This window comes from Labrus mixtus, chromosome 22, assembly GCF_963584025.1.
Source record: "Labrus mixtus chromosome 22, fLabMix1.1, whole genome shotgun sequence".
NCBI classification, from domain to species: domain Eukaryota; kingdom Metazoa; phylum Chordata; class Actinopteri; order Labriformes; family Labridae; genus Labrus; species Labrus mixtus.
Window position 1 is genome coordinate 9,259,846 of NC_083633.1, and position 139,632 is coordinate 9,399,477.

Here is a 139,632-nt window from a genome sequence, read left to right on the forward strand (position 1 = left end):
GAGCATCATGCAGCAGAGCATCATGCAGTAGAGCATCATGCAACAGAGCATCATGCAGCAGAGCATCATGCAGTAGAGCATCATGCAGTAGAGCATCATACAGCAGAGCATCATGCAGCAGAGCATCATGCAACAGAGCATCATGCAGCAGAGCATCATGCAACAGAGCATCATGCAACAGAGCATCATGCAACAGAGCATCATGCAACAGAGCATCATGCAGCAGAGCATCATGCAACAGAGCATCATGCAACAGAGCATCATGCAACAGAGCATCATGCAGCAGAGCATCATGCAGTAGAGCATCATACAGCAGAGCATCATGCAGCAGAGCATCATGCAACAGAGCATCATGCAACAGAGCATCATGCAACAGAGCATCATGCAACAGAGCATCATGCAGCAGAGCATGCTGCAGCTCTCTCCGTTGATTGATCTTAAGTGGGCTGTTTCCTCACTTTGTCGTCTCTCTGACTGTAAAATCTCTGCAGCGTCGGATGAAAGATGAAAGCTCAGGTTGCACAGCCTCATCTGCAGCGTCTAAACTCCTCCATCTTTTGTTCAGCTCCAGGAACACAAACACTTACATCTTCTAACACAGAAGTTTGTTTTCTGTTCTGGCTGTGTCATGTGAGTCAGACATGGAGACAAACGAAGCATCATTTAGAGTTCGTCGTCAGCAAAGAGAGAGAGGGAGCGAACCCGAGATAATTACCTGGATTTAATTTACAGAGAAGGAACGAGGAGGTAAAACATTTGGATTATTATTACTTATTACTCTAATTAGTGAGCTGCTTCTAAAGCACCCCGTGAAGTTTGTCCACAGACATGCTTACATCACATTACAGCCCTAATATCCAGGCCAATTAAGCTAATTGAATTTCTTACCCAGAGAGAGAGAGAGAGACAGATGGAGAGGAGAGGAGACAGAGAGTGAGAGAGATTTGGTCTGTACCTTTAAGCTTCCAGAAAACCTGCAGAAATACGAACACAATGAACGCAGCGTACAGACAGAAGGCTCCGTCTGTGTCCGTATACGTATCAGATGTAGAACATTAATGAGCCTGAAAGCCTCTGCTTTGCCAGTTCATGGACTTTTACGCCCCTGTTATAAATCACCGTCAACGCTGCTGAGCCATCATCAGAGTGCAAAAAAAACATTGGCAGCATTCTTTTCTCTACCAAAACGTTGCGATGTACATGCACATTGTAGAAGTGTGCAGGACTTTACCTGCAGTTTTTGATCATTAAAAACAATACATGATCCAATATTGTGTTTGGGGCTTCTGTTGCTGGTAATCAAACATACATCTTTGATTTCTCCTCAATCATATCAAAGTGAATAAATCTGATATCGTTATGTCTGCATGCTAACAGAAGCTAAAACAAACACTCTTATCAAAGTGGGTATAATGCATTAAAGAGTAAAGACCCTGCTACTCGGAGAGCTGATGAAGCACAAACAGAGATCTGAACTCTCTGCAGTCATTAGGAACATTCACAGGAAGCATTAGCTGCCAGGCTGCGTATCGTTAGCGTCTTCATCCCTGTGCTATAGCTGACCCTGGAGTTAGCGCTGTTAGCCCCGCTCTGCTCTGCCAAACGGCTCCAGGGCCAAAAATAATGATCTGTACAGACATGCCAATGCTATCTGCAGCAGATAACGCCGCTCTAATGACTCCTCATCCTTCGGCCTTTCAAGGAGACGGTAGCCCGGCGAATATCTCCCCTCTGTCGGCTCATTAGCTTGTTATAGCTCGGATAATGGACTTTAGTATTTTAGGCCTGATGTGAGTGAACAGTTCTCTGAAAGATCAGAGTCAGAAACACTGCACAGGTCAGCAGGATGCATCAACCAATCACAGGCTGGGTACTAAAATACATCGACTCTATTAAAGACAAGACGTTGTAGCCCTCTCAATGTTAAACTCTTTGTTTGAGTCATGAAGTCATTTATGAACAATGATCTCACTGCTCATTATGAACTCAACACACAGCTGAACACGTCCTCATCTGGTCGGAACCATTGACTATAAATATTCATGTTTGAAGCCTGTGTGGTGTCAACTGTCTGTTCAGTCAACCTAACGACAGGCTGAGAGCTGGAGCTGAGGCGGGTTTTAAACCTCCTGACAAACTGTACACCGCGCCCTCCTGTCAATCATGTCAGCTACACGCCTTATTGTGAATAACTCTTATCCTTCATCAAATCAAAACTGATGAGTCATCAAAACATTCACCCCCCTGTGCAGTGTGTGAGCTAATGAGCTAATCAGACCTGTTTGTTTTTTTGAACCAGGCTGTAAACATGTTAATCTCTGTTGTAAAAACAGGCTTTTTAGAATGGGTGTGTATGTGACTTCCTGTGCTTCTGCAGCTCAGCCTCTAGTGGACACTTGAGGAACTGCAGGATTTTACACTTCAACATTGTCTTCATTTTTCAAGAGCGAAGGTTGCTGCTTGGTCTGAAGTCTTTAAAACCTGCAGTCAGCAGACGGAGGAAACACTGAACAGCAGCAGTGATGTACTTCGTCACATCGTTCTGTAATTTACTAATATACGAAGCTGCTGGATTTCTCTTATGTGGACGATAATGCATGAATCTGAGTAGTATTATCAGATATGTTTTTTTTTTTTCTGTTGAGCATTTTGAACTCTTCAATAAAGAAAGAGTGTTTACAGAATCAAACTGACCGTGCTGGTGTTTCTGAGACGCACAGTTAGCATCCTGCTGACACATGTTCCAGCTTTAATCAGACCGGGTCAACTTCTGATCCAACAACACATCAGACGTGTTCACATCTCTGAACAACCTGTGTGCCGTTAGCTTCAGATTAGCTTCAGATTAGCCTTTGATTAGCTTCAGATTAGCTTCGGGGGTTGAGGAGCTGATGTTCTCAGAGATGTTCTGCTTTGATGTTGAAACAGTGAACTGAACCACATGTTCAAGTAGACCTTAGAGAGCAGGTCAACCATTACTACACACACACACACACACACACACACACACACACACACACTAATGGCCTGTAGTCGTGTTCAGAGGAACATTAATGCTGTTGTTTATTCATTAATAAATAAAGTTTCACTTCTAGATTTTAGACAATGTGAGTGGAGAAAGGATGTACAACCAGGTTACAGATTTCTCAGCTGAAACAGAAACTTTTTGAGGGGAACGCACACTTGCAGCCTGTCTCTCTCTTTCTCCTTCTCTCTTTTGGTCCCTGCAGTCTCTCTCTCTCTCTCTCTGTCTCCTCTTCAGTGTGAGGATGTGTTTTCATCATCTTTTGGCCGCCTCCTCTGCTGACCTTTGACCCCTCCTCTCAGGTTTGTCATGTCCCGCCCACGTACAGCAGCAGTTTGGAGTGAATCACTTCGGGATGAACATGTGGGCAGAAACAGAGAAGATGTTAGAAACTGTGTTTGTCTCTGCTGACGATCTTTTCTGCATGACAGTCTTCCAGGAGCTGAACGTCTCTGAGCCTCACAGGACCACGAGATCATGAATTCACGTCTGACATTATATTCAGAGCTTTTCATGAATCCTTCCCCTTACAGCTCGTCTAAACTGAGGTAGTTACCTTATCATTCCAGAGCCTGCTCTGTCTCTGTGTTTGTCTGCACAGGGAGGCGTGGTTTGGGCTCACATGAGAGCATCTGCACAGTCCTCCACAGGTGGGTTTGAGACCTGGATGTTAAAGCGTGCTCTCTCTCTCTCTCACACACACACACACACACACACACACACACACACACACACACACACACACACACACACACACACTCTCCATCATCCCTACACCAGTTTTTTTTGTTTGGATTCAGCTGTCTCTCTCACCATCACTGAACCAAATGTGTCATTGGATGAACATTCAAGGTTTTTATGTTAACTGTGGACGCCCCATCAAACCAGATCCCCCAGGTCTGAGCTGGTTTTTAAAGGTATGCCTCCTCCTCCATCTCTACTCCTCCTCTTCTTCCCCACCTCTCCTCCTCCCCCCCGCCCCTGCTCACCTCTCCTCCTCCTGAACTCTCAGGCAGCAGAGGAAACAAGGGGAGGAGGATAAAAGTGTAGGAATGGTAATGATGCAGAGTAATGATTTCCCTGGAGGTGATCTGATCTATCGCCGGGGGGAGAGAGGGAGAAGAAAGGCCTGAGGGGAGGAGGGGGGAGGAGGGGGATGCACATCAGCATTTCAGGCAGCAGCACCTCACATACAGGAGGGGAGGAGGGAGGGGGGGATCTGCTCAGGTTTAAAGGGTGAGGAGCTGGAGATGAAATTAAAGAGCTGAGAGCGATGATTTAACAATGTTCAGAACTCAATAAGAGCAGGTAAACAACAAATTACACCTGTGTGTGTGTGTGTGTGTGTGTGTGTGTGTGTGTGTGTGTGTGTGTGTGTGTGTGTGTGTGTGTGTGTATTGATCCTTCACAGTGAACCTCCTCACTGAGCTGCTGCTGCTGCTGCTGCAGGAGAGAAATCAGCCTCAGATTCACCTTTTTCATTTTCTCTGAAACATCACAAATCATCACTTTTTTTTTAGATTATTCTCTGCAGGGACGAGTAAATTCAGACACACGCCGCTTTGTATGTTTACAACCGTATGTGGGCCGTCAGGGGGAATCAAGACGCAACGGCCAAGAACCATTTGTACAAAAAGTCAGCACGCTGAGAAACGCTGCAAATTTAAAATTATATTTGCCAAAGTGTCAAACGAATGCAGCGAGGGAAACACGCTGCAAAAAAAAAGAAATGTGTTGCAAAGAAGAAAAAAAAACACATCATCTGAACTGAACATCAAACACTCAGCAAATACTTAAATGATGCCAAATCAAAACACACAAAACAAATCATCAGTGCTCCAGGCCTGCAGGGGGCGCCCTTTGTTTACTGACAGGGGTTTTATTGAAAGGAGAGAGAGGGATGGCAGGATTGGTGGTACAAATCAAAACTTTAAGAGTTATTTAAAAAGAGGCAAATGTCGTCGTCCTCCAGTGTTTAAAAAATGAAGTGAATCCAAATACGGCAGTTCCTCCAGTGTCCACTAGAGTCTGTCTCCTGCAGTGAGTCAGTCCCCATAGAGCCCCATGTTAAAATGTCCAACTTTACAGCAGAAATAAACATGTTTACAGCCTGGTTCAAAACTGGGTTTTTTTTTACATCGAGCACTGTAAACAATCCTACACTAAGAAAAGAGTAACAATGTTCAGACTGGACGAGAACTGTCTGGCTGTACAGACGGGTCATCCAAAAAGAGGTGGCTGCCACAGGAGGACAGACTCCGCCCCCACTGTGACACCCAACAGGTAGAGATGGAGCTCCTCTTCCTCACATCATACACCAAATATCAGACTGTGAGAGAGGAATACTTCCCCCTAATTACACACGTGCATCCTGAATTTTAACACATAATATACACACACACACACACAAATAATAATAATAATAATAATATTAGGACATAATCAGTGAGAAGACTTAAGTCTTTGTTTGTTTTATCAGCAGCAGAGTTTAATGAGACTTTCTTCATCGTCATCATCACATTTATTTATCTCTGGCTCACATAAAGAAAGTAGAAAGTACCAAATCTGCAGGGAGAAAAAAAGCTGAGATATGTGCAAAATTTATCTCAGCCTGTCAGAACCTGACATCAACCAGTTGAACTTGAACACACACACTTATCCATCTCCATCTCTCTCTCTCTGTCTCGCTCTCGCTCTATTTCACTCTCGCTCTCTGCAGTAAACAGATCTGAGATCAGCTCCGTCGTCTCCTCAGAGGACGAAGGCTGCTCTCAGTCAGAGTGTCTGATCTGTCAGAGTCTGATGGTACAGGTAACACTCCCCTCCTCCTCACCTGAGAGATGAACCAGTGATGAATTCAAACTCTGTTACATCATGTCGGACTGACACTGAACAACACACACTTCATACATCACTGTTTGAAGGAGGAGGAGTTACAGATTGTTGCTTTAGGACCTGTTCATGTGAATAAATCACCAGAACATCAGTTTGTTTTTCAGCTTCATAGCTCTGAAGTTTATATATATAATATATAGACGTCATATATATGAATATAAAAGTCTATATATATATACACGATGATAGACGAGAGTTTCTGAGACTCCTCTGAAGTTTGATGACTGATTAAGACGTCTGTGTGTGTAACAGATCTATTAATCTATTTCTATTAATAATGTCTGAATAAAGAGCTGAGAGGAACTGTGTGTGTATGTGTGTGTGAGTGTGTGTGTGTCCATGTGTGTGTGTGTGTGTGTCCATGTGTGTGTGTGTGTGTCTGTGTGTGTGTGTGTGTGTGTGTGTGTGTGTGTGTGTGTGTGTGTGTGTGTGTGTGTGTGTGTGAGTGTATGTGTGTGTGTCTGTGTGTGTCCATGTGTGTGAGTGTGTGTGTCTGTGTGTGTGAGTGTGTGTGTCTGTGTGTCTGTGTGTGTCCGTGTGTGTGTGTGTGTGTGTGTGTGTGTGTGTGTGTGTGTGTGAGTGTGTGTGTGTGTCTGTGTGTGTGAGTGTATGTGTGTGTGCCTGTGTGAGAGTGTATGTGTGTGTGTGTGTGTGTGTGTGTGTGTGTGTGTGTGTGTGTGTGAGTGTATGTGTGTGTGCCTGTGTGAGAGTGTATGTGTGTGTGTGCCTGTGTGTGAGTGTATGTGTGTGTGTGTGTGTGTGTGTGTGTGTGTGTGTGTGTGTGTGTGTGTGACAGGTCTAAATGATGTTAATAGAGTGTAATAAAAAGCACTTTCTCCTGAGTGTCTCAGTACTTGCAGGTGTCAGGATGATGTAGAGTCTCACCTGCAGCTTCGGTTGGATCTCTGAAATATTTAAAACAGCTTTTGATCGCCCGCACACTGATGAAGGGTGGAGGAGAGAGAGAGAGAATGAAGCAGTTTAATGAAGCAGATATTAGACGGAGTGAGGAACATTTTAATGAAGAATCTTTTATATTCTTTTATTATAACATCACAGAGTTATCGACAAACACTAGCACGCTGTTCAAACACAAATTAAACCTTTGTGTTTCACTGTGTGCTCGTAATGACGTCTGTAGAAGACCAGAGTTATCATCCAAGGACTCTAATTAATGTAACACACACACAGAGACACACACAGAGACACACACACACACACACACACACACACTCAAACATATAGACACACACACACACACACACACACAGAGACAGACACACAGACACACACACACACACAGACACACACACAGAGACACACACGCAGACACACACACACACACAGACACACACACACACAGAGACAGACACACAGACACACACACAGACACACACACAGAGACAGACACACAGACACACACACAGAGACACACACAGAGACACACACACACAGACACTCACACAGACACATGGACACACACAGACACACACACATACACTCACACACACACACACACACACACACACACACACAGACACACACACAGAGACACACACAGAGACACACACACACTCTCACACACACACACACACACACACAGAGACACACACACAGAGACAGACACACAGACACACACACTCACACAGACACACACAGAGACACACACACACACTCAAACACATAGACACACACACACACTCTCACACACACACACACACACAGAGACACACACAGAGACACACACAGAGACACACACACAGAGACACACACACACAGATACACACACAAAGGAAAAGTAATGACAGTGAGGCTGTTAATTATCCTCTGTGGTTGTTAATTGAACGTTTCCATTATAACTATGACACACTGATGATTGATTGGCTGATGGCTCCTCCCCCTTTCCCCCCTCCTCCCCCTGTGGTCTAACATGGCCTCTGCTCTAAACAGAGGAGGAAACAGTCTGAAACAGTGAAGGTATAAACGCTGTGAAGGAGGAGGAAACAGTCTGAAACAGTGAAGGTATAAACACTGTGAAGGAGGAGGAAACAGTCTGAAACAGTGAAGGTATAAACACTGTGAAGGAGGAGGAAACAGTCTGAAACAGTGAAGGTATAAACGCTGTGACGGAGGAGGAAACAGTCTGAAACAGTGAAGGTATAAACGCTGTAAGGGAGGAAGTAACCCTGTTAAATTCAGGAGTGGGGGTGGGGGTCTCGGCCTCTGTGTTCAATTACAGCTCACAGGAAGTGAATCAATAACATTTAAATTGGTTATGGAAATCACCTGCAGGCCTGAGATCAGCAACAATCTGCTGCCCTGAGCTGAGGGTGGACGGCAAGCTGTGAGGGTCAAACTGGATCAGCGATCTGATGCTGGTTTTGTTTAGATTCGGATATGGGGTTTACATGCACAAACACAAAAACAGGATTCTTAAAATAAAACTGATTTAAACTGTGCTATTCAAGTCAAGTCCAGGGAAACACACTCAGCTAGAAAACCAAATCCAGAACAAGAGGAAGAAGAGGAAGTGCTGAAACACAGCTTAAGATTGATTTTAACAAAAGGCCAAAAGGCAAAGAAAAACTAGACTGCAAGACAACGTGACAGAACACGTAGACGTTTGAACTAACACACAAAATAAAACAGGAAATCAAAATACCAAACTTAACCAGGAACTCATGACAGAACCCCCTATGAGTTGTTCATTAGTTCAGTCTGTCAACACACACACACACACACACACACACACAGACTGTGTGTGTCTGTGTCCTGATGAGGAGCCGGAGTGTTAACATGGCGCCCTCTAGTGGAGAAAACTGTCACAGCAGCCACAGAGAGGAGGAAACAGACGGACAATAAGGAGCCAATGAGATCACAGATCTTCAACAGCTGTGTGTAATAATAATAATAATATTAGGACATAATCAGTGAGAAGAATGAAGTCTTTGTTTGTTTTATCAGCAGCAGAGCTTAATGAGACTTCCTTCATCGCCATCATCACATTTATTTATCTCTGGCTCACATAAAGAAAGTCTTCATAATTAGATTTATGGATGAAATATGAAGACTCATATTTAGGTGTTATTCTGCTGTAATGAAAACAGCTGAAAAGAGTTTCGATAAAGAAAAGTCGTTTAATTACGTCTGAGATGAGATCACTCAATCTCGTCCAATCAGAGAGAAGGATTAATGAAAGAACCAGAGGCTTCTACAATCAAGCGTCATCCTTTCATGACACATCCAGCAGTTACCTTCGAATCAAGTAAAAAAAAAAAAAAAAAAATCTGATATAAAACTTTATTTAAACACGTTTACGGTGACAACAGATCTGCAGGTCGGAACATGACGAACAAACACAGAACTTAATAAAGCAGAAGTTACATCAAACTGAATTATGAAGGAATGAGAGGAAGGAGAGCAGGTCCAGGTCTCTGCAGGACCAGGGCTAAGTCAAGTAGGTCCAGGTCTCTGCAGGACCAGGGCTAAGTTGAGTAGGTCCAGGTCTCTGCAGGACCAGGGCTAAGTCGAGTAGTTCCAGGTCTCTGCAGGACCAGGGCTCAGTCGAGTAGTTCCAGGTCTCTACAGGACCAGGAACTAGCCGAGCAAGTCCAGATCTCTACAGCACCAGGAACTAGCCGAGCAGGTCCAGGTCTCTACAGGACCAGGACGGAGCCAAGCACTCCGTAGGCCATGGAGAGGGTGCAGAGCATGCCGGTCATCCAGGACAGAGCTCGGCATGGCTGAGGCAGAGCACACACGTAGGACAGGGTGTGGAAGATTCTGGAGCCGGCGAAGACTCTGAAGTGGAGCAGAGCGCTGGAGAGAGAGGGTCCTGTCAGGGTGTAGAGCAGAGCGATGACCACGAAGGGAACGATGTTCTCCAGGTCGTTCTGATGACACCTAAACAACGACAACAACAACATCAACAGGTACATAACAAACACAAGCCAAAGAGAATGTACAGAGAGCGCGTAACAGTGGAGGACTGATCCGTCTACTTCCTGTTTCATGTCAACCTGTGTCAACCTGACACCTGTATGTTTATCCACTGGTATTAAAGAACATCACCAGTAAATGTGGTTTGTCTAACCCTGCACACAAAGAGCCGCTTCAATGATTTAAAATACGTTTGTGTTTATTCTAACAGAGACTCTGTTTCACGCCCCGCATACGACGTGCTCACCTCCTCACTCTCTCCACGTCAGGATGCGTCCTCAGCTGCTTCTTCCTCTCCTCCGCAGACTTTGAGGCCACATCCTCCTCGTTGGCAAAAGCCTGAGAGAGAGAAAGAGAGAGAGAGACAGAGAGAGAGAGGTAGAGGGAGAGAGAGAGAGAGAGAGAGATAACACATTCTGTCACAATCTAATGAGTTTGAACTTTGACTCAGAATCAGGTGAAAGGTTCAGTAACATAAAAGAGACGAGCCAACAGGAAGTCTGACACAACAACAAGTTTAGTTTGATGATTCTTAATCAGCTCCAAAGTCCTTTACATGGTTTCATACAGCCTGTAGTGGAAAGACGTTCAGTAGACAAGATAGATTACAGGTGATTCATGTTGGATTGAAGGTTCAATTAAGAAGATTAAGATGTGTTGAACAGGACTGCTGAAAACCTTAAAGGTCACATATTATAAAATCCCATTCCCCGTGTTCCTCTAACTCTAATATGTGTCTCTAGTCCGTCTACAAACCCCGCAATCATGACAAAAGTCCATCCTCTCCGTCTTTTGCCTGCGCCGCTTTTCAGAAAACGTGTGCTCAAACGGGCCGTTTTTAGATTTTCCCTTCGTGACATCACAAAGGGCAGTAGCCCCTCCCCCAGGTGGGTGACACTCCCACAGCTAGGTGTTTTGTTCTGCCCTCTGAGTCTGCCGTCTCATCGTAAACAATAGGACATGGAGAGAGAAAGCCTGAGACACCCAAGACCTTCCAGAGAGGGGGCGTGGTTGAAGAGGAGGAGAATATGTGACCTTAGAATCCAAGTTCAGATAGAGACAGACCCCAACCCGTTGTAGTTTTAGAAAGAGAAGCTGTAAACACTTTATATAATGTCAGAATATAAACTGGAGTGTTAGTTACGTACTCCTCTGGAGAAGCGGTAGAAAGCCGTCATCGGAGCCATCAGCAGCATCTTGACGATGACCACAGCAGCGTATGTGGTGAAGGCCCTGAACACCTCATCATCCATCAGTTTAACCATGACAGCGGTTTACGGCTCAACACCAACGAAGACGAGACGGGAGGTCAATCTACAGCTCTGTCCGAACACACGTTTTAAATTTAAACAAACCTGGTTAAAAAATGAGAGAGAGAGAGAGAGAGAGAGCTCTGCAGAGACCTGTGTGTGTGAGGAATGTGTTTAAAGATTAACTGATAGTCTAAGTTTCAGTCCGGCTGCACCCTGAACTGACACATTCACTAAAGTTTCATTGTTCTCTCCTGCGGGTTTAAATAAAGTTTTTTTTTTTTTTCTAAATGAATCAAACATTAAACATGGTCAGTTTGAGGACAGAGAGACTCAGCGCTGATCTTACCTGTCGCGATGACTCTGCAAAAGTGTTGCAGTTCGGGTCTGTTGCATAAAAACCCTAACCTCTTACCCAGAGACTGAGGGGGCGGAGCTACAGCACAATAACACACTGGTTCCTGAGGGTGGGGGGGGCGGGGTTTCTGTTTGCACTCATGATCAGCAGCCGGAGGAGGAGTTTAAAGAAGAACTTTGTAACTGTGTAAATAAAAGACTGACCACCAGTTGGTGCTCACAGTGAGCACACAGAGGTCCTGATCACTAATGTTCACTAACTGTTCTAATGACGTTGATTACCTTCCTGAGATGGCTTCAGACTAACGGGACTAGATCCCAGCGATGTCCTGGATCTGGCTGCCCATTGGTCAACACAGCTGAGTTGTGGCAAGGCCTTTAGGAACCTGCACACCTTCATATGATTCCCATCTGTCTGTCTCCATTCACCTTCCAGCCCTACCTATCAAACATCACCATACCCTACCTGTCTGCACCAACCTGTCTTACCTTCTTGTCTACACCTATCTGTCTGCACCTACCTGTTTTACCTACCTGTCTTCACCTTCCTGTCTCACCTTCCTGTCTATACCTACCTGTCTCACCTTCCTGTCTTACCTACCTGTCTTACCTATCTGTCTTCACCTACCTGTCTGCACCTACCTGTCTATACCTACCTGTCTTACCTACCTGTCTTATCTACCTATCTTCACCTACCTGTCTTACCTACCTGTCTTCACCTACCTGTCTTACCTACCTGTCTTCTCCTTCCTGTCTGTACCTACCTGTCTTACCTACCTATCTTCACCTACCTGTCTTGCCTACCTGTCTTATCTAACTGTCTTACCTACCTGTCTTACCTACACTCAAAAAAAGCAACATGGGTGTCTGTTTAATCAACATAAGTATAAGATGTAGCTTCTAATATATTAATTCATGTTTAGTGGTTAAACATTTTTAAATCATGTAGTTTTAGCATGTCATGCAACATTTTTAAAACTACAAGAATACTTTTTGTCAACACAACCTAATGGATTTAGGTAGGAATCCTATCTGCAATACGTCTCCAGAGCAGAAGGTGGCAGTAATGTGTGACAGGCCCCATTCATCAGCCAATGTAGCACGCTTCTGGCAAAGAAGAGCCATTACCGGGAGTTATTTCCATTGGAAATAGATTGAGTAGTCAATCACAGGCGATCTCCCGCTCGTGATTCAAGCTTGTGATTCAATCACTCCGTGATTATAACCTCTAGAAACAGCGCCCTGAGTGGGCGGGGCCGTCTCCCTCCCCCCACAGCGAGTCAGTGTACCTTTAATGTTTACCTGTACCCCACTGATCCCACACCTGCAGCACAGAGAACCTCCATCTTTGTTCAGAGTCTGTGTTTGGGTCCTCTCCTTGTTGTTCTGTCTAACACGTGATGAGCAGTCCGACTTTCCTTGAGACTGTTTTGGATGATAAACCGGAGAAGTCATCAGCACTAAATATCAAACTTTAGAACAGTTTCATTCTAGCGTTTGTATCTCGACATTAAACTATGACAGAATAAAACACAGCTCAGAACCCTATAACCAAGAAAACTTATAAAGATATGAAGAAATCTTTTCCTCTTCCCAGAAACAGAAGCCCTCTGTGTGATTCCTCCTCGCCTTCGTATGTCTCCTCTCATCCTCGTCTTCATCGTTCCATCAAAGTGGAGTGAACACGGCGTGAACGTGGCGTCTGCAGACTGTGCCCAGACTTCAGCTGTGTGCATCACGATCACTTTGGTCTCAAACATTTCTGTCGTGTCTCTTTAATCAGACGAGTGTCAGGTGGAGGTGTTTGGAGAGCCAGGAGCTTTACACAGTCTGAGGCGAACAAAGAGCCGAGTCGTCTCAGCGTGAGGCGCTTTGAACACACGCACCAATCACCTGATAAAGACACCATGCTCATTATTTCTCCTCCCAGTCGGCCCTGTGCAGGTACACTCAGTCAGGGGGGGGGGGGGGGCTCAAACTCTAACCCTGTGTTCATCATTTTACTGTTTGTCCTCAGGCTGTTTTCAATCATCCAATATATGTGATAGCATGATGCTAACAACAGAAGACACGCTAACAGAGGAAGTTTTCCTCTCGTTCCCCGTCTGCCTCGTTTTAAGCTTCAGACGAGTTCATACCAGGGTATCAAATATCAATCAATACAGCCTGGATCTGAAGGTTTAAACCAAACAACAAACCTCTGAGTCTGAGGAAGGAAGCCAACAACGAAGTCCCATCAACAGCAGTTCCTCCAGTGTCCACTAGAGTCTGTCTCCTGCAGTGAGTCAGTCCCCATAGAGCCCCATGTTAAAATGTCCAACTTTACAGCTGCAGTTCCTCCAGTGTCCACTAGAGTCTGTCTCCTGCAGTGAGTCAGTCCCCATAGAGCCCCATGTTAAAATGTCCAACTTTACAGCTGCAGTTCCTCTAATGTTCATGCTTTGTTGCCGTGGTTACAAACAGGTATCAATATTGTTTAACTTTTAATCATATCTAAGTTTAAAATGATGCTGTTGTGATGACTCTTCTGAACAGGCTGAATTAGAAATCGCGTGTTGAAATAAGATATGATGTAGAATAAGGGGCGTGGCAACAAGACGTGCATTAAAAAATAAAGTTAAACAAACCGATCGTCCTGTAGAAGATCAGAGAAACATAGCTTTGTCCTCGAATCTGATGAGAGACATTTTAACGGGGAACATGTGAAACCTGCAGGCGTCCTGCTGTCTGTCTGAGCGGTCAGGGTGTGTTCGTTCCCCCGCACTTCACTGAACTAAAGCAAAGCACTCTGGGATATCGGGGAAAGGGGGGGGGGGGGTATCAGAGTCTCATTATGGCTGTTTTTAACAGAGTGCTTCTCTCTGTGCACGCTGCAGACGGCTCCACGCTCTCCTCTCAGCCTCACAGAGGACATAAATCTCCAGTGAGCGGGATAATTAGCCAGATAATTTTATCCATAACGATGCACGTCAGTCAGAGGAGCTGATGAAATTAAAGAACGTCTTCAGTGTGAAATCTCTGCCCACATTATTCATGTGTCAGGGGACTGAGGGGGGGGGGGGGGGGAGAGAAGTCTGAGAAACTTTTCCTTCTATAAAAGGCTGATTCATAAATCCTCCCAGTGTGAGCGCCGAGTGTGAGAGAGAGTTTCTCCTTCAGGATTCAAAACAGAGGTGAAATCTGCAGGAGCTGAACGTCTGGTTAAAGAGAGCTTACACATACAGAAACCTCTAGCAGAGGTTACAGGTGAGAGGAGAGTTCCTGCAGGTCAGAAATATACCGCCACTCGAATGTCTTCAGAAGTGAACTTCTTCTGTTCCGTATGTTTGACTCCTCTTTCAGCTGGTTACTATTGGCCCTTCTTCCCGTTGATGACATCACTAAACAAAGAAACAAGTGAACAAGTAGTCGGCTGTTGAACGATGAGAACTTTGCCTCTGACTCGCGTCGGCTTCTCTTTTCATACCTTCGTCTTGTTTTCTTCTGCTACACATTCACAATGTTTGACTTCCAGGTCAGAGGTCAGAGGTGTGTGTGTGTGTGTGTGTGTGTGTGTGTGTGTGTTTCTCTCATAAACAGCAGTAGTTCTTCGTCTTTAAAACATGAACGTGACGATACGAGACCCTCTAACATCACATCATCGCTCACACACCAACAACAGAGTGTGACAGAATTAGAGCTCGCCCACAGGGACACACACACACACTTTACTTCTGTTGTCTTTTGAAGTTATTCCCATTTTCAGGAGAACAGCGAGGAGGAGGAGGAGTGGTGTGTGTGTGTGTGTGTGTGTGTGTGTGTGTGTGTGTGTGTGTGTGTGTGTGTGGGGGGGGGCTAGGTTGGAGCTACTTGTCCCCTCGATGGATCCTCAAAGATCTCAAACCATAAAGAAGGTCTATTGCTGCGTTCCATTTACCGCAGAACTCGGAAGTCGGAACTGGGAATGGCGTCACACCCGAGTAAACTGCGTTCCAGCTGCAAGTCGGAAAAGCAACATGGCCGCCTCAAGGAGTACCTTTGTTTTGTTAGCTAATACCAGACGATAACAACACACAACGTGATAGCTTCATGCCAACACTTCCACAGAGAGAAGTTGCACAATACCATCGGTGTGTGATTGATTTAATTACACAAAAAGACGACTAAGCTGCTAATAAACTCAACAGTTACATTTTAAACATCCCTTGAGATGCACGTAGCAGCCATTTTGGATCGGAACTCGGGCTACTTTTTTTTTTTTTCCAGAGTTTCCGAGTCGTAATTACGACTTGGAAAGGGGGCGTTCCAGTTGACACTTCCAACTGGGAACTGGGAATTTCCCACTTACGAGACCATGTTACTCAGATAGTCAGACAGTTGCTCCGTACCGTGCTCAATTGTCCCCCTCCCCCCCGTCCCCATTCCCCCGCTGGCCTGCACCCTGCTCCAGGACTAACCGCCTGAGCGTCCGGACATCAGACAACAGCACAGAGAACATGACTACTTTACTGACTGTGTGTCTTACTGTGAGTCATGTTAGTCAGATACAGACAGAACACTCCGGGGTTTGTCCACGTTGTGTACCCGTGCTTGGGCTCGTGTATGAACTGTACCGTGATTCAGGACCGAGGAAGAGTACCGAGCACGGATCAGAGAGATCACACTGGTCAAACGAACTGGACTTTAGGGGTGAGGCGTGCTTAGGCATGGTACAGATTGCCTTGTAGTGTGAGTGCGCCCTTAATGATCAGCACGTACACACACACACACACACACACTCAGTTTGTTCTCACTAACTTTACAGCATCTTGAAGCCCCTCCCCCCTGCCTTGCCCTCCTCCAATGTCAGTGCTCACTTCAAAGGAGCCCCCAGAGACCCCCCCAAACAGACACACACACCTCTATACACTCATATCAGTGTGTATGTGTGTGTGTGTGTGTGTGTGTGTGTGTAGACAGGTGAGTGTGAACCTGTTTGATCTTTAAACATGTATTCTCTCTCTTCTCTCCACCGGGGAGCCTCAGTCCAAGGTCAGCCTCGTAGGCAGGGTGCATCATGGGAAAAGAGGCTGAGCGGCATCAGGGGAACGAAACCTGACTGCCCCGCCCACTTCCTGTTCCTGCTGCCGTGCGAAACGTAAGACGTTAAGCTCGTCATGATGTCACCATAATGATGTCATTACAAATGAATGAAATTCACTTTATTAACGCAGAGAATGTTGAAATATTCTTTTTGATGAATCCACAAACTTCTCTTTAAATATTTATATGACGTTTACTTACACATAAATATATATACACAAACATGACGTTTAAAATAATAAAGTATTTAAAATCATCAGTAAACTTTAATAATTTAACAGCTGATCTTTAAAACAGAACTTTACATTATATACAGTTTCCGTCTGTCTCCTGTCTGTCTGTCCTCCTGTCTATCAATCTGTCATCGAGTCTGCCTGTCCTCTCAGAGATGATTTATGATTCAGGTTTTTAAAATCGTGAATAAAATTATGAAATCAAAGAATCAAACACGTCGTGTGAGAAAACATTTGAAATGTAAAAATGTGGATTAATAAAAACTCTAAAGAAATAATCCTAATTATCTTGATTTAAATGAATGTAGGGTTATTTAATGAAACATGTAAGAGAGATCTGATCTCAGCTCTTCTTCATGTGCACACACCCCCCCTCCCAGGGTTTAACGTTTAATCCCACATTTACCCTTAAGCAACCCCTCCCCTGAGGTGTGTGCTGCGTTCAAGGTCAGGCTGGGACGTGTTAATCAGAGAACAAAGTTTTCCCATGAAGTGAGCTTAAACGTACCGTGATAAATCTGCAGAGAGTCTGATGAAAGAATCCTCCAGAGCGCCCGAGAGACACGAGGAGAACATCTGCAGGAATGCAGCACCCACCAGTATAACCAGTTTGATCAGCATCCACCAGTATAACCAGTTTAACCAGCATCATCCAGTATAACCAGTTTACCCAGAGTCCTGTGCGGTCCTTCTCTCGTCTTTTCTAGCTTGAAGTCGGTGTGAAAACATCAGACGCCATCTTTTATTATAATCTTTATTTTGTTTTCAAACTGAATCACATGAAAACTTTCAGTCAGATATCAGAGCCTGAAATCATTCTGTTGTGAGTGTGTTCAACAGAAACACTGGCTCAATGTGTGTGTGTGTGTGTGTGTGTGTGTGTGTTTAGTTTGAGGTCAATAAACAGGAAGTCACATGATCAGGCCATCGGCAGCTCGTGATAGGCTGCGTACTGTCCAGTCACGTGATGGTAGATCTAAAAAAGAGAAAGAACAAACAGAAGAGGTAAAGTGTGTGTGTGCGCGTGTGTGTGTGTAATATACGTTTGTATTGTATCTCTTCCTCACCTGTCTCTCGATGTCGGCCAATAGGCTGCTTGCTCCGAGGCGGAACAGGTGTGGGTGGAGCCAGTCGTCTCCCAGCTCTTCCTTTATGAGAGCGAGCCACAGCAGAGACTCCTGAGCCGTCCTGATCCCCCCCGCAGGCTTAAAGCCCACCTACACACACAGTATAGAATATCTATATGTTCTGTTTCTATAACGTCAGATGTGATGTTTAGTCAAATAAACGGTTACACTGATTCATTATTATAGATCACCTGGTACAGGTGTGGTCACTGTACCTTGTGTCCTGTAGCCAGGTAGTAGTCCCTGATGGCTCTCACCATCACTATGGCAACAGGGTAGGTAGCGTTGACAGTTTCTTTACCTGTTGACGTCTTAATGAAGTCTGAACCTGTCGAGTCACACACACACACACACACACACACACACACACACACACACACACACACACAGGATATTATAATCAGTGTATTCATAAATCATGAATAATATAAATGATAATAAAAGCTATCAGGATAGATCTTCCCTGGTAGGGTCTCCCAAGGCAAACTTGTCCCAAATTGGGGACGGGACCAGACTAAGAGCGGATTAAAAAAACCCTTTGAAGAAGCAGAAGCCTGGGTGAACTGGGAACGTCTCGCAGCGGCCCCCAGTCCGTGAGGTATAGTATATAGTATAGTATAGGGATAGTTTGCCAGAGTTTCCTTGATGCCAACCGAAAGTCCTTCTCCATAGTCTCCTAGAACTCCTCCCACACCCAGGTTCTTGGTTCCCTCCGAGTCAGCAGAAACATGTCCGCTGCTTCCAGAGACCCCTGGGCTAACCAGACCTCAAAGGACTCCTTCTTCAGCCTGACAGCTTCCGTCAAGGTTGCCGCCATGACAGGCATCGATTGTCTTCTGGTTGCAACTCCTAGCAGACACTTCCACAATGGAGGCTTTGAAAATGGACCATTTGGACTCCATGTCCCCAACCTCCCCAGGGATAAAAGGGAAAGCAGGGCTTGTCCCAGGCTGTTAACAGCAGGGGTGGAGAACCTGCTGACCCGGACTGGGGATATCAGTCCGGGTCAGCAGGGGGAAGGAATCATTTTAGGAACTCCTGAACCCAACCAACCAGTCCTCTGAAGGGTTAGGGTTAGGGTTAGGGTTAGGCAGAGTAATAATGTTATAACTATAATAACTGTCAGGATGTGTTTATAGTACTCCTATCTGTGTGTACTCTACATTATTAACCTTTCATAACCTGTACAGGTAAACAGAGGAGGAGCTGACCCCTGCTGTGACTGAACATCTGCTAACTGCTAATGATTAACTTGCTGCTGCGTCATCAATAATCTCCGTTCTTCGCTCTGTGTCCGTCGTGTGTTATCGGCTTTCTGATAAAAATAGAAGACGAAGTGAGGCTGGTTAATAGATTACCCACAATTCCCTGCTCTGTGGTGAAATGACGCTTCATTACTGCAGAGTGAGACGAACGTTTTCAGTCCATTAAAGACGAGTTCAGAGTGTTTCTGCTGCTCAGGCTTAATTACACTTAATGGATCAAATTATTAACGAGCTGCACCAATGAATTCACTGTCTGTTACAGGTCAGTGTGTGTGTATGTGTGTGTGTGTGTGTGTGTGCGTGTGCGTGCCTGTCTGTCTGTCTGTGTGTGTGTGTGTCTGTCTGTCTGTCTGTGTGTGTGTATGTGTGTGTGTTTGTCTGTCTGTCTGTCTGTGTGTGTGTGTGTATGTGTGTGTTTGTCTGTCTGTGTGTGTGTGTCTCTGTGTGTGTGTTTGTGTGTCTGTGTGTGTGTGTGTGTGTGCATCTGTCTGTCTGTGTGTATGTGTGTGTGTGTGTGTGTGTATGTTTGTGTGTGTCTGTTTGTGTGTTAATATAAGAAGTTATTTTTCATTTTCTCGATCTCTAAGATTGAGCAGCAGCGTGGACACCAAGACATTTTAATAATCATCTCTGGCCTTTATAAGCTGCTCTGTGAGTGTGTGTGTGTGTGTGTGTGTGTGTGTGTGTGTGTGTGTGTGTGTGTGTGTGTGTGTGTGAGAGAGAGAGAGACAGAGAGCAAGAAAAGTTGAACAGCAGCACCACCAACAGGTGACAGTAGGAATTACAGCGAGCATTTAACTGTGTCTACATACAAACTTTGACTCAGTTTAAAGTTTGCAAGAAGAAGAAGTTTGTTCAGCGAATGTGAATAATCAGATTGTTTGGTCGTGACTGATCAATGAACTCTAGGGACTGAAATGTGTTTTATAAAGATAACGTTGTTTTAAAGTCTGTGGTGATGATTAGTTGATGACCTTCTGTTCTCATAAAAACAAAGGGTCTGATGACTGGCAGGGAATATTTTTGTTCTATATATGGACACTCCCTTTATATATAAATCCAGATTTATTGTTTTCTTACTGGAGGACACCTCTAGAGGGCAGCAGAGCTCAGGCTGTATACAGCTACCTGATGTGTGGGACATAAACTACAAACATGGAGACACTGGAGGAGGCCACTGTGATGTAAACTCTAATATCATTACAGACTTGTTCTTGTCTTTAGAACTTTCTCTAATTGTTGTTCCTGCTGCTCTGTTCAATCTGTCACGTCCCCTCTAACTCTGCACTGCCCCCTACAGGTCGTGTTCACACCGTAGCTCGTGGCTGCTTAGCGTTAATGTTTGCAGATGTGAACAGCTGGTGCTCCAATCAGACTCAGATCGGCCATCGTGCTACAGAGAACAGGTAGTTCAAGTTTATCTCCTGACACGTACCCGCCATCATGGCCACCAGGCTGGCTTTGTAGACGTTGGTGAAGGTACCAAGCTCTCCGATGGCGAGGATGGTCTTCATGTGAGCGTCTCCACAGGCCGAACGAAACTGACAGATCTCATCGTACAGAGCTGCCGAGAGAGAGAGAGAGAGAGAGAGAGAGAGAGAGAGAGAGAGAGAGGGAGCGGTGCTTAACACACTGTAAATACCTCATCACCATGTGTGTTCATTCTTACATTCAGCAGGTGTGTGTGTTGAGTGTTTATTGACCTGTGTTGATAAGCATCATATTTTTATGTTTGTATATTTAAGTCTCATGTTGTTTTTTTTTTTTTATCTTTAGACCTCAGAGTGACAGAAAACACTTCCTGTTTCTCCTTGGTCATTTCACCCCAGCGTACCTTCCCATTGTCCCGTGATGGCGAGTGTTCGGTTGATGACGATGTCGATCTCTGCCGCTCCATCAGACACCGCCAGGCGCACTTCCTGAAGGCGGGTCTCTAACGGGGTCTGACCTGCTGGGAAACCTGTCGCCACTGGGAAAGAGAGAGAGAGAGAGAGAGAGAGAGAGTAAAACAGATAGACTAAACAGACTATAGAGGGTTCAGACAGGTGAGACTCAGACTCAGGTGAGACTCAGACTCAGGTGAGCTCCACACTGCGATTAAAGAGTTAATCCAGAGCTTTTTCCACACATGCACTCTGAAACTCACATCAGCTCACCTGAGTGCACACAGGAAGTTTACCAGCAGGCTGCCTGGAGAAACTCAGGTAAAGATAGAGTGAGTTTGTACATGTGTTCGGGTCATGTAATTTACCTGAGAGGTGTGTTAGGGTCATGGGTGCGTTCAAATTGTCCCTCCTATCTCCTTTCACTATCCACTTTACATTGTAAGTGGCGGCCATGATAAGAGCCGTTCGGTTTCTCTAAAAGTTAAGGAAAGGTGGGTCAATGCTTCCTTTATAACCTCCTTTAGCATAGGATACACCGGACCGTCCTTTTACGAAAGGAGATGAGAAATGCCGCCCCACAATTCCTTGCGGTCGCAACGTTTAAAGCGACTCGCGCATCCGACCGTTCACGAACATTAACGATGACAGAAAAGGGACGGAGATCATGTAAGTTACCGTTTGCAATAATATGCCTTGAACAACTTTCAACAATCTTTAACCCGCGGGCGAACTGTGAACGTCATGCTGATGTTGTAAAACGATCAAAGTGAGTTTTAACTTTTATTGCAGGCTATGCTCAGTTTGCATTTGTTATTTATCCACTTTGAGTGTTTTGGCAGCCGTAAGCAATGTCATAAATGACGTTAAACTTTCCTTCAGTCACAGATGCTGAAACCCGTGCCTTGATTAAGGTTCTTGAGATGTTATGCAAAGCCATATAATCAGATTATAATCACCATAAAAAACATCACCCTGTCTTTCAGGGATCAGAGACATTTTGAGCCAGATGATGTTTTATTCAACATATTTCATTCAATTCAGAATGTTTTGTGCATTTCTTCAGTTGTACATTCTTGTCTTGCATAAATGTAACAATTAATTTCATACTTATTTTGTTGATTTCTGAGTGGACAGGAAGCTGATGGTTTCACTTTTCTTACTTGTAGCCTGGTAGTCTATTATGTCTTTTATTTCAATCCCAACCTTGTGGTAATGAGGATTATTTCACCGGTAAGAAGGCACATGGGAAAGTTTTTTCGATGCGTTTTTTGTAGTCCATTTTCTGAACATTGTAGTTTCAACACGGCAGACTCACGTCATTAACCGCCGCCGGCCCGTCGCATTTAATGACGTGGCCTAGTGGAAAATGCGGTTGGATTGTCAGAGCAACGAGATCGCCTTTCCCTAAGTCCTTTATGAATTCTCCTAACATCTTTCCTTGACCTCATGACGTTTTCCCCGGGGGTTAAGGTAAAGTGGATAGTGAAAGGAGATTGGAGGGACAATTCGAACGCACCCCATGTGATTCACCTGAGAGGTGTGTTAGGGTCATGTGACTCACCTGAAGCCACAGGTAGGCTGGAGTTAGCAGCTTTAAGAGATTTAACAGCATCAGGAACACGAGCAGGATACACACACACTGCTGCTGTGGTTACACCTGGACATACACAACATACACAACTTTACACAACATAACACACACAGTGCTGCTGTGATCATCTCTAAAAAACAACATATACAGCAGAGTACAGAATGATACAGTGTCACCCCCTGCTGGATGAACTCAGGTATTACCATGTCGTCAGACCGACCTGATGACTGCAGGCCGGCTTCTGATTTGCATGCTGTGTGTGTGTCTGTTGTGTGTGTGTCTGTTGTGTGCGTGTCTGTTGTGTGTGTGGGTCTGCAGTGAACCTTTGTTGTGCATGTCCATGCTCTTCAGCAGGTCGTATCTGATTGGCTGGACAGCTTTCAGACACAGACGGTGGACGTTGGACGGAGTGTCGTCTCCCGCCAGAGTGGTCAGGTCGATACAGGTGACCGCCTTCAGGAGCCACGCCGCCTGCATGAAGGAAACACAAAAAGAGAGTATGACACAGAAGAGCAGAGTGTCAGTGTGTCTCCATGTTCATCCTTCAGGAGCCACACCACCTGCAGTGTAAAAAGGAGAGTACAGGAGAGTACAGGAGAGTACAGGTGAGTACAGGTGAGTACAGGAGAGTACAGGTGAGTACAGGTGAGTACAAGAGAGTACAGGTGAGTACAAGAGAGTACAGGAGAGTGCAGGTGAGTACAAGAGAGTACAGGTGAGTGCAGGTGAGTGCAGGAGAGTACAGGAGAGTGCAGGTGAGTGCAGGTGAGTGCAGGTGAGTGCAGGTGAGTACAGGAGAGTACAGGTGAGTGCAGGTGAGTACCTGCCACTGTTTCTTCGGCGTCTTCAATCCCTGTATCTGCTGAGCTCTCTTGAGGACGGCCTGAGTGTTCACCCTCACCTTAGACACCCACTGCAGGTCTGACACACAGGAGCAAAGCATTGTGGGAAAAACAACACAAAGAACAGAGTTTAATCTTTATGATTTTTAAAGTGACAGGACACTTATTAACTAATGATCGTCCTGTAAGCATGATTAAATAAAATAAACATGTCGATGAGATATAAATGTAGTTATTTAAAGTCACAGGGTTGGGTTTGGAACCAAGGGGTCGCCGGTATGAGACCCGGTGCAGACCGAGATGAAATTGGTCTGTTCACCTCCTGGGTATGTGAAGGTACTCAGATGATTTATCACGTGCAGCCCCTCCCTCTGATCCTGTTTGTGCATTCGTGTGTAATTCAGCCACTGTGTGTGTGTGTGTGTGTGTGTGTGTGTGTGTGTGTGTGTGTGTCATGACTGACTGTCATGAGATCTACATTAACTTCACTGTCTGACTGTCAGCAGAGCTACTGTTCGAGCTACGTGTGTGTGTGTGTGTGTGTGTGTGTTTTCTTCAGGTCAGTCCCCTCCATAACATGTTACTCATTAATCAGACTGAACAGACTCTGTTCTGTTAAACACATTTATGTTAAACACATGTATTTGTATGTTAGTACATGTATGTACTAACATTAGATCTGATGTTATGATTAATGTAAGATACTGATGTATAAATACCGGTGTGACGGTTAAAACAGTGACCGTGTTAACTGGTGACTTGAACGCGTCCTGTGTGTTTCTATGTTTTCTATGGTTTTTATTGTGACGTCACATTTACTCCTCAGATAAGCCTTTAATAAACAGTAATTCACCTGTCACCAGTTAACACGGTCACACTTTGACCCGAAACACTGAACACACGTGTTTAAATACAGAAAACTCGTGTTTAACGTGAAGAAGTGACGTCATTAACGGCTCCGATAAAGGTTAGTGTCTCTTACCGAGTTTAGTCCCGGGGTTTCTCGCAGACATGACGAAGATTAATTAAAGAACAGATGTTAAAAGAACAGATCCACCTCTGCACAGCAGAGTTATCGACACTCCTCCTCCTTCTCCTCCTCCTCCTTCTTCTTCTTCTTCTTCTGACTTTCACTTGCTAACCAGGTGCATTACCGCCACCTGTCGGACTGGAGTGTGGAGCAGTGGGGGAAAAAGGCAGCATAAAAAAAGTTTTGTTTCCTTCCAAGGTTTTGTCAGCTGTTCATCTGTTCCCTGAAACGTGTCTCAGTTCATATATTCTACCGGTTTACAACCTCCTATATATACTTATATATATAAGGTATAGACAGTACATAGGCTATATATAGCCTATATATTATCTAAATATAAGAGGTTTATACATGGAGCTTAAACTACAAAAATGATTTAAGAATCCTGTAAAAGATGAGACAAACACATGAACATTATAAAACATATATTTCTTATGTATTGCGTTCCATTGAAAAGCAGTGAGTATATAAAGGTTTGCTTCTTTAGTGGGGGGGGGGGGGGGGGGGGGGGCAGTAGCTCAGTCTGTAGGAACTTGTGTTGGGAACCGGAGAGAGACGCCGGCTCAAGTCCCGGCACGGACCAAGTCTGGAAATTGGCCTGGTAGCTGGAGAGGTGCCAGTCCACTTCCTGAGCACTGCCGAGGTGCCCCGGAGCAATGCACCGACCCCCACCACCAGCTCTGGAGCGCTCGCCGTGGGCAGCCCCCTCCCTCCGAGACCTCTCCATTGATGCGTGTCCACAGCTGTTTGTGCATGTGTGTGTAACATGTTCATTTTCCCCTCACGAGATCATTTATTCATCCTGAACTTTGACCTGAATTAATTGATCATTTCTCCTGTGACAACAAAAATAACCACCAACACCTGTCTTCAGGTAAACACAGTCATCATCAGATCAACCCAACAACAACAACCTGTGTGTGTGTGTGTGTGTGTGTGTGTGTGTGTGTGTGTGCTCCGTCTCCACCCTGAGGTTTCTCTTTATGATGATCTGAAGTTTTAAAGCTGCCACGATCAAACTGAGAATCAAACAGGAAGTTGTCACTTGTATGATCAACAGAGGAGGAGGAGGAGGAGCAGCAGGAGGATGAAAAGGGGCAGGATGAGGAGAAGGAGGAGGAGGAGGAGGAGGAGGTTTATCCTGCAGCCTCCTCCTCCTCTTCCTCCTCCTCCTCCCCTCTTTCCTGCAGAGAAAAACAAGATGATTCAGTTTAACTCTCAGTTCATAATGCAGAAAATCTCTTGTGTGTGTTTTCAGGTGAGTGCGCCTCACCTGAGCAGAGGTCTTCTGGATGTCTTGCTGAGGCTGCAGGAGAGAAGAGAAGGTCACAGCGGTCGAGGATTTTAACTTCAGCATCACTTCCTGTTTGATGTGAAAACACTTTAAATATATGTAAAGGGAGTTTACACCACCTCACCCACGTGCGTGTGCGTGTGTGTGTGTGTGTGTGTGTGTGTGTGTGTGTGTGTGTGTGTGTGTGTGTGTGTGCCTCAAGCAGACTCACCCACTTCCTGGGTCGTCCTCGTGGTCTCTTCTCCGCGCTCGCCTCAGACATCTGAACAGATCAGGAGAGATATAATTAATAAGATATTTAATCAATAATGTAACAACACACATAGGTGGAGCGGAGGCGGAGCTTAACCTGACAAACCAGCCTGTCCGTCAATTAGATAGGCCACGCCCCTCATTGTGAATAACTCTTTTTCTTTACAAAAATAAAGTTATTAAATAATTCTCGCACCGTTCAGCGTGTGCTAAAAAAGAGTGTGTGAGTGTGTGTGTGTGTGTGTGTGTGTGTGTGTGTGTGTGTGTGCATGAGTGCGTGTGTGTTTATTATTAATTTGGACTTTAGTGAAACAGGAACCCTGATGAATTAATGATCTTACAGTTTAATGTTTCTCAGTGTGAAACTTGAACCCTAACCCTGTGTGTCCTCTGTCCTTCAGGTGTGTCCTCGTCACCTTGGTTGCTGCCTTGGGTGGTCCCTTGTTCTTGCTTCCTTTGGGACGGCCCCTCTGTCTCTTTGGGAGGGGATCTCCACTGGGATCCTGGCGGAGGGGGGCGGGGGGGATTGTTAAAGCTGAGTCAGTTAAAGAGCGTCCACACACACACACAGACACACACACACACACACACACACACACACACACACACACCTCCAATAAATAATAACTATCAATAGACTATTCAACAATTCATCTTTAAACCCGAGCCTAGCCAAGCCACCCCGTGCTCACCCGAGCCAACCCCAGACCCGGGCTCACCTTGTGGGACCTGGGTCTCCCGGGTCTCCTCTTTTGCTCCGCGGGCCCTGAGGTCTCGGCTGCCTCCTCTCTGCGTGCAGCGCTCATGTCTCCCGGAGCTCAGTCCTCCCAGTGTCCGAAAGAACAACAGAGAAACTGGAGAATTACCTGCTCAGGTTATCCACTGACCACACCGATACCCAAAGAGACCTGGGTCAGACTGCAGCTCACAGAGACCGGACCTGCTCAGATCACACACAGCCGGCTGCAGTCCTGTGTGTGTGTGTGTGTGTGTGTGTGTGTGTGTGTGTGTGTGTGGTGTGTCACAGATTCAACATTTAAATCTACAGGTGGAATCAGACAGAATCTGAGTTATAAACTTATATTGTTAAAATGGACCAAAGATGAAAAACACACACACACACGCACGCACGCACGAGCACGCACGCACACACACACACACACACACACACACACACACACACACACACACACACACACACACACACACACAGGTTTCCCACGCTGCCTCAGCCTACAGACTACATTCAGTTCTTTCATAAAAACTCTCTCAGACCCCACAGAAAGGGGGGGGGGGGGGGGGGGTATTATGCTCCGCCCCCTCAGACTGAGCAGCATCAACATCAAACCAATAGATCAATGTCTGTTTTCCTCCTACTATCCTAGAAGTTCGTACTGACTGGTCCACAATACAATATGTGAACACCTAAAATACCCGGATGTCGTAATGATTCTTGCAAAATCTGCAGTCTGCATCAGTACTGTTTCCCACAATGCAAAGCGTCAAGGTCAGAGGTCAAATTGATGGACAGCAGCATCCATTGTAACAGAGGAAATAATCTCAATCAGACCAAACCTCACAAAGAGACCACCGGTTATCTTTGTTGATTCTCCAAATCATGAAAATCAAAATGAATCTCTCGTCAGTTTTTTTCAGACTCTAAGTGGACGCTACTCTGTAGTGGCGTCTGATGTCAGCTGGGCTGTTGTTAACTTCCTCATTCCAAGACCAGAAACCAACTTAGGCTGGCCTGGTGCAGAATAACCACCAACTGGAGGTCACACTACAGACTACATGCAGTACATACAGCATACTGTGTCCTATAATAGTTTGTAGTATGCGGTTTTGAAAACAGCCAATGTCTGCTTAGTGTGTGTTAGTGTGTGTGCGATTACTTCCTGTGAGGTGGGTAGAGGAAGTCGACACAGTGACCTTCAACCTCTGCAGATCAGACACCATGCCCAGGTCAAAGGTCACACAGCGACACAAGGGTAGATGCATATGTTGGGTTAGGGCGCCTCCTGCTGTCTGCTCTGTCTCTCATGGTTTATTCTTTTATTCTGATATAAATGCTCTAAATGAATGAAATCCTGTTGAGTTGTAAATGTTTTACCATGACGTCACAGTCTTGTACTTCTTCTTCTGTTCAACAGTCTGACAATGATGCTCCTCTGACCCTCAGCTCACCTGCTCTTCTGTTTGTTTTTCTACCTGTTCTGATGGAAACAGAAACAGTGAGTACTCTAGCACAGCAGGTGGCGCTGTTGCTCCTGAGTCCCTCTCACTGTTACAGCAGAAGAAGAATCAGTGCGTAAACATCCTGTTCCCTGTGAGCCACAGAAATTCTGAGTATCTTTCTCTGTCTAAATAAAACAGAACCACGATGAGCAGTGAGAAATATCCCCGCTCCTCTATAGAGGATGATTTTAACTACGGAACTAACGTGGCTACAGCCAGCGTGCAGGTCCGGATGGGTGAGTGCAGCTAATGTTAGCCGGAAGTTAGCCTGCAGCAGCTAACGGCAGCTACAGTCCAAAACTCAATCTACAGTCATGATATCAAAGTATAGCTGTGTAAATATACAGTAATGTACCTGTGTGTGATGTCATGTGACACCTGTCATTGATCTGTGTACATGTACCTGTGTGTGATGTCATGTGACACCTGTCATTGATTTGTGTACATGTACCTGTGTGTGATGTCACGTGTCACCTGTCATTGATTTGTGTACATGTACCTTTGTGTGATGTCATGTGTCACCTGTCATTGATCTGTGTACCTGTGTGTGATGTCATGTGTCACTTGTCATTGATCTGTGTACATGTACCTGTGTGTGATGTCATGTGTCACCTGTCATTGATCTGTGTACCTGTGTGTGATGTCATGTGTCACCTGTCATTGATCTGTGTACCTGTGTGTGATCTAACACCTGTGCAGACTTCCTGAGGAAGGTGTACACCCTCCTGAGCATGCAGATCATCCTGACTACAGCCACCTCCGCCCTCTTCATGTTCTCTGACACCATCAAGGAGTTTGTCCACCACAGGTGAGTCTGCTCTCATTATCAGGTGACGTATAGGTTATTAAACTTCACACAGACATCCCTGTTACATCCCTCAATTTGAGTCGTTCTTTCTCGCTCCATTCAGGGAGAAAGCTCCGTTTGAAACAGTGAAACTCATCTCACATGTTTATTGTGTGTCCTCTCGATAAAGACTTAAAAGTTTCTCATCGTCTTTAAGTGGACAGAACTGAGCTCCGTCAGGGTGAGGGTGCAGCTCCGTCAGGGTGAGAGTGCAGCTCCGTCAGGGTGAGAGTGCAGCTCCGTCAGGGTGAGAGTGCAGCTCTGTCAGGGTGAGAGTTCAGCTCCGTCAGGGTGAGAGTGCAGCTCTGTCAGGGTGAGTTCAGCTCCATCAGGGTGAGTGCAGCTCCGTCAGGGTGAGAGTTCAGCTCCGTCAGGGTGAGTTCAGCTCCATCAGGGTGAGTGCAGCTCCGTCAGGGTGAGAGTACAGCTCCGTCAGGGTGAGTTCAGCTCCATCAGGGTGAGAGTACAGCTCCGTCAGGGTGAGTTCAGCTCCATCAGGGTGAGAGTTCAGCTCCGTCAGGGTGAGAGTGCAGCTCCGTCAGAGCTATAAGCTTTGAGAGTTACATGAGGAACAGTTTATCGAGTATGTCTGTTCTCTGTCTCAGTCCTGCGGTGGTTCTGGTGTCCGCTCTGGGCTCTCTGGTGGTTCTGGTGGTTCTGGCCGTCTACAGACACCAACACCCGGTGAATCTGTACCTGCTGCTGCTGTTTGTGAGTCTGTTCTGTTATTAACTGACTTCCTGATTAGACTGTTATCTTCATGTTACCATCATTATGCTGTGATGCTACATTAGCTGCAAACTGACTGTAGCTAACCTTTGACCTTTATTTTCAGACTCTGCTGGAAGCGATCTCTGTGGCCACAGCCTGTAAGAAACATTTCTGTTAAAATCTCTGTTATTTTAATGATCAATAAGAATCAAAGGTACTGATTTATTTCATCAGACAGGTGGTCCCATACGGACAGATTTTGGTTGTAAAAAGATCTGTGTTTTTGTACAGTTAGGACAGTGTACAGGTATGTACAGGTACACAGCCTGCAGGTACACAGAGTGCAGGTACACAGTGTACAGGTACACAGCCTGCAGGTACACAGAGTGCAGGTACACAGTGTACAGGTACACAGCCTGCAGGTACACAGAGTGCAGATACACAGTGTACAGGTACACAGCGTGCAGGTACACAGTGTACAGGTACAAAGCCTGCAGGTACACAGCCTGCAGGTACACAGCCTGCAGGTACACAGTGTGCAGGTACACAGTGTACAGGTACACAGCCTGCAGGTACAAAGACTACAGGTACACAGAGTGCAGGTACACAGTGTACAGGTACACAGTGTGCAGGTACACAGTGTACAGGTATGCACAGGTACACAGCCTGCAGGTACATAGCCTGCAGATACACAGTGTGCAGGTACACAGTGTGCAGGTACACAGTGTGCAGGTACATAGTGTGCAGGTACACAGTGTGTAGGTACACAGAGTGCAGGTATGCACAGGTACACATAGTGCAAATACACAGCCTTGCAGGTACACAGAGTGCAAATACACAGCCTTGCAGGTACACAGAGTGCAGGTACACAGCCTGCAGATACACAGCCTTCAGGTACACAGTGTACAGGTATGCACAGGTACACAGTGTACAGGTATGCACAGGTACACAGTGTACAGGTATGCACAGGTACACAGTGTACAGGTATGCACAGGTACACAGTATACAGGTATGCACAGGTACACAGTGTACAGGTATGCACAGGTACACAGTGTACAGGTATGCACAGGTACACAGCCTGCAGGTACACAGTTGTTGCCGTGGTATCAAACAGGTTAAAGATTAAATGTTTACTGTAATCGTATAGAAGTGTGACGTTGTGGTGAACAGCCGACTCTAACTCTGATTACTTCCTGATATCTCACCGCTGATCTCTCGTCTCCCCACAGTGACCTTCTACGAGTACTCCACGGTGCTGCAGGCGCTGTTCCTCACCTGTGCAGTGTTTGCTGGACTCACAGCGTTCACCTTTCAGTCCAAGAGAGACTTCAGTAAGATGGGAGCAGGGTGAGTGTGTGCTGAGCTGCTCTCTTTCTGTGTGTGTGTGTGTGTGTGTGTGTGTGTGTGTGTGTGTGTGTGTGTGTGTGTGTGTGTGTGTGTGTGTGTGTGTGTGTTTGTGTGTGTGTGTTACTAACACTCTGTGTGTTTGTTTACAGACTGTTCGCCTGTCTGTGGATCCTCATCATCGCAGGATTCATGAGGGTGAGTGAAAACACCTGCACACCTGAGTCTGATTCATGCAGGAGAGAAAGAGAGAGAAACTGGTGATAGATGAGTTGTGTGTGTCTAACGGTTTGTCAGAAGGTTTAAAACTTGCCTCAGGTTGACATTTCCAGCATGGAGACCGCCATCGATGGGACTCCAGCGCCCCCTACAGGAACAGACGGGTGACGTCACTCAGGCTTCAACCCCTGAATCCTTAAACCCTGGTGATGATGATAATAATGAAGCTCTTTCTCTCCACCTCTCCCTCTCTCTCTCTCTCCCCCTCTCTCCCTCTCTCTCTCGTCCTCTCACTCTCCCCCTCCCTCTCCCTCTCACTCTCTGTCCCTCCCTCTCACCCTCTCTCTCTCGTCCTCTCTCCCTCTCCCTCTCCCTCTCTCTCTCTCTCTCCCTCTCTCCGTCTCCCCCTGTAGTTCTTCTTTGACAGTGACAGCACTGAGCTGGTCCTCAGTGGGGTGGGGGCTCTGGTGTTCTGTGGCTTCATCATCTATGACACCCACCTGCTGATGAAGCAGCTGTCACCTGAGGAGCACGTCCTGGCCTCCATCAACCTTTACCTGGACATCGTCAACCTGTTCCTGCACATCCTGCGTGTGCTGGACTCGATGAAGAAACACTGAGACGCCACTTTATCCCATACTGTCTTAACGTTTACCTGGAAACACACCTTACACTGCGCGCACAACAACACCTGTCCCACACCTGTCCCACACCTGTCCCACACCTGTCTGATACCTGCTCCTCACCTGTCTGATACCTGCTCCACACCTGTCTGATACCTGTCCCACACCTGTCTGATATCTGTCTGATACCTGTCCCACACCTGTCTGATCTCCCCCCTGTGGAGGAGGCGTCACTATACCTGAAATGTTCACTCTCATACGATTCCAGTGAAAATGAAACGATATCCATTCCTGTGTGTTGCCATGGTTACAGACGTCCTCTACGCCTGATATCTGGTAATTTATTGTTTTGAATTAATGATGATGTAATGAGTGTGAAGGGTTAAAACTGTAACGTGATGATTATTTATATTTATCTGTTTGTTGTTTTTAATAATCAGCTGGAAACTGTTTACATTAAAATAATTAAAGGATTAAAACCATCATTATTATTATTATTATTATTATTATATATAAACAGTCTCTATAATGATTTATTATTATATATATAAACAGTCCACACCTGCCTGAAAACAGCAACAATTGTCCCAGTGCCCAAAACATCGGCAATCTCAACTCCTGTAATCATGAAATGCATAGAGAGACTGGTACTGTCACACATCAAATCCTGCATTCCCGCTGGTTTTGATCAACACCAGTTCTCTTACAAGGACAACAGATCCACAGACGACGCCATCTCACTCACACTGCACACTGCCCTCACCCGCCTGGAACAGCCCAACACCTACGTCACAATGTTGTTTGTTGACTTCAGTGTTCAACTCCATCCAGCCCAGCAAACTGGTCAGCAAACTGCACACACTGCAGCTAGGAACCCCCCTCCGTCTGTGGATCCAGGACTTGCTAACCAACAGACCTCAGCATGTCAGGGAGACAGCATCTCCTCCACCATCATCCTCAACACCGGTGTACCCCAGGGCTGCGTCCTCAGTCCAATCCTCTACTCCCTGTACACCCACGACTGCACACCCAGCCACAGCTCCAACACCTCCATTGTAGGACTGATCTCCAACAACAATGAGGCGGCCTACAGAGAGGAGGTCCAAACATTCTCTGGGTGGAGTAAAAACAACAACCTGCGCCTCAACACAAAGTTAAATAATTATCGACTACACAAAAAAACAGTCTGCACATAAACCAGGAAGAGGTGGAACGTGTCACCAGCTTGAAGTTCCTGGGAGTGCACATCTCAGACGACCTGAGCTGGAGCCTGAACACCTCACACATGATAAAGAACGCCCAGCTAAACTGTGCAATAATTACTTTACTGATGCTAACTGTCCACTATTTTCTTGTGCAATAACTTTTAATACACTGCTTTAAAACTGTTACTTATTTGTTCAATCACTGCACTATATCTGTGCAGTGACAATAAAGCTTCTATCTATTTAAAAACCCAACAGCTGATGGAACAATCGACCTCAGGACAAAATGCTGACGTTCTTAGCAAATGTTTGCTAACAATTCAGCGTTAGCAAATGAAAAGTGGTTTCCACACTTCTTTCTCCTCAATTAAGTTGATATAAGTTGATACAGATAAAACACATTGGTTTATCCTCTTGATACACAATTAATCACATCTTTCTCGACACAACACACATCTGTAACATAGTCATTTGTTTTTCCTGTCATTCATGCTTCATGTTTCCATCAGCCCATATGTTCTTCCATTCATTCAGCTGTGGGCTTTCTTTCAAACAAGGTCAAGTCATTATAACATATGACTTGAGTGACTAAGCAGCCAGAACAATCCCATATAGTCATACAGAAGTCAACAGCCACAGACTTACCCAATGAGCTCACTGTAGCCTGGCTCTCTGAGTCACTGTGGCGGGCTCTATACGATCTGCGGGGTTTCCTTCTGGTGGGGTCACAGGGTCAGACGAGTGGGAAGCAAAGTGACAATGTGAAAGGCTGGGACCAGCTTCAGTGAGGGGTGAATACTGTGCAGTGATGATGATTAAAACAGCAAGAGAGCATTTTCAGGTGCAAAAGTTCTCACTGTTGATGTTCAGGAAGAGAGGTTGAAGGAAACATTTCTGTGGTCAAGAAATACTTTTTGTTGTATCTGATGTAATCTCTGGTTTACAGGGGCAGTTCATTTAATATATTTCTTGAGTGTTTTGGACTGTAAACCGGATGACATGCAATCAAACCCAACACATTGATCCACGCAAAGTTATAACTCCAGGAGGGATAGAAAGCAGTCCTCCTTGACAGAGATGATAACATTTGAAGACACCTTTATTTTGCGGTTATGTGTGTCAGAGGGAAACATGAGACTGTAAAAAAAAAAGGTGCTTGTCAGAGGTGGATTTAAACGCTTTCTTTTGTGTAACTGGATAAGTAGCAGCCTGTGTGCCAGATGGCTGAAATAAACATTAGCCGACAGAAATAATAATATATTCACTTATGAATACTTTGTATATGTCGGCTAAAGTAAAAAAATGTAGGAAAAAAGGTTGTCGTTTGAACACATAAAAGTAACTTTAAGCCTTAGAAAGTCTTTTTTTGACTTTATGCAGGCCTCCAGGTGCACAAAGCGCCCTCCATCCTAAAACAGGGTCTTCAAGCAACCTTGCCGACCCTCCTGCCTTCATTCTGTTGTTTCTTTCCTCTACAACTGACAGGCCATACAAGCTCAGCGACATCCCCGAGGCAATTTCTACTAGTAGTTTTCCAGTCTAGTATATGTTGCCAATCAACTCTAAGCTTCTCTTGTTGTTGTGATTCTGTCTTCTGTCTTGAAGCAGATGATGTGGATTGCCTTGTTGTTGATGATGAAGAAATTCACCGTTGACACTGACTTGCTTTCAAAAAGGATTATTTATTAACAAGATACAGCATCTCCATGCTCGCCATGGTTCGACCTAGGAGAGACACAAAGCCAAAAGTGATCTCTGTTGAACATACAGAAACTTTGGTATTTATGGACACACCCCACAGGAGAACAACATGGAGACATCTGTTTCTCTTCAGGACAACCCCTCTCCATACAGCTGCGGGGGTTTCTGTCTTAGGTGTATGTATGTCATAAACTCAAAGGACAACACAGCACACAGGTCACAGATACAATCTCTTGTCAAGATGTCCCAGATACAATCACATGTACAGATGTGGTATTCACGCTCTTAAGGAGTGTCTCAGGTATTGCAGATATTTCAAACACTTCACAGATGCTGGCAGTCAGCCATAGTGTCAACAGTCACAGATTTCAGCTTAAGGAGATGGCACACCCAGATAGAAGTCTTCCCCTCTGACTTAATATTCCTGTCAGAAGATAGATAGATAGAATCTTTATTATCATTGTATACAAGGACACAGCGAAACAGCTGTTTCTTAGACTGTTTGTTCGTGTTTGGATGGTCCTGAGTCTGCTTGAGGGAAGGCAAAGAAGTCTGTTGCGCTTCAGGGTCCTCAGGAAAAAGAGGCGTTACTGGGCTTTCTTTATTATGCGTGAGGTGTTCAGGCTCCAGCTCAGGTCGTCTGAGATGTACACTCCCAGGAACCTAAAGCTGGTGACACGTTCCACCTCTTCCTGGTTTATGTGCAGACTGTTGTGGAGTGTTTTTTTTTGTTTTTTTCTGTAGTCGATAATTATTTCCTTGGTTTTCTTTGAGTTGAGGTGCAGGTTGTTGTTTTTACTCCACCCAGAGAATGTTTGGATCTCCTCTGTAGGCCGCCTCGTTGTTGTTGGAGATCAGTCCTACAATGGTGGTGTCGTCTGCAAATTTGAAGAAGGTGTTGGAGCTGTGGGTAGGTGTGCAGTCGTGGGTGTACAGGATTAGATTGAGGACGCAGCCCTGGGGTACACCGGTGTTGAGGATGATGGTGGAGGAGATGCTGTCTCCCTGACATGCTGAGGTCTGTTGGTTAGCAAGTCCTGGATCCACAGACGGAGGGGGGTTCCTAGCTGCAGTGTGTGCAGTTTGCTGACCAGTTTGCTGGGCTGGATGGAGTTGAATGCAGAGCTGAAGTCAACAAACAACATTGTGACGTAGGTGTTGGGCTGTTCCAGGTGGGTGAGGGCAGTGTGCAGTGTGAGTGAGATGGCGTCATCTGTGGATCTGTTGTCCTTGTAAGCGAACTGGTGTGCATCAAAACCAGCGGGAATGCAGGATTTGATGTGTGACAGTACCAGTCTCTCTATGCATTTCATGATTTCAGGAGTCAGGGCAACCGGCCGGTAATCATTCAGGCTTGAGATTGCCGATGTTTTGGGCACTGGGACAATTGATGCTGTTTTCATTGCTGCAAATAAAGTTTTGTTATGTTTTTATACAATGACAATAAAGCTTCTCTCTATCTATCTAAATGCCTTTTTGGCAGAGTCCCCTTTTTTCTTCTATTACCTATCAGCACAGAGATTTTGGATCCTACTGACATGCAGGGCCCTGGCTTATCCTTGAGAGAGTCGCGACTGCTTGTTATCCTTGCAGCCTGGACCCAAAACATATCAGTTTGACCTTGGAACATTCTGCATATCAACCATATCAGGCTGAGGAGACAAAACATGATGACTTCTGGAATCTGAGATAACTCTGAAGCCCACCACACCAATTCTGTTTTACTCTTCCATCTTCATTTCTTTCACTCTCAAAACCCCAAAAGAGTTCAGTTCTTCCCCAGAAAAAAGAAGTTCAATGCATCCATTATGTTGGATTTGGAAAGCTGATTTTTGCAGGATTTGATTTTGGAAAGAGTCATGTCCGTGTCCTAGGGTGCCGCTATACAGTGCTGCTCTTACTGAGCAGAACCTGATCCTCAAAGAAGACATGAAGAGAGCTCTTTCTTTGCAGATTCTTTACGACGCTGGAGGTCCAGTTACAAGTCAGTAGTGGTTTCTAGGATACCTGCAATACTACCTGAGACTGCATCAACTTCTTTTGCAAAGTAAGGTCACAGATGGCTGATCTTATTCAAGCCTCTTGGTCGTAACATATCTGAGACGTGTTCTGTTTGAGGATAGGTCAGAATTGGCAGAATTGTTATGTTCTTTGTTTAATTTGTGCACTTAACTTCACTTTAGATCCTCCTATGTGTTTTTCAGCCACATACATTATTGATCACTTATAGCTGTATCTGTAAGGCAAGGCAAGGCAAGGCAAGTTTATTTATATAGCACATTTCAACAACAAGGCAATTCAAAGTGCTTCACACAAGACATCAAAAGCATCATGACAGAGGAAAGAAAAGAAACATTAAAATAGAAAATTAAAAAATCACTGAAATTATTAAATCTGAAAACATGTTCAAATAAAAATAATTCAAATGAAATTAATTGAAATAAATGAAGTAAAAATATAAAAAGAGTTAAAAGTTACAGTGCAGAGTTAAAGTTTAAAATCTTTTTAGTTTACAATCTAAAAATTGTTTAATGAAAGGCAGCTGTAAACAGGTGTGTCTTCAACCTTGATTTAAAAGAGCTGAGAGTTTCAGCAGACCTGCAGTTTTCTGGGAGTTTGTTCCAGATATAGGGAGCATAGAAACTGAACGCTGCTTCTTCATGTTTGGTTCTGACTCTGGGGACAGAGAGCAGACCTGTCCCAGACGACCTGAGCGGTCTGGATGGTTTGTAATTAATCAGGAGGTCACTAATGTATTTTGGCCCTAAACCATTAAGCGCTTTATAAACCAACAGCAGGATTTTAAAGTCTATTCTCTGACAGACTGGGAGCCAGTGTAAAGACCTCAGAACTGGACTGATGTGATCCATTTTCTTGGTCTTGGTGAGGACTCTAGCAGCAGCGTTCTGGATCAGCTGCAGTTGTCTGACTGATTTTTTAGGCAGACTTGTAAAGACACTGTTACAGTAATCAAGATGACAAGTTTTTCCAGGTCCTGCTGGGACATAAGTCCTCTAATTCTTGATATGTTCTTCAGGTGATAGTAGGCTGATTTTGTAATTGTCTTAATGTGGCTTTTAAAATTGAGGTCTGACTCCATCACTACTCCCAGATTTCTTGCCTGGTCTGTGGTTTTCAGTCTTACTGACTGAAGCTGTGTGCTGACTCTGAGTCTCTCCTCCTTTGCTCCAAAAACAACAACCTCAGTTTTGTCTTTGTTTAGCTGGAGAACATTTTCGCACATTCACTCATTGATTTGCTCTACGTACTTACCCAGTGCTTTTATGGAACCATGGTTGCCTGCCGATATTGTACTATATATTTGTGTGTCGTCTGCGTAGTTATGATAACTTATTTTATTGTTTTTTATAATCTGAGCTAGTGGGTGCATGTTAAACAGAAGAGGCCCCAGGATGGAACCTTGGGGAACTCCACAAGTAATTTTTGTTTGCTCAGATTTTAAGTTACCTATAAACACAAAGAAGTCCCTGTCCTTTAAGTAGGATTCAAACCAGTTTAGTACTGTGGCAGAAACTCCCACCAAGTTTTCCAGTCGGTCGAGTAATGTATTGTGGTCAACTGTGTCGAACGCATCACTGAGATCAAGTAAAACTAAGACTGAGGTTCTGCCACTGTCTGTGTTTAAACGGATGCCATTAAACACTTTAACCAGAGCTGTCTCAGTGCTGTGATTTTGTCTAAAACCTGACTGGAAGACATCGAAACAGTCGCTCAATGTCATGAAGTTATTTAACTGTTGAAAAACAGCTTTTTCGATTATTTTACTTAAAAAAAGAAGATTTGATATCGGCCCTGTAATTGTTCATTATCGACATGTCTAGATTGTTCTTTTTTAATAGTGGCTTGATGACTGCTGTGTTCAGGGCCTGTAGGAAGACAACTGAGAGAAGAGACAGGTCTACAATTTGTAACAGATCTGGAGCCATGACTTGGGAAACTGAGGAGGAATTTAATTGTTGTATAATGTCCTCCAGGTTTTTAAGGTTGATTTGATTAAATTGTGTCATGGTGCTTAAGTTGGTTTTAAATGGACACAGCACATATCCTGATCCTGATGATGAGTTACTCACAGTTTGTCTAATTATCTGGATTTTTTTCAGTAAAGAAGGTGGGAAATGTGTTACAGGCCCTGGTAGAATGAAATTCAGATGCTATTGACACAGGAGGGTTTGTTAGCCTGTCAACAGTAGCAAACAGGGCACGAGCATTATTATTGTTTCTGGTGATGATGTCAGAGAAGAAAGATTGCCTTGCATTCCTCAGTTGTGAATTATAAATGTGAAGTCTCTCTTTGTAGATGTCATAATGAATCTGGAGATTAGTTTTACGCCACCTGTGTTCAGCTTTTTGACAATCTCTTTTTCCGTTTCTTACCAGTGTCGAATTTCTCCATGGAGATTTTTTCTTACCAGAGACAACCTTCACCTTAGTGGGAACAATGGAATCAATAACATTTGTGATTTTAGAATTGAAGTTATCTACCAACTCACTGACTGAGCCCCAGGACAGGGCAACTGTGGAAGAGGAGGTGTTTTCAGTGATACACCATTTTGTGATCACTTTTGTTTGAATACTTTTGTACACTGACATAGTACTCTCAAATAAAACACAGGAGTGATCAGAGAGGGCAACATCTGAAACAACAACCTTGGAGATGTCCAAGCCCTTTGAGATGATTAAGTCCAGAGTGTGCCCTCTGTTGTGTGTGGGCTCTGTCATGTGTTGAGTCAGCCCAAAGCTATCAAGAGTGTGAAACAGTTCTTTAGTCCCTCTGTCCTGGGGGTTATCAACATGGGTGTTAAAATCACCAACAATAATAATACAGTCAAAGTCAATACAAATCACAGACAGCAGTTCAGTGAAATCATCGAAAAAGTTTGCACAGTATTTACGTGGCTTGTAAATAATTAGGAACATGACTCTGGGGGTGGACAGAAGGGCCACATATTCAAAAGAAGCAAAATTTCCAAAACATAATTGCTTACATTGGAAGGAGTCATTAAACAAAACTGCAACTCCTCCTCCTCCTCTCTTATGCACTCTAGCCTCGCTTACAAAACTGAAGTTGGGAGGGGTTGACTCGATAAGAACAGCTGCATTGTTATTGTTAAAATCATTGATTAAAAATTATTTCCCTGCCAGTGATCTAATGTTTAGTAGAGCCAGCTTTAGGGTCCTAGAAGCTTCATCTGCTAACGTTTTTTGGCACAGGTTGTGGCTTAAAAGGAATGGATGCTAGGTTTGACAAGTTTGCAAAATCACATAACTGCCTTTTGTTTCTTGGCAGAGTCCCCTTTATTCTTCTATTACCTATCATCACAGAGATTTTGGAACCTATTGACGTGCAGGGCCCCGGCTTATCCTGGAGAGAGTCATGACTGCTGATATCCTTGCAGCCTGGACACCAAAACACATCAGTTTGACCTCTGAACGTTCTGCATTTCATCCTTATCAAGCTGAGGAGACAAAACATGACGCACCCGCGGAGGGACGGGAGGGACGGTACTTTTTAATCCAGCATTGACCAGCTCCTTCATCTGGTCAGTTAACTCCAGGTGGGGGGAGGAGGGAGATGATGATCTGATCGGGGTTCGAGGGGGCAAGGGTGGTGACTTCACAGGTGTTGGTGAGGGGGTCGAAGGTGGGTGGAGACCCCTCCTCTTGGTTCTGATGTCTCTCCTCTTTAGGTCTCTCCTCCTTCTTAGCAGACCGGTGGAATCCTGCTTCAAGACTTCAGATTGTTGTTTTGTGACATCATTTGACCCAATGTGCAGTATGACATTCTTCACATTTGGATGGTCAGCCATGCATGGCAGGATCCTTTCTGCTAAATCAGAGACCATATCTCTGGGAAAACACAGTACTTCTGTGTTTTTACTGCACATCCTTTGTACAGCTTTAACAGCAAAGTCACCCACAATCAGAGTCTCAAGCCCAGGCTTTAGCTTTCCCTGTAGCCTTTTACTTTTTTTTTATATGCTTTCAGTCCTTACCCTGGTGTCTGAGGATGGAGAACCAGATAAAAATCCAGGGCTCTGCAACAGAAGGGAATATCTGTTCTGTAGTTCCACATTCGTTTAAGAACCTTCTGTAAGAACCTTTTATTTTTTGTTTTCTAGTGAAAACTCTTTTTACTGCTCTGTTCTAACAGTAAGAAATATCCCTAACGTTCGAGTCTTTACCATTGAAAATGTAGTAGTGTTTTCTGACTAAACTACTTATCATCCTGTTTTCTATTAACAATGATCAAATCAATCACTGTGAATCGCATGGCGCTGAAAAGTAAACATCTGCTGTTTGGGCAGTAAGCAGTTCATTTCCTCAAACAACACCGAGGTGATGGCAGTCATTTAAAAAAATCGTTAGGGGGCCCTTTGCTGCGTGTCATCCCCCACTCTCTCCTCCAAACGTTTGCTGTATTTCTTTAGCTTTCACATCCAATAAAGGCAAAAATGGCCCAGAAACATAACTTAAAAAAAGAAAAAGGTAGTTACAGTCAATCTTCTTGCTGATGGTTTTGTTTGCTTTTGTAGCTCACACAAAGGCATTAAGTATTAATCTGAGTCTGTTTCAAAAACCCCAGAATAACTCCTTGCAAGGGCTTCAACAACCGTCAATATGAAGTTATAAAAGGTAACAGCTGTGCTATCAGTACTGTGAAGCTGTATTTATAGACAAAATGCCAATTTATTATAATTAGTAATATTACTACTATACCCTGCTAATTCCTGTGTGTGAATGTGACCTCCTCTGCTTCATTTGGAAATATTTGATTCTACAATGTAAAATTTGTCTTCCTATTTTCCTCAAGTAAAAAAAAAACATGTGTTTCTGCTAATAAAGTCACTAGAGTATTAAATGATGAAAACTATAGTGCTTAGATAATACAAATAATTAAAAACCAAATCACAGAGTGCTGAACATGAAAATTATATTTATGACTGCTGTTCCACATTTTATTTTTTTAAATTTTTTTAAAGATTTATTTTTGGGCTTTTGTGCCTTTAATGGAGAAATAGGACAGTGGATAGAGTTGGAAGTCAGGGAGAGAGAGAGAGAGAGTGGGGAATGCATGTGGGAAAAGGAGCCACAGATCGGATTTGAACCTGGGCTTCCCGCTTGGAGGACCATGGCCTCCATACATGCGTTGTTTTGCAGTCCCACAATTCAATTTGGCAAGACTCAACAAGAACAACAAGAACTACAGGCTGGGATAAGCCTCAAGCCTCTGCACAACAGATACTGTTTTACTTTGTACATTCCAGTACACTGCCACCCTCCCTCTGTCAGTCAGGTTTTTGCACTTCCATAAAATCCTATTTTTCCACACCACAGGAAGCTAGATAACATGACCTCCAGCTTGCTAGAATTGCTGAATGCTAGCCTGCAAACCAAATATAAACCAAACTTCCCTTCATGTTCTATGTATGTGACTTTCTAATTTTCACAGTTACTCTGTGGTTTTTGACAAGTACACTTGATGATAAAACAAGCAGTCTTAGCATTCTGCTAGTTTTAACGTCATGTCTTGAGACGGCTTCAAATCCAGTAGTAAAGCTGGGTGGGATCAGAAATGCAAAACTTTATACTAGAGGAGTGGTTAGTTGAAACACACTAGAGCAAAAAAGGTTAAAACTACAACAACGCTCCCTTACAGACACAGGAGGAGTAGGTGTTGGCTTTGATACTTTTACCCATCTCAACATAATCTAAGAGCAATACAGGTAATGAAAACACTGAATAGTTATATTTTTCAGAGAAATATTTTCCTTTAATCTTGTAGTGATAGGACAGTATTGATCTTTGTATGAATAACAGCCTTTTATTACTTTTAGACCATTAGTTTATCTTAGATGACTTTTTAAAAAATTCATCCCAAATGTTCAGACCAACTGTTGTATAAGAAAGCAAACAGAAGGCGCAGATATTCCAGAAAACATCTTCAATCCTATGGTATTTTCTAAGTAAAGTGTGTTGCAAAAAGTTCATCTTGCATCTTGGATTGATGTTGGTATCATTTCTAGGCATAAAATATGTAAAAATAAAATTTAACAAACGATTCAGTTGTCTCAACTTTACAAGAATCCTACAGAATCTCACAGCAGATTTAAAAGAATTGAACTTTGCATATTTGATTTATAACTGTTATATTTATCAATGGAAAAAACACATTTGGCACAAAAATCTGCTATCATCTGCCATACTCAAATAATGCCAATTTCAATGTCAATTGAATTAACGTCAAATTGTTTTTTGCATTTAATATTCTACATATGTCTCCGCTTGAAGGCATATTTGTGAATGCATGTTCATATGTGTTTTGGGTGAGTTGTGTTGCAGTAGCAAAAAAACCCCACATTGATAGTACATTTATTCTGCCTCTTGTTCTTCTATTTTAAATTAAAATGTCTTTTGATAAGGTAAAAGGGATACGTGCAAATGTTACAATTTGGTTGATTCAAAGCCAAAGAGCTAACTTGTGATTTCGCAGATGCAGTTAATAATCAACACCTGTTCCAAGACTTATCTATTCTCATGGACATTTGGTGTAGGTCAGTCGAGGAAACATTTTGGAGCGACCAGGTCAGGGAGTAAGAAGTGATCAGAGAAAAGCACTGCCAAGAAATAGTTTCCAGAGTTTTCCATTCCTCCAGACACTATCTGGATCAATGTTAGTCTTTATTCTGCATTTCTGAATGATTAATTAGCTATATATATATATGATATGTGTCGAACATAAAGTAGCTTTTGAGCGCTATTCAAAATAGATTTGCCCCCCACCATAACTTCTCACATCATATTTTACCTTCAAGCAGTGTTCCAAGGGCCACTTTTTCCTCTGAGGACAGTTTGTGTATAGAATTATGAACATAAACCACAGAATCTGTACATTTCTCCAACTTTCACACTTCTCTACCAAAACTACATAGTGCACCTTTAAATTATATATTATAACAACATTTTTACAATTAGCATTAACATTAGCATTTTAGCATTCTGCAGACAAAATATATAGAATTGCATCTTAAATCTCAGGGTCCTGCTTTTAGAAACAGACCTTTACAAATAAAACACATTTATGAAAGACACATTTTAATAACTGTATCATTCATCAACACCACAACACAATCTTCTGTAGCTGTCTTACTGGTTTAACTGCATGGTTTTTACTGAGGCTTTTACTGAGTCTGTTTTACTGAGTCTGTAACTGTTTTACCGGTTTAACTGTATGGTTTTTACTGAGCGTAAAATCATTTTTCATTGGTTTTTATTTTAATGGCAGTGGTATTGGCAATGTTAATTTATAAAAATTAACATTTTTTAATTTTCTGTCCATACCTTAGACACTAACGATGGCGGTGAATTGGCCAGGCCTGCTGTCCATAGGAGTGTTTTACATGATCGTACTGGGCACAGGTATCTGGGCATCCAGAAAGTCTAAACGGGAAGAGAAGAAGTGCACTGGAAACCGCAGTGAAGTAACAATGGTTGGAGGGCGGAACCTTAACATCTGGGTCAGCATCTTTACTATGACAGGTAGAAATATAACATAATAATATAATAATGGCAAATAAATCAAATTAATCATAAAAATCATCTGTTTTTCAGTGGTCTCAGAGAAATGTCTTTTGTATATGAATGCCTTTAATTCCATGAATTAACAAGTGATGAACATCATTTCATTACTTATCTTCCTCTTCGTTTGTATTTTTTTTTACATGTATTATTTTGCTTCACCTGATACTGCTAACACAATTGTTTTTGTATATTGTAAAAAACTATTATTTTTTTGTACTTTGATATCCTGAAAAAATTGCAAATAAAACCTTTGAATTAATACAACAAAGTGTACAGTCTAAACCTGCTCTTGTAGTAAAGTGTCTTGAGATAACATTTGTTACTAATTGGCATTATACAAATAAAGATGGAGAGATTGATTGATTTAGATTGAATTAAAGCGAGAGCTGTAACTTTATAGTAGAATATTGTTTTGGCTTGTCTGCCAGCCATAGGCGCTGTTTTCTCTCAGTATTTCATATGATCCAACACTGTGTAAAATGTCTCCTTGATGTTTTCTTTAAGCTAAAATGAAGGAAGGCCAGAACACTTACCCCTTAAACAATACAACCTTTGTTCTTTGATGTTTTGCAGCCACTTGGGTGGGAGGAGGTTATATTTTGGGAAATGCTGAAGTGGTCTACGATCCAACAAAGGGGCTGGTGTGGGCAACCGGACCCATTGCTTTTTCCATTAACATGATTATAGGTGAGTGAGGTCAAAAACATTCTTCTTTTCTAGTCTTCTGACTACTCAAAGTGCTTTTACACTGCATGTCACTATACCCATTCACACACTGATGGCAGAGGTTGCTATGTAGTAAGACCATCAGAAGTAACTAATCCCATTCATACACATTCAAACCCCACCAACGAAGCAGCAGGTGCAATTCGGGGTTGTGTGTCTTGCCCAAGGACACTTCAGACATGTTGCTACAGGAGCTGGGGATCGAAACCTCATCCTTCTGGTTGAGAGACGACCGACTCTACCAACTGAGCCACAGCAGCCCTTATTTGGATGCAATAAGATGAAACAAACAACTGCTCAATAAAAACTATGAATATTGACAGAACTTCTCATTCAAAATTGTCCACGGATGATATCTATTGCTAATTTGGTTATTTTTTAATATATGGGGCATTAACAAGTGTAAATGAAGACATTTACTTCTGGACTATTCGCTGTCTGTTTACATTCAAACTGTATGTTGAAGGGTTTTGTTTGTACTCTGGGAAAAATAAAAAAAATTAAAAATGTTCAAAGTTAAGATAAGGATTATTTTTTTGTGATTTCAGGTGCACTCTTCTTTGTCACACCGATCCGGTCAAAGAACTATGTCACCCTCATGGACCCGTTTCAAGAGAAGTATGGCAACACTGTATCCGCTGTTCTTTTCATTCCTGCCCTCATTGGTGATATCTTGTGGATAGCATGTATTCTTGGTGCACTGGGTGAGTCAGAAACACATTTTCTCTATCAATGACAACAACTTAGGTATTAAAATGGGCTACGTAGTCAATTATTATTAAATTGCATCAATCATATTTTATTCTTTCAACACCTGAGTTTGGGTTTGGAGAAACTTATGGGTGTCAAACTGTTTATGTTTACAGGAGGGACGGTAAGTGTGGTCATGGATATCTCGTCTCCACTGGCTGTGAGCATTTCTGCTTCTGTGGCAGTCCTCTATACGTTAATGGGAGGGCTGTACTCCGTGGCCTATACCGATGTCATCCAGCTCACCCTCATGCTCCTGGGCTTGGTACAAAAATTTGATTTTTGGGGAAATTCAAAGCAATCAAGGATGGTTACTAGCCTAAGATCCTCAGACAATTAATCTTACTGATTTTGGTTACTCCATGACTCTTGGTCTACCACCACATCAACATTCATATTTGTAGATTTTGGTTCAAAGCTTGAAAACTTGAAAAAGGCTTTCCAGGGAATGTGGTGCAGAAATCCACTCCCCACCTTAAATGGTAACAAACTCCAACCATTAATCTAAATGCAAAGTGCAAAAAAAATGTGGTTCCTCAAATTTCCACTTGAAGCTGGCAGCATAGCTTTAAGATTTCACAGGTACCCAGGCTATGCTAATGAACCAGCACCAAAAAGGAAGAAAGAAGAATTTAACATCATTGTGTTTTTTGTTAATTGGCAAAACTTCTTCATGCCTACGTGCTTAATATCAGAGCTGCTAAACATCAACTTGTGAGCATTGCCCTTGTTAGCACATAGACATCAATACTTGGCTCAAAGCACCACAGTTTATATTCTGATTTTGTAACTCTATATCTTGTTTCCAGTGGCTCTGTGTGCCTTTTATCTTGACAAGCCCCACCTCAGCTAACATCACTGTTGCTGCGGTCACCAAGTTGTACCAGGAGCCATGGCTCGGCACGCTGGAGCTGGAACAATCGGGTCGATGGATAGATGACGTTCTGCTTCTGGTAAGGGATATATTATATTAATAGCCAGATTACATATATTAAAAACATATCTTCTGTTTCACACCTCTTTAGTGGTCAATAGACGACATTGGTATAGCATAAACAACATTAACTAAAGTTTTTCAAGGACAGCTATTTTAAACCATTTCATGTTCATCACATTGTTAAATTATCCAGTAAATCCTGTCTCTTTTACTCTCAAAGGCCTTTGGAGGAATTTGCTACCAAGCTTTCTACCAGAGAGTCCTGTCCACAGCCACAGATGCCCAAGCTAAGATCACCTGCTATGCTGGAGCAGTATTATGCCCCTTCCTCGGCATCCCATCACTTATCATTGGGGCAGCAGCAGCATCTACCAGTACCTATTTTCAACTATCTTTTTCAAACCATTTAGTATATTTGGCAGTCAGTGTGGTCTTAATCTCCGACATGATCCCTCTCAAAGATTACTTTAAGACTCAAGTCTCATGGTGTTGTTTTATTTACAAGTGCTTAATGTCTGTCAGATTGGAACCAGACGACCTACGGTTCACCCAGCCCGTTTGAACAGGGCAAATCTGGTATGATCTTGCCAATAGCCCTTCAGCATCTTTGCCCCGTCTTCGTCTCACTTGTTGGTATGGGAGCGCTTGCTGCCTCTGTGATGTCATCAGTTGACTCTGCACTTCTGTCTGCTGCATCTCAACTGGGCCGAAATATATTTAAGAACATTATCTACAAACAGGTAACGCCTCACACAAGGTTTCTTTTGTGTGTATTTGTGTGTGTGATCTTGGTGGGTATTTAAAGTGGGCCAGAGCATGCCAATAACTGCTTATTGCTTGCATATTCAGCCTATATTTTCTGAATGCTGGGGTTTTGCTTCATTTTTTTGTCCCCTTTTCCTTGCAGATCCACGCTGCAAAGAGTGTCTTAACATTGGCAATTTTCTATCTTTTTCCTCAAAATACTTTTTTCTGTCTGTAGACTAGCGGTGCTATAGTTTAAAAGTCATGAGAAAACTTTTTTATTGATTAAGATCTGGTGCTGTATAAAAAAATACTGCTCGATTTCACAGCACTACAATGTGAAAACAATGCATAGTAAAGCTGTGATGGACTGCTAAAGAAATACTTAGCCTACATGACTTTGAGATGCTAAGATGCTGAAAACGACAATGCTAACATGCTATGAAGCAAGAGCCATGTTCAAGCTTTAGCTCGCTAATTAGCACAAAACACACATTCCCGCCTAGGAATAAGGGAATGCTACGAGCCTAAATCATTTAAAATGCTAATCTTTTGCTGAATTTAATGCTAACCAATTGACTAATTGATTGATCTCATGGTATTTTATGCGTGACGTTTACAGGTATTTTAGGCATGTGTCACTCCCTTGTTTATTTTAGAAAGTCAACAATGTGTTATAAACTGCATTTTAGTTAAATGAAAATTAACTCAATGGCTTATAGATTATTTCCTCTGTTTCAGGCATCAGAAAAAACAATTATTTTGGTTGTTAAAGTATCAATCTTCCTGTGCGGGCTGATGGGAGCAGGCCTGGCCATGACAACAAGTTCTATCCACCTTTTCTGGATCGTCAGTGCGGATGTTTTGTATTCGATGATGACTCCCCAAGTGACTTGCATCTTCTACTTATCAAAGTGGACAAACAAATATGGAGCCTTATCTGGTCTCGTGGTAGCAGTACTACTAAGGGCTCTGGTCGGGGAACCTGTGATCGGACTCCCTGACTTGCTGCCTCTGCCATGGGACAAAATACAGGACGACGGACACCGATATCGCTTGTTCCCCTTTCGCACTGCCATCATGCTCATTACCATCGGGACTATTTTACTAGTGTCACAACTTGCTGTGCGTTTGTGTGAGAAGAGAGGGAAAAGGGACGCTAAGGCAGACCCAAACTTGCATGCCATGGTACCACTCCGAATGGATGTAGAGGAACAGGAGAAACTGAATACAGAACAAAGTTGTCCTTGCAATGAAGCCATGAGTACAGGGACAAATGTTGAGGATTCGTTATAAGTTTTTAAGAAAGGATTTCTTCATGAAGGGAAACTAATCATTTCTGTGGACTGTTGCTTTAAGAGCAAGAGGTGTTTCATTTATTATTGTTTTATGAATATATGGATACTTTTACAAAAAAAACTGAACCAATACTTGTTGATTGAATATAACTAAAATTGACTTTTATATGTTGTTTTAGTTCTTTGCAGGTCTGAATTTTCCTCTAATTTAGTAGTTTATTTTAATCAGGGACAATGCACAAAATAAAATGAGTCTCAGAAGAGAAAAAGATGTTTTTTTTTACCAGATTTAGCTAACAAGCTCATTTCTATCTGGTCCTGGGTAAATGATGGCAAAAATAAATAAAGATCAACTAGCCATCTATACACACCAACGCGTCCACGCATGGGGAGGAGTTTTTGGCTGATTATGAAACAGACTGAAAATCATACAAATGCCTGTAGATGCCCTGCAAAAGAAAACAACCATCAGACCAAGACCGAGTCACCGGGTCAGTGTCAGATGAGGAGAGTCTTTGTTTACTTCTTCCACACTAAAACATTTCACTCACTGTAAATCTTTTGAAGTTAAATAGAAGCAAGATTCTTTTTTTACCCGCCATCATTCGTCCGCTGGGTTTGCCTAAACCAACACAAACCAAAAAGTTCCCTGCAGAAGCTTTAAGGGAGGGCATAGATTTGCACGTTATATTTCAACACTGGTGTAGCTTTGTAACTTGACCTGACTGTAAAGGTCTCAAGACTTTTAAAACTATTTCAACAGGTTCAACAGTACTCCTCATGCTGAGTCAGTAGAACTTAGTGTGTGTTTAATCAGTGAAGTACACTTTAGTTTTGGTGAAATAATATTTAATCTGCTGAATCATTGAATGAACATTGCAGCATGCACCCTTTGGCTTATCAAGTGAAGAGCAATTCAAGTTATGTTTGACCTTTAAGTGACCTTTATAAAGCAAATGTGCTCTCATCTTTACTGAACTGGGGTTTAGGCAAAATTTGAGCAGACATAAAAATAAAAAATAAAATAAAAAAAAGAGAAATCAAAACTATTTGCACAGGCATATTGTAAGATGAAAGCGGTTAAAAGTGTCCAATCCTTCAAAAACTGCACCTGGTATTCCTGAATGAAAGAAAGTCTGCTTGTTTATTTGACTTTGTCAAATTATAAACACATCATTTGAATCATGAACAATCAATCAATCATTATTTGAATAGTGCCAATTCATAACAACTGTTATCTCAAGACGCTTTATAAAAGAGCATATAGGATACTATGCAGGCAAGATTTTTCCTTGTTATTCCTCGTGTTCCGGTTGTCCACAGTTCCTTGCCGCTGAGGCGGGGTCGGAGCAGGCCGTGCATGAACGAGGATGCCGATTGTCTAGGGCAGGGGTGGGCAAGTGGCGGCCCGGGGGCCACATGCGGCCCCCATCAACCCTCAACGTGGTCCTCAGGTCAATTTTTACATATCAATGAATTGGAAACATGAAGAAAACATGACAAAATCTGCCATGAAATCATGAAAACCAGAAATATGTCCATAATAATATTTGATCACTGTTTTATGTTGAGTTAAATTTCAGACAAAATTGACTGTAATCATTTTTGTATTCTACAATTTGGTCCCCCGGGCAGTGAGAATTAAATGAATGTGGCGCTTGATGTGACCAAAGTTGCCCATCCCATGGTCTAGGGAAAGAACAATTTCTCTCATAGTATCTGTGGCTCACGTAAAATCCAAAAATTAACTCGGCACTAGATTTCTGTTTTAAAAGAGCGGCTTTGCATAAACTACCTTGCTCCTTTATGCATTCACTGAGCTACTCTACTTATGCAGGGAGCGTTTATTAAGTGTATTCATGTGTTTAAAAGGCTTACTCCTGATAATTACCCACACTGCCCGATAGATAAGATCAGAATATTTTCATCTTCTCATAACAAAACCCCAGCTTCTTCTTTCATTTGTGTGTTTTAACGTGCATTTTGTAAGTGTCCGCATGCCTGAATATTTTACCACACTTCAAACACTGGAACGACTTTAAGTTGGAGTGGATCTTCATGTGTTTTTTCTGTGCCCTCAAAGTATGAAACGCCTTCGGGCACACTAAACACTTGTAAGGACTCTCCCCTGTGTGTCTGCGCATGTGAACCGTCAAAAGGCACTTTGCTACGAAACCTTTCCCGCAGTGTTTGCACTTGTACGGACGCTCGCCGGTGTGATACCTCATGTGTAGCTTCAACTCCCCGGAGGAGAGAAAGGCCTTCCCGCATTCTGTGCACAGGTAGTTCTTCTCCCCGCGGTGCATCCGCATGTGTCTCGCGAGATGCTGGATTGACGTCTTCCCGCAAATGTGACACTTGTAGCGTCTCTCTCCTGTGTGTATGTGGACGTGCGCGCTCAGGCTGCCGGAGGTCTTGAACCCTCGACCGCAGTGCGAGCACAAATACGGCAGCTCACCCGTGTGGTTCATCTGGTGGACGTACAGGGAGGACATCGAGGCGTATTTCTTGTCGCACTTGTCGCAGTGGAACGGCAGTGTGTGTGTCTTCATGTGGCCCCGCAGCTTCGACACATACCTGAAGACCTTCCCACAGTACTCGCAAGGGAATGCCGTGCTCTTGGTCTCAGACGCGCACGTGTCTGCGCTCGCTTTCTTAGAGGCTTTATCCGTCTCTTCTTCTTTTGGCTGAAGTCTGCTGGGTTTTTGAACGGGATGCGCCTCCCTCATGTGCCGCATAAGACCTGTGACTTGGTCGTCAGAGTATGAGCACAGAAAGCAAGTCTGCTGTCCTAAAGGCGTATGATTGGTGGAATCTGAAAGAGGCAATTTTTATATTTCAGTTTTATATTTATTGGAATAAAGAGTGCAGATTTCTGTGTAATAAGTCCTGCAGTTTTTTGGTTGAAATGTAAAGTCACCATTGTTATATTTGAATATTTACTGCAGAAACAATGATCTGAAGACTGGCTGCTTACTTGAACTGTTTTCAGTGGTGAGCTCTTTCATTTCTTCATCTTTCAGCATCAGGACTTCATCTGCTTTGTTGCAGTCTTGCTGAGTCGGTGTAACAGCATTTGTGTTTTCCTCAACAGGCTCCTCGTCCTTGCTACAATAAAAGTGTCCATCGCCTTTGTCAACTGCAGACAAACCCTGTTGCTCTGAAGAACGTTCTTGGTTTGGTTTGGGAGGAAGAGAAAGTCTTGGCAAAAACATATTTCCAGTATGGGAACGATCTGTGAAGGTAGAAAAAACAAAACTCTCAACACACGTCATTTGATGAGCGGTGAACATTCGTTGCGAAGGGTCAAGATGTTAAATTGTCTGCATGTTAGTTTGAATGACATGGGGGCGGTAGTAGCTCAGTCTGTAGGGACTTGGGTTGGGAACCGGAGGGTCGCCAGATCAAGCCCCAGTGCGGACAAAAATATGAAGGGTCCTGTTTATGTGTGTGAGAAGCATGTCTCTAAAAAACAGAGTGTAAACCAGATTTTTTCTCAGGGATTAATAAAGTATTAAAAAAAAATATGTAAAGAATAAAGCTCCAGCAAAACCAGCAGCATTCAACTATGTAAGCGTACCATTCATAAAGGTGACGTAACAGCACGTTGTTCAGATGTCATGGTTGAATCCAGATCCTCATTTCATGTCAACACTCTGTCCTTGGGGTATCACATATATGTGGAAGTGGATGTGTGCCAATTGTATTTTGAGACATTTGATGTTTTTAAGAAGAAAAAAAAAGCCCATGCATGATGGTCCTTCTTAATCTACCCGTTTCTTCTGCTTTACACAAATAGGAAGAAGCTTAGTTTAAACATTTTGGTGTATTCCCATGAGCCAAGCCTGCTTCATGCTCTAGCTTCTGTCTCAAAAATGACAAACGTCACTTTGGAGTAAATGTTGGAAGAATGGTTTCTCTCATGTTTCACTAGATGATTCAGAGCAGCTGAGTTTCTTTTTCTTCTTTACCACCGCACAGTAAGAAGGCGACTCACATTTGTTGGTGAATCCTGATTGCTGTTGTTGAAAACTGAAGAGGGCTTTCAGCTCGGCTGGCTCCAAAACCAGCCGTCCACATTCCTCCATGACAGCGGGGGCAGAGCCGAGCCACTCAGCAGTCTGTAAAGAATGTGCAGAACACATCATAAACATGAACTCTTTATATTCCGGGCTCGTCATACAGTTACAGTACGTTTGGTGACTGCACATTCTAAATGTTTTTGAGTAATTCTGAACATGATCTGATACACAGAAACATCCTAGATTCAAACCGTGAAACAGCGTTAAATAACCAATAGTGTTCAGTACCTGTTTTATATCTGGAACAGGTAGAAGACTGTCAAGTCTAGAGATGAACTTCCACACTAATGTTTTTAATTTGGCTTCATACTGCTGGCCGTAATGGAGAGGAAAGACTTCCTGGAAGAAGAAGACGGTGAAATGTTAGTGAACCCGCCTAGTTGTAGTCTTTTAGAGTGTCAGAAAAATGAAACAAATGTCATATTTCAACCATATGTTGACTATTTTTATTTATTAAAGTCACTCAATGAAATCACTTGAATCTAGGTAACAGAGTTGAGAATGTCAGACCTTGAAGAACATCTTTCTTTCTTCTTTATCCTCCAGCAGTCTCTGAATGACCTCCATAAAGTTTGTCTTTGAATTTTCCAGCTCCTCTCGTTCCTGTTGAGGGATGACACATTCAACATATTAGTTTATTGAGATAGATTCTGTGTCCCTAGAGACCAATCAACACATTGCACTCATGATTCTGAGTTTCATCAAAATAAGCACATCGCTTAGGAAGTCAAAACAATCCGTCTGATATTCGTCTTCATGGTTTTGCATTTTCATTTAAAAAGGTGCAAACTGAGGTAGACAATGATGTCGACACATATGACACGGATGCTGACTGTACTTGTATGCAGAAATCTTTTTATTGACATGAATTAAAGCTAAACTATTGCTGAATGTTTGCTGATGACCACATTTCGGCCGATGCATTCTTCCTCTTTTTACTTTCCACGCAGATGCTTCCTGCTGAAATATTCCGTAATAAATTCAGTATAATGACATCAATAGATGCAGTCACTGCCACTTGTAGAGGAACTGGACCATAAAAACCATGAATCAAAACACTTTACTAACACAGGAAATTAGATTAAGAGCAGTGCGAATGACATCTCCAAAATCTAGATGTCATTAAATATAAATTAAACATCAAGAAGATATCCGTCTGGGCTGAGATCCTTTGGGAATAAAGAGGCAAAGGTGAAAAATCGAAGTGCATTCATAAAGGCTAGACTATACATGGCTCTCCCCTGGGGGGGTGGGGGGGAGATCAGTGCCTCGGGCAAAGTGAGCTGGACATGTCCTCAATAACCTTTCAAAGGACTACAAAGGTTAAAAGGGTAACTACAACTTCCTTTGGACTTCAAAAGCTGCCCTTTGACCTCGAATGCGCAGTTCGGCAACCTTTTCCTTCTGTTTTATTAGAAACATACAAGTCTGTCCTCCCAGCGAACCAATCACAGCATCAGTTCAGTGTCCGTCTACAGACACAGCTTAGCCATGCTGAGGGAACAAAGGTGACGTGTGGAGTGTCCTAATTTCTATTTAAATCTACTGCTGTGACCTTTGCTGTAATGTGAACTATTAAACAATCACTATTTTCTGTTTCCCTCTATGTAGAAAAAGCTTTTCAACATCACAAGTTTTCTTTTTCAAAACATACTTACATTCAAAGTTGCATTTAAAAATTACGAAACAGTAAAGCAATTTGGATCTGATACAAGACTCAACACTACACTGCTCTCAGTTATGTGCTCTGAAGCCATTTTTTTTTTAAATTCAGATACCTGAATTTGGTATTGAGTATTGATGACTGACCATTGAGCAGTGTGATGATCTAAAGGGAAATGACAGCTTAATACGACTAACCCTGTAGAGATGTGATTGCTATGGTTGTAGCATGATCTGGCTCCGGTCAAACCATTTGTAAAACATGAAACAAAAACATACCGAGAAAGAAAGCTAAACAACTTTCCTTTGTCTAGTTTGATACTCAGTCATATAAAATAAAGAACAACACTCATAAACCTAGGAATACATCAAATAATTTTTACCAAGTGCATATTTTTTGGAACATTTTCTTTCATGTCTACAGAAAAGCCTGAGATTTTTTTATTTTAAGACAATCTATGGTCGTTTTACTTTTGCTCATTTGATAATTTGGCTCCCATAAATAACAATATACACTGGAGAAGTTGTTATCTTAAACAAAGGGGCACCTCGAAAGGAGCTAAGCTAATGTTAGCCGCCGCTTGGCTTGTGCCTACCATGACATCAGAGCGTCAGAGAATCCCTGATTTTTTATGAAACATTACGTACATTCTTCACCAGCACTGCACTCTTATAATTTGCTATTCTGATGTTACAAATTACTTTAAAACATATATTTCTAGAACAACTCAAAAGTTAACACATAGAAGGAATTTGTCAGAAATGTAGCAACTCCTACTGTCAAGACACTTAAAAACAATAAACCTTATAGATATTAAAGAATCATATATAAAATATGGACATTTTCTTTGGAGTATGACGGGAGTGGCCATGGAGGCAGTACGAACATCTTGCTGCGTCGGCAGCTTTTATATGTATCTGAGTCACTCTAGCTGAGTTTAATATTCCACCAGAGCTGGAGACTTACCTCCTGATTACATGTGCAGCCAGTCGTGATGTTCTTAATGACCGTCAGGTGAGGCTGGATGCTCAACTGGTTGGCTGTGATCTCTCTGGCACACAAGTCCAACACCACCTGAAACAGAGAGCATACCAGGCAGTTCTAATACTGTAGATCTGCTGTTGTTTGTCTGACACTGTGTGTAACCTCAAAAAGGCTTTATGAAATGTTATATAGGAGTATATAGACTGGCTTAGAGAGTTGAAAATCTTAAAAGTTTGAAAACCACTCAACCAACCTTTAAAAAAAACAAAAAACTTGTTTTAGCTCTACAAAGAAATCAAGAAACAAAGAGATAACTGAAGAGAAAGACATGCATCGCGTCTTACCCTAGCCCTAAGTCGAAGCAGGATTTGTACTTTCTCCCTGGGTGTCAGCAGATCTGGAGCCAGCTCCGTCGCCACCCTCACCAGCTCCTCCACCTTCCCATAATGCATCACGTTACAACGCTGGACCACTTGCCAGGCGAAGCCACACATGAGACGCAGCGTGGGAACCAGGAGACACAGCGAGGAGACGGACAAGCTGCGACCTGCAAATGGGGAACGAGTCATGAAATAATAACCGTAATAATGTGAATTTGATGATTTATTTGATAGGACGTGTGCGGGGAGAGAGAGTGAAGGAATGCACCAAATGGTGTCAGAATCAGGGGTCAAACCGGCAGCCAGTCCAACATAAACGGGCTCACCGACCCAAATGTTTAACCCAATTTTTAATTGACTTGAATCAAGATGGCTGAATCCAACAGCAAGTTTTACAAGCTGTCATGTCAAACCAGCATGCTTCATATGTCTTTGCCCTGATTAGAGATTAATTTATTATCTTAAGAACCAACTAATTGTTAAAAGAAAATTGCAAATCTCCTCAAAACAGATCTCATAAATGAAAAAGCTGTTGCAGTTTTGTATTTTCATCTCTGCTGCAATTATCACCAAATGACTGTGGAGTCCTGTTGAGTCTGTCTGGAAGATAACTACAGCAGCCTCACTGAGATTTCTAAACAATATGTTGTAAGCCAGTGTGAAGTAGAAAACAACTTTTTTATCATTTTGGATTTTACCCAAGACTTCCACTGTGCCAGAAAGCTCTCGCTGTGACGTCTGCAGAAACGTCTGGTCTAAATGTCTGACTTCAGCTGCTTGTCTGGTTGCATGCTCTTGGTTTCCATAACTGAGGACTTGATCCATGATGGCAAACCAGTCCCCTTTTTGTTTGTTGGAGTCCTTCTGTTCCTTAATCCTTCTGTACTTTTCTTTCAGCAGTCCAATCTTTGACCTGCATTGGCTGGTGGTCTTATCAAAGCCCTGCGTGGCGAGGTCAGAGCTCAGCTGAGCAAACTCTCTCTCAGTTGTTGGGGCAGATGTGAGCTGCTGCTGGACGCTCTGCTCTGCCCAGCGAGTGAGCAGCGCTCTGACTTCATCTGATGTCCAAACAGCCTGCAAGGAATCTGTTAAAAGCAATGTCACCTGTTATTATACAATCACAGACTCACAGTGAGTCAGAATGTTTCAAGTAACGTACCTTTCTCGTGTTCTTCTTCTTCTTCTGGTGATTTAGTTTGTGACCGCACAACAGATGAATCCACTTCCGAAAAAGTTCCCGCACACTGGCCGAGGACTCCATCCAAAATAGCAAACCACTCGCTTTTAACGTCCCCGTTTGGCTCTGTCGCCTTGGTTCTTTTGTACTCTTCTTTGAGGCGGTTCACTTTCATGCTGCACTGATGTGCTGTCTTGTTGAAGCCCACCATTGCCAGCTCACTGCTGAGGTACTTGAAGACTTGACTCTTTGTTGCTGTGTGGAGAAGCTGTTTCTGAATGTTGGGTTGTGCCCAGAGGGTCATCAGCACTTGGACTTCATCGGGCAGCCACGAGGTTTCATCTGTAATAGAACGAAGGAAAATAGAAGGAGGAAGTCTAATTTATAACGAAGGAGATTTGTGTATAGTGAGTGGCTCTTCAATTATTCATCTAATGACCGACTCTTCTCTCAAACAGGGCAATACTCAGTGAAACATTGACCATTGAGTTGTTTCTCTTGGTGTTTTTTATGAACAATAAAATGCAAGGGGAACTGAAAAAGAGGAAGCTTCTGAACTGTATCGTTTACACAATAAACCCTCATGTGCTTCACTTTTCAGCTGATGTGTTCTCTAGCAACACCTGCTGTGGGCTGCTTGAACTTGCCTTAAATGAAAAACAGAACTGGTGTGAGCAAAATGGAAACAATCCTCAGAAGATGACTTCTAGTCCATCTAGTTGGTTATTCTTTTAGTGTTTGGTTTTTACTTACCGTCAGCGGTGACATCCACTAGAGGGTTTGTCGGACTGGGCAGTGAGAGCGCTGTCGTCTCCGAACGTCTCGGAGCGGCAGCGTTGGAGCCGAGGACGTCATCGATTATGGAAAACCACATCGTGCGGCTTCTCTGCTGCTCACTGTTTTTCGTTCTTCTGTAATCCTGCTTTAGTTTTTTGATTTTCTCCCTGCACTTCTGCGGCGTTTTACTGAACCCGAGGGATTCCAGCGCGGCACTGAGGCGAGCGTACACTTGATTATTTCTCACATTGAGGAGAAGCTCCCCTTGAACCGCAGGATTTGCCCAAAGTGTCAACAACGTTTGGACCTCCCTTTTTGACCACCGCGAATCTGTGAGAGCAACAGATTAGGATTCATGTAGATAACTAGGTACATTTTTTTTTCAAAGGAAATGTATAAAAACTTTTACGAAATGAATTAAAGTTGAGTATAGTACAATAGTTTAGTATTGTGTGAACACATAGCTTTGTTTTTCCTCAGGCTGTATCCCTCTTACGACTTGATTTGACTTGCCTTTGAGTGACGTGCGCAGGGCAGCGGACTTCACTGACGTGCTCGTGGACGGAACGTCAACATCTTCCACTTGAACGATGTAGAGACCCGGGTCTTCTTTGGTCTCTGTGGGCGAAGGCGTTTCTTCTGCTGACTGAGAGGTCGTGTAGGAGTTGCTGCAGCTTCCGGGAATTTCTGTTTTGATGGCTAAACCTGCGAGAAGACAAATAAGACGGGTTTTCACCAAGTTCACACTTTGTGGCTACACACCACAAGAAGATTTGTAACAATTTAAAAGGAAATGATATCGCTTTATAAAAAACTCAAAACAGACCCACACTAGTTCCGCTCTCCTATAAATATTAATTTTATACTGCATTCTTATTTTTATTGATCTGCATAGGACACCATAATAAGCGAGGACGATCATTATTTTGTTGTTATTTTCAGACGGATTGTTAAAACAAGAATGTTCTTTACAACAAACAACCAACAATGACCCAATTATATTTACATCATTTATAATTTACATTTAAATACACACCAAATAAACCTCTTGAAGCAACACAACCCCACATTTTATTTGAATTTTTCAGCTTAAATGTTTTTTTTTTTTAATGTTACCTGTCATGCCAGTTGTGTTACAATCAGGACCTGCACAAAGTTAGGATGTGATAAAGAAAGAAAGAAGAAAAGGAGGGAGCTGGCTCGGGCATTTGACCCCAACAAGTGCCGTACTTTCAGTCAGCCCCAAAGGCTGATGGGAGCGCAGGCAGAGGGAACTTATGTTTGAATATATGCTGCGTTAAATCCTGGGAGGCCCTATTCACGGGGGCCTTTCAGGGGCCCAGACATTTCTGCGGGCAGGCGTGTTCGCAGAGCATGCATTAAGCTAAATATGTTCATTTTCTATTAGAATAATGAAGAGAACTTACTTGTTTCCTGGTCAGAAATCATGAACTTCTGTATCATGGCGGCTGGCAGTACATGGTCTTCTCTGCTCGCTGGCTCTTCCCTCATGATAGAGTCCAAAGCATCGTACCACTTGAAGTTCTTTTTGATATCCCAACTTTCTTCACTGTGTTTCTTTGTCTTCCTGTATTCAAGTTTCAGCTTCTTGACCTTGTCTCTGCACTGTTTTGCAGAACGATACATCTCCATAGCAGCCAGTCTCCTGGACACCTCTCCATAAACTCTCTCATTTCTAACAGATTCCCCCAGGCCCACCTGAATCTTTTCTTCAGACCACACTTTGAGGAGTTCCTGAGTCTCTTCATCAGTCCAGTTCACGTGGAAGTTCATGTCCTTTTTTTTTTCTCTTTCTCTTTGGTCAACACACTAACAACACTAAAGAAAACTGGTGAGTAGTTCTCCTTTTTTTTTTTGTTTGTTGTCAAAATGGCGCTCCTTCCTCTCGTCGCCTAAATGACGCCCTGTTATTCTAGCCAATCAGACGGCTCTTACGTAATACATGGCTCGGTTGAGGGCGGAGCCAGGCGGAGATGGAGGCTGTTGAGGCTGAACTGAATTCCTGATAGCGTTATGGCTTGCGAAGCGGGGCAAAGCCGTGCCGTGCTAGACCAGTGGAAATGTGATTTTTATACCTCCAAGTCGCCAAAGCGTTTCGACACATTACCGAATGAAGTCGATACCGTGAAGTCAAAAGAAAGGCTCAAGGATTGTACTGGAAACTTAACGCCGTTTATAGATATTATATATATATATCGTCATTTCACAGCAACACCGAAGTCCCATATGAAGATTAAAAGGCAAAAGGTTGGTAGACAGTAGTGAAATAAAATCACGTTTCACTATGCCAAAAAGCAGTCAGCCAAAAGTCCTTTCACCAAGTTTATTTTTTTAATAAACACACACAAAAAAAAAAGAAAAGAGGATGGCCAAATTATTAGTGGCTTACAATATATATATATATATACAGCATAGCTCAGGAAAAACCAAGAGCAACCTCGTCATGTGTTTGCATTATGTTAAGGATGTTTTTATTGTGTCCACTCTTACTTAAAATCCTATTTCCTCGATTTTTCCCCCACACTGTAACAGCAACAAAACATCTGTTTCATTTTTTTAAAGAAAAGCTTAAAAAGCTTCTAACCAAAACAAATTATAATTCATTTGAAAGCAAAGTTGTAATGTTAACAGTACAGGGTTACACAACAAAGCGTGATGTTAAAGTAGTGAGAGTCACAACAATGTCCACATAGATACATAAACTAACATGAAATGCTTCCTAGTGACACTACAACATGTATTACACAGACAAGCTATCTACAGTCATATGCTTTGAAATCATATTTTGGTGTTCTTTTTACATGATGCTTTTCTCTTTAAATGTCTGTGCTAGCTTCTGAATATTCAGTTTAAACTATCAGTTTATTTGGGTTTGAAATACATCAACTACTACAACTCCAAAACAGATCAGAAAGACATTCACAGCTACCTCATAACTCAGTAAGTGTTGGCTGAAGGTTACTTCCATCATTTTAACCTACTGTGTCACATCATCTAGATTTATGAAAAACAGCATTAATGTGCTGCGATTGCCTTTAAATTCTTTGATCAGAAAATAAATCCTAACGTCATTTAAAAAAAAAAATGTTAAAAACTAAAAGCATTATGGTTGTCCATTCCTTTTCAGTCATTAACTATCAAAATGTTCAAATGACATGGTTCAGAGGGTCATTGTGATGAGGGGTGATCAGCTGTTATAAGCATTATCCATCTAATCAGGGCAATCGTTTTTATTACAAAATATCATTTTTTCGATCAATAATCATCACTGCCTTCGTCTTCCTCGTCATACTTCCTCTTGAGGGGGTGCTTCTTGTGCTTACCCCTGTGTCTGCGCTTACCAGAGAAATCGGGGTTAGCATCCCTTGTGTGCAACTGCTCGTGCTTCTTGAGGAGGCCGGGCACGGAGAATCCCTTTCCGCAGGTGTCGCATGTCCAGGGCTTCTTGCACGTGTGAGTCCTTTTGTGGACGTTGAGATGGGAGGCCAACTTGTAGGTCTTCCCGCACACGTCGCAGCTGAATGGACGCTCGTTGGTGTGTAACCTGATGTGGACCTTCAGATTGCCTACCTGAGTGAAGGTCTTCTCGCAAATAGAGCAGTGGTAGGGGCGCTCTCTGGTGTGGATCCTCATATGAACCCTCAGGCAGTACTTGCTGGAGAACTTCTTCTGGCAAACCGGGCAGGGGATCTTAGCTTTGGGCACGTGGTCTTGCTGGTGCCTCTTCAGGTCGGACAAATAGACAAAGGTCTTCCCGCACTGGGAGCAGAGATACTGGCGGTCGCCGATGTGATAGCCCATGTGTCTCTTCAACAGGCTGGGGACGAGGAATCTCTTCCCGCAGCGCTCACACATGTGAGGGCGATCTCTGGTGTGCCAGCGCTCATGGTTGGACAGCTTGAAAGCCGTTGGGAAGCATTTGTCGCACTGCTTGCAGGGGAACGTCATTTCGCTGGTGTGGCACTCCATGTGTCGTTTGAAGTAGGTGGACTGCGTGAAGCCCTTGTTGCAGATTTCACAGTAGAAGGGCTTTTGGCCGCTGTGGGCCAGCATGTGCTTGGTCAAGCTCTGCAGTTTGGTGAAGCACTTGCCGCACTGGCCACATGCGTACGGACGCACCGCGTTGTGGGTCTTCAGGTGGTTGTTCAGGAATGCCTGGGTTCTGAAACTTTTGTTGCATGCCGTGCACACAAACGGCTTCTCGCCTGTGTGAATTCGCTCATGGTCCATTAGCTTGGACTGATATGGGAAGCTCTTGTCACACACGTTGCAGGCAAATCTGTCAGCTGGAGGTCTGATTTGCTTCTTTCTTCTTATGCTCGGTCTAATGTCATCCTCGAGGCCGTATTTAGGTGGAGGAAGCGGCGGCAGGGCGGGGAGTGAGAGAGAGTTAGTGGCGATCTGAGACACCCACTGGTGCAGAGTGACTCGCTGAGTCTGGGGCTTTTGGCCATCTGTTGCTTTCTGTAAGGGAACGGTTTTGATCGGAACTTTGACAACCCGCAACGGGATTGATTTTAAATCGGGGACACGCTGCCCTTCAGGTTTATTAGGTGTTCCTTCCTCTCTGTTTTTTACAGTTGTTGCAGACTGCTCCTGTGTAGAACTCTTCTCTTGCACTGATTTGTTGCTCTGAGCTGTTGTTTCAATATTCTTATTCTTAGAGGCACTAACATCAGAACTGTTTTGCCCTTCACTTTGTGGTTCGGTAGTTTGAGCTGCTGGGCTGTCAGAGTCATCTGACATTACTCCCATGTCTTCTGTGTCACTGAAGCTAGTTTGGTTAAGGGTGGCTTCTAATTGCTTTGGTGATTCTGTTGGTGGTTGAGGCGGGGGCGGTGGTGGTGGCGGGGGCGGAGGTGGCTCTACCGGTTTGGGTCTGAAGGCCAGTGAAGAAAGCACACAGTCGCCCACAGAGGACGAGATAGTAGCTACAGAAAAAGAGAAGCTTCGTCAGTGTCATGTTCACAGTTGTAAATCATTTCATGTAATGGTTTCTTTTCCTATTGGAGTTTCCTCGTATGCTCATTGAAGAAACGTAACTTGTACCTTTGACACCAAGGAGTCCTTTGGCCTGCTGGTGCAGGAGAAGAGTCTTTAGGTCCCCATGGGTGGGGATGAAGCCTCCACATGCCTCCAGGACAGCGGCCGTTGAGATCATGGCTCCAAGCTGAGGCACAGATGAGATGAATTTGCAAGATATACTTTATTTAACTCGCACTGAAACATGATAATCATTGTGCCTATTGTGGGACATTAAATGTAACCAAAACTATTTTATACAGTTTATTCAAACGTGCCATTCAAACTGCTGTAAAGTGACGACATATTAAAAACATAAGAAATGTAACCAAAATAAGATCCATAATCAGGATCCTCATACATTGTGTACAATGTCTTCAGGTCTAAGAGCAAAATGTCTGAAATTAGTCCATTGTTTATTTGCATTATTTAAATAACTGCAAGTTTGACTTTTCAGCTACATGGTTAAATTGGTTAAGACTTAATGCGTGCAGGGAAGTACATTTTATTTTAGCACTTTTGCATTAGCCCTTAAATGTGCCCAGAAGCTACCAAGTGTGTTATTCATCAGTGAAAGAAAATCATGGAGCTTAGAGGAACTAAGCCTCTAGCTCAAGCATTCTGCTACTAAACCAGGGTCAGCCTGGTAAGTGGTATACATATATATCCTCCCTGTAGCCCACCCACATAGTACAGTGAATGTGCATACCTGGGTGAGATTGGGAACAGGAAGAAGTTGCTCCAGCTTGCACACCAGACCGGCAGTCAGAGCCTGCAGCGCTGTATCAAACTTTGTGCCGTACTGCACGGGGAAAACTTCCTGCAAGCAGGGAAATATGAATGAGTCAAATAGCAATGGAAATCGGAAATTGTTATAGCCAAAAAAGGAACGTATGAATTGAATAACTTGATCTCCCTGTGCATTCTGTGTTTTTGCATCTGAAAATGTTTGGTATTGTTATTCACATGTTTATACATTTCTGTCTGCCAACAAAGGAATAGCTGTGAAATTTAATTCATCATTCAATCAATACATCAACACTTATTTGGATAGCACCAATTCATAACTACTGTTATCTCCAGACACTTCACTGAAAGACTAGGTCAAGATTGTCCTGTTATATCACAGGAATTATAAATGGCATAATGAAGAATTTGTGACGAGATGCCATTGCTACTTTGATTTATTTCATGGGATGAAGTCTAAATGGGCAGCAATTGCTTGATCCAATGACAACCAACTATTGCCTAACAGTCTATTAAGGCAGATGTGTATACCTGGAAGAAGCGCTTCCTCTCAGCAGTATTTTTAAGTAGATTCTGGACAAGCACCATGAAGTTTGTTTGAGATTTCTCCACCTCTGAGTCCTTCTGCAACACACGAAAGACTTTAACTGAATTGAATGCACACCTTGAGATTCTGTTGAATACAAATAAACATATGAATAGGGTACAACTGAGAGAAAAAAAACATTCTTACCCCTAAAGATGCCGAGACCTTCAACTTGTTTATGAGAGTTTGGATAGCCTTTGCATCAGCTGGGCCTTCTTTGTGAAGCAAATCCAAAATGATCTAGAATAAAGAGCACAGATTTAAAGCATAATGTAAACCATCTTTAAGTGAACATGTAGAAGGGTTTATTCACTCGTCGTTGTTGAGATGCTGTTAATGCTTTAATGAATGGATAGTTATTTTTTCTGACACAAAATCAAATATGACCATTTTTAAGCAGTTCGTTTAATTTCTTGACCCGAGGGATATGTAAGAGAAAACACATGAAGTTAATTGACACAGTTTGATGTGATCCCCACTTTGATGTTCAGTATCCATTAGGAACACAGGAACAAATCTAATTGAATTAAAGGAAGCCTGAAGGGCACACATCACTGGCCCAGTGCGATGGAGGTATGTGGCTACTAAACCTAGCTGGTTAGCTGAATGGTTCAAAACAGAAGTATTACGGTAATCTGTTTTTGTACCAGACACCTAGCCTGCACCTTTACAAGTACAGACCACAGTATACCATGAGTATTAACTCAAGTTAAGTTTGATACATGCTGCTTGTATTACATTTGAATGTTTCATGCACGCACACACAGTAGATGATTAACTCTCACCCTTGCTCTCAAACCCAGGAGGAGCTGGGCAGTCTGCTTGAAGCCCATGAGCTCCGGAACAGTCTGCGTCACCATGGTCACAAACTCCTCCACTTTGCCGTACAGCTTCACGTTTCTCTGCCGTATGACCTGCCACATGAACGAGTAAGTCAGCTGCAGAGGGGAGGTCATCAAGCGGAGGGAGGCCAGGGGGATGGCACCTGTGCAGAACAAAACATTAAGTTAAGACGTTTCGTAGTGTCTTATAACTGCTTAGATGATGTCTCTTTTTCCTCAACAGGTAGATCTTGCCTTTCACCAAAGCTGAGGTCAGGGATCTTGGGCTTAAAAAGGTTGGTGACCACTGGTTTATAGGATCTATTCTCATACAGTCATTTAAAAAAAGTATCTGTAGTTTTCTAGGTTGCTGTCCAATTGACATACGAACAAATAAGAGTGTTAAATGCCTCCAGCTAAAGTGTCAGCTCTTCCATTGGATATTCTGAGAGCTCATTTACATCCAAATACGTAGATATAAGAACCTTTTTTGAAACATTGTGCACTACCTCTTATCTAAGCTGTTGTCTTGCTGTAGCAAAACGACACAATATGTTTACTCTGTTTTATCTGTAAAATGATCAATTCAATTCAATTAAAAAAAACTTTATTTGTCCCCGGGGGGCAATTCAAAGGCACACAGAGCAGTAAATTAACAACAGTGCAAGTAAACGAAACATTTTAACCTAAATGTAAAGTGTCAATTTAAATACAACTTAAAGCTTAAACTTAACTTAAAAATACAAAATATAAAGGAGTAGATATGAGTGGACAGTGATCGGACTAACAGATGTAAACAGATGTAAACAGAACTATGTGCAGTAAACGAGAAATAAATATATATATACAGAGCTATGTGCAAGTAGGCAAATACTAAATGATAAGTTAATAAGGTGCATGGTGAATAATATATATCATATATCAAACTGTATTGTGGGCTCATGTTTTGTTGTATGGGTGGGATATGTATGTATATATGTGTTGTGTTGTGTGTTTGTATGTATGCTGGCTGCTGGAACACCTAAATGTCCCTGCTGGGATGAATAAAGTATATCTTATCTTATCTTTATCTTATAATGGAACAACAGAACTAATATATACAATGTAACTATAAAGGTAAATAATGAGATAAATAAAGTGACCGTAGTGCAATGACGGATGAGATGTGTTGTTTTCGACTTCTTTTGTTTGTACTGGGTCCCTGGCTACGAGCAGGTGTATATATTGAACCCACCATCAGTAGATGTTAGCAGGTGAAGCAGCTGCAGGGGGCGCAGCAGAGCAACACTTTAATGCATTTCTCTGCAAAGAGGTTGAAGCTGTGCATGTGTAGATGTAGAGAGAATGAGCGCCAAAGAGAGGCAGGGTAACATTCAAACTTGAATTAACCACGCAGGCGGTATAGTTTGAATTATGGGACCCATCATTACTGAAAGAGTGTATTACAGCGGGACATCCGGAGAGGAGGATGGTGTAATTTAAAATTAAGGAGCACATAAAGTCCCTGCCAAAGCTTGCTAACCAGCTAACCGCCAGACAGCCCACAAACAGCTGAACAGACATGTATTTACACATATCATCCTGCGCCTGTGTGGAAGAAAAACCCCCTGCTGCAACAGATGGCAAAGGTTGCTTCTCCGTTTCTGACCACCATGCCCAATCGGCAGCTAATGTTAGCATGCTAGCGTTAGCTTAGCAACTTACCTGAAGTATCAGAGCGTTTCTCCATCCTGTGCTCAGGAGTGTCGCTAATTCATGAGTCAGACAACAAAAGGCACAAATACAGCGCACGATGTTGCAGTTTACACCGTAATACAAGGTTTAAAGTATTAAACCGTCTTTTCTCCACCGTCAAGCCAGGGACAATAATGGCGACCGCTGGGTAGCGGCTTTCCAAAACAAAAGTCCGACTGTCCGGCGGATGTTTCTTTACAAAATAAAAGCACAGTGTATTTCAGGAAGGAATAAGAAAAGCACCGGCCTCATGGGGAATTATAAATAAATAATAAAAATCTACTTCACAATGATCTCTAATAATGTTTTGGCTGCGCCAGAAAAAAACTTTTCTTTAGAAGGATCAAAGTTTAATCAAACCATAAATAGGCTTCTTAAACCAAAAGGACAAATCAGAAAGGAAAGTTAAGTTAACACTTTCTTTTGAATTTAGATTAACTAACATAAACTGAACCACACATTTTAATAAGATATACAGTTTATTTGAGTTTATGAAAGGACATTATTCTAAATTATATGGTTGTCAAAATGTCTATACTTTGATACATTAGATATGACATGTTTTAAAACTATATAGCCTAATCTATGTTACTTTGATTATCAATAGTATGCACAAATACCAATGTTTTTTCAAAAACACTGTCAAAAGTGTAAAATTACATGGGCAACGTTTCAGTACCGACAAGTTGTGGTGTGCAGGAGATAACTTGCAGTTTTTAGTAATTAGAAACAAGAAATCACCCAATATAAGTTGCTTAGGACTTCTATTTGTTGCCTTGCTATTGATACCTTTTGATTTTGACTAAGTTTTGAATTCAGGTATTGTAATAACCCATATACAATAATGTGTGAACTCATTCATATCCTTGTGTAAAAGTTACTTCAAGAACAAAACATGTGTGCTTTTGTCTATGTTGAGCAACATTTGCATCCTTTAAAAATCAAACTGAGCATACTGTTATTAATTTCTTTTAATGGAAAGATCTTCAAGAATATATTCAGGCTTTGTATTTCACAATTTTACCAACAGAAATAATAAGTGCATGTAAAATCTCAATTTACAGTTCTGACAAATACATTCAAAATATACATTGACAGGCTGAATTTGTTCATGGTACATTTGCAGGGGGCAGACAAAATAACATCAACATTTCATTAAAGCCATTGATAAAACTGTCATAATGAACTACCGCAAATGCAGGTCATATGAATGAATTAGCCAGACATTAGACATTTTATATATACAAGGCTCATAAAATGTGATGTCACACTTCACGGGGTTCAGTCAAACAAACTATAGGTTTGTCATAAGAGTATTAGAAATCAAAATGATCAGAAGCTCAAACATGGACAGAAGTATATCTAACAATATGCAACGCTCCAAGTCCAAAAGTTCTGCTTTCTAAAACATTCCAGGGTCATTTATTCTCCCCCTGTGCATTCATAATTGCAACTGTAAAACGTTATTCAAATTTTTAAGTGGTTTATCTTGTTCCAAAATAACTTACAATACCTCACAATCAATCAACACAAAGTACAAAAAATGGCAGATATACAAATTGTTCACAAATACAATAAAACACAAAAGTTGTCGACCTTGTCTCCAAGAGCAAACGTTGTAATAAAAGTATGTCTGTCCATGTTTCGATGATGGCTTTTGGAAGTAAATCATTAGAACTGTTGTTGAAATACTAACAATCCTCTGTAGATAAGGCTAGCATAGCCTGCGGTCAGGAAAGATTCTTTGCCTGTTGATTCATAGGGATCTGCCGACATCAGTCGTGTTTGTAACTGGTATTTCCTCCAGCCTACGGCCAGTCCTTTTGTGACGAGAACAAGCCTTCCTTATGCTCCTCACTGAGCTCATCCGTCCATCCATCTATCCTTCCCTATCTCCCTCACTTTCCCTTGTCCTGTCTGTCCTATCTCTTGCTCCCTTCCTCTGACACATGCAGTGCAAGAGCGCTCACACTCGGGAGTCATGTTCTCATGACTGAACATGATTGACTCGGTGAATGAGGCATTAAAAACTCTAACACACTCACTGTGGCCTGAGTAGCAGCTATAGATCACTGGGCAACAGCTTTGAAATACAATGAGGGGATTCAAAGTGCCTCTGGTCATGGCTATCTGCCATCTGGTCAAATCTTTGATACACAAAGTAGGTCGCTTGTTGAACTGTTGTTTGCGACTAGTAGGTTCATGTTTTGTGACAGATTGCAGATCAGAATAATGTCAACAACAAGTTGAAGACAAAATGCAGAAGAGCACATGCAACTTCTCCAATGAGCCTTCTAACTTTGATGGATTTCAGTGTTTTAGAAATACACTTTTCTGCATTAGCACCGAAGGATTCCTAAAACAGCAATTACAGAACAATCTCTGTAACCCCCAAGACACAGCCAACACAACAGTAAAGGGGGTTACATCAAAGAAATGAAACATCCTAAGACAGTGTAATATTGTAAAAATAAACTTGGCTGTCCAACATTGGCCGAGGTGACACTATTCATGGCAGATACACAGCCATAATGTCAAGTCTTCTTCCTCTGGTCCCACAAAACCTCTTAGAATCGCTCAGTGCTAGAAGAATTTGACCGAACAACCTGCCTATCCAAGCAGGTGAGTTTTTTTTTTTTTTCTTGTGGCTCGAGTCCATGCACGCAGGATAAGAGAAAGCAGAAGAAGAGTGTCAGACCACACTCGTTTACCCAGCAGGACTCTGAACAACCTGCAGTGTTAACACTGCCGCGTAAGAGACTTCTCTTTGCTATTAATCATGGCTCATCCACTCTCGTGTTCTGGGATCACCTCCCCCGCTGGCAGAGAGTCAGCAGCGTGGGTGAGTGTTTGAAGTGGGATGGAGACAGACACACTTGGGATCATGTCAGAAGGTGCCATTTGGCTATTTTCAGTGCGGCATGTTGGATTATGTCTTCCAGATTTGACCTAGAATTAGAAAAGATGTTAGAAAATCACACCCACAGCTTAAACAATGCTCTTTTATTCTGATTTCTTTGACAAACTCATGACAGATCATGAATCTGGAAATCATTGCATTAGGTAGTAACGGAGCCTCAAAGTACCACTGAATTTTTAATGAGCAGATGTTGACTTTACAAGAACTGCCTTCCTGGAAGTGCTCATGAAATGAAGGCATTATCATGTATGAGACCGACCCTTGGAGACCATAATGCAGAACAGTCAGTGTACTGGATGGACTAATTACCCCCAAAGGAAGTTTTTCTTTTAGATTTGGGCCCTTACAGTTTCTCATTTTATTACCAAACCACTAGAACCACTTCAGGACCATATCCTCTCTGAATAAAATATTGCGTAGGGCTCCCAATATAATTTGTATTCCTGAAACACAGGAAACATGTGCACTAACAATGGAGGGTCTAAGAAAATGCAGTAAGTGATTATTGCGGTATATAAACTATCCATACAATTTGGGTAATTGACCTTTCATGTATACATGCAATTATTGGTCTGAACAGATCTACAGCTTTGTTCCAGTATTGGCGGTAATAGAAAAAAAAAAGAAAGCTTATACTCCCGTGAGAAGTTTAATGCCTCTTATGAAACTTTTTTTTTTTTTTTTTACAGTAGCCATTATTAGACTCTTTCCCCCGAAGGGAAGAAAGGGGCTAAAACCTAAAAACCTACACAAAACTAAATCCAGTGCTTTAAAGAGAACTGTTGTGTATAGGGCGATGCTGAACTGGAATAAACTGCCAATACATTTAACCCAGATCACCGGAAAGATGAGTTCTACAAAGAGTTTAGGGATATAAAAAAAGAAATCAGTTTGGTCTGCAGGTAACATGTTTATGAATGTGAATGATATGTGATTGATTTAGGTAGAAAAAGTCAATTTTGATAAATTACTATTTTAACCATGTGATTATGACATTATGAATTGTATCAGTCTTTGGTTTGTATGTGATTGTATTTTATTTTTCTTCACTAATGTTGTTAATTTGACTTGTGTTTTTTTTTTGTATGGACCCCAGGGGCAGGAAGAATAATCACTGTGATGAGATTCCAATGTAAATAAATAAAAAGTAAAATAATCCTGTAGAGAGCATAAACTATATTAAAGACATATATCATATATTCTTGGTTTTAAAAGTAATTCCAATGTAGGAGTGACCTTAATTTGGCCAGCAAAGTACGACTCAATTGGTTGAAAGAGGAAACAGAAGAGAAAGTCTGGATATATTACTGTAAATGTAAATGTATTTACTTATGAGTTTATGATCTTAATCCATAGTTTTAAATCTGTAATTCAGAATGTCTTTCCATTTTTTAAATAATTGACCGTTTAAAGTAAAATAGAAGATAAAGGAGGGGATGATTCAGGGTGTGACTATTATTAACAGGTTGCAACCATAGCAAACTGTCAATCAAAAAGATATGTAACAATGTGTATCTGGCCTAACATCTTATTATGGTCCCTTTATGCTCCAGACACAAGATGGCGATGGTAGATATGACAAAATCAAGGCTTCAAAACGATTGTCCAAAAACCAAGGTTACTGGTCCACTTCTTCTATACAGTAAATAAATGTTATAAAATCCCTGTTTGAAGACCATTAGACCAATTCAAAAAATATTTAAAAAAACCACATTGAGTTGGTTCTCTAACTCACCAGCCACACTAACATGACGACACAAGCTGTGAAGGGGATGAGAGCCAAAAGCAAAGGAGTTCTCTTCCACCGGCTATAATCACGACCCTCCTTCTGACCGCCTGGAAGAAGGAAACAATATTGGAAAATTTCCTCACTACAGTTACACCGTAGACATCTGATAGCTGTTAGACTAATCATCGATCCTTGATTTTCATTGAACTAGCAGAGAGGATTCTAGCATGATTAAAGACATATGTACTGATATTCAACTGTGGATTTGAACTTTTCACCCTGTGCTTTGATTCCCCTTTGAGATTTTAAGCAGCATAAATACTAAGTAGAGTGTTTATTTGTACCAACATGAGGCCTTTGAATGCAGCTTTTGATCGTATAATTCCTTTAATCTGTCATGGCTTGATTCAAGGTTATCTGATCTGACTTGACCCCAGCTGTGTGTCCCTGACCCCAAATCAATACCCAAACACTAATAGGCTTCTAAGCTGCCTCGGCTTTTGAAGCATCCTTTAGAAATTTAAAATGCAAATAAACAAGGTACCTGGCGTTTGGTTTGGATTAACGCACGGTGGCGGCTTGCAGGAGAAGCTAGATGTTCCTTGAGAGGCGGTGGTTAAAACGTCTTTGATGTAGTCAAAGTAAAGCCCAGACATTAAGCTCCCTTCTTGGTAGTGACACTGGAAGACTTGCATCGCTGTTTCCTGGGGGATCAGACAACAAGAAATCCTTGAATAACATAATTGTGAATTTTAATGTACAAAACATGCCCTAAATGCACTAAAGACTGCACGCGTTTACTGCGTTTAGAGTTTTCATTAACTTTCTGTATAAAGTATGATAGAGGCACTTTGGAAAACGTAGTGTTAATCATTATTAGTATTTTTATTTGCAGTTGCTAATTACTTACCAGTTCCTCATGGTCAAAAGTGAAGCGTAAACTCTTCAGCATTGCAATAAAAACAATGATGTTTTCTTTGTTGGAGGAGATGGCACCAAACATGGTCGCCAGCTTCCGAAGACTTTGCTCCAAAGGATAGATATTTAACACCACCCAGCACGTGCCAGCCTGGACATGAAGGTAAAGCAAAGACATTAACATCCTTTCCTTAAATATTAAATTGGGTTTCCTCCACTCATTTCACTTATTGAACATACCACTTCTTTGGGGATGTAGCTAACAGGAATCTCATAATCAGAAGGGATATTCTGCTTCTGCAGTGGACACAGTGACAAAGAATATAGCAACAAAATATCAGAGCGACACGAGGATCATTTCATACAACGAGATCATTTGTCAAAAATATGATATTTTATACGAATATGATATGCATCAGGCTTCAGGAAACTCAAAATAACCTCACCAATAGTGACAGGTTTCTCACATCATCAGTTATCGGTGTCCCAAACTTTCCGGAGCACAGATTCAAACTTGTGAACACACTCAAGAGGAGACAAGGTGCTTTCAAGATCTGAAAAAAGGGGTGAAACATTTAAACATGCTGTGTATTTATACATTAGATACTGTAATAATGACGATCTGTAACATTAGTACACAGTTATGTATTCACACTTGGAAATTGACCGATGAAACATAAGAGATTCTGACTCTTCCAACCTCATTTCCTGTTGCAGGCAATTGTGGTTTTTCCACCCCTTCCCCCCTTCCCCTCCCCATACATGCATTGTACATTACAGAAATCTGTTGTTACCAATACAGCTTGTTTTCTCATTACTGTTCTGATAATGTGTGTGTGTTTTAATGTGCATGACTTGTGTTGCAAAGGGGAGGTAGAGGACTAATAGTATAATATGGTAGTGTAGATGTATGTGTGCAGTTAAAACAGTGCATTAAAAGACACACAAAACTGCACAAGTACACACATATACATCATGAATAACTGAAATCTTCCATGTTTCATTTGAAGGAAAGGAGCCATGATGTATTCGTAAGACTTTATCAAGGACTGATATCTGCTCCATTATAGAGGACACTGATTTCTAAATACTGTTAGAATTATATTTGATATCCTGTTAAGTGACTGGTTTTTTCACATTAGAATATTTTCTTATTTCCTGGTGACGTTACAGTCAGGTACATTTTTTCACAAGGTTTTGACTATTATAATGACAAATATTTGATTGACATTTCCTTTCACTTTTTTTTCTCCAGCGTAATAGGCGGATTAATGTGTGATTTATTTTAAGGTGCCAATCTCCATAACTCTTTGCACAGCAGATGCCTTTTACTTCATTTTCATATTCACACAAGTGCAAAGTTCACAAGATCATATGTGACGGCAGTAATGACTCTTTTTACTTCCATTAAAAAAATATCATATCATATTTAAAAAACATAGGAGCTTAAATAGGATGAACAAAGGGCTTCAAGTTGTCAGTGTCTCAGGCAGGAATGTGTTTTATGTGAAAAGGATAATCTTTTAAAATATCATCTAGCTGAAGAATAAAGAGGAGGTGTAGTTGTACGTCTAGGAGAACACATGCTGATCTTCACTGTTCAATATATTGAGTGAACGCAAACTGCATCCATGTGTCCTTTCACTTCACTCCCCCTTTTAAAAAGACTGCAGCCCCAGCACTATGTGGGGCAATTACTACAGAGCTCTTAACACTTAAACGTTCCTCTTACTTAATGCAACAATGATGCCTCTCTGAAAAGGAAGTCCTCTTCTCTATGAGCACTCTTTACTTAATACCAAACTCCATAATTAAGTACGACAGGATTATTTAATTGTAGTTTTAATATTTGATGATGGGAATGACTGATAATGTCCGCCAATCAATTTGATTTATTCAACACTTGTAAAAGTTGACACATTGTAAGATTTTTTATATATCTTCCAGTTGCATTAAATTAAGAGATTTAGCATGACTTGTCACAGTAATACAAAAAAATCAAAAGTTATACCCCTCATTAAAAACATTCTCCTAGAAAAAGGACAACACAAGCATATTGATCTATGGTATACATCCACATTGATTTATCAGTAATTACATATTAACTACACACAATACAACTAACTCATCAAAATCAAAAAAAGGAACAATTAAATTCTGCTACTTACTTTCTTCCTCATATGGAGCAACAATCCGTGGTTGCTCAAATCCGATGCATGAAATTCAGTGTTTTCAGTTCAAAGACAGGGCTCATTGTGTGCATGTGTGTGATGTTGGAATGAGCGTGCAGTGAAACTTGAGGATGGGCCGGCAGTCTGCTTTCACTCCAGACAGATTGGTGAAGTCGTTTTTGACGCGGTGGAGAGGCCGCCTACAGGCTGAGTCACTGTGTCACACACTGACGCTGTCTGAGACTTTTCCATAAACTCCCACGTCTCAGTTTTGTTCGTCAGGGGGAGAAAGTGGGCACTTGTTCTCTCGAGGGAATATTTTGCTTAGAAATATGTCAAGGTTATTCCAAAGCTGTTGTGAGAAAATGTGATCATTAAATGTCTTTGTTAGTTTTGGAGTTTTTTTTTGGTGGTGTCAGCTTAAAACTGATGGTAGCTGAGATTTTCATGATTTTTGTTTAGTAATTATATCATTATGTCTACTTTCAAACTGTATTTATTTAACTGTTTAAAACCTAATTTTGCATTTTTTTTGCTGTTAATGTTTTATCTGTTTCAACCTTTTAGATAATAAATAATCACTATGATCTGTTTTCATAAATAAAGAGTTTTCCTTCACTCTATATGTTTTCTATAAGTAGATCTATTATAAAAATAGCAAAATACAGTTTTTTTTATTTGTGAATGTATGTCACTGAATGATTATTTGCAACTATTATTATTATTTTTTTTAACTCTGGGTGGTGTGGATTATTCCACACTTGCCATCAAAGAGCTCGTGCATAATCTGAATGTGAATGGTTTAACTTCTTTTTTTTAAAATATTGAACTAACGTGGGCCCAAGTGGTATCAAAACATTGTGATGATTAAAATACTTTTATGATATGGAGTTAATTCACAGGCTTTCCTTTTTTATCGTAAATCCATCTAAAAGCAAATACAATATTAATGACTTACATTATTTAATCAATACCAGTCAAAAGAAGAAGACGCATTAACCTTAGTGTGAACTATCGTGAGGACCTTAGAGACTTATATCAACAGTAATGCGCTTTGTTCTGTGGCGCTAAAGAATGAAAACATGATAGACACACTATCAGTTGAGTAAGGTCGTCCAAAGCGGGTCATATCTAAATATAACCCAGACAGTTTAGGACCCCGCAAAACTAAAACACAAACTAAAACTACAAGCTGCAGGGCTACAGGGCACAACTTCAGATCCACAGGTGAGACAGAATAATATGACTAATATAAAGGGTGACTTAATTTAGTGGCGTTCTCTCGTTCACTAATGCACTCACTATAATGACATCTGACAAGCATGAACAGGGGCGACACTGTGCCAGCAGCCCTCCACTGATAAACAAGTTGCATGTCTGCAGCTAAGCAAAAAGTTCAGACAGAGGCGACTTTGTTTAGAGTTACCAAACGTTGAACTTGATTTATGCAAGACTCCAACACTCATCATTGAGGGAAAGCCATGTAAACCTTTTTTTGTTTGTGTAACTTGATTTAGAAATGGATAACCTTGAGCAAGAAGGCATAAATGAAGAATTTATCGAGTTTGCCATCCGTGAAAGCATTCAAGACGCCTCCAAGCTGCCATGTTCAGCACCAATACACAGGTTTGAGACAGTCCAAATTGTCAACATGTCCACAATGCTTTCACTGAGAGATTAATGAATACATTATAAGTACTTATTAATTGTTATAACTGTAACATATACTTATCGATTGATGTGGTTGACATATTTTCCAAAAGATTTGGGGATTCCTTGTAAAAAACAACTTTAGAATAATCAACTCCATTCTCCATTTCTTCATTAGAAAAGAATCAAACAGTGAGGAATTTGTGAAGATAATGGAAGCTATTCACACAGGTAAGGTTCTATTTCTCTCTGCGTCACTGTCTAATCACAAGAATCTGTGCATGTGGAGTAATTATATTTATACTAAGGTTACAGTTCTACAAGGCAGATGCAGCTACAAACAAATACAACTGTTTGTATCATAGACTGGATAAAAATATGGACGACAGCTCCCAAAAGAAAATCTGTTCTGCTGTGGACTTTTCCGACCTGAGGGATCTTTGTCGTTAAATACCTTAAGTTCATTTTGTGTTTCAGTTAGCAGAAGGGAGTGGGGATGTCATAACTGCAGCACAGTTTTTTTCTGGCTCTTGTTGACATCACCAGCACAATGTGTCAATTGTCCATTGTGGGGGGTATTTTGGTTTCACTTTTGTACAGCTGGTTGAGGTGGAGATGTGTCGTCCATCATTATATACAGTCAATAGTTTTTACCTGTCTGTTTGTGCTCTCTGTATAGACTAAATACAGATAGTTGTTGCCTTGTTTTACCTGTGTTGGTCCTGCTTGTATCCCTGCAGGTGATGTGTGTGCACTGCAGGAGCTGTCAGGTTGTACGTCTGCGTTCAGAGAGCGAGACAGCAGGGGTCAGCTGCCTCTGCATGCAGCAGCAGTTCAGCCTCAACAGGAGATCCTGCATGTTGTGTTACAGGGTGAGAGCTTAGTGTCACAGCAGCATGAAACATCTAAACAAGAAAAAGTATAATCTGCAATGACGGAAACCATTAACAAAGGGGAAAACAATTTAAAATCATGCATGTTAGAGTGTATGCTTTCTCAATTCATACTTACCTCTATATTGTGTTTTTGAAGTAGTGCTGACATCCACAGACCTGACCCTGGAGGAGCAGACAGAGGATGGGGACACATGTCTGACTCTGGCAGCAGAGGCCGGCCTGGTGGAAAATGTCAAGATACTGCTGCAGCACCAAGCTTCACCGCACAACAACAACAGCAGAAACGAGTCTCCTTTGCTGATCGGTAGCATAAACACACACAAACTCATAAAAAAAAACAAGTAATAGTTATAGTCCCTCATTGGCCCTCACTTACAGCATATATTCCTGTATTCCTGAACAGAGCTGGTTAGTGTATATCCACTTTAGTTACATGATGTCATTTTTTAACAGGAAAAATTAGCTATATCAGACTTAAATTCAACACGCTTTAGGGATTGTCATTTATTTTCTGTAAGTGTATAGTCTCTGCTAAAGTAGGTCAGTATTTGTCTTTAAACTTCACAGTCAAATTCCAACTTTAGTTTTCAATTTATATTTTTCTATGTATACTCTTTGGCTAGTGCTAATTATTAAAATGTTAGCTAGCTACAACAAGCTAGCTCAGACCATGAAGAGAGTAAACAGACGGCTTAACATTAGCAAACTTATCTTGAGTTTAGGCTTATGTCAGCATGCTAACATTTTTTAAAGGGACCATGTACAATATTAAACATAAATGTTGCCATTTGATGCATTGTAACAGAGTTAGCTTAGAGCTAGTTTACATCTGCAGTCCCGCAGCAGGTCACATTAGCTTTAAGCTCATAGTACAGCTTATCCTAAAAACAGTCTCAAAAAAGTGTTTGCATGGCTGTAGACTTTTTAAATAGTTATCAGCTGTACAAACATTTGAAATGATAATAACTTTTGTCAGTTTGGGTTTTTACTAGGATTGTTTTCTATTGTTCTTGTTACTTAGCGGTGAGAAAGAAATCATACGACATGGTTTTTACGCTCATCATGGGTGGGGCCTTTGTGGAGCAGGTGTGTCAATCGAAGTGGACAGCCACCCATGAAGCAGCAAAGGTGAGCAGCAGCATTGATAGTTGTGCTGTGACGTTCCCGACCATCCTGATTCTATTGGAAGGCTCTTTAGGAAGAACGTAGGGATCTGAGTCGGACTTGGGAACAGCTTTTATTTTAGTATCATGATCCGTCCTAATCCATCCATTCACTCCTATTCCCACAAGCAGGGGGAATCAGTAAGACATTAGACCAGCTATGTTGTCAAGGTTCAGGAAAGAAAACACTCTTTTTGAAGCCTATCTTCCTCCTACACATATATAGATATATATATATGTATAGAGAGAGAGAGAGAGAGAGAGAGAGAGAGAGAGAGGAAGCGGTGGTTGAGTGAGCTACAGATTGAATATAGAGACAACAAATAACCTTTATTATTATAAAGTTATTATTATTATAAGATTTTTTTTTTTTAACGGTTCTTTGAAAGAAACAAAGAGCCGTTCACAGTCTTTCCTCCCTGTTTTGTGTCTTTGCCTTTTTCCTCCTTTTTCTCACACCAGGTTGGATGTCCGGCTGTTCTTATGCTGCTTCTTCGACACGGTGCAAAGGTAACCGCCAGAGGCGCTCATGGTGTAACTCCTCTTGGGATTGCAGCTGAATATGGCAACGCTGAAGCCTTGGAAATCCTCATACATCATGGTGAAATACTGAAACATTCTTCAATGCACCGAATCACTTTCTGTCTGTCTACGTCAAGACACCTCAACTTCTCTTTTCTAACACAGTATCTTGACCTTGTTGTATTCCCACTGTGCTCCACCAGGTGGTGACGTAAATGCCCAAGCCAGGAATGGAGACACAGTGCTATATGATGCAGCTGGAAACGGAAACCTGGACTGTATCAAGTTGCTCCTGGAGCACAACGCCAACCCGAATGTCGCCAGCTATGCCTGCCAGCTGCCCATCCACAGAGCTGCATACGAGGGACACATACTGTGAGCTGATAGCCGTGTTCTCAAGCTGTAGAACCGAGCCTTCAGATATTGCAATATTCTCATCCTAACAGCTTGAGAAAATCTAAGTTTCTAAAGATAATCCAGTCCAAGACAAAGAGACATCACTTCTGTCAAATTAACATTCTTCTACTCCAATTCTGCAGCCAAATTGACCAAACTGTAGAAACATGTCTGTATTTGCACCTCACAGCTCTGCAGTGTTCTCACTCTACTCATTTCCACAAAGAGCCTTCTGTTTATCACTGTTTTTCAGTTCTGTCGCTAAATAACAGTCGCTCAAACCACAGTCTAATGAACATTTTTCTCTGTCCTGTTTTCTTCTTTTAGCATTTGTTCTCAACTGTTTCTGTCCTCTTCCTGTTTGTCTCCTCTCTCTCTCTCTCTCTCTCTCTCTATAGAGCTCTGAGGACTCTCATCCCCATCACCACAAAGAAAGCTATCCATCTCTCAGGCCAGAACCCCGTCCACTCTGCAGCAGACGGGGGACAGGTTGAGTGTCTGAAGCTGCTTCTCCAGAAAGGATACGATGTCAATGCAATGCTAGACACTCACATGTCTGGTAAGATCTGATGGATGCCAACATTCCTCACAGACAGACACACTTGATGAAAAAAACATGACTTATTAAACCAAGATATCCAATACTGTCTCTAAACGCAACGTGGATGAAACGAAAATCTTTGACTGATTGTTTTGTGCCACTATCACAACATGTACAAGGATGTATGGACAATACAATAAATTATTAGGAGCAACCGAAGTGAGCAGAGTATAAAGCAGAGAAACTCAACATGAATGGTGTCATCAACACACCCACTGTCGCGTGGTGAATGTCTATGACCTACTATGTTCACACATCGACTCTCCTTATCAGAGTTGGCTGTTTGCATTCACACATGCACTCCAACTGGACGATGTCAGGAGTGTAGTGCATGGGTAAAAGGGGCTTCAGTTGGTTTTCCTGCTTTTATATTTCGAAAATCTTATGTTTCACGACTCTGTCTTTGTAAAAACACACACACTCAATTCAGATCACTGGTGTTGTCCATTAAAACTGGCTACATGCAACTTTTACCCTGATTGTAATAAAATCTCGCTGCAGAGAACTACGGGGACCTGAGAAAGACTCCTCTGTACTTTGCTGTTTCCAACGGTGATGTCACCTGTTCAGAGATATTGCTCGCAGCTGGAGCAAGAACCGACCTGGATCCACTTCAGTGCATCCTGGTCGCTGTTCGAGCTGAGAGGTGTGCTGCAAATGTTTGTATTATACTCCTGTCGTCGTTTTAGCCAGGTTGTGTCGATGCTACCTGTGACATCTTTGTCTGGTCCTTGCCAGGTATGAGCTGGTGCAGCTTCTGTTGTCCTACGGAGCAGAGGTGAACTGTAACTTCAGTGTGATCTGCAACACACTGTTCCCGACAGCCCTGCAGTACAGCCTGAGGGATCCAGTGATGCTGCGACTGCTGCTCAACAGCGGATATCAAGCTTACAAGTTAGTCTTCCAACTTTGAGTTAAAAATAATTCTAAAATATTTGGTTCCAATAAAGTAAACGTAAGTTAGCTATGGCTTAGTTTTTCTGAAGTTGCTGTTTGATGTTTAATAATTCAAACATTTCAGTCGTGAAACTCTTCCTCTTTTAGGTGTTTCCAGTGTTGCCATGGTAACTGTGAAGAACTAGACAGTACGTGGACTGAGCTCCACAACCAAGCTTACCAGATTTATAGTCAACCTAATGCCATCTCAGTAAGAGTCATTTCAGCCAGACACATACACACTGAGTGTAACTTTGTTGGGTTGTCTAAACACAAAATCCTACAAATGAACCAATCAATGAGCCTTTAAGCCAGTACTGTTCAATAAATCACACACTTTATTTTTCTTTTCTTTCAGTTCTGTGAGTATGTGTCGGTGTCCTGGCTGACACATCTGGTTGGCGGCATTGTAAGGATGCTCCTGGACTACGTCAGCCATGTGAACATCTGTCCAAACCTCAAACGCATCCTGGAGAAGAGACCAGAGTGGGAAGAGATTTCTGAAATACTGGGTAGAATTTAGAATCATTTCCTTTGTGTTTTAGATTATTTGTATGCCAATTTATAATTCCAAGATAAAAAAAAAAAAAAAAATGTAAATCCATTCACTATGTGTATTTGTGTGTACCTAGGTAAACCACGGTCTCTGCAGCACTTGTGTCGCCTGCTTATCCGAGGTCACATGGGCCTCAGGACTCTGAATAACCCTGAAGCAATGGCTGCAGTCCCTTTTCCTCCACGGCTGAGGAAATACCTGAACTACAGTGACTATGACCTTCATGGAGAACTCTCCTCCACATAGAACATGCAATTTATATCTGCGTAACTGAGGCACTAATGAAAATGCACTGGTCACACTTTTAAAATATACCAAATGAGAATATATTTTCTCTCTTAAAGGCTTTATATGCGATTTTTTCATCCAGCAGATGTCGCCCTTGAGCACCAGCATGAAACCAAAACAACTTGCGCTGCATTGTTGTGTTAGCATGCTAATGCTAGCGACCTTTGTTATGCTCGTATCTTCACACACAATTTACCTGAAATGAGCGTGATCTAGAAACACAGTTAAGCAGTGAGTACAGTATGTTGTTCTTCTTTTCTCTAGTCCCTCAATTAAACAACTTTTATTCGCGAGGGGAGGAGTCAGCCGCCGTCCCGACGATATAAACAAACTGAAGATAGGACTTGGAAAACTCGGAAAACATCACAGACAGTGGGCCTCGAGTGTTACACCCATTGTAGACAGTCATGACTCACAGAGTTATTTTCAGAGGATATACTTGATTTCTATTATATTTGCGAAAAAACGCATATAAGGCCTTTAAATCCTTTTTTATTTATTTTTATTTTTATATATATACTGGAGTGCCTTGCTGAAATGTGACTATGATTATCATGTTTTTTTATACATATCGGGACTACCAGCTCTGAAATCCCTACACAGATGCACTGCAACATTTTTTATGTATTAATATATCACTTATCAACTAGATAGATTGCAATGTTAACTTGAAAAACACATCCCATGAGTGTAAATCAGAAGCCTTAAAAGCTTTAGGTACGCCCACACAGGCATTTTTACTTCTTGTTAAGTAGAAACTCACTCGAAGGAGAAGTTTGGAAGAGTGTCTAAAAACAACATCAACCAATTAAAATGATTTTAGTTTAGGTTATCCTGCCCTAACAGGTGCAACAGCCTGTAATAGAAAAGCCAATCATGGGCAGCGTGTTCATGCCCACACAGTCCTTAGCAGAGGTCTAAACAGGCAGGTTAAGTGTAAACACCTGTGTGGGTGAATTGCATTGTTCTCACTTTGTGCTAGCTTTCAGTGCTCACATTTGTACAGTCAATCTGAGGTTTGACAACAAGATAACATAAAAGTGCTTTTTTTTATTTTGGAATTTCAGTGTTTGAGTGTTTTAATATTTTATAATGATACCAATTGTTAAGTTAACTAATTAAAAGCCTATAATAAACTCTATTTTCTGACTTTGATTTTGTTCTTTGCTTAAGACAACTAAAAAAAATGAAGTGACAAGATTAGTCGTTTTTAGCATGGGCCCTCAGTAGTCCATGGCATTTTAATCGTTTGAGAAAATGCTGCATGTGTTTTGGATCCCTGGGGTCCCCAAAGTTTTGTGAAGAAAAATTGGGGTCACAAGCTAGAGCAGGTTGGGAACCACTGAATTGATGTGAATGTTTTTGGGACATTAAAAGTATGTTACTGGTAGATGTTTAGCTTCACTGCAGGTTTGAACTATGCTTTAGGGCAAAATATAGCCATACACCAGGCAATTATCTTCAAAAAGAGAAAATATTCATGGACAGAGAGATCAACTTACTAGTAAGATCAAACTTCTTTCTAACACAAATCATGTGATGCAACAATTATTTGAAATCTATTTGAAAGGTTAAATGAGGTGCACAGCTATGCTATCAACTCTGTCAGGCTGTATTATAAGATCAATGCAAGTGGTAGAATAATATAAATGCTAACCCTTTTTTTGTAAGGCAAGTACAATGGTTGACATGTATACCAATGTTTGAAATGTTTACCATCTAGTATGTTAGCATGCTGATGTTAGCTGTGGCTGATTGGAATGCAAAGGCAGGGGATAGCTAAAGTAAGTAGGATTGACCTTCTTGGGACCATACATTTCTTTATGAAATGTGATGGAATTCATTCAACATTAGAGGCAATATTGTAGCATGGAACAACATAATGGATTGATCATCAGACCATTGAGATTCTTAGAGCCATGCTGGCTAAAACCAAAACCACTAAAACCAATGGACAACGTCTCGGGCTAAAACATAGAGCTAATGCATATATCCCCAAATCTGCAGTTCCTTGACTGGTCACTTGAGGCTGGCTCCAAAGGAGTAGCTTTTACACTTATAAACATGTAGATTGGTCTATGCTAACCTCTCTGGTTAGTTCTTTGTAATTCATCAATTCATTTGTGGTTGGCCAAGCATGGAAATCAGGATTGCTGTAAGACAGTGGGCCACAGTGATGAGATCTGTGATTCTTGTAACTAACCTTGACCTTTGTTTAACCTAATGATCACTCTTCAACCGTAGACGTGAGTGGTTGAGCTAAAAGTTTACTACATTTCCAAAGCTCACTAGATTTTTTTAAGTCTTACAAATCCAGTTGGCTACCATTTCATTAAATACAATCTTATTCTATGGGAAACAATGTTTCTTCTTAGCTCATTTGCCAGCTCTTAAACTAACTTTGAGGGTAGTATGAATAGCTTTATAACTTAGTGTTTGCAAACTGCTCGCTCCTCTCCTTCTCCATTCAGTTATTTAAATATGGTCCCGTCTTCCATAAAAACAAAATGGTGACAGCCATATTTCTGAATTCCATTCTTGAAAAATGGGAGTCAATAAAACAGTGATAAACATCAAGGTGGCTACAGTCAATGTTACATCCCCAGTCAGCTGGATTCTTGCAAAAAGTCTTAAATCTTCACAGTTTTCAGACAGCCATTGAGCCAATCAGTTTTCTGCTTTGGCGTTGCCTCTTCATGTACCACATCCATGTTATTGGAGTTTTTTCATAATCTAAGATCAAATGACAATTACAAAGTGTGGACACATCGTTAGTGATGAACATGCTGCGATGACGCCTGGGCTGCTTTTTGGGTGAAACATTATCTGTGTTTATCGTTCTTGTTCATCTCTGTTGGGTGCAGCTTGTCTTTTTTTTGGCGATTAACAAAGCCACTAAGGCCCTGGTGACAGACTGCTACGCTGACAGGCCCTAGTCTCTGAGCTCACATGCTTTTTGTGGCTGTGTCTCTCAGAGCAGTGCCTCCAAAAAAAGACACAGCATCATGGGGCCCACACTTTGGTACTCTCCCCTCTGATCCCTCTCTTAAGGCCTTAACAGCAGCTGGTGAGATTAGAGAGGAAAGGACACCAACAACACATGCACATAGGCTCCCTCGCAGCAACACAACTGGGGGGGACAGATCTGGTTCAGACTGGACGCGGCTCGTCTGAAATACCTTTTTGACTGGATCCACTTCTTCTAAACACCTTGAACAGACAAGGATAACATCAGTTGGACTCTGAATTTGCAACAAGCCCTTAAACCTGTGGATCTCAAGCAACCAAAGGGTGGACGTCTTTTCTCACAGAGAGCTTTATCATCTCACTAAATCTATGCCACTCATAAGGTGGTCTTTCTGTGGTATTTTGAACTCAGTCTGACCGTGGTGTCCCAAACACATTTTGGCCATGAGCTGTTTCGGTTACCGACGAGAGCTGAGTAAGTATGAAGACGTGGACGAGGACGAGCTTTTGGCCTCCCTCAGCCCTGAGGAGTTGGCTGAGTTGGAAAAGGAGCTGGCAGACATTGATCCTGACGCCAACGTTCCAATAGGACTCAGGCAGAGGGACCAGACGGACAAGACCCCGACGGGCACCTTTAGCAGAGAGGCCCTCTCAAAGTATTGGGAAAATGAGACACGTAGACTGCTGGAGGACGAGATAGGTGGAGGAAGCCTGAAACCGGTCAGTGATATTTAATTAGATTTTCCTTGGCATTTGGTTAATGTGCCAGAGGCAAAGCAAGCTTGTTGGATGAACTAGATGGAACTATAGGCAGATTTCTTAACAAACTAAAAGTAATAAGTCATTTAAAGTACTAATAGGAAGGAAGGCCATAACAACCTGCTTTCCAGCTTTTGTAGAAAATGTGTTAATCAAGCTTAGCTGTATTCAGGTTCCAAAGTTTCAAAGGAAACCTCCGAATACAGCATTGCATGTCAAACACTGAGTAATTGTGTCAAAATACAGGATGAAGATCAAGAGGAAGAGTGTGTGACCGAAGAAAGCAGTGGGGAAGATGATGAAAAAGATGTTGAAAATGAAAAAGAACTGAAAGAGAATGATGACCTGAAGGAGAAGGAGGAAGAAGAGGAAGAGGAGGCGGAAGAAGAGGAGGAAGAGGAGGAGGAGGAGGAGGAGGAGGAGGAAAGTGAGGATGAGGAGGAAGCTGTAACAGAGGAGGAAGATGAGGAGGAGGTGGAGGAGGAGGAGGAAGATAATAAATTAAAACCTGAACCTTTCAGGGATTCTGAGGCGCTAGCGCCCCAAGCTAACGCCCCAATGCTACTGAAGCCACAGAGAGTGGAGCCTATGAGACTGACTCCGCCCCCTCCACCTGTCGACCCAAACGCCACTGGAAACCCAACAGTTGTTGATGAAGCTCTCCAACAAGCTCTAAGCAATGACCCTGAACTCACAGAAGTTAATCTCAACAACATTGACGATATCGCACAGGTACTAGTACAAAAATGTTTCCATCATTATAGATGTCAGAGTTCAATATTTCAACTATCTTACTCCAACAATTCTGACTATATGTTAGACTTTCATTGAAGTTCCACCATTTACCCCATGGTAGAAAAACTCTTATTTTTACAACCAGGCATATTGCCATGGTTATGTAATGAAGGCCATGATTAAACATTTAGCATAAACACTGAAATGACTACAGAGTCAGTTAAAAGCTTTGACATGGTTTCCTTGCCCGTTGGCAAATAGTACCTATGAAAGTCATTCTACAATTGAAAAAAATAACTTATAAATTAGGTTCACCCCTTGTCAAACACTGCTAAATTGTTAAATGGATGCTATAACCACTATATGGGGATTGTAGTAGGTGGTAGATGGTTCCCAATGGTCGGATCATTCAATAAAAAAAACCTGTAACATCTTTGTTTGGAAGTAACAATCTGGTCTTTGTTTAGTTGACAAAATGTCCAATGGTTTTCAAAAATCTTTCATACATAGAAGTTCTATTTCTGGGAAAATATTAACATACTATTTTTCTTCTTAGGGAACACTTATTAGATTTGCTGAAGCGTTAAGATCCAACTCCCATGTGAAGATTTTTAGCTTAGCAAACACCAAAGCAGATGACCCTGTTGCTCTGGCCATTGCTAAGATGCTGAGGGAGAACTCGTCCATCGTCAGTCTGAATATAGAGTCCAACTATGTGACTGGAAAGGGCGTGATGGCGCTGGTTCAAGCACTGCCAGGAAACAACACCCTGACTGAGCTTCGTTTCCACAACCAGAGACACATGTGTGGAGGGCAGGTTGGTACAGCTCTCTTATTCAACGTTTGACTCAAACAAATCTTCACCAAGTAACCATCATCTGCTCAGTAGGTCTTCCATTCGTCTTGTATTTACAAAGTGTTTTGCTGGTGTAACAACGCCCCCCCTTCCACAATCCTTGCCCCCACAGGTAGAGATGGAGATGGTGAAGATTCTGAGGGAAAATCACACCTTGATCAAGTTGGGCTACCAGTTCAACCTGCCTGGTCCCAGGATGAGCATGACAGGGATCCTCACCAGGAACCAGGACCGCCAGAGACAAAAACGAATGCAGGAGCAGAGGCAACAGCAGCAGGGCCAACAGGGGGCACCAGTGGGAGCTGTTAAGCCCAGAACCATTGCGCTGGTGTGTAACTCGATAAGTTGCTTCAAAATATGGTCACGTTTCTTTAACGGTGTGGTTAGACTCTGTTCCACTGGTTGCCAACTTGCCTGTTCTGAGTCCTGATATTGATGGACACTAAAAGGCTTTTCAGCTAACAACCTATGCAACAATGCTATTCAATTTAGACAAAATGTGACCTCTTCAACAAACTGTTGAATGTTAATCACAAAAATACGAGTAATCATCCAATCATTTGTCGATTCCCCTAACAGATCACTGAGCTCATCTACACTTTAACAGACTCTCCAGCTGCCATTTCAGCTACAGCATCACCCATGGAAACTTCAAATGCAATACATCATCGTACATTTTTCCCGTTAATTGTTCAAACTTCAACTTTCACCGAAAGCAAGCACACTAGACCTTTGTAGTAAAATGTAGTTTGTCATCATCATAAATGTCCTCTTTTTCCCTAGAAAGGAGCTCCTCATTTATCACCATACAGCTCACCAAGGGTCTCTCCCTGGTCCTCACCCAAACTCCCCAGGATGGACCTGGCTAAAAAACAGACCCCTCCTGTTCCACCTCCTCCTCCTCCACCACCTCCTCCTCCCCCACCTCCTCCCCCTCCACCCCCAAGGGAGAATAAGAAGCCCACGAGGATGATAGCGGAGGTCATCAGGGCCCACGAGGCGGGCAGCCAGAAGACGAGAAAGACAAAAGCTAAGAAGGGCAAGAAGGGGAAGGTGAAGGATTCAGGGAAGGATGAAACTAGCAGCATCCTGAAGGAGCTGAAGAACACTCTGAAGCCTGTGTCGGTGGAGAGAAGGGAAGGGGAGGGCAGCAGGCCGTCTACGCCAATGAGGTCGGCCCACGACCAGCTGATGGAGTCCATCCGTTCCTGTAGCCTCCGCAACCTGAAACGGGTGAGCCGAAGGGTTTATTTGACAACCATGTTGCAATTAGCTTCATAAGTAAGTGCTTCGGTTCCTCCGATTGTGAAAGTGAAGCTGGTGAAAGTTAAAAATATTCCTTCCCCACCAGCAGTCAACAAAGTACTTATTGCAAAACTGCAGAGTGCCTCAACAGGCAAAGTGAACAAGTAGGAAGTTTAATTTGGATGAGGATGAGACAGAGCCTGTGGCGTCTGAGTCATCACTGTAGCTGACATGGTATGCTGTCCTTCTACACTGGGGCAGGCATGCAAAAGGCTGCTTATCACCAGCCAGCAATGTTGTATGATCACAATGCTTTATAGTCAGAAAGATAGATACAGGAAAGCTCAAGTTCAGCTGATAATATTATTAGTCAAACATTAAACTTGTAAAAAAGATGACAAACATAAAAGAGAGCACCCAGCCTTATGCATAATAGTGTGGTAATTATTTTTCTTTGGATGAGAGACAAGTGGTACCTTGGCTGGAGTGTTAGCACAAACTTGTTACATTGTTAGAGTGGAAAATCAGCTCTGCCCTCCGATGGCGGGGTCTCCTGGCTGTGACATTCCTGCCACTTAGCGCACATATTTATAGAAACTCTTCAGGGGAGCTTTGATAAAGACAGATATGACACGTTACCACAGCAAGCACCAACAACACCAATTCAGCAAAGTCGCCCCATACATTCATCTGTTGACACAACTAAGGATGTTACTCAAACGATTCTATGCAGTCTACAACCTTTGTTAGCATCTCAAAAAGACATATGAGTAGCCCATGAAAAACTGAAGTCATGTTATTTTCAAGGTATCAACAAAGTATTAGTAAAAAAAAAAAAATCACAGTCCAAAGAGCCAGCTGGAAGAATGTGTACATGGCCAGCAACAATTAGCTTATCGTAGCATAAAGACAAGAAACAAGGAAAACTGAACACTTGGTACTATTAAAAAAACAAAGAACATCTGCCTACCAGCTTCTCTAAAGCTCACTATTATTAAAACCCAAAGCTGGTAGATGTACATTTGAACAAATTTAAAAAATTGATTCAACTTTAGAGCCAACTATTAATCCCAGTGTCCTTTTATGTTAAGCTATAGCCTTTCAGATTTACTTGTACAGATTAAACAATCAAGATTTTACATTGGAGACCCCCCCTCCCCTGTGTCTTGTCTGTATGTTCAACTAAAACTTTTCTGATTTACACGCTACTGAATAACCCAACAATATTAAACATACTAGCTTGATCTTTTCCCCAGTTTGCGTTTTTTTCTACTAAGAACAGCTAAGCTAACTTGGTAACTTTAGATTTATATACAGTAGGCTTAATCTGATTTTCTCATTTCTTTTAAACATGGTATGTGCTGAAATGTAAATGAATGTCTTTTACATGCACATAACATGAAAGTTTGACAACCCATTAATGTTGTTTGGTAGCTAGAATTCACTTTGAACAGCTAAAGAAGGAACCATTTCATCGAGTGTGTGGTTTCTTGGACCATTTGCTTTAGAGTCATAATTGCGAACTCTTTGATGTCACTAAGTCGTGACCACTGACTCATGTGCATTCTTGTCATTCCTGTCATCCTGCCATCAACATAGTATTTCCAAAAAAGGAATGAATGGCCTCAAATTACTTTTTTTGGGGGGCTTTTGCCTTCACTTGGCTGTAGAGTGACATGAAATGTGGGAAGAGATAGTGGGGGATGACATGCACCAATCAGCGTCAGGATGACGAGTCGAACCAGCGATTAGTGTGAGGAGGACTGTGGACTCTGGGCGTGGGGGCGCTTGCTCAAACAGCTGAGCTAAACCAGCGCTCTTCGGCTTGTAACTATATTTTATCTTGTTTTTCAGGTGGAGATCCCACATCATCTACAATAATTCAAGAAAATGAGAGATCTGTTCATCGCCACTGAAAGCGAGAGGCGCCTTCATAATGATGACAATGAAGTGAACATCTGTGATGAAAGCACAAGGTGAAAACATGTCGGGATTGCTAAAGAAGCAAGAACTTCATTCTTACTCATGAAAAAGAAAATATGCTGGAGATTTGCACTGCCAAAATAGCTTTACATTTTCAGATTTTTAAAAGTATTTTTGCCTTATTCAGGTTGGTGTATCTTTTTCAATTTTAAAATGAGCTGACAGAACTGTTTACTGATACGTTTTATAATTCACTGTTTTTCTTGTAAAGTTGTAAATATGATCTGTTGTTGGTTGACTTTTGTGTCCATTACTAAATATAGCCATGTGGCGATTGCGATGCTACTTGTCTCAGCATGTAGACTGTTTTCTTCTTCTTTGCTTACTGGATGAGTTCAGTTTGAAGGACAGGGTCGGCTGTTACGTAGCAGAATAGAAAGCAAACAAAAGCCACTGTTTTCATCAGTGAGTCAGCTTACCGGTCAAGCACTGCCACCACTGATGCATTTTCCTACTCAAACACACTCACAGTACACCCACTCCAGTTAGCACGTATGAGAGCAGGCCTTTTGTGCACTTTTTTCGGGAACAATTCACAATGCATTACAAGTACAGACACTCACTAGTCGTACATCAGATGAGACATTAACTTCATAGAAAATCACAAGATCTGAACTCAAGCAGAGGGCTACTTAAAGCTCCTGAGAGGAACATTCAGTAAGAGTGGACTTTGGCCCTCCCTGTAAACAAAATACCTCTTAACTATATGCAGATTTTATAAAGTAGGATCTTATATCGAAAAATCTCAAACTGCTCTCTGCTAACAGTTAAACATACCACTCACTGTGAATCTTTGCTGTGGTGAATCTAAACTAAGGGCCCGATCACACAGGAAAAGCGCCCCAGTAAAACCTGTTTGCGCTCTTCTCTGCTGCTGCAAGACAAATTTTGGGGCGCGCATAAACATTTTTAAAAAAGTACAAAATACTTTGCATCTCAAGACACGGAGACGCAACAGTCGTTTTGGCCAAAGCAGCCAATCAAATCAAGTTGGAGGCGGGCTTTACTAGTTCCAGAACGAGCTCATTGAGGAGATGGTGCGAGTCACCATACTGTTTCCCTTTCTTTCATTTCATGTACCTAAACTCTCACCATTTTGCGCCCTCCTCGTCAAGGAACACAAGCAACAGCGAGAGCTCTGCGTTTGCGCTAATCCATTTTTTCAACTTGTGTTTTTTTGGTCGCACGCACTTCAACATTAGAACGAAGGGATTCAAGTAAACAAATGCATGCCAAAGGGAAATGTCTACCAAATGTTAACACAAACATTTGGTTACATAAGCCTATTGGTTTTTACAGTTTCACTATTTCTTTTTTAGCAGTCATGTGTGAGGTTTTCTCGTGTTAATTACATGAACTTTTCTCGTTCATAATGATGGATTTACCAGACGAGGAGACTTTGATGTTCAGTCAAGACCGACATGCTGACATGAAAGAAAGAGAGGCAGGAACCAAGAGAGGCAGATGATGACCAGCCCTCTCCAGAGAGAGAGAGAGAGAGAGAGAGAGAGAGAGAGAGAGAGAGAGAGAGAGAGAGAGAGAGAGAGAGGTGACAAGTCTGGAAGAGTGGACCAAAGAGCATGTGAGAGGAGGGGTGACAGATGAGAGAGTCAAAGCAAACGAGTGCGAGATGGAGTGACTGAGTGATGTGAGCTATTAGTATTGCTCAAACTAATCCTGGTTGTGTATTTGTTTGAGTCTTGGAAAAGTTCCCTGACTCCTAAATCCACAGTGCAGCTGTTCAAGGACGACACGCAGAGGCTCATGAACAGTCAGAAAACTACTCATTACATCAACACAAAACAGAGATCATTTTAGATTAACATACCATGAACCTAAAACAAAACAAAAAAACGTTGTTGAAAGATAAAAACTCAACATTTTGAATTGTAGTGATAGCAGTTGATTATTTTGCTCTCTTGTATTATGATGCATGAAAATGCCAGGAAGGATTTTTGATATTTCAGACCAAAAATCGGACATCCTTTAATACAGTGACCTACAAATTGGAAATGGTTATCTTACTGGTTTTTACTATTTGACAGCCTCATCATACAAAAACACAATGTAGTTTTTCTGTTTACTTTGAAATTATAGAGCCATACCTGTCCCTCAGAACACAATGCAGGAATTGTAGGACCTTTCAAAATGACACATAATGTCAACTACTATAGCATACATTGAACAAAATATATTAAAATAATATTTCTTGCCCGAATGGATATCAGGAAGATGAGCAAAAATTCAGTTCCAAAAAAGACTTTGTTCCAAAAGTAGAGTAGACAAAGGAATGGTGGGCAGTACAGAAGAGCACATTGTTTATTGAATAAAAAGAGAAATGAAAAAGAAAATCTCACCTAACAAAGAACCTGAACAAGACTAATGTAGATTGCGCTCATCGTTCCCCCAAAAAAAACATTCGGCTCAAATAGCATTACAACTCTGTATGCACAATGCATTCCTTTAGCGAAGTGTCCTAAGAATAAAACGTCCTCGACTCGAGCACTGCACTTTGGCACATCTGTCAAACTGTCAACGTGGGGATCCTTCCATAAAATCAGCCGTAACATGTGTAGCTTCTAAATGGGGTCCCTGAACTCATGCTCACTCATGTGGAATTCAAGATCATTTTCAGGATGGACAGAGGGTTTTTCATGGAAATGTAATACCTACCATATGTATGTTTTGATGTACTTCTTTAGGACTGAATATCCATTAAGCCTCTCAGTCACAACACTAAGGCCCTTTAACCTCTGCATTCCTTTCCACTTAATGTATGCACTATTGCAGATTAAAACTAATACTAATGAACAGCTAGAATGCAAATCTAACATCAAGTGCAATTTAAATAGCTGGCTCTATATTCCATTTATTCTATAAGACATATATGTAGTGCTAAAAAGACAGAATCAGGAGATCCTATTCTAAACTGAAATTCACAATTAATGCTATTTTTAGATTCTGTTGGTCAACCTTAAAGCCACAATGTAGATACCGATTGTGAGAGTAAGTTCAGTCCAAGACAAACTGTACCCTGTCGCCCCTGCCCATGTTTTTCTAGGGTCTCTATGGAAGCACTGTACCCAAATAGTGCTGCCCCACTAGTGGAAAGTGCCATACCTGCTCTAATCCCTCCCATAAACTCTGCAGCAGAGAGAACTGATACAGGGTCAGTGTGGTGTCAGCTGATGTACACATCAACTCAAAATAAACAGTGGAGGCGTTGAATTGATGTGGTCACTATTATGTCACATGTTTAATTCTCTCTGAGACGTTTTGAGGTCTTCTGAGTTCGTAGACAGGACTGTTACATTACACGCTTCAACTAATTGCGACACTGAGATCTACTAGTTGTAGGCTACTTGTTATCCATCACTCACCCAGTTTTCATTCGTACCTGGCTCAGTGGATGAAATGGTCGGGGTAAGGTTGTGATAATCTTCTTCTCAGCTGTTTCCAGCTCTGTCCAGCTCCCTGTCTGTCTGTCTGTCTATTCCTGGTGATGAGGCCTGTGTTTATAATGCATGCACACACAGACACAACACAAATAAATGCACACTCAAATTACATGCTCGACTGAAATGATTCTGCTTTCTATATCAAGTTATATAACTGAAATAAGTATAGACATTTCAAAGTTAGACCTCGTCACACAAAAATAAGTCAGGCGCGTTACATGACATTAAATTGTGCATCCTAAAACGAGGGAAACATCACCTGTAAACAGGCTGTAACGGCAAAAGAAGCCAAAATACCAAAGAACATAAGAAGTAACATTTTATTTATCAAGCCTAACTGATTAGACTTTTGTCCATCTTATTAACCGACTTACCTTCAGAAGCTAACGTCAGCAGAAGCATGGACTCGATATTTGACAAAAAGGTCCGTTTGTACATCGAAAAAAAGGCAATTTGTTTCTCAAAGATAGATTTTCAAGAAGATGCAAATATTACTCTTCTGGTGGCTTCTAATGAAAAAATAAATAAAAGAAAGTCTTAAACTATATTGACAATTAATAATATATTAATATTTATATTATAATTCTGATACTTTTGCTGTAAATTTCTAACACTGCGTTGCGACGTTTCTGCCCTACCTCTCCTACAGACCACATCTCAGCATTAAAGAGGACATATTATCCCCCTTTTCTACATTTTCAAACAGTCCCCTGTGGTCTAAATGAAACATCTGTGATGTGCTTTGGTCAAAATATAACATGAATCAAGCCCCAGAGGGGGTTTGTGACCCTGTATAAACCAGCTCTCTCAGAACGCTCCATTTTGGTGTGTGTGTCTCTTTAAATGCAATGAGCCCGCCCCTGAGTTTTCCCAGTAGACATCAATCCTCTAGCAAGAATAAAAATGGCAGACCTGAGCAAAAGTTTTGCTCTATGCTGGGGGTGGAGTCCATGGGTGGAGATATCAGGGGAAGGGAGTTGAGCAAATTTGAAGCGGAACACTTTTCTCTGTGTTGTAAGACTTATTTTTAACATCATTTTGTGGGTCGGTAGACCCTGTAAAATTGGATTTTTCATAATATGTACTCTTTAAGGTGATACTTATTAGCATGTGCAAAGTTAGCCTCCTTTGTATTAGAATGCTACAATATATAAATGCTAAATTATTAGTATAGGTTGAGCGCATGACAACCAATTAGCTTGGACTGTTTTTAAGTTGTTTTAGATCAATTATACTATAAATGAATAATTCAGTTTAAGTTTTGAACATGGTTTTGACCTGCTAAACTGCTAATTCAATGCTAACAGGCCTCAAACGCCGCCATTAGTTGTCTCTTTGTTCTTGAATTTTTTAAAACAATTAAATGAATTTTGTAGAAATAAAGTAAAAACTTAGCATTTGAAGCATTGTTTAAAATAGAGTAAAAATCCACCTTTAAGTTAATATACAGATATAATTATAGGGAAATTTAGTTAGTTTGGTTTAAGCACATGTCTACATTTGACAATTGTTTTTTTTTTTATAGGGAATAATTAACCGTTGTTTGTTTCAGTAAGCAAATTATATTGTACACCTCATGATTTATTCAGCAGAAGAAACCTTTGACCCTGGTCTTAAAGACACCTTGGATCTCGTAGCAGCACTTAGTATCTACAACAGGAGAGCCTGCCCAGCTGTCTCTGTTCAGTAACTCAGGATAAGGACCCATTATAAGCATCAGGTGGGTAAAACTAAAATATCTTTATTCCTTAAGCTTTACATGATCAATGACCTGGTTCCAACAAACAGGCATTCATTAATGTTTGCTACTGTAGAAAAAAAAAAGAAAGACAGAAAAGGAAAAATACAATTTTCAACTGAATCTGTAGTGTGACAGTGACTAAATAAAGAACTAAAATGCCAAACAGATAGCCATCAGTGGGCTACCTCCATGTGTGTACTGTACGTAGTGTTATGGATTAAAGGATAAAGCGGCTTAATATGCTGACTAACCAAGTGTTTTTCTCCTTATTTAAAGCGTAAAATGTATATGTCATTATAATACAGACCCCAAAATGTCCTGTATCCATGCAGCGAGTCTCCTCTTTCTGTGCAAAAATATAACAAGACTCAAAATCTGGAGCTAATTTACAGTCGACAGCAAATGAAGCTAACATTTCCAAAAAGAGCCTTTTCCATTTTTTTTTCTCTTTGTTTTAAGAAAATATGAGTTCTAAGCTAGGATCATTTAATACGTAAAAATAAACTACAGAGCAATAGGGTATGAAAATAGTTCTTTTTCTTCTCCTGACAAACAATGATGACACATGATTGATGAAGGATTCATGGCAACTTATTTAGTAAGCCTTCTCCTTCGACGACTGACCAAAAGAAAATAAGAAAACATTCAACTCTACGGTTTAAGAAACAGCTTGATGTTAAATTGCACATGTTAATCTTGGAAGTGGGAACATGGGAGAGTGACAGCGAGGGAAAAATGTGTGATGGGCTGATAGGAGGCGGCACATATAGGAACGATGTCCGAGTGACAGATGGAGGTGAAAAAGTTTGGGGGACGTGGGAGGAGGAAGAGATGCATAGAGAGATGGATAAATCCCAACAAAAGTTTAAACCAGATATGTGAAATATTGCTATAAAGAGACAGAAGATGGAGCTGACGGAGACAGACATGACGAGGACTGAGAAACAACAACCTAAGATATGAGAATGACAAACATTTACAGATTAAATGAGGTATTGCACAGATTAATAATAAAAAAAAAAAAAAAAAAGCATAAAGGCAACAAAAATATACAGCAACTTGATAGAACATTTACATTTCTACGAGTGAAATTAAAGATTTCTTTTTTAAAAAGACATGAACGGTTTTAGTGTCATGATCATCCCGGGGGTTGAGGTAAGGGAGCTAGGAAATATAGCTAGTCCTCCCATTCATCATCGTCCTCAAAGTCTTCATCCTCATCATCCTCATCATCCTCGTCTGTGAAAGAAAAGAGGAAACATGAGAGCGACTGAAACAGCTGGACGATTACGCAGAAAAACAACAGAGTTAAAGTGACATTGACTTATAGAAGTAGCATGAATGCCTTAAAATGAAGGGTGCAATGGATCACAAATATTTTCGGATTCGGTTTCAAATCTTTTTTCGGCTCTTCTCCTCAGTGAGCCACGACTCGAACTGCGCAGCACTACACATCAAAATGCATCTTCACTACTCTTAATAATGTATCACATCCTCAGCTTTATTCACTACTCTGGGCTGTACACATATGCTACAATACCAATACAAATAATCAGTCAGATAAAGCTGGACTCACTTTTCATTTGGAAGCTCTTTTTAAAATGTGAGTTTTAATAATATATAATATAAAAAGCTGCATAATTTCAACATCAGTAGTTTGTTGAAGTTGATCTCTCTAATCAGGGATGTCAACTCAAAGAAAGAAAAAAACAACAGCTAATCAATAAAGTTTGCAGGGATGCACAGAAACAATCTTCAGTGTACTATGTTGAACACGTCACACACACACACAGTTCATTGAGCGTTTGTGTGTGTGTGTGTGTGTGTGTGTGTGTGTGTGTGTGTGTGTGTGTGTGCACTGTCAGCAGCTGCAGCTCGTGCTGAGACCAAACCCCAAAAGGGGGCGTGTGCGTTTAGCGACTGCATCTTTAGAGTTTGGACCGATGCGCTCTGTTTGGCTTAGTTTGCAGCCACAGAAAACATAACAACTGTTACGTTACTGACGATACATCTGTGATTGTTGTCACGTGTAACCACCAGCTGATACCTTCACACTAAATGCAGACACTGCGAGATGAAATGGAGAATCAGTGTTTGAAGCAAAGTCAGCGCTACCTTCAAATGTATCGTGTCTGTTCAAGAGTATACCTTCAGTTTGTTAATTCTTTGTATCTATTTAAAGGACTTCTTCATCAATAATAACCTCAACATAGAGTGCACTTCTCATAGTCACAATGGCTTTACAAAGGCAGCAAATAAGAAAAAGAAGGCATAAATCCACAAGCTGTCAAAGAAAGAAAGAGATGTAGTTTAAACTGAAATTAGGAAATTAACATTTTTGAGGAAATCAAACACATTTAAAGGATATTAAAGATTAAAATCCCAGTCAATCGGGATCTCAGAAGTTTTGGTTTCAGGAAAGACTGAAAATAACTTTCTGAAAGAACATCCTTTTTCCAGAGACTAAAAGTGGAAGAAAATGAATCACAAGGTCGAGAAAGACAAAGGAGGAAGGAGGGAAAGTTGTTGTATTTCTTGCTGACTGTGTGTCATCTGACGTTAAGGTAATGACACACAGTCTGAGTGCTGCGTCTGGTGTCAATGAACTCTTTGAAGGTTGAAGAGGCCCGGGGAAATAATACCAGTTACACGAACAGGAATGAATAATGATATGACAAGCTAGTTAACAGGTGGGGATTGTTTCTGTCTTTTTATGTACCTGAGGAGTGAATAGCCTTGCTCCTTTTCTGCATCACCTCCATCAGAGCGCCAACGATGCCTGCCGATGGGGCAGGGGTGGCAGGGGCTGAGTCTGGGTTTTCACCCCTCTGTAAATGAAACACAATGAGCAGTTAAGTTTAAAAAACACAAGCTAGAGATGGAAACAGTCTATTCAAAGAGAGGATGTGTCAGTACTGACAGGTTTCAGTTGGATTCCTAGTCGGATTTGGTCCAGAAGTGCGTCTCTGCCAATGCTGGACACCGGCCTCTCCTTCTGCTCCACCTTCTTCAGTTGGGTACCCTCTCTGATCTGGCTTAGCAGCGCATTCTTCCCGGGCCCGCCACTCTCTCCTCCGTTAGACTCTGTTGGAGGAGCCGGAGGTGGAGGGCCAGGAGGCGGTGGCGGAGGAGGGGGAGGAGGCGGGGCACCTCCACCGGATGACATCGAAAATGAGGGGGGAGGCGGCGGAGGGGGAGGCGCCGCAGGAATCGAAGCATGTGCCGGCGGAGGGGGAGGCGGGAGGGAGCCGCGGCTGGGCGGGGGAGGCGGCGGAGCCGACATGCCGGGTCGGGACGGAGGGGGAGGAGGGGGCGCCGAGATGGGCGCTCTTGAGGGTGGCGGAGGTGGAGGGGCGCCTCTCCCCCGGGCTGGAGGAGGAGGAGGAGGAGGTGGGGCTGAGCCGTGGTGTGGTGGTGGGGGAGGAGGGCCGCCTCTGGATGGAGGGGGTGGAGGAGCTGAAAAGGAGAAAACGTGAAGAAAAAGTTAAAAAGTTGCGATCATCATCCTGGATCGTTCACACTGAGGTCTTGAGGAACATCAAGATTTAAAGGGACAGCTGGAAGAAGTGGATGTCAAATCATCTCTCTCTATGAAGCTACATTTTAGAATCACTGCCTGTTTTAATGCACGTTGTAGTTATGTTAAAAAAACAACTGAGGGCTGCATTTGTGAATGTGAATAGGGTCAGTTTTCTTGTAATTGGTCTAAAGGCCATATTGTAATGAAAACTTGAGGGATGCTTCTGCGGTCATTGAAGAATAACTGCAAGTGCAAAATAGATACAATAGGATCCACTGGATCTACTGGATCAGAAAAGGAAGTTTGGCTTAGAGGGAAGTTAAGCAGGGGGGGAAAAAAAACATTAGAGTTGAAAAATGCATGTTAAGTTTATGTAGGTTTCACTGCATATGAAAATGCATTCCATTTCTTGATTCTTGCGCGTATGAATGAACCATGCAGTTACATAATGAAGCCACTGGGGGCAGCCTTTTAGCAGAGTATATGCATAGATTTGGCAACATGTTGGACAAGAGCTAGAGCACGAAATTGGAACATCATTTTTTTATTTTTTTTTCCAAATGACATCATTACCAGAGGAAGGATGTGTCATGTAGAAATGTAAAGATTTGAATTGCTCAAGAAGGAGTCATACCGCCTCAGAGTGAAGGGACACATCATACGACTCAAGTAGAAACACAGCAAACACTTCAGTTCAGAAACTGCAAGTTCCGCACTCTTTATCATTTGATCAGATTACAGTCCAACTCGACATGCACAGTCATGAGCTGTCACAGCAGGTCATGCATCAAAATAAACCTACCGCTCCATCTGGGCGGACCTGGGGACAGAACCACCACACTGGTTAGATTGTCTTATTTAATGACACAGTCTCATGGAAAAACATGATGCCAGAACTCTACACTGAAACCAGTAGAGTTAGATTTACTGGTCTGTTTCTTTGCAATGTATCTTTTTAATTTCCCTATTTGTTCCTACCTTGTCTCCGGAGCTCATTTTTGACAGCTTCTACACCTCCTTTCTTCTCAATGAAGTCGTAGATGACCTTGGAGGTCTCTTTGTCCTTCAGCTGAGCCTCAGAGATGCCGCACATGTCGAACAAGTTCTTCAGCTCTGGGTCCAAATTGTTCAACTGGAGAAAGAACACGGAGGAAGATAAGACATCAATATGAGCCATGGAAGACGGATATAACCACAGAAGTAAAACATCCTTACTCTGATTTATTGGATGATTAAAGGATGCAGTGACACTAAAAAGACTGAAAGTTGACTGCAGCCGTATAACAAAGCATATTTGCAGTGTTCATACAGTTTCCCTAATTTAAAACACCATCAGCTTCATACTGTAACAGAGCGGCGTTATATGGCCTCATCTGCTAAAATACAAGCAAACTCCTGCAGGGCTTTAAATTAACACCCACCAACCGGCCAATTGTGGGTAAAAATTTACTTTGGAGGGTAACATTGTAGAGTTACTAGCCATTTTTTTCTGGTGATGAATAAAGCAAATATCACTGCGTCAGTTTGAATCGGCAGGCTGCAGCAATGATGCGACAAGTCAGTGTTGCCAGATTGGGAAAATTTGGCTGGTAGAAAATCTGGTTGGCTGGTAACTTTAAAAATCTACTAGCCATGTTGGCTGGCGATCAAAAAAGTAAATTTAAATCCCTGCACTCCGGCACATGCATAATTCCATGCCCAATATGTTAACGTCTATGATGTGATGTCACTGGTTTAACAGCTGTATTTATGAACTTTGAGCTCAGTAACACATTATTTGGCTGGCATGTCTCGAGCTGTGCTTTCTCATATTTGGAAAACTGCTTTAACGTACTTTTAGAACTGACTTTCTTCCTTAGTAGATTTTTATGCATGTGAATGTGTCTATATGTTTTTCTTTCCGTCACACTGCTTGGGGCCGGGAGAACAGCATTTCATATTTTTTATGTATGCAGATACATGAGAAAAATGACAAATAAATGGAATCTGGATTAAAAGAAAGTCACATCTGAAAGACCGGGGTGGCCATGTTTGACATTGGATGGTTAGAAATATAAGAAAGTGTTTCAACTGGTCCTTCAGGGAGGATGTGATGATAGAAATGATATCACTTGTGATGTTACATTCTTGTGTTTTGAGAGTCTTGTAGTATCCCAGTAAAAAAACGGTACAAAATTAGACAACAATGTGAGGTATTATGCTGCCACCTGGTGGTGTGCGGCTGCAACGTCAGGTTAAAAAAATTCTCAGTAACCCAAGTTGGAATTTAAGTTAAAATTTAGGGATTTTATCATCATATTTTACAGATTTAATTGTACCTGCCTCAGAAAGAGAGACGAGAAGTAAAGCCACACATAACACAGTTCAATGTTTCTCTTACTGTAAGCTTAATTGTGTATTTATTCCCTTCCAAAACAACTATTGTTTTTTTGTAACCATCATGAATTTAAGTTGCTTCAGTTGCCGTGTATCAGAACTTAAGAATTTTTGGACTGCTTATGGGAATGGATTATGACTTTAAAAAGGTTGCTCCTCTATGAACTACTTAAGCTAAAGTCTCCATGATGTGAAGATAGAAAAAGCAAGATACTTTTAAAGACTGTTAAGACTTAAAGTTATCCTTTGCTCATTTGATATCCCCTCATCTGCACTCTACTTTAAAGCCTGAGGATTCAAGAGCTGAGAAAGATTTGTTCAGCTGACGTCACACTATTCAAATCGATCTAAGTCTTTGAAAGCATTGACTTCTGAAACTGAATCACCTGTTTTTTTTTTTTTATCTTTGTCATTTTCTGACTGAGTAAGCCCTCTGACCTGTGTGATCTCATACTCATCCTCCAGCGTGATTACTGACCACGCTTTTTTTTTTGGGAACGAGTCCATGGATTATGCAGATGCAGGTTGATTCTCTTTCCCTTCCAAAATCTTCTTGTGTAACTCTTCTGATGACTTGGCCACGCAGCTCGGCTTAATACATCGTATTAAAAATGTGAAAAATCGGTCTGGGAGAGGGCTGTGTGGCTGTTTAACAGATAAACTATGGGGCAAGATTTAAGAACCTTTAGAGGTCATACTCCCAACATGTGCAGAGACAAGTACAACACCAGCATGCACATTAATGTTCTTTTTAGTGCACTTACATCAAAGCCTGTGTTTGGATCCCAGCCTACATGTCCAATGTGCCTGAGAGAGAGAGAGAGAGAGAGAGAGAGAGAGAGAGAGAGAGAGAGAGGACATGAGATCATATTAAGAAAAGACAAATGGAGGATAAAGCTTAAGAAAAACATTTTAAATATCTCCTAAAAGCAGATTTATTTTGTATTTTAAACTCTGGACACCATTACACGGCCTGCAGCATCTCATAAAAGATTATGAGAGCTGCCACTAACTATTCACTGCACAGATTGTCCTGCATAATCAATCACATTAATTAGCCTACAGGATCAGTATATAGTAGGAGTGTGGGTCACTATGTCACATAGGAAACCTGAAAGCAATAAACTCCAAAGACAGTGTCGTTGTTGTTACCTTGTAGAATCAAACAGACAAATGTTTATCCAGCGCTTTTGTCTTGTTCTGAATTGAAGCTCATAATTAAGCTGATTAGTTTGAACTGTGTCAAAGCTTCTTTTTATTAATTTAATTTCGGTACCAGCATAGTCAGTGCACAGATTGGTCATTTAAGTCACTTTCAATTTTGGGTGCCTCAAATTGATTTTTTGTTGTCATGATATAATCAAAAGACTGATCAATATTCTTTGTTTTTATTAGTTTTTGAATCAAAGTTTAAAATTCTGTGGAACCGAAATGCCCTCTGGCATAAATAAAGTTGTCTAAGTCTAAATTCTGCTACCATGACAACTCTAACATATTAAGCATAAAACATGAGAAGCATGCAATAAGTGAACATCAGTAAATGTCTGATTGACTGTATCATTGATTTCTTTTTATATATGCAATATGCAACAAAATAGATTTTTTTTTCCAGAGAGGTCACATGCTAATTTGGTGATTAGAATGACATGTAACAAGTATATACATATATATATATATATATATAATGTATAATCTTGGTCATGCCAGTGGTGACTCACTGGAAGTTGCTGGGCGTGCCGATGTCTGCCTTGGTCAGCTTCTTCTTCTTCCCTTTAGCCTTTTTCTCCCTTTTGGGGAAGGAGGAGTGCACAATGTTGTTCACCTGAGAGTTGTTATGGTAACGCTGCATCTCTGGGTTTTTGATGTCGACTGTGGCCATGGGCAACGTCGGGCCTTTAAAAAAAAAAAAAGATGGACACAACAACATGAGTTTACGTAAGACAGCCGGTGTATCACAAAGAGGTATGATTGATACAAAGATACTAAACTTATGTAAGAGGATTTTCATTCAATTTAAAGGAATAGGACGACATTTTTTGAACATAAAGTAGGCTAAAATGATATGTGTGCCAAAACTATGAAAGCAGGTTTGATAGCAGTTCAACATTTAAAAAAATGAATAACATTGGCCCAGAGTTCCAGTTGAAATCCAAGACTGGGGCTTTTTAAGGCCAGCGGTGGTCCTCTAATTATATAATCCTCCATTTAATGGCTATTACAGACTCTGTTTGGAGAGGGTTGACACATTTTTTGTGGGGGGGGGGGGTTTGTGGGTGTGAAAGGGGCTTAGAACATCTGGGATTACAGCATCATCTCATCACTGCTGCTCCCACTCGCAGTGAATGACAAAACAGGTTGTGACTGACACTGGATACAAAACACAACATTGTAACCCGAGCTCAGAATCAATCGTCATCACTGTTAGCTCTGCAAACAGATGTTCTTTCACGGTATTGACATGGGAGAGCTATGTTTGCATTAACATATCAGTAAGGATTTGCAACAATCGGCAGCAATAACTAAATGTAACAAAGAACCAGATTTAAACATTGACACAATGCCACAAGATCTCTGGATTTTACATTAACATTTTCTTCAGTTTTAACTGCGGTAATGGACAATCCAAACAAAAGACAAAGTGCATGATTGCTGACAAAATTCAATTGGTCTGTGCACAGGGATCGCAGACATACTCACATGTCATAAAACATCACATTGAAGCTTCTTTACTTTGCAAAAACAACACTGTACCTTTAACACTCTCACTACAGGGACTTTTCCGACTTTTACTTGGGGAAGGGGAGGCAGACCGGCTGCGTCTCCTCCTCACCCTGTCCCAAATACATCCACTGTCACTCTCCCTGCAGGTGCTCATGCTCACATCCAGGAGCATTTTGCCCACCAGGTCGTGAGCCTGATCTTTGGGACAGATGGAGAGGCGGGCGGTGGGGTCAGACAGGGACGGGTACAGTTCGTCCTGCGGGAGAACCAGGCAGTGTAAAGAAGACAGACAGCTCCCCGGGCTCAAACCTCCACCTCCAGAAGCTGCTGCTCCTACTCCCCCTCCTGCGCTGCCCTCGCAGTTTATTTCCTCAGAGGGAGCGGAGAGGAAGGTGGTGCAGAACATCATCGTGGCGGCTGCTTTGGCACGAGCAATAAGGTCATAGACGGAGACACCAGGGAGGATCAAACGCCACGCGGGTCTGAGGTGCTTTTTCTCAGTCAAAGACACAAAGCTATGATCATCCAGGAGGTTCTCATTTTCATTAACCAGATGCAGCACAAAAGAACTTCAACTTGTTGTCTTTTGTTAGAAGATTCCAGGATTCTCAAGGAAAAAGTTTCTAAAACTCAACCCAAAAAAAAAAGGACAGCAGAGAGAAAAAAAAAAAAGCCCACTTGTCTCCGATTTGACGCAACAGTCTGTATTTACTGACTTAATATCCTCATCAGACATCTGGTGGAGCTCACTCCACAAACTGTCTGAGCTGCGAGGCAGGCGTCCAACAATGCCATCAGAAGGGAGACGAAGCAGCCAACACTTCGCTGGCCAAATTTGCTCTTCCTCTTACATTCCTTCCGTCACAGTAACAGCTTTCTTCTACGTGAAATTGTCACCAAATTCCAGTTTCCCTGCTTCTGTCCGCCTATCTATTTTCCATCGTTTCTTTCTTTATCCGTTCGACTTTCCACCTCAGCAGGGTGCACTCGTAGAACAACATGCTCGGATTGGTTCGCTGTGATCGTTCCTCCACCCACCTCCTCTCCTGGCTCCTCCCCCCTCGCCCGCAAAACACACAAATGGATCTAATCCCAGCAAATCATTCTGGATTTAGAGCTGGATTTTTACATAACCATTAAAACCCCATCCGTGCCTAATCCCGCGTTAATCTCAGGGGTCTCTACGACATGATGAAGCTGCAGCTTGGGAGAGAAAGCAAGAAAGGCAGATAGGAAAAGTGATGAGGGGAGTACAAAAGAGGTGAAGAGGGGAGCTGGAAAGGGCAGTGGGAGAAAAAGTCAGACTGAGGATTAGAGAGAGTAATGAAAATGTGACATGATAATGTGAAGTGGGAATGAGACCAGCGGAAGAAGAAGAATATATCCTTGTGGAAGAACAAGTATGACTCCTTTGGAGCTGAACCAAATCACACGCAAGATTAACTACATTCAAAGTCAAACCATGTAAGACCAATCTAAGATAGAAACTCGTATTTACAGTCATGCATCGCAGCAGAATTTGGCCGAGGAACATGGAACACTTTGCTTTAAATCTCCTTTCCAGCAGGTGATGAAAGCTGCATCCAAGAATACACACTTTGATTCACAAATCTGAAAGTCTGCCTTCAAACAAAGGCAAAAAAGTCCAAAACGGGTAACCATATAGCTCAATGAACATCATGTATGCCCATATAAGGCATCTGACAGCATGTCATCCAAAGCAAAACGTCCAAGGGCAGAATTTTGTTAAGCTGCTCCGAACATGAGCATCAGTCGATTGAGTAAATGTGTCATTTTTGTGGTAAAGATATGAACACACATGCGCGCATGTCGAGCACGAACACACCAGCAGGGTCAAGTCGTGCGGCCCCAAAATTGGCTCCCTCCTGTGCAGAAGTAGGCTGCGTGCCTAATGCCGTATGTCCACAAAACAAAAGTGTGCATATTCACAAACGTGTCCCATCTGTTTTATCAGCAGGCCACACTGAATGAAGGTCATGATCTCTGCAGATTGAGACTCCACGGCAGGAAAGGCAGAGCTATTCTGTGTTAATATGTTAAAGTACTGCGCTTATGTGCTTGACTTTCTTTCTCAATCATACACAATTCAATTCATTTTGACTTACAGAAAATTATACAGAAAAAAAATCTCTATATCCTAGACAGAGTATGCACTCATTGCTTGATGTGGCCCTGTCAGTGATATGTGTGAGGGTTGATAGGAGGCAGAAAAGACAGGCTGGGTCTTACTTCTTTATACTTTGTAGTATATGTTTTATTATGATTTAGTAAGTATACAGCTAACAGTGTATTTACAAGCGCATTATAAAAATGTCACTTTTGCATGTTGATGAAAATGGGTTTTTTTTCCAAAATAAAACTGTTGATTTAAATAGAGAATAGAGAAAGTGATATGTTTTCCTAAACCATAAATAGTCCTATATTTGTTTTTTTGTTGGGGGAGGGGGGCTTTTAAGGGCTGTTTTACCACCTTTAAGAATTGGTTATTACAGCTAGGAGCAGCTCCTCCAGTATAGTTCAACAAAAGAGTATCCAACAGACCACGCAGGGGGGGTCATGTGTTTTTGTTTCTCTATAAAGATTTGATTGAAGACGTACTTTTTAACATCTGTTATGATCCAAACTTGCTCAGTGAGAATGTTAAAGGGAAAAAATGTGAAGCTGCTTCTGTTTTTTGACGGTTGTTGATTTAGTTGATAAGAGGTTCAATTTAAGATTTTTTTTGTAATCAGTCCGCTGGGTTTCAATCTCTGTGATGCCAGGCTTTAGTGTTCCTTACAGAATATAAAAAAATATATTTTTCTTTGCTGAATAGTTTCCACAATTTAAGGGAAATGTGGCCTTGAGGTTGTTGCCAAGTTACACAAGTATATGAATGATCCTTCTACTCCACCCATCTGACATAACAAACTGAAACGCACGAGAAGTTGCCAAGCCATCAGACACACGTCGGTCTCTGTTCTGACACCGCCCCCTTTTATATATTTCTGAAGTTATTGACAGGAAACAGGGGAGAACGTACCATTTGGAGGGTCGCGTCTCTTCTCTGTGGACACAGACAAATGAAATCATTACAATCCTTGCGCTCAGCGGTGGCTCGTGTTAGTGAGAAGCGAATCGTTGTGAGTAAGTCAAAGGGAAGATGTACAAAGAGAAGAGAAGTGATTGGCTTCTTCAGAATGGGCCCGGCGAGATTGTGCGAGAGCTGCACTTAATGGAAAGTTGAAAAAAGTTGCCAAGCAAAGTGTTCTGTTAGCATGTTTGGGAGAGGACTCATGTGCATACACACAGACACACACACACACACACACACAGACACACACACACACACAGACACACACACACAAACACACGCACACAGACACACACACACACACACACACACACACACACACACACACACACAGAGAGAGACAACAGCTAGTACTATTTCTAACAAAAATGAAATTGTGCAAAATACTAAGCTCTGGAGCCCGACCGATTAATCAGCCAGCCCGGCAGTTATTAGCATATCCAGTGACTATCAGTATCAGCTAATTTGATCTCAGATATTTGTCAATATTACTTGATTTAATTACCAGTCAAATAGCTTTTCATTTGAGTATCTTTGTATTTCACTTTTTCTGGCTATCACCAGCAGAGGGTGCTACATGGACTACAACAAGCATTATCACTCTCCAGACTGTCCAGCCGAGACTCACATACATGCCCAGTTATTTTCCAGTTGAGTGACCATCTTTGTCTTCATTATATATCTTTTCCATGTATATATATTAGAATATATATCCATCTATCTCTACATATCGAACATAGATCTAAGAAAGATATCGGCCAATATATCGGTATCTGAATTTTTTCTCTTTAATATTAATAATAAACTATAGCGAATAATGGAACACACACACACACACACACACCACACACCACACACCACACACCACACACACACACACACACCCATATATGGATGTTTGAGTTTTCCAAGGCTGATGGTCAACAGAAGAAGCAGAGAAGATGAAATTAAGACCCCGATACAGAGGGATTAAGAGGAAAAGATGAAAAAAGGATCCATTACGAGGTTCAAGGAATGATCCGCAGGAGGAAGAAGGAAGCTGGACGGTCTTAATCAAGGATGTGATGATAAAGGTTAAGAACTGGAGTGCACTATATTGAGGTTTTGCAGAAACAATAGGAATATGAATGGCTTATTTGGCTGAAAAAGATTGAAGTGATGATAGACGGCAAAAGATAGTTAAGTCGCCTTCAAAGGGGTTGAAGTGTCAAAGTTGAATTGTTGTTGCTCTTTATGTATTATTTGAATGAAAAAGATCAGAAGGGCAAAATAATGAGTCAAAGAGTCATATCACAGCTGATTATTCATTTTGCAGATTTCAACATGAAACTGTTACACCCCCTCTCCCACTTTGGGCCAGTCAGCATATTTTTTTGTGGAAAATAAACGGATCCAGAGTGACCTCTTTGACTCTTAAAGAGACAATGACTCAAAGGTTTTCTTGCAGCACCAAAACAAAAGATAATGTTATTTAATGAATGGAGAGGTAGAATTGATGAATCTGTCTGTTGAGTTCTGTCATTTGATTTAGAGTTTCATTCAAGCACAGTAATGATGGGTGTGCAGTTTGATATCGGGGGATTGTTATCAAAGGTTGTATCAACAGGGAAGAGGTAGCAGCTGATTAGAAGAAAAAGAATATCAGGTGGTTATGTTAACAGACCAAGGCAAAAAAAAAAAAAAAACAGTAAAAGAAATCTGTAAGGTTAACTGTCTTGGCCTCTGAACTCATTTAAGACTTTTTTTAGAAAGTTTTTTTTTACTAGTTCAGCACTGTAAGAAATGTCAAGTAACAACATTTGTATGATTTTTTAAATCCTACAGTCAGACCAAGTGGGATCATTTCAAGCCAAATATTGCAACTTAAGATCATCACAGACTAAAGTAAAGACTGAAACGGTCACATTTAAACCAAAAAACTTTCTGCATCCTTGTGCTTTAATAATTTGCCTGACGATCATATTAAAAAGCAGAATTAACTGAGTATGAGGATAAAAATGTGCTGAACGTGCCAATTTTTTCAGTGAGTTCAGTGAGCAAGTAAGATTTGATATTAGTTAGTAGCAGCAGCAGCATTAAGGTGGTACCAGTTTTCCTCTGTCGTCTGCCCATTAGCTCATGAACTTGGACGCGGAAACGCTTCGACTCCTCCTCGTTGGCAAAGTTGAGACCCACTTGGCACGTCTGTGAACACACACACACACACACACACACACAAAAGAGATCAAACATTTGTAAGGTCAATTTAACTATTTCTCAAGTGCCAACTAACTTTTTAACCAACTTGATTGGATTGCTGAACCTATCCTCCCCCCCCCACCATGATCATCACCGTCAGCTTTCCCACATAGCTCACGGTCTGCTGCAGTCTGAGCCGCCAGCTCAGGTGTTTGCTCCATAAATACAGACATCTCGTCATATCAAGGGCTTAAGACTTCACAGAAAGCTAGGACTTCAACACACAATGTTGTTTTTCACAACGGGAATAGACATCAGTATGTCTTTGATAGGACAAAACTGAGAAAGAGTTAAATATAATGTCTGGAATAAAATGTCAAAGAAGATAATTATCTCTATGGTAACCTAAGACTTGTGTGTACCCGTTTTGTTGTACAGAATTTTCCCCAGAATGGTAAATGTACTTGAGCTTGTAAAGCGCTTTTCTAGTCTTTAAAGCGCTTTTACACCGCATGTCACACCTACACATGCACACAGATTCACACACTGATGGCAGTGGTTGCTATGTAATGAGACCATCAGAAGAAACTAATCCCATTCGTACGCATTCATATGCCGCTGACAAGGAGCAGGAGCAAGGACACATTGGACATGTTGCTGCAGGAGCTTGGGAACGAACCCTCGACCTTCCGGTTGAGCGACGGCGACGACTCTACCAACTGAGCCACAGCAGTTTCTGCAGAGTAGGACTTGCAAACTCTTTCTGAATTCAAATCTGCTCAAACTTGATAAGACCCAAGATTTAGTTTTGCTGTGTGAAGTGTTTACAGTATAGCAGACAGGAGCGCTGTGTTTGGATGAGCTCCAGCTTGTGAAACAGGTTCAAAACATTTGCATCACAATGACAGAAGAGTGTTTAAGGGCGCGGTCACACTGGTCATCTGTACCGTGCTGTACTCAAGCACGATTGCCCCCCCCCCCCACTGCGCCATACCCACGCTGGCCGGCACGGCCCGCGGTCATACTGGCCAGGACTAACCGTGCCTAAAAGCACGATTACCTCTTGTACATAACGTCGTAATACAACACATGCACGCTTTATTTTATTATGAAGCGTGCTCTGTTTACAAACAGGCGGATGAGAGAGAGAGAGAGAGAGAGAGAGAGAGAGAGAGAGAGAGAGAGAGAGAGAGAGAGAGAGAAAAAAAGAGACGTGCAGTCGAGTCCGTGTCTGCACATCAGAGAAAAACACAGAGCATGACAGCTACTTTACTGACTTTGCAGCTTATTTTAAGCCATTTTAATCAGACATAAATAAATTAAAAAATAAAATATACGCTCGACCGAGTCCACAGGCGAGTCTGCGGCCGCACATCGGAGAACATGACAGGTACTTTACTGACTTTGCGGCTATTTTTAAGCAATTTTAATCAGACACAGCAATAAATACATTTAAAAATAAAATAGATGCGCGGACGCCCGCACATCGGCGAACAACACAGAGAACATGTCGGCTACTTTGTGGCTTATATTATGTAATTTTAGTCAGATACAACCATGAAACTCTGGATTTCTCCATAATGAAGGCTGTCAGCGTTGTGTACCCGCGTGCTTGTGCTCGTGCATGAAGTGTACCGTGCTGAAGCACACCTCTCCGAAGTGTGCCAAAGCCAAGGAAGTGTACCGTGCCTGAGCATGTTACGGAGCGGTCACACTGGCCAAAACGAACTGTACTTTAACGTTGAAGCGTGCTTGGGCACGGTACAGATGGCCAGTGAGACCGCGCCCTAAAAACATGTCAAATGTTGTTCATAGAAATGCTAGGATTTCATTCTAATATTAGGATACTCGAGAGAAGCAGTGCAATGTTCCAATGACTACATGTAATAAGTAATTGAAGTGTCTCTGGGCTTATTTGCATCAGAGAAAGAAACTGTTTTCCCCCTATTTTTCCTCTCCAGCTGCATTCAAGAAATTAAAGAATTAAATCATTATCACTCATTAATAATAATAAAGGCTATTTTGGCCTGTGAATAAATCGGGGCAGGGACTTTAAATACCAGGCATCTGAAATAATGCAGGACAATGAGTGAAAGAAGAGGAGGGAAACTCACATCTCCAGGAAATGTGATGAAGTACGGTTTGGAGAGGTAGATGTTGAAGTTGTTGTAGAGCTCCTGTTCAAATGTCACCTTACCGTCCTGTGGGAGGAAAGAAAGCACAGAACCGTACAAAAAAGTACAAAAGGCAGGTTAATGCTAAAGGTTTTACATGAATACAAAGTAGCTTTAACAGTATATGGTATTCACTGTGACATGAATCGAGATGAGTTCTATTACCTCCCAAATGTAACAGATTAAAACCAGTGGTGTAATCATTAATGTGCAGAGCTGTGTTTGCCTCACCTTGATGTCAAAGACCCTGATGAAGTAGGATCGTAGGGGGTTGTCTTTGACCAGACAGGCCACACCACAGCATCTCTTGTTCCAGCTGGAGTTCCTGTCTGCTGTAAACACCTGGACCACTGCTGAAGCCAGCGACTGGAGGGAGAAAGGGAGCGCCAAACTTATTCTGTGTTGCTAAATGGATAACACATAAGTGGTGTGTTTTTTGAAGCCAGATAAATGCATCTTGCAAGTAGTTCAAATAACAGATTAATACCTATAACACAAAAACTGATGACTTGATTAAAGTTATGTGCACTTCAGTGTCCCTGAGAATTTATCAACCATCTCAATCCATAAAGTTCATGTTGCAAATCTCAACAGATGTTAGCTGTGATGTTGAAGACATTCAACTATAAGTCAGCCTGTAAGTACAGTACAATACAGAACAGCACGAACACCAGCAAAGATTAAAGTCCTCGATATGGGAGGTGACCATGAGGTCTTTCCAATTTGAATTCACTATGGATCTTCCTTCTCTGCCTCCTCTGTGTTATGGCCTAAAATCCAAAAGTCAGATATTAAGAGAAGCCATCTTTAAGGATGATCCAAATAGTGAAATGGGTTTTGGAGGAGCGAAAAGGCCAGAAGGTTTGCATGCAATGCTGCACACAGCCACAAACCAGTAAAAACAAAATCATGCTTTCTTGTCTTTCAAAAACGAACAAGGCAAAGGCTTAAGAGCACATGTTATCATCTCAACAGAACATATACTTTTACTGCAGCATCAAATCATATGCCAGTTTCTTACGATACCTGTCTCTACTGATTAAAAGCTAATACACATCTGCTGTTAAACGCCTTTCATGTAGGTGTTGAAGGGCTGCTTAAATGTATTATGACATAACCACAGACTGACTGACAAGAGTGACAGGAACGCCGTGGGGGTCAAATTGTTCTGCCCTGCAGTTGTCAGAATAAAGTACATCAACTCAACGTGTCTGACAAGCGGCTCAGATATACGACAGAGACATCAAGTGATCTTAGCGTGGTAAGAACAATGGGTTAGATTGATTCATGTAGTGTAAAAAAAAAAAAAAAAATGCAATTATAAAAATATGTGTTTTGAGCGATGCCAGATGTCCTCTGGTAGAAGTCTGAACTCTGTGAGGGATCTTTAAAACTACAAATATGCTATAGTGTGACTGAGCGCACACACACACATACATCTTTTCCATGTATATATATTAGAATATATATCCATCTATCTCTACATATCACACACACACACACACACACACACACACACACACACACACACACACACACACACACACACACACACACACACACACACACACACACACACACACACACACACACACACACACACACACACACACACACACACACACACACACACACACACACACACACACACACACACACACACACACACACACACACACACACACACACACACACACACACACACACACACACACACACACACACACACACACACACACACACACACACACACACACACACACACACACACACACACACACACACACACACACACACACACACACACACACACACACACACACACACACACACACACACACAGCTTTGCTTAATGGGTCAAATTTGTTGAAGCACCTCTCTCGTGAAAATCTTCCATACTGCATTCCAATATTTTAGCCCATTTATACTATTTAAAACAATTCAAGATGTTTATTTTTAACCCAACTTTAAAGAAGTTAGGAGTGTTTCTGAAGTGCGTTTAAAGGCAAAGAAAAGCTGCCAGTCAGCACACCTGTGGCGCGCACACACACACTGACACATCCATGATCATAAGAGCAGATCAGACTCCCGCAGGGTTTTACAGGGGGCTGCAGGGATTTTCTCTCCGCAAGGGGTCCAAGTTCACAGTCATCATTACTGCACACATGAAAGCAAAGAGCATCAAACAAGGGAAATGCCTGCTGATGTTTGAGGCCTTTTCATTCAGTTGTTCCATTAATTATTGCAAACTTCAAGACAACACACCAAGGCTTTATGTTGCTCTTTGTAATTTAGTTTTTGTTGAATGTGACGTTTAAATTAAGCAAATATGCAGAGGCAGCCAAGGGGTATTTTAAATACAGACTTTTTTTTTTTTTAACATACATTTTGGTTTTAACTGGTCTACACGTTTTTAGTACATCTGTATTTTTACATGAAGGGATCTGTCTAGTGTCGTAATGTGATCACATTAAATAGCTGACATTTCCTTAGAGTATAACAGTACTTCAGAGTAAGGAGCTCTCCGAGTGAAGGAACAGTACACAGAAACCAAAATGGAAACTTGTACAAAACAGCAAAAACGTCTCTTGCTTAAAAGGAAAACATTTGGGTCTAATTCTCTGATTCCTTAGAATGCCGTTAGAGTCGAGACATCGCTTCAGACTGAATAGAAGGCCCGAGCAGAGACATCTAGAGAGACAGTCACACATCTCCCTGTATGGATAATAAAGATGCTGAAAGGCTGGTTGTATTGGCCTACACCGATCATCCATGACATCATGACCACATGCCTAATATTGTTGGGGGCGGGCAGGCACCCCTCTCGACAGATCAGGGCCAAAACAGTCCTGACCTGACAAGCCTTGGCCTCCATTAGACCTCTGAGGGTTTGCTGTGGTATCTGGCACCAAGATGTTAACAACAGCTGATCCTTTAAGACTCGTAAGTTTTCGAGATGGCTAACACATCCCACAGATGCTCAACTGGATTTGAGATCTTGGGAATTTTGAGGCAAAGTCAACAACCTCGAACCCCCAGGCAACCTTCTTCCATTGGTAGTCCAGTTCAGATGCGCACATGCCCATTGTAGGTGCTCAAATATAGTTTATTGGGCTTTATTTGAGAGGAAAGCTTGAGATAGACAGGAAATGACGGGAGAGGCTGGGGGACGACACTGCCAACGAAGCTAAACCAGCTTGATGCCGCTTTCGGTGGTGGACATGGGTCAACATTGGGACCCTGACAGGTCTGCTGCTACACAACAAACTACCATGCACTGTGTTCTGACTACAGCCCACCGATTAATCAGCCAGCAGATAATATCGGCCAGTATTAGCTTATCAAATGACTATGGGTTCCGGCTACTTTTAAAGCAGATAAGCACCGACATTACAAGATTTACTACCAGTCCAATAGCAATAGCATACATTCCAGTTGAGTGACCATGTTGTCTTCATTATCTATTCCACAAGTGTTTGATAACTGCATTGGAGGAATCAAGGCAATACATTTGTACATCTATTATCCACCAATCTCAACTGATCAAAAGATAGAAGCCAGAAAGTAACGGCCAATGTACTGGTATCTGATTTTTTCATCCTTAATATTACTATCAGGATCAGTCCCATTAATCCGATATCGGTCGGGCCCTAGCTCTGACAACTTGGTAGGTAATCTCACTGCTGACTGAAAACAGTTTTAGAGATGTTCTCATCCAGCCATAACAATCTGGCCCTTGTCAAAGTCTCTCACCTCCTTGCCAAATGTTCCTGCTTGTGCCATTGTAGCAGATAGCAATGTTGCCAGAGAAGTCATATGGGTGTATGTGGCAAGGTTACATAAATAATGCCAAACTGTGCACCTAGCCTTAGATGATAGAACAATAGCACATGCAGAGCACCTGTTACCTGTCACAGTGGTTTTGAAGCACATTTCTAACCTTGAGGTTTGAATGACGCTGTGGAACAAGTTAGCTCTTTGTTTGGTTGCTTTAATTGTGATTGGGTTTTTTTTTTTGCTTAACAAGCATGCAAAATTTATATTTTCCTTCCAATTCTGCTTCACTCTCTGCATGACTGTATGTTGTCCAGGATGATTTTTAATCACGTTCATACAAACACTCAGTGCCTTGGCAGCATTAGAGCTCTTGATTGTTTGGATTTGGATCAGTCATACCTAGGAGGATCACAAGAATAATATGAATTTGGCTTATCTGTGCAGCGACTGACTGTAATAGGGTCAAGGCTCTGAGGCCCTCGGGGTTTCATCTGCCTGTGTAGCACTGATTATTCCTGACAAGGCCGAAAGGGCTGCAGGAAGCGGAGCTCTGTCTTTTACGTCATCATAACACGACAAAAAAAATGCTCTCACGTACCGGCGTTAGAAAGGGTTGATTTTCCCATTGTTCTTAAAAACAAACTACGTCTTTCTGCTTATTGATAAAGAAAAATAACTGTCAAGCTCAAGGACTGCAAAATGTATTCCTCTTAAATTAAAGATGAGTGGATAAAGCAGTTAAGCTTTGCATTATCACAAGATTGTATGTGTAAATAAAGATTTACAAGAAGAGGGTTCAAAACATGCTTACAGAGCGACTGAGTGAACATGAGAAATGTATGAACGATCGAGGAGGGCGTGATACGAACAGGGAACTTAAAGGGGGTCGGCTCCGATGAAAAAAAAAGAAAGGATGGCAAAATTGGAAAAAAAGGGGTGAAGCGGAGAAAAAAGAGGAGTCATGTTCCACTTCTCCAGCACAAATCACCAGAGGAGGCCGACCACGGGACTTCCTGTAGGATAGGACTGCTGATCAGGCAGTCTGTGTACACACACACACACACACACACACAATCTCTCACACAGACGCAGTGTGTATTGGACTCCTTCCACCTTTCGCCCAGTCAGACAGTGTTGCTGATGGTGAAAACAGCAGAAGGAATACTAATGCGTAAAACCAATGAGTGAGGCTACTGTGCATGTACCTGGATGTCTCCATGTCATGAACGCAGATTGAATTCTCAAACACGCCATGGATTTATGCATTTATAATTATGCAATTTCTTCACATATTTCTGTTGTAAAAATAATATTCATGTCAGACTTCTAAAATAGGAAATATTGGATGCAGACAGTTCATCACAAAAAGAACAGAACAACTAATCATTTAAATTCTTAATTATTTCTGAACACTTGCCTCATTATGTGGGCTTTCTTTTGCAATACACAGCCTCTAAAAAAATTTCTGACCAATTTTCTTTCCATGTCATTAAAGCAATAGGAGGACGCTCCGACGAAGGAATCCTGTTCCATCATTGTTGGACATAAAATCTCAGTCTATACTGCCAGGACTACAAGCAAGAAAGGGCCACTACATCACTGGTGGGCATCCTAATTAGATTGGTCAGAGAGACACACAATGTCAGTGTCTTCTAGTCGCTTCCTCTCACACTCTTCCTGAATGCAAATACGTGTAGACACACACAAGAGCGTAGGACTGTGAGGAATGTTCCTGGTCACATGCTGACTGACATGATCGCCAGAATGCCAGAGGAACGTCGTCACTGGATGTTTTCTCAAACAGGATACAATAGGTGGAGGAAGGTGTGCCTCTGAAACCTGTGTGCTCATGTGGAAAGAAAAAACAAAAAACGGAAGAGGCGGGACATCCTACTATGTGACACACCAGACATTTCTGGCTTGTCATACCGTGTCATGGGACAGGAAGTATACCCTTTCACACCAGGAGCATGGCAGACTCATGGCAATAACATATTTAGATCAATCAAGCAATCAACTTTCATCTACAACGATTAAAGGAAGTTATGATCACTATGAGGAAGTAGCCTTTGAACGGGCAATGTGACAGTTTTCGCTATGTGAGAAAATTGCAGATTTGTACACGTTTGTGTCGCCTGCTTGGCCCACATGTGCGAAAGCTAACTTGATCATGCTACCCAGAAAACACAACCCAGTTAATAATAAATTGACTTTATGTGTCTTACCGATACAGGCGACAGATAACAGATGATTGTGCAACATGTTTTCCAGCTTTGGTGACATTTACAAGACACAATCTCCGAACTCCTAAGTCATATAGTCAGGAAAAAAATACTTTTTCAAAGCGAGAGTTTCTGATGGAAACTAAGCATGACACACAAACAAACAAACAAACAAACGAACACACCCCTTGTAGACAACAATAGAATAGAATAATATTTTACAGCCAGAGGAGTGCAAGTGACTTTTGCACTTTTAACACAGCGGCCAATAATAATCTTAAACAGTCTCGACTACACGTGATATTTTCAGTGTTCTTCCAAAACAAGTCATTGTATAACCACAATTAGTTCAGGTCTGTGCTGGTAGGCTTTGGGCTGAAACACAACAGAAAGAACATGACAGTGTAAGCGCACTTTCACTGGCTCCAAGTGCATTTCAGAATTGATGTATAAAGCTATTTCCTCTGCAGCCAGTTTTCTATACAAACTACAAATAAGATAATCAGCAGCGCAGCCTTTTTTTTTTAACTGAGCACCAAACTATACCGCTAAACATGATGCAAACTCTCCATTGTTAAATGGCGAAAAAAATTGTATTTACTTTACATTGCCTTTAACTGTCACCTTTCCTTTTTTTGTTGTTGTAATTTGCATCCTTTCATATGTATTAATGCATCCTTTTGTACTCGCAAATTTGACAAATTGATTGCTCTCAGCATATATTCCTGTTTTTTTTTTTTGCATTTGGTTTAATTCACCATTATTGGGGTTTTCTCCTGCAATGTGAAGTAAAACATCTTAAACTCCTTCCTCTTTATAAAAAGGTGCTCTACACATTTTTTTTAAATTATTACAAAGATAAATGCATCTCTGGCTGCTAAAGAGCTTTTCGATAGTGTTACATGTTAAAAATGTTTATGCAGTTAATTAATATTCAGATATACCAGGGGGGGGGGGGTAAACTAATATGGGAACCTGTCATGCAAGATTGTAGAGAGGGGAAAGCAAATACGGAGAAAATATTAGAGTATCTAATGTTGCTGCAGATGCAAAACTTCAAATGTAGTTGAGATGTGCTGGATAGCCTACATGGGGCTTGCACATGTAGGACACACACAAAAAATGAGTCAGCTGAATGCTTAAAGTGTTACGTAAGACTTGACTATCTCACAATATTGAGTCGTGACATTGCACTACAGATTTAGTCTGCAATCATAGTGAAACGACAGCGCTGCTTTCTGATCAGACTGCATGACTGGCATGTCTTGCATTAGGGAGGACTTTTAGCTTCACACACACGCGCGCGCACACACACACACACACACACACACACACACACACACACACACACACACACACACACACACACACACACACACACACACACACACACACACACACACACACACACACACACACACACACACACACACACACACACACACACACACACACACACACACACACACACACACACACACACACACACACACACACACACACACAGTCTGCTCGGCACATTCTTCTCTGTGGACACACTTCCTGAAAACAACCTAGGTTCAGCAAGCTATGTTATATAATACCAGTACAAAAATCATTGCTTTACCCTGCTCTCCACTAATGGCTTGAACAGCCCCCCCCCCCTCCCACCTCCACCCCTGACTGTTAAAGCCACTGTGGTGTTGCTAGGCTCGGTGAGGTTTACGCTATGTGGGAGAGCAACTTCAGGTTTCCTGGAGGATTCAGGTGTGTCTTTAAGTTTAAGGCGTTTACCGAACTGTCACCGTCTGAACCGGGTCACCGTGCTGCTTGTGCTGTCAAAACAAACCGGCCTCTCCAAAGTCTTCACTTACACAACACGTTACATGTGAAGTACCGACATTAAAAAGGCTGACAGGCCACAAACACCTCATACCTACACTCCTTATCTGCAGACAGGAAACACAGTTCAAGTTAGCTTTATTAGCTGTTTCGTAGCTATCGTGCAATTATTTGATGGGAAGAAACTTACGATGCATTTCCTGCCGAGGTGGTTGAAAAGGGCTTCATTTTCCTGCGGTGTCAGGAGTAAGGAGCCGCTGTTTGCTATCCGCCGTTGTGGCGGATGTCCACTCATAATTGGTCAATGTATAAAGTATGCACTGACTGTAACTCGTTTGATGTGATCCAGAAAGATACATAAACAATCCCTTGGTCATCCGTGGCCTTCCTCCGACCTCCTCACACCGGATCAGTTTATCCCGGGGTTCCTCGAAACTGGGGTGCCAACAAATGTACCCCCGTTTATGACCGCAATAAGACCGCCTCTCTTTAAAATAAGGTCAAAACTGCAGCGAGAGGGCGAAGAGGGAAAATGGCAAAAACTTTCCTGGGAAGTCCGACCGCCAGAGAGCCCGGAGCCAGTTCCATCCAATATGGCAGTGTCAGGACGAGTCCACTATCTTGGAGTTGGGGAGGGGAGACACGTTTCCAAGCCGTGTCCCATCACTTGATCAACAAGCCATCATTTTGACATTGCAATCATGCAACGTTTTTATATCGGCAACTTGAAATGAAAATGTAATTTGATTAAATCTGGTAGAGAAACTCTGATAAATGAAATGGCAGTCATCATAACACTATCCACGCAGATGGTTTGGTCCAGTCCGCCCGTGGCTTTTATGACAGGAATGTTGTGAGCGAGAGCACAGCACAATGGGAGGAGATAAGAAATAAGGTGCAAGTTGCCAAGATAATAGCATACAATGCTCCTTCTGAGAGTGATTATTGAACTGAAAATTAATGCCAAGCTACGCGTACACTTTAAAAAACACTTGAAGGCTGAAGAGGTGATTATAATAGAATCAGATATACTGCAATTTCCCTTAAAATATGATAAATTGAGTCTTTTTTAGGTAAAAAAAAAAAAAAAGAGATGACAGACACATCTCTTTAATTTTATTGAAATAAACTAAAGTAGAAAAGTAGAATTAAGTTTGCTCCAGTAACTAAACTAGCCTCAAGCTTAAGACTGACAGGTCTGACAAATGTTTTGAAGTGCACATTTGAATGTTTCTCCAGAGTCCTTGTCAACTAACTGAGAGCACAAATTAGAAACATGTCACAACAGACATTTTACTCTTCAAATGGCACTTGACAATAACACAAAATATTGAGAAGCTTCTGTTAGTCTCTTATAACAAGGGCGGCTCCATGAATCATACTTATTTGAATAATGACCTAAGGGTGTTTGTAACACCTGCAACATGCTCCATTAGGCCCATTCAGAGCTGTTGTTTGCACGATGATGTTCTATAAGATGATATAAAAAGATTATTTTTGTGAAAAACCTGCTGCAGAACTGGTTTTACTATCGACCATAATCACGTTACACTTCACATCAATCAGACAAAAGCACATAACCCATTCCTTGACATGCAAAGTACATCATGTAAGATATTTGGCGGTGCTCTATAGGTAAGATATGTGCCACTATACAGTCAGAAAGGGTCCGTTTAAATGATATTATATGCAAATGATGCAACAGACTTTTTAAAGTTAAATCTCTTTCCATGGTTTTGAAGTAGCCGATGGATAAAGGGATTTTGATTTGCATAGATTCATGCAGAGCCGGACTTGAAATAAGCTCTCCCATGATCTTCATGACCCAAATGATTAGCTTTGTCTTGACTCCGATATATTCAAAGTTGGCTCAGTTTGTCAAAATGAAACTCATACGTTACACCGTGTTCTTCCTCCATGTAGACCCCATGTTGAACTGTAACTTATATTGTCAGGATTATATCCACTGACACAATGTAAACCATCAATCTGGTGGGAATTGTCAACGGCATTGAATTATTATAGCCATTTCTTTCTTTTGGACTGTTGAGAAAATGTCATTTTCCTTTTTTAGACCTGGCTGCAAATATCCCTGCATGCGTTTTGGATGCGTCTGTTCCCATGGAAACCTTAAAATAAATGCACAGGATACTGGTGGTACATCTTTGTGTGTGTATCCCTTTGCTGCTTCAGTACAAGGGTAAAAAAAAACAACCTGTTGAACAGTCTTAAATGTTTCACAAAATACCTGATTGGAACATAAACAAAATTCACAGTTTTGTCACTAAAATACACTCAGCATGATTTTTAAAAAAAACTTTTGATACGCATCAGGAAAGCTGTGGATGACAGATCATGTTTCCTCAGGAACAGCATTGTGCAAGAGTTTTCCCTTTAAAACAAAAACAAATCTGTATCTTGCTTTGCCATGTTATCTTGTTCTTGTTGCATTAGTCTATCAACCAAAACATGGGGAAAACATGAGGATGCTTTGATGACTACTGTGGTGGAATTTCTGTAGTTATTTAGATTATAATGTACAGAAGTCATTAGGGTTATTCACTGTTCTCTAATGTCAGTCAGACCTGACAGAGTTCAGCTGTTATTAGAACACCAAGTACAGCTTAGAGAGTGTCAACTGTTCTTCCTGATATCTGCAAGGCTGTTTGGTAGACTTGTTGTCTGCTCCAGTGTTATAGACATCACAGTTTAGTCTAGGTAGGTCAATGTGACAGGACCCTGATAATGATAATGTCTTTTAGGATACATGCGATGCCTTTTCGAAAAGTTCGGCAGATGTGATTGAGCAAGACACGAGTACAGATGTGTGATGTTGAATCACGTCTCCTCATGAGTATTCTTCTTATGTATAAACTTTCATCAACGTAAGCCATCTGAGTCAACTGAGTCTTATTGTATAGAGTCAAGTCTTAGTAATTTCCTCAACAATTTGGCGTCACAAAACAGGATATCTACAAACAAAGACTGGTAAGTGCAAATCATTTTTATTCTTTGCTACTGCCATGTCTGAGTTTGACGATATCTAAAGAAACTGTAATTCGGCTGAAATGATTGTAAGCTTGACAACATGCTGTTGAATAATATTTGCATATAATAGAAATTGAATAAATTGTCAATGATTGAGAATCATTGATTGCTTGTATTTGCAAATTGGTGAGTTGGGGTGTCGAGCATCCTGCGGGGGTGTCTCGGATCAGCTTTATGAGCTGTGAACCGACACAGATAAGATCAAACTGTGAACTTATATCCTAGGGGAGACGTCCCGGGGTGGATTATTAAGAATTAATTTCAATATAGGTAAGACCAGGAGGTGAATCTGTTGTCCGGTAGGACGTAAGACTCTGTAGTCATAGGGACGTCAGAGCGATAAGATTTGTGTGCACACTGAGCTGATTACTTTTGGTAGTCCTTCGTTATTAACAGACCCAACACGATTATAAGAACGTATACATTATTCTGAATATGCAAAGCTGGAATAAATGATAAAAGGTTGATTAAATGGACTCAGATGCAGTTCAAATGTTTATGCAATGTTCTAAATGTTTGATTGTTTGTGCCTGTTGCTGCTGGTTTTGTTGAATGCTATAATTGCTTTATGCATGATGGGGAATCATCAGTCCACAACAGCTAAAGATAAACGAAAAACACATAGAACCTAAACAACATTCATAAACACATAATGCTGCTACCCGTCACCCTTAGGTGGAACACTCTCCAACATACAGGCAAGAGATGATTTCAGCACACATAAAACATCTCATTTCAGTCAGATGTCCCCTGCTGATATACCTGCAGGAGTTGTAGGAAGAGAGAAAGGTTGGAAGTACGTTTCTCCCTTGTCGTCTCTCGTGTGAATGGACAAAGTTAGAATGGCCATATCGTGGGTCTTTTGAACGAGAAAATATTTAGTTAGCGGTTGCTGACGTTAATCAATTTCACGGTAATCCCAGCTGGGGTTATTCGTCAGAAAAGAGAGAGTTAGAGAGAACAGGACAGGCTGACAGTCACAGACATTGTGATCAGCAGCACACACACTCAGAAAGAAAGAGGTGGAGTTACTCACATAGACACAGACAGAGCACCGGAAGTGAAGCATTCTCACTCAAACAGGGAGGATCTGTGGTGGAATTTCTGTAGTTATTTAAATTATAATGTACAGAAGTCATTAGGGTTATTCACTGTTCTCTAATGTCAGTCAGACCTGACAGAGTTCAGCTGTTATTAGAACACCAAGTACAGCTTAGAGAGTGTCAACTGTTCTTCCTGATATCTGCAAGGATGTTTGGTAGACTTGTTGTCTGCTCCAGTGTTATAGACATCACAGTTTAGTCTAGGTGGGTCAATGTGACACCACCCTGATAATGGTAATGTCTTTTGGGATATATGCGATGCCTTTCGAAAAGTTCGGCAGATGTGATTGAGCAAGACACGAGTACAGAAGTGTGATGTTGAATCATGTCAACTGTCAACTGAGTCAACTGAGTCTTATTGTATGGAGTCAAGTCTTAATCATTTCCTCAACAACTACAACATTAAAGTCCCGATTACTTTATTATGTCCCAGTTTTACTTCTAGATGTAAGGGGACAAATGATTCGATTAAGCATTGCTTATTTGCAAAACAAGAGCTTTGGCAATCTAATTAAGTGTGAAAAATGTCTTCAGTCCAATTCAAGCCTTTAGTTCCTCACTAAAGGGTTGTGTTCATTCAATCATATTTAAGGGGAAATTCGTTGACATATAAATGAAAGAATACATTTCCTGTTTCAATCTGTCACTGCTCATCAAAGACCTCAACTTGTAAAGAAAAAAAAGACCCTCAACTACTTCCTCCATGCACTTCCACCTGCGTCAACCAAATTCCCTGCTAGCTCACGAACACGAGTCTTGTCGGACTTGAAAAACCTGACCGTCAAGCAGAGAAGCGCCTGGGTTAACTCGACACTGCTCCACCTAGCCTTGGTTTAGGGAGTCACGGAATACTTAGAGATGACTCAACCTGAAGAAGCAGTTACAAGACTTACACCTACAGTATGTTGATGTTCATGCACAAACTTGATCACATTTGGCATTTTGCAGCAGGGAATGAGAGAAGGAAGTATGGGAAAGAGGAGAACTTGAAATTATAGTGAGGGCAAATGGGCTATAGAGAAGAGGACATTTAAAGGAAATAAAGCAGAAGTATTTTTCCATACACAAGTTTTTTTTTATTCCAACACCATCCATAGCCTCCCTTTCTTATCACAAAATAGACATATGAAGATACCTGTGACTTTCTCAATATATTACCGGCATGCAACTGAAAATTCCGAGCAGTTGTCATAATATGAATAAAGAATTGCGTCAATAAGGAAGTTCTTCATCAATCGATGAATTGAGAAGCATACAAATGCTCTATTCATAGAAATCCCATGTCTCTGACAGCTATAGCTTGGTATGCACACACTCACACAACGACAAAGACGACTGTACTGGCAACAGATACCTTACTGACATTTCCAGACAGGAATGTGTGAGGTGAGAGCATGTGCGGGGAAGTCTTTTGAATGCATCTAAATGCGTATTTAAATATGTGTTTATGCGTTTGAATTGTTTCATGTGTGTTAAAGGTACAATTATACATTATTCAGCATTGTCTAAATGTGAAAGTGTTTCAGGGGTGAAGGCACACCTTCTGGGACTAACCCTTGTGAAACATTCATTTGACCTATTTTCAACAACAAAAGGAAAATTGAGGTTATGAGTGAGGGGAGGACGAGGACAACATGAATATTATATTTTGAATTCTAGAGGAAGACATCCCCTAAAGGCTCCTCTATGAATATTTCATACATCTGGCCTTTCCATATTTCCTCAGCCTGTTTTAAAATGTGGACTTTTGGAAATATCATGAAGGGGTCACTTTAGCTCCCATGTGAAAAATAATGACGTACCTGCACAGGTTCACTGTTTTTTTTTTTTTTTAGTCCAATATTTGATGATTCAGTGTAAAACAGTCGAAGTTATTTTTTCAAATGTTTCCATGCTTCTTAAGAGTGTTAGAATTAAATGATATATATATATATATATTTTAATCACTTGGTCTAAATGGATAGCCAATTAAAAGTTTCAGATATAATTGAATTTGTAGTATTATAAAAACATTCCTAAATGAACTGGGTTAATCTGTGCATTGATAAACATGTGAGTGTAACAGGGTCTTAGGCTGCGTTCACACTGCTGGTAAAAGTGACTTAAATCTGATTTTGTCTTTATACTACGAGACTCAGACCTGACTTTCATTTTAAGTCAGTATGAACAGCACAAGTCCATTGGGGTCTGAGCTTTTCAAATCATCAGATTGGGGGCCACTTTTAGTAGTGGAGTCCCACAGGAGTTTGACAAAGGCCACAATTAAATAGCTATGTGAACAGCCCCAAAAAATCTGAAGCACAGAATCTAAGCATTAAGGCTCGCGGTGTGAACGCAGCCTGGGAGATGGCTATCAATCTGCAAGTGTTACTTTAACCACAAGATGGAAGCATTTCACAACACATTATACTGTATCTGCTGCTAGAAGCACTCAGCACATTGGTTACTGTATCAAGTTACACTTGGCAAGCATGTATGCCAAACTACAAGTGTTACAGTGCATAACGCTAGAAATATTTACAACATAATAAAACTTAGATTAGAGATGTTCCTCCACCTGAACAATTACAGTTGAAGTGTTGCAGTGTCAGTGTTTGGGAGAAGAACAACGCAGCTCATGCAAAGCAGAAGAAGATATGTACTTATGACTTATTGGCTTCAGCTTCCCTTTAAAACTGTGTACATACATACAAGCATTTACAATGACAAATCATGTTTTAGGATAGGGCAATCCAATGTTTTTGTTTAAGGAAATCTAATGATTCTAATGCCTCTATATCGTTTGTGTGCTTACATCTGACAGACTGAAGGAAATGAACAAATACAATGTTGCATTAAACATCTTAATTTTGCTTAATGTTTTAAATCAAAGCCTTTGCTAATCAACTGAACTTTGACTCAATTTTAGCAAGTGAAACATGCTGTATCTAAAGTCAAATCTAATCTAATCTTTAATGGCTGGAGATTAACATGACTTTTCAAAGAGTTTCAAAGCAGTCCTATTGCTTTTATTAGTCTGGAGATATATTGATTATATACAGAGGGCTTTGTCATGTAGTCATGTTAGGTCTTCTGATTTGTGTTTAACAGTGTTTGAATTGATTAAAATAAAGATCAGACATTTTCTTTGGACTTACTATGTACCACTTACTTAAATAAAAAACTGAAATTTAGTTTGTTTTACTATAGCAAAGATTCACAAACTGCCTTCATTTTTTTTTGGGGGGGGGGGGGGGGGGGGGGCTTTTTACCTTTATTTGATAGGACAGTGGATAGAGAGAGAGGCATGACATGCCGGACTTGAACCCATTCCGCTTGCTCTGAGGAGTATAGCTTCCTACATGGGGTACCACCTTACCGCTAGGCCATCTGCGCCCTCAAACTACCTTCCTAAAACACCAATTAGGGTCAAAGATCACTGTCCTACTGCTCACACTGTGTCACTAACCTGTGAAATAACCACCACCATTTGGTATGACAGGCCTCTGACCAGACACTAAAACACATGCAGAGTAAACAGTCTGTTGTATAAATAACACGGGGCACGATTAATTTGACACAAAAAGAGCAACTAACAGATGTACTTTGTATATTTGTGACTGTAAATCTCAGTCCGTGTGTTAGATTTCCTTTTTTTAAACATTCGTATTCAAATTAAAAAAGAGATGGGGATGTTTTTGATTCTTTCTGTATACAAGTTCTCTCTCGCCACCTAGGTGTCAAATCTCCCTGTCTCCTACTGCTGCATGGGGAGGGGGGGGGGGTATGTGTAAAGATTTTCTGCTGATTGGTAACATGGTAGCATGTTATGTAATCATTTTCCATCTAAGCTAACCTTGTTTTAGACGAAAATTAAAGTTTAAATGCACTTCAACTCAAGAAAATGTTGAGCCCACAACCCTGAGTATCAAAATCTAATTGTATGCTATTACTGTACAAGCTGTCTTAAGCTGATGACATCATCCGAGCATGTAGTAAATCCCACCCCAGGTGACAAATACCATCATCAACCCCAGGGCAATTACAGCCTCAGCTCCATGCTGATGCCCTGCTCATGATTTACTGATGCCCCCACAACATTGTGTGTCAATATAAGGACTGTGGTCGCCCCATGACCTCACACCCAGGTGTGCCGTCCTCCCCGGCTCCAACCTAAACTTGGCACTGAGCGATCAAAACAAGTCGAGTGCATCCTCGTACACAGCTCTGCCCACCATGCCTCCCCTGTCCCACCTATATCAGTGTCATTTCTCTGAGGACACTCTGTGTGCAACAGTCAACACATCTGATGGTGGGACAGGTTCACTGAAGGCATGTCCAGGTAATGAGTCTTTTTACATCCTCTTTTAGGGTATGAGTTGATGAGTTGTGGTTTTTGATTTTACGCTGAATTACTGTAGACTAAATTTAATTAAGATGAAGATTAAGATGAACTTTTATTGATATTGATATATATATTTTATTGATACTTTTATTGAAATTCTGTTTTTACACTCTGTAAGTCATGCAACACACACATAGGCTGAAATATACACACATGCACAAACAGGATCCTCTGGACATGCACTAATGGAGAGGTTTCAGAGTGACGGAGCTGCCCACAGCAGGCGCTCCTGAGCTAGTGGTGGGTAGGGGGTTTGGTGCCTTGCTCAAGGGCACCTCGGCAGTGCTCAGGAAGCGATCTGGCACCTGTCCAGCTACCAGACCAACTTCCATATTTGGTCCGCACCGGGACTTGAACCGACAAACCTCAACCCAAGTCCCTACAGACTGAGCTACTGCTGCCCCCAAAGGTTAGAGTTGAAAGCTAAGCAGATGAAGATAAAATGACTTCAGATAATTTGGTATTAGTTTGTGCATTGCAACATTCTCCTGTCAATTTGCATACAAATAGTGACTCTGATAACTTCAAAATAAACTGAAGTATAAATGTAAGAGTTCAATTGTGTGTGCTTAGATTGATAGCACCATACTTACCATGAATGTTTGTGTAAAGCCAATGCAAACAAAAACCAAACATCACCTCGAAAGGTAATGATGTCACAAGCAAGGCTGAAGTAAAAACTGTCCAAGGGTTATGTTTGGTTAGGTTCTGGGTTATTTTTGGGTCAGAACTGTGGTCAACTGTGTCAGAGCACATTTGACCAAGGTTCAGAGGGACCATTGTAATTGTATCTAATAAACTGGTGATGCCGTGCAAGAGTAGTGTGCAGGATTTTTTCTTTCCATTGTGATAGTTTTATGTCCTACCCACCTACTTAAGGAGATAGTTGGATGTGCCAACACGTACTTTAAAACATGTTATTTTTGTGAAAAATATCAATTAGGTTATATGTGTAAGCAAAATCAAACATGTGGACTTAAGTATGCGTTGTTATTATAGCAAATAATGTGTTGTGTTAACACAGGAAGTGACTTGACTTCAGCAGTAGGTTGCTCCAGGCTTCTTTCCACACAATTAACATTTGGTGCTCTTAATATCTTAAATCTGTTATATTATCTTGCATGCTTCACTATAGTAACACCATAGGTTACCATTTTGTAACAGCTTCATTTATGTTCCAATTTCCTTGTGTTCCATTGCACATCATATCAGCATATCAGACATATATGAGGTTTGGTGAGTTCTGTTTGTTGTCTTCTGCTCTTTTCAGCCAGGAGAAAGGATGGTTTCAGTCGTGTGGAAGGGCAGAAGCTGTGTGCTGCTGCTTCTCTCACTGCCCATCTCTGTCCTCCAATCAGAAGCCAATCAGAGTCCGCTGTTTGAGCACCAGCCATTTTTTGTTACTTGGAACATCCCTGATCACGTGTGCAGGAGGCACAACATCTCACTGGACACATCGCCCTTTCACGGAGTCACCACACCTGCTAAGGCAAGTGAACAAATATGTACACGTGAAAAAAAAAAAAAACTGTTCTCCGTGATGCTAACACAGAAATAGAATGAATGACTACTGGTTTATGTCTTCACTGAAAGGACATCTTTAAATGGAGATTTAAAGCTGTTCTCCTTCTTGAAAATGTACTTATTTAAAATATATTCTCAGGTTGACTCACTCCCTGCTTCTGTTTCTGCTGCAGGTCCCAGATCAGTTCCTGTCTCTGTTCTACACAGACCGATTGGGTCTTTACCCACATGTAGACTTCAAAAGGAAAAAACTGTACAATGGAGGCATCCCTCAGAGAGGTAACCTGAAAGCCAGTATGACGAAGGCCAAGGAAGACATTAACTACTACATCCCATTCAAGTGAGCCTTTATAATGTCATTTCACACTTTTTTTTTTTAAATAGAGAAAAACATTAGACGCTGATCTTTCACCTCTTCCTCATCCTCCAGGACAAGCCAGGGCTTGGCTGTGATAGACTGGGAGGAATGGCGCCCTCTATGGGACAGAAACTGGGGCACTAAGAGAATCTACCAGACTTTATCCGTGGCCCATATATCGCAGAAAAACCTGTGCCTTACAGAAGAGCAGGCCATAGAGATATCCAAACAGCAATTTCAGGTCAGAATTGACAGTGAAGATTAAATTCTGAGAAGATATTACATAATTAGGGATTAGTCCTCTATTCTCATTTTCATTCTATTTTAGGTGGCAGCAAAGAGTTTCATGTCAGGGACATTGGCCTTGGGCAGAGCAATGAGACCCAACTATCTCTGGGGCTTCTACCTCTTTCCTAACTGTTACAATAATGGCTGGGAGCATCCGGACTACACAGGCCAATGCTCTGAGAAGGTGAAGAGGCAGAATGATGAGCTGCTCTGGCTGTGGGAGTCAAGCACCGCCCTCTTCCCTTCTGTCTACCTGCAGGTTAGGCTAACATTGTGGAGCAAACGTTACCCCTGATTTTATTTTGTATGATACTGAAATTGTATATCCTTTCCCCGCACCCTTGCACTGTTTCAGGTCTCTCTGGCAGACAATCCCAAAGCCGCCCTGATGGTGAGATACAATATCCAGGAAGCTCTGAGAGTTTCTGCCCTGCCCAGACGGAATGCCACCGCACCTGTATTAGTTTACATGCGACCCGTCTTTGCGGACCAGAACAGACGCTTCCTTAGCCAGGTAAACGAGAGGAATTCAAATGTTGATTTATTTTTACATTTATGATGCATTCTCAGATGTATTATGCCATACAGACACTTCTTTGGGAAACCATTAGTTCCAATTCAGAACCCCCTCACTGTTTGATCAATTATTAAATTATTACACTTTAGAAATGGCTCATTACCCAGCAACCACTCCAAACACTAGATTAGATACATCTTAGGTTACTTCTTCATCCCAGCAGTGAGGTGTTTCCAGCCTCAGGTCAAGTTTGAAGAGGAGTTTGGTTTCTTGGTGTAATAACACACTGCTAATGTGGTAATCCTGATCCTCTTTTGTCACCTTGTAAAAAAAAATTCTTGGAAAATAAGAACAGTGCAGATGTCTGTGCTGCGTTTGTATCACTGTTGTTTGTCTTAGTGTAAATATCTCTGGAAGTTTTCGTGTGTTTACAAAAAAAAAACCTAATGAATATTGTACTCTTTGACCCCAGGTAGACTTAGTCAGAACTATCGGTGAGAGTGCAGCAGTGGGAGCCTCTGGAGCTGTGATGTGGGGGGCCAGCGCTGACTTCAATGACCAGGTAACATAAAACAGCAGACCTCCAGTGGACAGCTGAAGGACATGACATAGAACTGATGGCAAGGGGTCTGACCAGAGACATTGTGTTCAGTTAGATTGACAACACATGGGGCAGAACAAGTACTGATGGATTGTGTTGATTGTGGATCAGTAATCCATAGCACTTTAATCAAGATTAGCTTGATGATAGGGACTTTCACTGGAATACAAGTTCTAATTTCTACAGTTAAATGTTGCCAGGCAGGGAGCAGAGCCCCTCTTTACTAAACATATTGCTATGAACTTCACAAGACCCTCAAGAAATAAAAAGTATTCAGAAAATAAGCTTATTCACTCTCTTCCAAATAGTTTGAATGCACAATTGATACCACTGTAGTTTCAGTTTGATATGAAGCTAGTTTTGAATCAATAAGCATTGTACTAGAAGCAAGGGAGAAAACCCCCATCCTAGCCATGTCTAAAAAATAACAAACTCTGCAAACAACTTTTAAGTTCTTGACTTAACAAGTCATTTGTTTGTTTAAGCTGTACAAAAAAACTGTTGTTTAGTTGGGTTTAGCTTGCACAGGACCTTCTCTTGTCTGGTGACTTCTTGAAGAAAACGTTTGGAGGAGCATAATCCATCAAGCCTCAACTTGTTGTTTTTGCACAGGACAAATAATTGAGATATGACATATTGGGCTATCCAGGCTAGCCTGGAAGTTTTTCCCTGTTCCCAGTCTTTATGCTAAGCTATCAATCATCCTGGCTTCTGCTTCATATTGGGCTGACAGATGTTTGATCTCTTCAGACTACTCTGGGCAAGAATGCTAAAGAGAAATTGTTTTTATTAAGGATGTCAAACCATTAGTGTTATCGTTATATAACATAGTTATATCAACATATTTAACTGCTGTGAACTTGATGAAATGTTCAGTTCCAGACATTCAGTCTTCCATACAATAAATTTATAGCCTATCAATATACATAGTATATTATTCTTGTAACTTTAACTAATCTCTTCCCTTCACTTCCCAGACATCTTGTGAAATGCTCTCTTCCTACCTCTCCTCCACCCTCAACCCCTACATCACTAATGTGACTTTGGCCGCCCAGCTCTGCAGCAATTTCCTGTGTCGAGGGAACGGCCGATGTGTCCGAAAAAAATCCAACTCCAACCATTACCTCCACCTAAACCCTGAGAATTTCAGGGTCATGTATGTTCAGAACCGCTACCTGGTCCTTGGGAGACCAACCTTGACAGACCTGAAGACTTTTAATAAAATGTTTACCTGTCAATGCTACAAAGGGCTCAACTGCTCTCCCAGGACGTATAAAGAGCTCTCCAAGACTCTGAAGTTTAGCATGAAGCAATGGCTGTACCAGAAGGCCCACACTCTGAACACAGCCATGTTGGAGGATACACAACAAACTAGTTTTACTAAGAAGAGTGTTAAAAATACCTTCAATGTTTAGCTTTGGAAGAAAATACTTGGGAACAGTTTTGTCTGATCTAAAATCTTTCTTTTCAGGAGCTACACCACTTTAAGCAAAAATGACTATACATTTAAGATGGAGCATTTACCAGCTGTGTTCAAATCCAGTGCCCGATAATGTACTGTCCCTCTCTTTTTAATCTTAATGTTATTGCCTCTCATTTACCAAACACATTAGGTGACATAGTATATTAACGACTGCTCATCAGTGAGATAAGATGACGCAAAAAGCATTACATCATCCACATAAAGCTAAAAGTAGCATAGGCTACTATGACCATGGTCAACATGTTTTATAGTATTTCCAGAAAGCAGGACTACCATGAGTGGTTTCCTGTACCATCAAACTTACAAACAAATGTGGTTCTATATCAAGTTACCTGGCAATACTATTTCCATTAGGCATTTGAATATGATTTGACTGTATATGTAAATAACTGAAAAGAAGGTGGGCCAGGGAACAACAATGCTTCTGGTGTTGTTGTTGTTGTTGTTGTTGTTGTTAAACTTTGCTGTAACTGCTTTTCATTGAGCAAAGATTTTGGTTACAGAATTATTTTTAAAAGGTAGTTACCAAATTGCAAAGTCTTTCATTTTTAAGTATTTAATTACTTATTCTGGTATTTAAGTGCAGTTGTTAGCACAGCAACAGATGAAAATGTTACGTCTAATAGCATTAACACTAGTGGGTTCTAAGTCAAAAAGCTAGCTAACATTCTTAATATAATTCGTACTCATTCTTTACCTTCAGTAACATGTCAAAATGACTTATACCTGCATCTCCCTGACCTTTTTTTTTAATAGTTTTGTTGATCAGTTAGGTCAGGGCACTCTTTTCCTTTCAAACTTTGATTTTGTTTAGCCTACTGTTATTCCAAGATATGCTAGCTACATCCAACTTCAACCCAAGCAGAGTGCTAATCAGATAATTAAAAACACCTGTGTGGACACAGCCTTAAAAGCTGAATAAGTCATTTTTAGGTCACTAAAGGGCAGAATTTAAGCAGAAGCGTAACTTTTTCTTTCGATTTGTCAGCTAGCTAAGTTGTTAGAAAGCAGCAGTTAGAAAGGTACGTTTTCTGAGGAAGTAGTGCAACATAAGCTCTTTCTTGAGACATGTTTCTGACCATAAAACATACTAACAGAAGTCCAATACTCAATCTTATGTTTATTTTGGCCTTTAACTCCAGGAATAGTAAGTGGGGGTTTTAGCTAGCTAGCTAGCTAGAATGTTAATAAACTATTAGCTTACTTTACCTGGCATTAACGGTTGAGCAAAATGTGTATTTTGTTATGAGTTTTATTTGTATCTTTGTTTTTTTGTTTTTTTGTTTTTTTGCCAAAAATAGCAGCCAGTTACTGTAGAGCTGCATAGTTTGGTCAGCTAGTGTATTCGTCATTGTCACCTCTTTGACATTAAACATTTCTTTGATTCACAAACCTTACAGGTTCAGGACATGATTTTCCTGTTGTTGTGAAAGCGTCAATGAATGTGGATAGCGGCTGTTTTTGGTTAAAAAAATCTGTGGCTGGTTGAAATAGTTGCATCAAACTGAATTTTTCATCTTCATGAATCATGTTTGCACACAGCAGCATTGTGTTCTTTAATTGCTATTGCTAATGAGTCTAGATAGAGGAGTTGGTGTATGGTGTTCCCACTGTGGTGTTGTCAACGGATACTGTTGGTCATGAGTGTATTTACTGTGTCCTCAGGGTGTAGCGTGTTTGCTTGTCACAATGATCTCCATAGTAGTATAAAGAGAGAGGGATAGAAGGCAGTTTGATAGTGCGGTTTAGCCACCAGATGGCTACTTATTGGTTGGGTTAATGGTATAGTTATTTTTGTCATTTGCTGTCACGACTTACACTAAAAACTTCACTCATTTAATCTTTGCTTGTTGGAAAAAGTCTGAAACAGGTCATTGCTATGATATTTCTGTTATCCATGCAACCCACCAAACCACCAAACCCTCCACACAAACACAGGTTGCCTTGACAACGTTCCGTCTGTATAAATTACAGCAGAAAGCTATATATTTCCCCCCAAATGTTTAGGATCCAGACACATATCAGGTAAAATGTATAGTGTTTGTTGAACTGCCTTGATTTTCTTTTTTTTTTTTTATATACTTTTTTTTTTCACAATATGCCAAAGCAATGATGATACATAGCTTTTGTGTGTACCAGGAAGTGGTGTGTGTTTGTGAAAGAAAAAGGAACTTCATAAACTATTAAGCCAGTGTAACCTTTCATATAACCGGTTGCTCTTGTCTCTGGACTCGGTTGCTCAGACTTGTTTCATAATTGAGACAAGAAAATGCATGCCTGCAGTTGACAATAACATGTCAGTAGTATGAGTCAGCCTTGCAGTGAAAGCCATTGAAAGTAGGTCAGATCTCTCATTGATTTATTTTATTGGAACCTCTCGTTGTTTTTGACAGCAGTTTGGTCATTTCTATCTCAGAGAAACTTACACAAAAGCAAAGTATGATATAAATAAATGAATTGTGTTACGGGAAATATAAAAGATGCACAAATTTATGCAAATTTTTAAGAACCTCAGAAGCGTTTTACACACACAAAAAACAAATTAGCCACCTTTTGTTTTACATATATGAATAAATTATACAATATCATATTTGTAAAAGTTAGCCACTTCATTCATAAACAGACAAGACTTTTCTTCAAGGCTTTATTGATTGCAAAAGTATACATGAACAGGAAAATAAATCTGGTTTCTCATTCTCATGTGAATAATTGGAACCAATTCAATAACTGAATATTTGTTTTCCTGTCCCTCCCAAAGCATGAATGGGCATTCAATGATTACATGTACATTCATAAAATCTGACTTTTTCCTTAATTCAATAGATTCATGCAAATATTCAGATTTCACAATTTTTGGAGAATTGTTAAAGGGCAGCTTCAGAAATGACCAGATTGACTCTAGAGTGTTGGAGTGAAATAGTTATCCACCAATCATGTGAGTAACATAACAAAGGGACTCGTATAGAGTGCGCTTTCAGAGATTTACCACCATTAGTCACAGTGTAAGGTACTTAGATAGGATATTTATTAAGGCAGAAGGCCGTTGCAAAGCTAATTTTGGATTCAGAATATGCGGTTGTAGTTTATCTTGTAGTCATTCCCTCTGGATTTTCCATATGTGTGTGTGTACATTATTAGCAACCATCCACAATGTTTGCTTTGACACAGGTTTCTCTGTCAGCACTCGTCTGCTTGTCACACAGTGCACTGCAAGGCATGAAATACACTTGCTCAGTGTAAGTACTTCAAAAGTCACTTTGACTTGACAAGACCATAGCAACACAATAACCAGAAGTTCAGAGCTGTTTGACTTTGATTTGATTTGAACTGCACAGTATAGGAGCCTGTACATGTCACAAGTTACACCAAATGAAAGTACAATGTGTCAGGTCTGAAGCTGAGTATATATAAATCAAACTGATGGATTGATCTGAGTTTGACAGATGGATTTTTTAAAAGTTATTTAAAGCACTTTGTTTGTGTTAAATGTAAATAAAAAGTTGTGAATTTGATCAGCTTAAAGGAAGAATGTGCAACTTTTTGATCCAGTACAGACATCGCCCTTGAGCACCAGCATGAAACCAAAACAAACTGCTGTTTGGCGACACCTCCGCCATACTGCAGCCTCCGCTCTCCTCCAGCGGCACACCTCCAACCCCCCTCCAATCGGGTTCGCACCAAGGAGTAATCAAATGGAACGCACCATAACTGAGCACCATTATCCCCTAACAGTGGGCAAAATTGTCCTTGACTCGAGCTGCAGTGGCCTGTGGCCTGCACTGTTGTAAATGGTAAGTGGTTCTGACTACTCAAAGCGCTTTTACACATCATGTCACACCTACTCACTCATATCCATTCACACACTGATGGTGGAGGTTGCTATTTGGAGACAGGAAATGTTGGTAGGAGAGAATGGGGGATGACATGTAGTAAACGGCTGAGGTCAAATTCGAACCAACGGATGATGCGATGACGACTGTTGTGCAACCCATGTAGCCTCTGTACATGGGGTGCAAGACATAACCCCACATTGCATGTAAAATGAACACAGAATGACTGATCTAAAAACACCTAGGTGACATTCAAATAAGCAGCGAGTATGTTATTTTTCTTTTCCCTTGTCTTTGACTAAAACAGATTTTATACACAAGGGGAGGAACCAGCTGTCCCGTAAATGTAAACACGATGTAAACATGGCTCCGACATCAACACAGTCATGGATCTAAGAGATCGTTAGATATATGGATATACTTAATTTCTGCTGTAAAATGTTGCACATTCTTCCTTTAAGTGACAATCCTTTCATTTCAACATATATTCTTCTAATAATAAAGATTTGTAAAACACTGCTGTGCTTTAAACAACAAAGAGCCTTGTGTGTCTGTTTGACTGTTTTCACAGTAAGGCACTCCAGTAAAGTTTGGTTCATGAAGTATTCACAGTAAAATCTCACTCTGCTTTGTGTTTTCTTACAGCTATAGGTTCTCTTGCTACATTTAGTACTGGGTTCATCTACTCAGATAGTTACCATGCATAGCACTGGGGTCGTATTAATAATAGGAAGATTACAATTTAAAAAATTTGAATTGAAGAAAAAGAAGTTAAGGGCATTTAGAAACTGCTTGCATGAAAGAAGATCGGTTCCACCCGCTTTCTTCTTTCCCTTAACATACTCATTTTAAAAGGTTGAACTAATAGGTGTCTATTTCTGAACACAGCTTAAAGCTTTTAAAACAGAGTATTCAATGTGTTGTGTTATTTAAACGTATCATCATGCAGATGTAAACTAGTCTATATCAGAAGCATGCAAGTGCAAATGTAAATGATGCAATCAATGAAACATTAACTACATCTGCCACAAAGACTTGAATGTTTAAGTTATATGAGGTCTTCAGTCGCAATCATTAAAAATAAATAAATCATCACACTGCAAAGATAATGAGGATTATTAAAATATTAAGATATGAACTATATTTCACATCAAAGACTTCAAAATGGCAGTTTTTAAATAGAATTTAAACAGGTTAGATAAATAAGTTGGGGTTAGTAAGTTACCTAGAAAAATCAGACACTCAACGGTTCCCTGGAAAATGTCTCAAATGCGGTACTGGTAACAACTGCAAAGACTCCAGACTATAGTTTAAACTTCTTGAAAAATATGAATTGCACCAAGTGTTGTTTTCTTTATTCTAATTTTCCAACAAATCAAAGAAATAAATACTTTGACATGTGGAAATGTAGCTGATATGTGGAGCTAGATACATTTTTAGTACCTGGGATTTTAGTTGCCATGCCACACATGGTCCCACATAATCAGTCCTGCCCTTCTTACAGAATATCATAAATGTTGTTAATTTTAAAAGTGAAAATGACATTTTTTTTAGATATCAAATAGAAGTTGAACCTTCAAAAATATAAGTTAGAGTTGTTTTTTCTCCAGCTTCCCGTTGACTTCTCCATTCTCTTCACTGATTTCGTTCACGGGTTTGCTGCACTTGATCCTCAGCAGCACATTGGACAGGACGTCCTGGTACAGGCTGAGGCACACCCAGCCCGGCAGGTACAGGAGGGTGATGAGTCCCATGAAGTTGTACGGGAAATGGGAGTAGTCCCAGGAACAGGCGTCAAACTGCCTCAAGGCCAGCCCCCAGCAGAACTCCCAGGTGTAGATGAAGCAGATGTAGATGGGGAGCCTCCTGGCTGTCCCCCACCCTCTGCTGAAGTGCAGGTGGAGGTAGAGCTTCTCCACCACGAAGCTGCAGCTCCCGTACATGAGGAAGGACCACAGGGATGTGTGTCCGCTGAGGGTACGGTCAGACTTCTCCACCAGGTTGAAAACCGCAGTGAAGATCACCTCGTCTAAGAAGCCGTGCATCCCGAAGAACAAGAATCGCACGAAGCCGGGGAGACCGTGAAGAGGCAGCCGAGCATGTGCGCTCTCCTCCGGGACCGGCTTCCCGGGGGGACCGGCGGGGCAGGAGGAAGCTGGGTGATACTGCAGCTTTGACAGCCCCCTGTGAAAAACCTGGCTGAAATAAAGACTCAGGATGTAATGCACTGCAAGCTCGGTCCCTGACACCATCTTCACCTGCTCAGTGAAAGTATTAATATTCCCGATCAGGATCTGCAGCCCGATGTACACAGACGGGTAGAAAACCAGATGGAACACTACAGGCCGACCTCGGAAGCACCTCTTTTGAGAGTAGATCTTTTCCAACGCATAGTGGGTCAGTGAATGCATAATGCAGAGATAAGGAGAGGAAAAACCCACCAGTTTGGGGTCCCTAAATTGTAAAACTCGTTGTAATGACGAGAGCATGATATCCAGAGTCACGCCGTGCATCCCGTAGAAGTAAAGCCGCATCCAGCGCGGCAGCTCCCGCAGCGACTCCGCCGTGTCCTCGCTCTCTCCGCATGGTTCTTCCCGGCGGGAGATTTGCGCTGTTTTAAGGCCATCAGCGGGGTCTCCTGAGCGGCCGTGAGGACCGTATCTCCCCCGGCTGGCCATGATCATTCACTCTCTCTGTAAGGATTCAGCTGTCCTCTTCCCACATATTGTTTTTCTGTTTGTTCCGCTACAGCTGCAAGCAAATAAGCATCCCCCTGCACGGTGCAGAGTGAGTGCTGCCTTCACGTGATCCACGGAAAAACCGTAAAGCCCATACACCTTGAGACGTGAAACATGCCCCGCGGAGTTTTCATAGTAGCCTAAACAAACAAAAGTGCCAAAATATATTGCGTGATATACCTTAATGTCTTACAGACTTGTTTAGTGCATTTCCTTCTTCCCACATTTTTTTTTTTGCAAAGCACCTATTTTAATTTTTATGAGGGAGCTGAGAAATTATGTCAGTTTCAGCAGTATTTTGTAAAATGTAAAAGTATAGCAGCTTGGACATGATACAAAAAAAAAAAAAATGGACAAATCAATAAAAAGTAGCCTACATAAGGCCACTTTACACTTCAAAT

At 41.6% G+C, this 139,632-nt stretch overlaps 13 protein-coding genes and 3 long non-coding RNA genes across 24 annotated transcripts in view; 5 read left to right on the forward strand and 11 right to left on the reverse strand.

Moving 5' to 3' along the window:
* Positions 1-9,206: 9,206 nt before the first annotated feature.
* LOC132956110 (microsomal glutathione S-transferase 1-like) lies at positions 9,207-11,232 on the reverse strand. 3 transcript variants are annotated; one of them, XM_061029305.1, is made up of 5 exons: positions 11,008-11,232; positions 10,107-10,198; positions 9,573-9,823; positions 9,441-9,461; positions 9,207-9,387 (listed from the first exon to the last, which is right to left on the reverse strand). In XM_061029305.1, the coding sequence occupies exons 1-3, from the start codon at positions 11,122-11,124 to the stop codon at positions 9,577-9,579; spliced, it is 456 nt and encodes a 151-aa protein (XP_060885288.1). In that variant the 5' UTR covers positions 11,125-11,232; the 3' UTR covers positions 9,207-9,387; positions 9,441-9,461; positions 9,573-9,576. The 3 variants fall into 3 exon arrangements, with proteins under 3 accessions (XP_060885288.1, XP_060885287.1, XP_060885285.1); XM_061029304.1 differs by lacking the exon at positions 9,441-9,461 and having other exon boundaries at positions 9,207-9,350; positions 9,564-9,823; XM_061029302.1 differs by lacking the exon at positions 9,207-9,387 and having other exon boundaries at positions 9,428-9,823; positions 11,008-11,230.
* Positions 11,233-11,655: 423 nt separating this feature from the next.
* Positions 11,656-12,309, reverse strand: LOC132956609 (uncharacterized). Its single transcript, XR_009666050.1, has 3 exons — positions 12,271-12,309; positions 11,861-12,230; positions 11,656-11,825 (listed from the first exon to the last, which is right to left on the reverse strand). It is a non-coding gene; the product is annotated as an uncharacterized LOC132956609 (long non-coding RNA).
* Positions 12,310-17,498: 5,189 nt separating this feature from the next.
* Positions 17,499-24,584, reverse strand: dera (deoxyribose-phosphate aldolase (putative)). The gene is made up of 9 exons (XM_061029301.1): positions 24,454-24,584; positions 23,453-23,550; positions 22,953-23,100; positions 22,600-22,695; positions 20,987-21,121; positions 20,588-20,716; positions 18,103-18,215; positions 17,828-17,977; positions 17,499-17,736 (listed from the first exon to the last, which is right to left on the reverse strand). Exons 1-9 carry the CDS (start codon positions 24,482-24,484, stop codon positions 17,680-17,682), a joined length of 957 nt encoding a protein of 318 aa, XP_060885284.1. The 5' UTR covers positions 24,485-24,584; the 3' UTR covers positions 17,499-17,679.
* Positions 24,585-26,007: 1,423 nt separating this feature from the next.
* LOC132956666 (uncharacterized) lies at positions 26,008-27,042 on the reverse strand. Its single transcript, XR_009666066.1, has 3 exons — positions 26,767-27,042; positions 26,464-26,550; positions 26,008-26,057 (listed from the first exon to the last, which is right to left on the reverse strand). It is a non-coding gene; the product is annotated as an uncharacterized LOC132956666 (long non-coding RNA).
* A 1,282-nt stretch (positions 27,043-28,324) lies between these two features.
* Positions 28,325-32,514, forward strand: tmbim4 (transmembrane BAX inhibitor motif containing 4). Of its 2 annotated transcripts, none has more exons than XM_061029905.1 (8): positions 28,325-28,521; positions 28,985-29,093; positions 29,738-29,843; positions 29,968-30,001; positions 31,073-31,190; positions 31,340-31,385; positions 31,820-32,119; positions 32,175-32,514. In XM_061029905.1, the coding sequence occupies exons 1-7, from the start codon at positions 28,431-28,433 to the stop codon at positions 32,024-32,026; spliced, it is 711 nt and encodes a 236-aa protein (XP_060885888.1). In that variant the 5' UTR covers positions 28,325-28,430; the 3' UTR covers positions 32,027-32,119; positions 32,175-32,514. The 2 variants fall into 2 exon arrangements, with proteins under 2 accessions (XP_060885888.1, XP_060885889.1); XM_061029906.1 differs by having other exon boundaries at positions 31,820-32,097; positions 32,186-32,514.
* Positions 32,515-42,176: 9,662 nt separating this feature from the next.
* LOC132956589 (high affinity choline transporter 1-like) lies at positions 42,177-49,360 on the forward strand. Of its 3 annotated transcripts, none has more exons than XM_061030113.1 (9): positions 42,177-42,200; positions 44,301-44,493; positions 45,109-45,222; positions 45,810-45,965; positions 46,128-46,276; positions 46,821-46,964; positions 47,169-47,322; positions 47,471-47,688; positions 48,434-49,360. In XM_061030113.1, the coding sequence occupies exons 2-9, from the start codon at positions 44,310-44,312 to the stop codon at positions 48,986-48,988; spliced, it is 1,674 nt and encodes a 557-aa protein (XP_060886096.1). In that variant the 5' UTR covers positions 42,177-42,200; positions 44,301-44,309; the 3' UTR covers positions 48,989-49,360. The 3 variants fall into 3 exon arrangements, with proteins under 3 accessions (XP_060886096.1, XP_060886094.1, XP_060886097.1); XM_061030111.1 differs by lacking the exon at positions 42,177-42,200 and adding an exon at positions 42,574-42,680; XM_061030114.1 differs by lacking the exons at positions 42,177-42,200; positions 45,109-45,222.
* A 700-nt stretch (positions 49,361-50,060) lies between these two features.
* On the reverse strand, positions 50,061-56,931 carry LOC132956479 (putative zinc finger protein 66). Its single transcript, XM_061029969.1, has 8 exons — positions 56,798-56,931; positions 56,064-56,266; positions 55,702-55,809; positions 53,583-53,675; positions 53,301-53,411; positions 52,988-53,111; positions 51,968-52,225; positions 50,061-51,805 (listed from the first exon to the last, which is right to left on the reverse strand). The coding sequence occupies exons 1-8, from the start codon at positions 56,922-56,924 to the stop codon at positions 50,949-50,951; spliced, it is 1,881 nt and encodes a 626-aa protein (XP_060885952.1). The 5' UTR covers positions 56,925-56,931; the 3' UTR covers positions 50,061-50,948.
* A 1,564-nt stretch (positions 56,932-58,495) lies between these two features.
* Positions 58,496-59,944, reverse strand: LOC132956791 (zinc finger and SCAN domain-containing protein 29-like). The gene is made up of 2 exons (XM_061030421.1): positions 59,481-59,944; positions 58,496-58,758 (listed from the first exon to the last, which is right to left on the reverse strand). The coding sequence occupies exons 1-2, from the start codon at positions 59,845-59,847 to the stop codon at positions 58,496-58,498; spliced, it is 630 nt and encodes a 209-aa protein (XP_060886404.1). The 5' UTR covers positions 59,848-59,944.
* A 439-nt stretch (positions 59,945-60,383) lies between these two features.
* On the reverse strand, positions 60,384-67,163 carry si:dkey-14d8.1 (zinc finger protein 892). Of its 2 annotated transcripts, none has more exons than XM_061029558.1 (7): positions 66,955-67,163; positions 65,215-65,414; positions 64,577-64,669; positions 64,375-64,464; positions 63,806-63,916; positions 63,124-63,244; positions 60,384-63,005 (listed from the first exon to the last, which is right to left on the reverse strand). In XM_061029558.1, the coding sequence occupies exons 1-7, from the start codon at positions 66,977-66,979 to the stop codon at positions 61,330-61,332; spliced, it is 2,316 nt and encodes a 771-aa protein (XP_060885541.1). In that variant the 5' UTR covers positions 66,980-67,163; the 3' UTR covers positions 60,384-61,329. The 2 variants fall into 2 exon arrangements, with proteins under 2 accessions (XP_060885541.1, XP_060885540.1); XM_061029557.1 differs by having other exon boundaries at positions 64,375-64,467.
* Positions 67,164-67,937: 774 nt separating this feature from the next.
* On the reverse strand, positions 67,938-74,951 carry LOC132956239 (uncharacterized). The gene is made up of 7 exons (XM_061029559.1): positions 74,720-74,951; positions 72,998-73,105; positions 72,792-72,848; positions 72,544-72,702; positions 72,178-72,337; positions 71,640-71,740; positions 67,938-69,933 (listed from the first exon to the last, which is right to left on the reverse strand). Exons 1-7 carry the CDS (start codon positions 74,729-74,731, stop codon positions 69,769-69,771), a joined length of 762 nt encoding a protein of 253 aa, XP_060885542.1. The 5' UTR covers positions 74,732-74,951; the 3' UTR covers positions 67,938-69,768.
* Positions 74,952-75,888: 937 nt separating this feature from the next.
* On the forward strand, positions 75,889-81,911 carry asb15b (ankyrin repeat and SOCS box containing 15b). Its single transcript, XM_061029835.1, has 14 exons — positions 75,889-75,949; positions 76,240-76,348; positions 76,551-76,603; positions 77,113-77,244; positions 77,408-77,572; positions 78,290-78,396; positions 78,894-79,032; positions 79,157-79,328; positions 79,748-79,908; positions 80,452-80,596; positions 80,689-80,844; positions 80,995-81,097; positions 81,245-81,398; positions 81,519-81,911. The coding sequence occupies exons 2-14, from the start codon at positions 76,242-76,244 to the stop codon at positions 81,686-81,688; spliced, it is 1,764 nt and encodes a 587-aa protein (XP_060885818.1). The 5' UTR covers positions 75,889-75,949; positions 76,240-76,241; the 3' UTR covers positions 81,689-81,911.
* A 2,886-nt stretch (positions 81,912-84,797) lies between these two features.
* lmod2b (leiomodin 2 (cardiac) b) lies at positions 84,798-90,560 on the forward strand. The gene is made up of 6 exons (XM_061030119.1): positions 84,798-85,417; positions 85,703-86,188; positions 86,748-87,008; positions 87,160-87,375; positions 87,831-88,280; positions 90,147-90,560. Exons 1-6 carry the CDS (start codon positions 85,142-85,144, stop codon positions 90,171-90,173), a joined length of 1,716 nt encoding a protein of 571 aa, XP_060886102.1. The 5' UTR covers positions 84,798-85,141; the 3' UTR covers positions 90,174-90,560.
* A 4,894-nt stretch (positions 90,561-95,454) lies between these two features.
* Positions 95,455-119,972, reverse strand: waslb (WASP like actin nucleation promoting factor b). 3 transcript variants are annotated; one of them, XM_061030243.1, is made up of 11 exons: positions 119,548-119,970; positions 111,769-111,903; positions 111,478-111,564; positions 109,273-109,369; positions 107,135-107,158; positions 103,089-103,263; positions 102,135-102,177; positions 99,973-100,126; positions 98,395-98,930; positions 98,194-98,302; positions 95,455-96,713 (listed from the first exon to the last, which is right to left on the reverse strand). In XM_061030243.1, the coding sequence occupies exons 1-11, from the start codon at positions 119,650-119,652 to the stop codon at positions 96,652-96,654; spliced, it is 1,527 nt and encodes a 508-aa protein (XP_060886226.1). In that variant the 5' UTR covers positions 119,653-119,970; the 3' UTR covers positions 95,455-96,651. The 3 variants fall into 3 exon arrangements, with proteins under 3 accessions (XP_060886226.1, XP_060886227.1, XP_060886229.1); XM_061030244.1 differs by lacking the exon at positions 107,135-107,158 and having other exon boundaries at positions 119,548-119,972; XM_061030246.1 differs by lacking the exons at positions 107,135-107,158; positions 109,273-109,369; positions 111,478-111,564; positions 111,769-111,903; positions 119,548-119,970 and adding an exon at positions 104,122-106,266.
* A 9,202-nt stretch (positions 119,973-129,174) lies between these two features.
* Positions 129,175-132,691, forward strand: LOC132956792 (hyaluronidase-5-like). The gene is made up of 7 exons (XM_061030422.1): positions 129,175-129,381; positions 129,590-129,756; positions 129,847-130,015; positions 130,103-130,321; positions 130,418-130,576; positions 131,052-131,141; positions 132,158-132,691. The coding sequence occupies exons 1-7, from the start codon at positions 129,175-129,177 to the stop codon at positions 132,593-132,595; spliced, it is 1,449 nt and encodes a 482-aa protein (XP_060886405.1). The 3' UTR covers positions 132,596-132,691.
* Positions 132,692-135,293: 2,602 nt separating this feature from the next.
* On the reverse strand, positions 135,294-139,343 carry tmem229a (transmembrane protein 229A). Its single transcript, XM_061030247.1, has one exon. The coding sequence runs from the start codon at positions 139,175-139,177 to the stop codon at positions 138,083-138,085; it is 1,095 nt and encodes a 364-aa protein (XP_060886230.1). The 5' UTR covers positions 139,178-139,343; the 3' UTR covers positions 135,294-138,082.
* Positions 135,294-139,632, reverse strand: part of LOC132956675 (uncharacterized) — a 176,735-nt gene continuing 172,396 nt past the window's right edge. Inside the window, exon 2 of the long non-coding RNA XR_009666068.1 lies at positions 135,294-136,471. This is a non-coding gene — a long non-coding RNA (uncharacterized LOC132956675). The remainder of the gene's footprint in view (positions 136,472-139,632) is intronic.

Excerpts from the sequence above, each read along its gene's own strand:
- LOC132956110 (XM_061029305.1), bottom strand. The coding sequence starts at position 11,124 with ATGGTTAAACTGATGGATGATGAGGTGTTCAGGGCCTTCACCACATAC. Across the intron at positions 10,199-11,007 it reads TCTACCGCTTCTCCAGAGGA|GCTTTTGCCAACGAGGAGGA; the intron begins GTACGTAACTAA and ends TCTCTCTCTCAG. Across the intron at positions 9,824-10,106 it reads GACGTGGAGAGAGTGAGGAG|GTGTCATCAGAACGACCTGG; the intron begins GTGAGCACGTCG and ends GTCGTTGTTTAG.
- dera (XM_061029301.1), bottom strand. The coding sequence starts at position 24,484 with ATGTCTGCGAGAAACCCCGGGACTAAACTCG. Across the intron at positions 18,216-20,587 it reads CCTGGTGGCCATGATGGCGG|GTTCAGACTTCATTAAGACG; the intron begins GTACGTGTCAGG and ends GTGACTCGACAG. Across the intron at positions 17,978-18,102 it reads ACCTGGCTACAGGACACAAG|GTGGGCTTTAAGCCTGCGGG; the intron begins GTACAGTGACCA and ends CTGTGTGTGTAG.
- tmbim4 (XM_061029905.1), top strand. The coding sequence starts at position 28,431 with ATGAGCAGTGAGAAATATCCCCGCTCCTCTATAGAGGATGATTTTAAC. Across the intron at positions 28,522-28,984 it reads CAGCGTGCAGGTCCGGATGG|ACTTCCTGAGGAAGGTGTAC; the intron begins GTGAGTGCAGCT and ends ACACCTGTGCAG. Across the intron at positions 29,844-29,967 it reads TGTACCTGCTGCTGCTGTTT|ACTCTGCTGGAAGCGATCTC; the intron begins GTGAGTCTGTTC and ends CTTTATTTTCAG.
- LOC132956589 (XM_061030113.1), top strand. The coding sequence starts at position 44,310 with ATGGCGGTGAATTGGCCAGGCCTGCTGTCCATAGGAGTGTTTTACATG. Across the intron at positions 45,966-46,127 it reads ATGTATTCTTGGTGCACTGG|GAGGGACGGTAAGTGTGGTC; the intron begins GTGAGTCAGAAA and ends TTATGTTTACAG. Across the intron at positions 47,323-47,470 it reads GGCAGCAGCAGCATCTACCA|ATTGGAACCAGACGACCTAC; the intron begins GTACCTATTTTC and ends AATGTCTGTCAG.
- LOC132956479 (XM_061029969.1), bottom strand. The coding sequence starts at position 56,924 with ATGGATCAAGTCCTCAGTTATGGAAACCAAGAGCATGCAACCAGACAA. Across the intron at positions 56,267-56,797 it reads TGGCACAGTGGAAGTCTTGG|GTCGCAGCTTGTCCGTCTCC; the intron begins GTAAAATCCAAA and ends CCCCATTTGCAG. Across the intron at positions 53,412-53,582 it reads AAAGAAAGATGTTCTTCAAG|GAAGTCTTTCCTCTCCATTA; the intron begins GTCTGACATTCT and ends TTCTTCTTCCAG.
- LOC132956791 (XM_061030421.1), bottom strand. The coding sequence starts at position 59,847 with ATGAACTTCCACGTGAACTGGACTGATGAAGAGACTCAGGAACTCCTC. Across the intron at positions 58,759-59,480 it reads GATTTCTGACCAGGAAACAA|GTTTAGCCATCAAAACAGAA; the intron begins GTAAGTTCTCTT and ends GTCTTCTCGCAG.
- si:dkey-14d8.1 (XM_061029557.1), bottom strand. The coding sequence starts at position 66,979 with ATGGAGAAACGCTCTGATACTTCAG. Across the intron at positions 65,415-66,954 it reads GAAACGCTCTGATACTTCAG|GTGCCATCCCCCTGGCCTCC; the intron begins GTAAGTTGCTAA and ends TGTTCTGCACAG. Across the intron at positions 64,468-64,576 it reads AGGTCTCGGCATCTTTAGGG|AAGGACTCAGAGGTGGAGAA; the intron begins GTAAGAATGTTT and ends CGTGTGTTGCAG.
- LOC132956239 (XM_061029559.1), bottom strand. Across the intron at positions 72,338-72,543 it reads CTTTTGACCATGAGGAACTG|GAAACAGCGATGCAAGTCTT; the intron begins GTAAGTAATTAG and ends CTGATCCCCCAG. Across the intron at positions 71,741-72,177 it reads TAATCCAAACCAAACGCCAG|GCGGTCAGAAGGAGGGTCGT; the intron begins GTACCTTGTTTA and ends TCCTTCTTCCAG.
- asb15b (XM_061029835.1), top strand. The coding sequence starts at position 76,242 with ATGGATAACCTTGAGCAAGAAGGCATAAATGAAGAATTTATCGAGTTT. Across the intron at positions 79,909-80,451 it reads GCTAGACACTCACATGTCTG|AGAACTACGGGGACCTGAGA; the intron begins GTAAGATCTGAT and ends ATCTCGCTGCAG. Across the intron at positions 80,597-80,688 it reads GTCGCTGTTCGAGCTGAGAG|GTATGAGCTGGTGCAGCTTC; the intron begins GTGTGCTGCAAA and ends GGTCCTTGCCAG.
- lmod2b (XM_061030119.1), top strand. The coding sequence starts at position 85,142 with ATGAGCTGTTTCGGTTACCGACGAGAGCTGAGTAAGTATGAAGACGTG. Across the intron at positions 85,418-85,702 it reads GTGGAGGAAGCCTGAAACCG|GATGAAGATCAAGAGGAAGA; the intron begins GTCAGTGATATT and ends GTCAAAATACAG. Across the intron at positions 87,009-87,159 it reads GACACATGTGTGGAGGGCAG|GTAGAGATGGAGATGGTGAA; the intron begins GTTGGTACAGCT and ends TTGCCCCCACAG.
- waslb (XM_061030243.1), bottom strand. The coding sequence starts at position 119,652 with ATGAGTGGACATCCGCCACAACGGCGGATAGCAAACAGCGGCTCCTTA. Across the intron at positions 111,904-119,547 it reads ACCTCGGCAGGAAATGCATC|TCGCTGGCTTCAGCAGTGGT; the intron begins GTAAGTTTCTTC and ends TTCTCCCTCCAG. Across the intron at positions 102,178-103,088 it reads GGCACGCCCAGCAACTTCCA|GCACATTGGACATGTAGGCT; the intron begins GTGAGTCACCAC and ends TCTCTCTCTCAG.
- LOC132956792 (XM_061030422.1), top strand. The coding sequence starts at position 129,175 with ATGGTTTCAGTCGTGTGGAAGGGCAGAAGCTGTGTGCTGCTGCTTCTC. Across the intron at positions 129,757-129,846 it reads AACTACTACATCCCATTCAA|GACAAGCCAGGGCTTGGCTG; the intron begins GTGAGCCTTTAT and ends CTCATCCTCCAG. Across the intron at positions 130,322-130,417 it reads TCCCTTCTGTCTACCTGCAG|GTCTCTCTGGCAGACAATCC; the intron begins GTTAGGCTAACA and ends GCACTGTTTCAG.
- tmem229a (XM_061030247.1), bottom strand. The coding sequence starts at position 139,177 with ATGATCATGGCCAGCCGGGGGAGATACGGTCCTCACGGCCGCTCAGGA.